Source organism: Mobula birostris, chromosome 32 (assembly GCF_030028105.1).
Source record: "Mobula birostris isolate sMobBir1 chromosome 32, sMobBir1.hap1, whole genome shotgun sequence".
Taxonomy (NCBI): domain Eukaryota; kingdom Metazoa; phylum Chordata; class Chondrichthyes; order Myliobatiformes; family Myliobatidae; genus Mobula; species Mobula birostris.
The window spans coordinates 22782615-22926793 of NC_092401.1; the positions used below are offsets into that span (position 1 = coordinate 22782615).

At 44.0% G+C, this 144179-nt stretch overlaps 1 protein-coding gene across 2 annotated transcripts; it reads left to right on the forward strand.

Annotated features, from left to right (window-relative positions):
* The first annotated feature begins 19940 nt into the window (after positions 1-19940).
* On the forward strand, positions 19941-115703 carry LOC140191125 (adhesion G protein-coupled receptor E2-like). 2 transcript variants are annotated; one of them, XM_072248232.1, is made up of 24 exons: positions 19941-20026; positions 38945-39040; positions 40633-40752; positions 41428-41565; positions 52319-52459; positions 53317-53457; positions 57858-57998; positions 58958-59098; positions 60384-60524; positions 74094-74234; positions 90018-90149; positions 92076-92161; positions 94030-94116; positions 97308-97482; positions 99372-99491; positions 100458-100660; positions 101639-101809; positions 103281-103475; positions 104824-105059; positions 106558-106624; positions 107914-108005; positions 110942-111110; positions 112996-113082; positions 114685-115703. In XM_072248232.1, the coding sequence occupies exons 1-24, from the start codon at positions 20002-20004 to the stop codon at positions 114724-114726; spliced, it is 3087 nt and encodes a 1028-aa protein (XP_072104333.1). In that variant the 5' UTR covers positions 19941-20001; the 3' UTR covers positions 114727-115703. The 2 variants fall into 2 exon arrangements, with proteins under 2 accessions (XP_072104333.1, XP_072104332.1); XM_072248231.1 differs by lacking the exon at positions 19941-20026 and adding an exon at positions 22645-22699.
* The last annotated feature ends 28476 nt before the right edge of the window (positions 115704-144179 follow it).

Genomic DNA, 144179 nt, shown 5'->3' on the forward strand with positions numbered 1-144179 from the left:
TTAGGTTTAATATCACTGACCTATGTCATCCAATTTGCTGTTTTTCAGCAGCAGAACAGTGCACTACATTAAAAACTGTAAATTATAATTATAAATCTGAAGAAAGAGACTGAGGAGGTGTTCATGGGTTGGTTGATTGTCTGTTCAGAAATTCAATGTGGAGAGGACGAAGCTGTTCCTGAGTGATGTGGTCCCTAATGACAAATGCTGTCTTCCTGAGGCATCATCTTTTGAAGTTGTCCTCGACACCGGGGAGGATAGCGTTCATCGCCCAGTAGCACTCACATGGACAGTGATGAAATGTTTTGAGTGGTTGGTCATGACTAGACTGAACTCCTGCCTCAGCAAGGACCTGGACCCATTTCAATTTGCCTATCGCCACAATAGGTCAATGGCAGACGCAATCTCAATGGCTCGCCACACGGCTTTAGACTACCTGGACAACACAAACACCTATGTCACAATGCTGTTCATTGACTATAGCTCAGCATTTAATACCTTCATTCCCACAATCCTGATTGAGTAGTTGCAGAACCTGGGCCTCTGTACCTCCCTCTGCAAGACCACAGTTTGTGTGGATTGGTGATAATATCTCTTCCTCGCTGACGGTGAACACTGGTGCACCTCAGGGGTGTGTGCTTAGCCCATTGCTCTACTCTCTCTATACCCATGACTTTGTGGCTAGGCATAGCTCAAATACTATCTATAAATTTGCTGACGATACAACCGTTGTTGGTAAAATCTCAGGTGGTGACGAGAGGGCACACAGGAGTGAAATATGCCAATTAGTGTAGTGGTGCCACAGCAACAACCTGGCACTCAACGTCAGTAAGATGAAAGAGCTGATTGTGGTCTTCAGATAGGGTAAGGAGGAACACATACCAATCCTCAGAGGGATCAGAAGTGGAGAGAGTGAGCAGTTTTAAGTTCCTGGGTGTCAAGATCTCTGAGGATCTAACCTGGTCCCAACATATCGATGTATTTATAAAGAAGGCAAGACAGCGGCTATACTTCATTAGGAGTTTGAAGAGATTTGGCATGTCAACAAATACACTCAAAAACCTCCATAGATGTACCATGGAGAGCATTCTGACAGGCTGCATATCTAAGAGAAGATTAAATTTCCCTAATGTACCTGCCTCTAGCTTAGTTAGCTTATCCTTTTGTTAGATACAGGCTGCAATGAAATTCCTTGTCTGCAAGAAGCCCACAGAGTTACCAGTAAACAGAGCAAGAATACACTAAATGGCCATGTTATTCTGTGCCTTCTATACCTAATAAAGTGGCCACTGTATTCTTTCACAAATGAAACGGTGAGGTGTTTTACATTTATGAAAAATGGTAACAATTCATGTATTGTACCCCAAAACACTGAACACAAAGCGCAGTAACAAAATTCCACATATTTAGCTGGGGCATGGCAGCAGAGTCATCAAAATCTTGGTGGGCAGGTTGAAGGCGATTTACTGAAAAAGGTCCAAGTTTACCCCTCTTATCCATGATGGAAGTCTTTTCCTTCTGTTCCAAAATGTGGAAAGGGCCATCATAAGGGGGCCTCAGAAGATGTCGGTGTGCCTCATGAAGGACAAAAACAAATGAGATGGAATGTGGGTCACCAGGAACCCAAGAGTGCTGTACACCATGAGGGAGGCAGGAATAGGTACAGAGGAATTGAATTTACTGAGGAGGGTGGAATGCTGTTGAGAGTCTGACCAGACAGTCGCGGTGTCAGGAATGAAATCACCAGGCACTCGTAACAGCTGCCCGGGTACCAACTCAGCAGAGGATGACTGCAGCTTCTCTTGTAGAGCTGTTCTGAGCCCCAGCAGGATCCAAGGGAGATGATCATGCCAACACTCATCCATCGGGGAGGCCCTCAGAACAGCCTTTAAGCAGAGGTGAAACTGCTCGGGAAGGCCATTGGACTGCATTGATACACTGTGGTGTGATGTAACCTAACCCCGAGGTTCTGGGTCATTGCAGCCCAGAGGTTTGATATGAGTTGGCGATAGAGGTCAGAGGAAATATCAGATGGTGTACCAAACCGAGCGACCCAGGGGCTGACAAAAGCCTGAGCCACATCTGTGGCCGTTGTCGATGCTGGAGAGATGACCCCTGTCTACCTTGTGGTGCGATCCACCACGGTAAGCAGGGATGTAAATCAATGGGATGGGGAAAGAGGACCAGCAAGGTCCACATTGATATAGAAACACAGAGACATAGAAAACCTACAGCACAATACAGGCCCTTCAGCCCACAAAGTTGTGCGGAACATGTCCCTAACTTAGAAATTACTAGGCTTACCCATCGCCCTCTATTTTTCTAAGCTCCATGTACCTATCCAAAAGTCTCTTAAAAGACTCTATCATATCGACCTCCACCACCATTGCCAGCAGCCCATTCCACTCACTCACCACTCTAAGTAAAAAACTTACCCTTGACATCTCCTCTGTACCTCCTCCAGCACCTTAAACCTGTGTCCTCTGGTGGCAACCATTTCAGCCCTGGGAAAAAGCCTCTGACTATCCACATGATCAATGCCTCTCATCACCTTATGCACCTCTATCAGGTCACCTCTCATCTCCGTCGGTCCAAGGAGAAAAGGCCGAGTTCACTCAACCTATTCTCATAAGGCATGCTCCTCAATCCAGGCAACATCCTTGTAAATCTCCTCTGCACCCTTTCTATGGTTTCCACATCCTTCCTGTAGTGAGGCGACCAGAACTGAGCACAATACTCCAAGTGGGGTCTGACCAGGGTCCTATATAGCTGCAACATTACCTCTCGGCTCCTAAATTCAATTCCATGATTGATACACCATATGCCTTCTTAACCACAGGGTCAACCTACGTAGCAGCTTTGAGTGTCCTATGGACTCGGACCCCAAGGTCTCTCTGATCCTCCACACTGCCAAGAGTCTTACCATTAACACTATATGGTCAAATGTTACACAGAAACCTCAGAAGATACCAATGGCACTTGAACACGATGGTTAATTTTTGCCCACAGGCACTCCACACAGGCTGCAGTCCAATCACGTACATCCTTCCTAAGGCTGTGCCACACAAACTTTAGTACATGAGAGGCCATGTATGGAGTCAAAAACAGTCCGTCTCCAGTTTGTGGGCACTGCGGCAAGGGTGACTGGTAGAGAGATTGCACAGGAGAGAAGCCCCAGCTTCCCCGAACCTAATGTCAGCAAACCACTGGCCCGTGACTGTTGTTCGGTAAGCCTGGGCCTCCGAGTCAGTAGCTTGGTTGGCTGCCATGCCGGCATAGTCAACCCCTGTGTGTCTGGGTTCAATGGCTGGCCGTGAGAGGCAATCAGTCGTGATCTTATTTTCCCCCTTATATCTTATATCTGTTGAGAACACTGATATGCGGCAGCAGAATAATACATAAATACAGAAAAAACATAAATAAATTACAGTAAGTATCTATATGTATATTAAGTGGTTAAATTTAAAAATAGTTATGCAAAAACAGAAATAATACAAAAATGAGCTGGTGTTCATGCGTTCAATGTCCAATTAGAAACCAGCTGACAGAGGGGAAGAAGCAGTTCCTGAATTGCTGAGTGCGTGTCTTCAGGCTCCAGTGACAACCTATGTTGGCATTTAGCGGAGCTAGTAGCCAACCCGTGTTGGCTTCAGTGCTCAAAGCATGTGCAGAGATGTGATACTTGTTCAAATTTGGATGCACAGGAGACAAGTCTGTCATCTAGGTAAACAAGAAGAAAATCTAAGTCTTTTAGTACAGAGTTCTTCGGCCATTGGGAAGTCTAGTGACGGCGCTGAGGGGGTGCTTGCTGGTGAAATTACAATAGCACCACCAAGAAATTAACTGAAATTTGACATACAAATTGCAGCTGCTTTCTCTGTATAGTTGTGAATACAGCTTGTTTCTCCAGTTGATCGAGTGAAACAGTGCCCCCAATTATCATAGCACCCACGCAGCAATAAAGTTATAAACTGTGTGCTTGTCTAAGGTCAGATCCACGCTACACTTCTGCTTATTCGTTCATTGTCAATGCCTTGCCGTTGCTGTCCTCACTCAGGTCAGTTAAGCTAATCTAAGACCACTTAAGGTGGTGATGTCACTCACTCTCACTCAAGCGAGAGATCGATAGTGTACATACATTGTGCAAGATCCAGGCGCAGATCCATGGTCTCGCGAGACTAACGGATACCTCCCCACCCACACACACTTATTGTGCTTTTACAAGCTAGCATGGGCCTGGCACGTGCATTATTTTGGCCGGCGTGAAAAATGGATCGATTTTTAGTCAGAAAACGACCTCGTCCAGAGGAATCAGTGGTGTCTCAGCCTGAGCCTGTCATAATGGAAAGTGACATGCAGAAAAGAGTAACTGGGAATGAGGACAACAGCAGTTCATCGAAGGAGTGTGAGGGCAAAGCAGAGGAACAAGAAATGGAGCAGGATTCGGAAGAGAACGTGAATGAAGCTGCTCTTAGTGCTAGTGGGAATACTGTTAGCGATGTTAGCCAGCAGCCTGAGGAAGGACCCCATCGGCCAGCATTGAAAAAGTACCCTTCGCTGCTAGCAACAGTTTGGCATTCAGCAAAGGAGTTTTATTCGTGGCTGGTTTGACCTGTACTCCTGGCTGGAATATTCAATAACAAAAAATACTATGTTCTGCTTCGCATGCAGGCATTTCCTGTGTGAAGGACATGGCTTCCATTCTGAGTCTACCTTTACCTGGCTCAGTCTGTTATCGATGCACTCTCAGCGAAACGGGGAGAGGAATCATGGAGTGAAATTCAGGCAAGAGCTAGGGACCTGTGCGTCAAGGCCAGTATACAGAGCAGACCACATGAAAGGAGACAGGCCCAGCCATCCCGCCGCCTACATGATTTTGTTGTTGAGGCCCAAACCGAACGCACACCTGTCACATCCTCTGATGACCTTCGCAAGCACTGTTTCTATCCGGTTATAGAGAGACTTCTGACTGAAATGAAAAGACGGTTCTCAATTGAGACTGGGGGTTTTCTGACTGGAGCCTCAGCACTGAGTCCCAAACACAAGCTCTTCCAAGACAAGAATTGTCTTTGGCCAGTGGCCCAATACTACGGAGTGACTGAAGTGAACCTGACTGCAGAGCTACATTAGGTTCGGTGTCTGCTGGAAACAAAACAAAAGCAAGGACAGACAGCGAATGACACAGTGGAATTTCTAGCTCTAATGCAGGGGTCCCCAACCTTTTTTGCAATGCGGGCCGGCTGACCCAGCTGGACGGGGTAGGGTTGCTAACGGACAAGAGTAGCAGTCAAATACGCTGTGTTTACCCTGAGAAAGACTACAATAACCATGAAGCCTTGCACGGCCACCAGTGTGCATGCGTGTACGTGCCGATTTTTTTCTGCAAATCATTTTCGGTGATTCTGTTCGGTGGGGGGGGGGGGGTGTTAATCACGACCGGAATATAGGTAAGAAGTGGCTAATACACTCAATTTCCTTTCTAAAAGGGTTTATCTAACGAATTTAACATTAAACACACAGCACATATTTTCCTCGCATGAATATAAAGATAAGTCAATTATCATGGGAGCTTGAAGTAAGTGTTGAACGAACTTCCAGTAGAAGTGGTAGAGGCAGGTTCGATATTATCATTTAAAGAAAAATTGGATTGGTATATGGACAGGAAAGGAATGGAGGGTTATGTGCTGAGTGCAGGTCGGTGGGAATAGGTGAGAGTAGCGTTCGGCATGGACTAGAAGGGCAGAGATGGCCTGTTTCCATGCTATAACGGTTATATAAGTCACTTATAAGTCAATAGCATCATAACACTTTAAGTAACGTTTGAATACTAAACACACAGCACATATTTTCCCTGTATGAACATATAAAATCATTGCAACACACCAATATCGCTGAATCAGTGGGAGCCCTGGGCTGAATACTTGTTTTCCTGCAACAAGACGGTCCTATCGAGGGGTGATGGGAGACAGCGATATTCGAAGGGGGTTCCTTATGTCTAGTCTATTCTGCAATTTAGTTTTCGTTGCATTCATTGCAGGGATATGTTGGAAATGGAAGCAACGTTTTCAGTGCTTTCGTGGCTATCTCAGGATATTTAGCCTTGACTTTGAACCAAGATGCCGGCTGAGATGTTAAGTCAAACATACTTTTCAGCCCGCCGTCATTTGCAAGCTCGAGGAGTTGATCTCCTTCCCGCGCTGTCATGGATGACACACGGGTAATGACTTCACGTGTGTAATGGCTCAACAGTGCGTGACAGGGAATGAGGAAAGGTGCAGCTGACTCATATCGTTTCCTCGTGGCCTGGTAGCACATGCTTTGCGGCCCGGTGGTTGGGGACCGCTGGTCTAATGAGACCCTACCACAATGAATTTATAGATTTATGCAAACTAATCTGCATATTACTGACTCTGCCTGTGACATCTGTCTCATGCAAATGGAGTTTCTCTTGCCTCAGACACCTCAAAAACTACCTAAGGAATAGCAGCGGTGATGCTCGGAACAGCAACTTGGCCCTGTTGGCCATAAACAGCCGGAGGACCAGAGCACTTGACATCCAGAAAATCACTGATGCTTTCGCCACCAATCACAACAACAGATGGATTGTGCTTCTCTGAAAAAGTCAATGGTTAGTGCAGTTGATTTTTTAAAAAAATTTGGGCAAGACTAATACTGATTATTATTATTATTATTATTATTATTATTATTTTGAGGTGGATACGCCATAGTCCTTATGTTTCCTGCAAATCCTAAACTATTACATTTACAGCTATTAAGCCTACTGGTTTTCCTTAGACTTCCAAGCGGTGATTCTGTTGATTTTTGTTTTAAATTCAGTAGCCAAATTAATTGAGGTATTGTATGGTCAGAGTACGATTTGTCCAACTCCTGGTAAAGCCTTGCATCTGTTGTTTGCCTTATTTGACTTTAATAATGGTGTATCTTTTGGCATTGTCTGTCTGTGTAACGCAAATAGCAGTGGACATTGTGGGTTAGTGTTGTGTTTTTCAGTTGAATAGCACGCATTTGACGCTGATTGCGGGATTGGTGCGTGATTCACGTTGTGCGCTGTGGGTCGGATGCTCTGTTGGTTTGTTTGTTTATGCTCTGTGTAGCCCGGGTTGTCTCCAATGCTGTTGACACTGTCACAGTTCACTTCTATATTAGATTTATCAATTGCTGTTGCTTGTGAATCAACAGAGGCATTTATAGTAAGCACGTAATGCTTGAAACTGACTTTTGAACGCCATGTGTCTGGCCTTGCGAATACATATTACCATAGGGTACATCCCTCAGCACCATCACTCAATAATTCAGCCCCACTGTGGCACCAGCAAGAAAAAATCTCTGGCGCCGCCAGTGAAACTGCATTTTCCAGCCCAAATGGCATGTGCAGAAACTGATAGAAGCCAAACGAGGTTATCACAGCAATTTTGGAATGTTTTCCGAGCACACAGGCACCTGATGGTGACCCCTAACTAAGTCAACTTTAGAAAGTATTAACTTTGCAGCTAAGGTGCTGAAAAGAATTGGATGTGTGGGACCCAGTAGTGATTGGGTTTGGTGACCTCGTTAGGCTGGCGGTACTCGCCACATGTGCGGCAACCATCACCAGACTTTGGGACTATATGGATGGGCAAAGTCCAGCGGCCATTCTTTTGGCGTACAATGCCAAGTCTTTCCATGTTGTCAAACTTAACCATCACTATTGCCAGCTTTTCTGGGTCTAGTATATCCACGCAGGCATGGACTGGTGGGCAGTCAAGCTCGGCCCCAAGATGTGTGACTGTCGTGGAGAATGTGGGCATGGTGAGGTTTGGGAATTCCCCCTGCAGTCGAGTAAGCTCACACGCAGTGGTGAATGTGCTTGACAGAGCCGTTGTGGGGAACTTACTGGGGGAGCAGGGTAACTACACAAAGTCCTTGATGTCCACAGTCTGGCAGTTCTCAAGATCGACTAACAGTCCTTGGGCACACAGGAAATCTGCGCCGAGCAGAGGTCTAGTCACTTTAGACAGGATGAAGTCTCACAAGTAACATCACCCACCGAAGCGGAGCGCCACCCGTCGTGTCCTGTTAAGTCTGGATCGTGCTGCAGTTGGCGACCTCCAGCGAGGTATCGTCACTCGTTGGTTTCTCATCAGTCGACAATGATAACAGAACACTCACTTGAGCACCCATGTCACACAGGAAGCGTCACCGTGAAAGGGTGTCCGTAATAAACAGCAGACCACCCAGGCAGCTGGAACCCATGGTGTCCTCAGACCCCTGATATTCCCATGCACTGGCACTGTCGAAGCTGTAAAACAGTCAGCACTTCCTGGCATTCGTATCAAAGTGAACGTGGTGAAAACACAGGCCCAGCATTGTCTGTTTCACAGCCACGGACTGGTTTATATCCTATCTCAAAAATAGAAGCTTCTTCGTCAACATAGGCAAACTTTCTTCTCCCCCAGCTAGTCTCTGCTGCGGGGTCCCACAAGGTTCCATCCTAGGTCCCATTCTTTTATCTATGTATATGTTTCCCCTCGGCCAAATCATTTAAAAATACGACATCTCTTTCCACTGTTATGCTGATGACACCCAGCTTTATCTCCCCCTAAAACCAAATGACCAGTCAAATCTAGTCAACCTCATGAACTGCCTTGAGGACATAAGGTGTTGGATGGCACAAAACCTCCTACAGCTGAATGAAGGCAAGTCTGAAGTTGCCTTATTTGGCCCCCCTGACTCCATCAAAGTGATTACCAACAGTCTTGGCAACCTGTCCACCCTTGTCAAACCCCATGCTAAATCCCTTGGTGTGATATTTGATCCCACCTTTAAGCTTGACAAGCAAGTTAATGCAGTAGTAAAAGCCAGTTTTTTCCAGCTTTGTACTATTGCCAAAATCAAGCAGTTTCTCTCTTTCAAAGGTCTCGAGAAAGTCATCCGCACCCTTATATCCTCCCGCTTGGACTATTCCAATTCCCTGTATACTGGGGTTAGTTAGTTGTCCCTGTTCCGTCTGCAACTGGTCCAGAATGCCGCAGCCAGGCTCCTGACAGGTGCCCGGAAGAGGGACCATATTAGTCCTGTCCTGGCCTCTCTCCATGGGCTGCCAGTACGGTTCAGAATTGATTTTAAGGTTCTCCTGTTTGTTTATAAAGCCCTAAGTTGGCTGGCTCCACCTTATATCACAGACCTTCTAACCCTTTATTTTACTTCCAGGTCCCTCAGGTCAGCTGACTTGGGGCTCCTGGCTGTCCCGCGATCTAAATTTAAGCTCAGGGGTGACCGCGCCTTTGCTATTGTAGCCCCTTGACTGTGGAGCAGCATTCCCCTCCCTATCAGATCTGCCTCCTCCATCGTCTCTTTTAAATCTAGGCTCAAATCTTACTTTTATTCACTAGTGTTTGAATCCTCCTGATGTGGCTGATTTTTGGCTTGTGCCTAGGCCCTTGTGTTCTTTCTTTTGTGCCTATAAGCTGTTTGCCTTGTTGGTTATGCCTGTGTTTCTTGTATTGGTAATTTGTACAGCACTTTGGTCAACGTGGGATTTTTTTGAAATGTGCTATATAAATAAATTTGACTTGACTTGACTTATGTTAGGGGCCTTGCTCATAGTGCTTTTTCACCCACAGAACCGCTGCTCACTGGATGGTTTTAGTTTTTGCGCCATCCTCTGTAAAATTTGGAGGCTTGTCCATGAAAATCCCAGGAAATCAGCAGTTTCTCAGACACTCAAACCACTGCGTCTGGCACCAAGAATCTTCGATGGTCAGAGTCACTTAGAACTCAATTCTTCGCCATTGTGATGTTTGGTCTGAACAACTGAAGCTCTTGACTGTCTGTATAATTTTATGCATTGAGTTACTGCCACATGATTGGCTGATGGAGACAGGCAAGTCCCTATTGACATCAATGGATTTGGGGTTGAGAGGGTGAACAGCTTTAAGTTCCTCAGCACATACATCACCGAGGATCTCACATGATCTGTACATACCGGCTGTGTGGTGAAAAAGGCACAACAGCGGCTCTTTCTCCTCAGAAGGAGGAAGAAGTTTGGTATCGCCCCCCAGATCCTAAGAACTTTCTATAGGGGCACAGTTGAGAGCATCCTGACTGGCTGCATCACTGCCTGGTGTGGGAACTGTACTTCCCTTAATCACAGGACTCTGCAGAGAGTGGTGCGGACAGCCCAGAACATCTGTAGATGTGAACTTCCCACTATTCAGGACATTTACAAAGACAGGTGTGTAAAAAGGACCCGAAGGACTATTGGGGACCTGAGTCACCCCAACCACAGACTGTTCCAGCTGCTACCATCTGGGAAATGGTACTGCAGCATAAAAGCCAGGACCAACAGGCTCCAGGATAGCTTCTTCCACCAGGCCATCAGACTGATTAATTCATGGTGATGCAACATATTTCTGTGTTCTATTTCTATGTTCTATTAATATGAAAGGTGAGGGGAGTAATGAATTAAAAGTATTATATATGAATGCATGAAGTATGAGAAATAAAGTGGATGAGCTTGAGGCTCAGTTGGAAATTGGCAAGTATGATGTTGTGGGAATAACAGAGACATGGCTTCAGTTGGACAGGGCCTGGGAAAAGAATGTTCAAGGGTATATGTCCTGTCGAAAGGACAGACTGATGGGCAGAGGGGGTGGGGTGGCTCTGTTGGTGAGGAATGATATTCAGTCCCTTGCGAGGGGGGACGTAGAATCAGGAGACGTAGAGTCAGTATGGATAGAACTGAGAAATTCTAAGGGTAGAAAGACCCTAATGGGAGTTATCTACAGGCCCCCAAACAGTAGTCTGGATGTAGGGTGTAAGTTGAATCAAGAGTTAAAATTGGCATGTAGCAAAGGTAATGCTACAGTTGTTATGGGGGATTTCAACATGCAGGTAGACTGGAAAAATCAGGTTGGTACTGGACCCCAAGAAAGGGAGTTTGTGGAATGTCTCTGAAATGGATTCTTAGAACAGCTTGTACTGGAGCCTACCAGAGAGAACGCAATTCTAGATTTAGTGTTGTGCAATGAACCAGATTTGATCAGGGCCTTTGAGGTAAAGGTGCCATTAGAATGTAGTGACCATAATATGATAAGTTTTAATCTACGAATTGAGAGGGAGAAGGGAATATCAGAAGTGTCAGTATTACAGTTGAACAAAGGAAACTATGGAGCTATGAGGGAGGAGCTGGCCAAAGTTCAATGGAACAATACCCTAGCAGGGATGACAGTGGAACAACAATGGCAAGTGTTTCTGGGAATAATGCAGAAAGTGCAGGATCAGTTCATTCCAAAGAGGAAGAAAGATCCTAAGGGGAGGCCATGGCTGACAAGGGAAGTAAAGGACAGTATAAAAATAAAAGTATAACATAGCAAAGATGAGAGGGAAGCCGGAGGATTGGAAAACTTTTAAAGAACAACAGAAGATAACTAAAAAGGCAATAAGCAGAGAAAAAAATGAGGTACGAAGGTAAACTAGCCAAGAATATAAAAGAGGATAGTAAAAGCTTCTTTAGGTATGTGAAAAGGAAAAAAATAGTTAAGACCAAAATTGGGCCCTTGAAGACAGAAACAGGTGAATTTATTATGGGGAACAAGGAAATGGCAGACGAGTTGAACAGGTATTTTGGATTTGTCTTCACTAGGGAAGACACAAACAATCTCCCAGATATAATAGTGGCCAAAGGACTTAGGGTAATAGATGAACTGAAGGAAATTTACACTAGGCAGGAAATGGTGTTGGATAGACTGTTGGGTCTGAAGGCTGATAAGTCCCCGAGACCTGATGGTCTGCATCCCAGGGTACTTAAGGAGGTGGCTTTAGAAATCGTGGACGCATTGGTAATCATTTTCCAATGTACTATAGATTCAGGATCAGTTCCTGTGGATTGGAGAGTTGTTGTTCCACTTTTCAAGAAAGGAGGGAGAGAGAAAACAGGGAATTATAGACTGGTTAGCCTGACGTCAGTGGTGGAAAAGATGCTGGAGTCAATTATAAAAGATGAAATTACGACACATCTGGATAGCAGTAATAGGATCGGTCCGAGTCAGCATGGATTTACGAAGGGGAAATCATGCTTGACTAATCTTCTGGAATTTTTTGAGGATGTAACTATGAAAATGAAAATGGACAAGGGAGAGCCAGTGGATGTAGTGTACTTGGACTTTCAGAAAGCCTTTGATAAAGTCTCACATAGGAGATTAGCGGGCAAAATTAGGGCACATGGTATTGGGGGGAGAGTACTGACATGGATTGAAAATTGGCGGGCTGACAGGAAACAAAGAGTAGCGATTAACAGGTCCCTTTCGGAATGGCAGGCAGTGACCAGTGGGGTACCATAGGGTTCAGTGCTGGGACCGCAGCTGTTTACAATATACATTAATGATTTAGATGAAGGGATTAAAAGTAACATTAGCAAATTTGCAGATGACACAAAGCTGGGTGGCAGTGTGAAATGTGAGGAGGATGTTATGAGAATGTAGGGTGACTTGGACAGGCTGGGTGAGTGGGCAGATGCATGGCAAATGCAGTTTAATGTGGATAAATGTGAGGTTATCCACTTTGGTGGTAAGAACGGGAAGGCAGACTATTATCTAAATGGAGTCAAGTTCGGAAAAGGGGAAGCACAACGAGATCTAGGTGTTCTTGTACATCAGTCACTGAAAGCAAGCATGCGAGTACAGCAAGCAGTGAAGAAAGCTAATAGCATGCTGGCTTCATAACAAGGGGAACTATGTATAGGAGCAGAGAGGTACTTCTGCAGCTGTACAGGGCCCTGGTGAGACCACACCTGGAGTATTGTGCAGTTTTGGTCTCCAAATTTGAGGAAGGACATTCTTGCTATTGAGGGAGTGCAGCGGAGGTTCACGAGGTTAATTCCCGGGATGGCGGGACTATCATATGTTGAACGATTGAAGTGACTGGGCTTGTATACACTGGAATTTAGAAGAATGAGAGCGGATCTGATTGAAACATATAAGATTATTAAGGGATTGGACATGCTGGAGGCAGGAAGCATGTTCCCGCTGATGGGTCAGTCCAGAACCAGAGGCCACAGTTTAAGAATAAGGGGTAGGCCATTTACAACGGAGTTGAGGAAAAACTTTTTCACCCAGAGAGGGGTGGATATGTGGAATGCTGTGCTCCAGAAGGCAGTGGAGGCCATCTCTGGATGCTTTCAAGAAAGAGATGGATAGAGCTCTTAAAGATAGCGGAATCAAAGGTTATGGGGATAAAGCAGGAACTGGATACTGATTGTGGATGATCAGCCATGATCACAGTGAATGGCGGTGCTGGCTCGAAGGGCCAAATGGCCTACTCCTTCACCTATTGTCTATTGACTACGTCATAATAGGGATGCTGGGAACGGACCCAAGTGCAAGACACAGACACTGAAGTGCTAGGAACAAGGCTAGACTAGAGTTAGGGACAAGAACACAGACTTGGGCTAGGACATTGGCTAGTCAAGCGGGACCAGGAGAAGGAACTGGGAACTTGGAGCCTGGGCTTCGACTCCGAGCCGGAGACTGGACAAGGACCCAGAACTGGGTCTTGTCTTGGGCTCGGATCCCGGAACTAGGTGAGGACATGACGTGGATACTGGACTGGACATGGCTTGGGTTCTGCGAGGCGAGGATATGATGAGGCTTGGGTTCTGCAAGGCGAGGACATGATGAGGCTTGGGTTTGGACTCCAAGCAAGAGAATTGACAAGGACCCAGAACCTGGGTCTTGACTCGGGCTCAGACTCCGGGACTAGGTGACGCTACAGGACAGGATGAGGGAACTCTAGCACAGGACGAGAGAACTCCAACACAGGATGAGAACATGAAGCCTTGACTTGGTACTCAGGAACAGCCAAGCCTTAGACTTGGGACAACAGGAACCTCGGAACCTTGGACTTGGGACGACAGGAACGCAGAACACAGAGCCTTGGTCTTGGGGAGGACAGGAACACAGAGCCTTGATCTAGAGCATGGGAACACGGAGCTTTTGACTTGAGAGACAGGAACACAGGGACATGGAACACAGAGCCGGCACCCCTCCTTGGGAACAGGACTTGGGGCCAGGGCTCCACACAGGATGCTGAACACGACGAGATGGTTCCAAACACAAAGTAGCGGCAAACGGCCAGACCTACCTAGCAAAGGCATGGACACAGAGACGGTTCCCAACACTAGGTAGCGGCAAACAGCTAGACCTACCTAGCGAAGGCGTGGACACTGAGACAGTTCCAACTCAACAATAGACAGTACCTTATCTTAACACAGCAAGGCTCTGGTGGTTAAACTAGACACAGGTTGCAGGCAAAGGCTCCAGACACAGGTTGCAGGCAAGGCTTTGGGAGGGGGAGGGGAAAGTCCAGCCTCAGGGTAACAGCAAAGATAGCCTGACTTTCCCCACAGAGGCAAGGACAGGATACTGACAAGACAAACCAGCACCCACACTCCAACCCAGGGCCACTTATATTCCCAGCCCCAAGACGAGCATCAGGTGCCTATGATTAAGCCCAACTGAAAAAAGGGACAGCCGGAAGACCCGGAGTCCAGGGTTCATGGACCAGACCTTGAACTGGAATGCAGACTTCACGGACCGACCATGACAGGCTATCCTGATGTACGTAATATTTAGTATAAATTGTGCATTGCACATTTAGACAGAGACGTAACATGAAGCTTTTTACTCCTCATGTATATGAAGGATGTAATAAAGTCGATTCGATTCAATACTTGCATTAAAGGGCAGGTGTGCAGGTGCACCTCATAAAGCGGTCACTGAATGTAAATCCAACATGAGCACAGGACAACAGAATGACAGAACGATGGCCATGCATTCTGAAATGGTACTGAAAGCAATGCGAAAGGTACCGAGAGAGGTAGAGTGAAGAGTCCGAGCATGTGGTAGCATCACCGGGAAGGGTGTGTGAAAGAGGTGACTGGTTCAGGAATCAGATTGCAGTGGGGGAGAATCTGTTTTTGAGGCCAGAGTTCCGGGCTTTCAAGATCCTGTATCTCCTCCCAGAAGGTAGAAGAGAGAAAAGGGAATAGCAAAGGGTGGCAGGAATTCTTGACAAAGTCCCCACTTTATTGAGACAGCATTCCGTGAAGACGATCGAAGGAGATGATGTGCTCCTGGCTATTTTTACTCTCTTTTTGCAGTTAATTTAATTTATTCATATATAATATTTTGCACTGTACTTTTACCACAACTCAACAAATATCACAACATAAGTCTGATTGCAGAGACACACACACATTGCAAAGGAGATAAGGAGGTGATAGATTTAACTACTCGTGGTGTGATGTCTGCTGTCTCTGAGTCGTATTCTGATGTTTTTGCAATTCACCACTTCCGAGTTCAAGAATGAGGCATAAGACTTGTCACTTACGATCATTTGATTAATTGTTACAAGATCAAAGCAAATGAGGGGAAAGGACGATAGTGGAGAGCAAAAGCAAAGCCCAGTGGCCAAGGGAAGATGAGACAAAAGAGAACAAACCAACATGGTCTGGTCTTCTTATACCAGTACCACTCAAATTCCATTGCCTAGATTAATCAATAAGAAAGCCCCGATTCAAGTAATGTGATTCCCACCACCGAAACTGAGAAGTTTCTAGAATGATGCAAAGGCACTAAAAACACAAAGAGCAATTACATGTATATAGTTAATTATATAAAATACTAGCAAGCATAAGAAAATTAAACTACAAGGGAATAACAATTACTTTGTTTATTTTATGTAGAGATACAGTGTGGATGGAACAGGCCCTTCTGGCCAAACAAACTACTCTTCCCAGCAAACCACCGATTTAACCCGAGTCCAATCACAGGACAATTTACAATGACCAATTAACCCACCAATCAGTGCTTTTTTGGACTGTGGAGGCAACCAGAGCACCAGGAGGAAACCCACGGGGGGTATGTATGAACTCCTTACAGACAGCACTGGAATTGAACTCTGAACTCTTACACCCTGAGCTGTGATAGCGTTGCCCCAGTCCAACCCAACACTGCAAAAGTTACTGATCATTGCACTTCCTCACCATCAGGAAACAGCAGCAAGAATCAGTTCCTCACGGATCACATCTGATCTTATTTTAACTGGAACTCACAGGCAGCATAACTAGGGCAGAAAGTACAAAACCATTTCCCCATGGTGAAGCTGTCCACCACTATGGGACACACACTCAGTGGCCATTTTATTAGCTACACCTGTATACCTGCCCATTAAAGTGAGTATCACATCTGCCAATCATGTGGCAACTCAATGCATAAAAGCATGCAGACAGGGTCAAAAGGTTCAGACCGAACGTCAGAATGGGAATGAAAAATGATTTAAGTGACTGATTGCGGAATGATTTTTGTTGCCAAACGGGGTGGTTTGAGTTTCTCAGAAGGAGTTGATTTCCTGGTATTTTCACACACAACAGTCTCCAGGGTTGACAGAGAATGGTGTGAAAAACTAAAACCATTCAGTGAGTAACAGTTCTGTGGGTGAAAAACATCTTGTTACTGAGAGACGCCAGAGGAGAATGGCCAGACTGGTTCGAGATGACAGGAAGGTAACAGTAATTCAAATAACTATGCATTGCAACATTGCTGTACAGAAGAGCATCTCTGAATGCAGAACACATTTTATGTGAAGTGGGTGTGCTACAGCAGCAGAAAACCAAGAACATACATTTCATGGCCACCTTATTGTGTACAGGAGGTAACTCATAAAGTGGCCACTGAGTATAGGTTATTGGACAAAAATATAAACAAAATGGATTCAACACAACATCGCTCCTTGCCGTCTCCGGAGGCAAAATGCAGGCTGCAGATCTTCTCCCCCACACCCCTCCATACATGGATGTTGGTGCATGTTGGTGGTTTTCTGAGTGATAACAAACTTACAAACTTTTAGCAGCTAACAGTGTGAGAGTGGCACCTCCTGCCCTGGATGCAGTCATTTTCCAGCAAGCCCTCCCAGCAGCAGCTCTTTGAAGGGTAGGAGCAGTCAGCGGGAGATGTGGATGCTGTTAAAGTGGTTTTCACAGTGCTCTAATGTCCTCACTCCCCATTCACACCGTATCCTGTGTTTTCAGTGCCCAGAGCTGATCTAAACATCAGCCCAAGCCTTGAACCCAGATTCTGTAAATTTCTTGCTTATCTCTTCCACATCCTTCTCACAATGGTTTTAGAGTAGCAGGGACAAAATTAATCGCTTACTGTACGTTGTTTGGACTGGGTGGTGACCATAACCTTCATTTGTTGAAGGATGTTAATTATGTTTACACAATAACCCTCAATGTTATGGTCACTATAACTGCAGAAGTCCAAATATCAGTGAAACAAATAAAACTTATTCAGGACTTCCATTTTGAAGCTCCTCGCGCAGTTTGAATCATTCCAGCAGCTGGAACTCATTACTGAAACTCAACAGGTCATGTATCGTCTCTGGAGGAGAATAGAAAGTCGATATTTTGAGATGAGACTCTCTTCTGGACTGGAAAGAAAAGGGGCATTACCAAGAAGGTGGGGGAGGGGAGGGGATGGGAAACAAGCTGGTAGGTGATAGGTGAGACCAGGTGAAGGGGAAGGTGAGTAGGAGGGATGAAGTAGGAAAATGGGTGGGGAAATAGGTGGAAGAGATAAAGAGCTGAAGAAGAAGAAGGAATCTGATGAGGGAGGACAGTGGACCATGGAAGAAAGGGAAGGAGGGAGGGGGAATAGAGGGAGGAGATGGGAAGGTGTAACAGAGGGAGGAAAAGGGGTAAGAAGGTAACCACGGGAATGGAAAAAGAGATAAAGGGGAAGGGGGAATTATATGAAGTTACCTTTCTCCCTCCTCACTTTCCCTCCCTCCTTTTCTATTTTTCCATTCTGGTTACCCTCTTGCTCCTTCTCCTCACCTGCTCATCACTCTATTTTGGTTCCACTGTGGTTTTACTTTACCAGTCCTTTACCTCTTCCAATATCACTTCCCAGTTTGTGACGTCATCCCCCTCCCCCACACACTCACCTTCCCCTTCACCTGGTCTCACCTATCACCTGACAGCTTGTACTCCTTCCCCTCCCCCACCTTCTTATTCTGACTTCTTCCCCCTTCATTGATGAAGGATCCTGAGCTGATTGGGAGAGATTTTCAAACTCTCATTGCTGCAGTGAGAATTCCTAGTGCCCAAGACCAGGGTGAGCTGCCTTAAAGGCTATCATCCAGTAGCACGGACTTATTCGGTGATGAAGTGGTTTGAGAGGTTAGTTATGACTATAGGGGTTAACTCCCATCTCATCAACAACCTGGACCCAGTGCAATTTGCCCATCGCCACAATAGGTCTAGGGTGGATGTGATCTCATTGGCTCCTCATGCAGCCTTAGACCTACTGGACAATACAAATATCTATGCCAGAGTGCTGTCTTTTGACTGCAGCTCAACATTTAACATGTTCGTTCCCATACTTCTGATCGAAAATTTCCAGAATCTGGACCTCTATACCTCCCTCTGCAATTGGATCCTCAACTTCCTAACTGGAAGGCCACAATCTGTACAAATCAGAAATAACATCTCCAACTCACTAACAATCAACACTGGTGCACCTCATTGGATGAATGCTTAGCTCATGGTTTTACTGTCTCTACACCCATGGCTGTGTGGCCAGGCATTCCTCAAATGCCATCCATAAATTTGCTGATGATACAACCATCGTTGGCAGAATTCCAGATGGTGACAAAAAGGTGTAAAGGAGTGAGATTCGTCACCTACTTGTGCAGTGTCACAGCAACAGCCTTGCTCTCAAGATCAGTCAAACCAAAGAGCTGATTGTGGACTACAGAAAGGGTAAGATGAGGTAACACTCACAAGCTGTCATTGAGGGATCAGAAATGGGAAGTGTAAGCAATTCCAAGTTCCTGGGTGTCAGTGTCTCTGAGGATCTGTCCTGGACCCAACATACCAATGCAGCTACAAAGAAGGCAGGACAGCGGCTATATTCATTAAGAGTTAGAGGAAATTTGGTCTGTCACCAAAGACATCACAAATTTCTACTGATGTACCATGGAGAGCATTTTAACTGGGTTCATCACCATCCAGTATGGGGGTGGGGGAGCTATTGTGCAGGATCAAAATAACTGCAGAAAGTTGTAAACTCAGTCAGCTCCAACATGAGAAATGGCCTCCGTGGTATCCATCACATCTTCCAGGAGTGATGCCTCAAAAAGGTGGCATCCATCATAATGACCCCCAGGTCATGCCTTGTTCTCATTGCTACCATCAGGAAGGAGGTACAGAAGCCTGAAGGCAAACAGTCAACAATTCAGAAACAATTCCTCCCCTCTGACATCGCTTTCAGAATGGCCATTGAACCATGAACATAATCTCACTACTGTTTTTATTTTTAATTTTGCTCTACTTGTTTAATGTAACTATTCAATTAATTTGTTAAGTTCCTCCAGTGTGTATTGTGTGCTTTGCTCAAGATATTCTGCATTTGCACAAACTCTTGTGTTTATTTGTTCTCACTTGTTCTGTTATTGTGAACCACCACCCCTGAGTGACAGATACATTCCTGTGGCTGCTAATTAACAAGTCCACCCTGCTCACACTGATCTATTCACTGGGACAGAGAGTGTTGTATCTACCGTGCTTCCAGGTGCCAGACTGATGACTTGGTGTACTGATCCTGACCAGGTATTTTGTCCCCTATTGAATTGATGGTTGGGCCACAACCCCACGATGCCCAACTTCACACAAGAGATTGTGCAGATGCTGAAAATTCAGTCAAACACACTCAAAATGCAGGAGGAACTCAGCATTTATGGAGGGGAAGAAGGAGTTCATGTTTTGGGCTGAGACTTTCATCAGGACTCTTCCCTTTCGACGTCTTCAGGAAGAGGGTTTCATTTCCTTTTCCACTGTGTAGTCAGTGTGATGGTGAGATTATACAGAGTATAAAACCCAGAGCTCACGGTGACAGCTGACACTAGAAAGGGCGAGGTGTATAGAGATTGGGTCTCGGCAACATGAGCAGCTGCCTGCTTCTTCTGGGTAAGTGTCAATTCTGGAATATTTCTCTTTCTATCTCTGGTCCACTCTTTTTGCTCCCCTCTCCACTCCTCTCCCTCCCTTCCCCTCCCCCTCCCTGCTTCCTTTCCTCCCCCCCATTTCCAATTTTCCTAGACTCTCCCTCCCCTCCCCTCTTCATCCACTCTCCATTCTTTCCTCATCATATTCCTGTTGCTTGTCTATTCCTTTGCATTTTCAAGACTACAACAGTACTCCCTTTTTTCAGCAGTTTTTAAAATATTTTTATTGTTTTTTTAAATAAAGACAGCATAGTATAAAGGAGGTTTGTGCAGTTCATAACAAATGTATCAAACGTACAATTCACACCTATGTAAGAGATGCACCATAGTAAAATCATGCTTTGGTTGCCACCCTGCCCCGACCCACCCCTCCCAATCCCCAACTCCAAACCATCATTGAATTAGCAAAAAGGGTTAAACAGAACCTTTTTCCCCACAGAGCTGCATTGGTATAGAGAAGGTGTATTTTCCTAATATATAGACTGATGTATGTTTACGAGTCTGGTTCCGTAGAATTTTACCGGGAAATGCTGGAAGTCAGGGATTTATGTGCAGAGGAAAGGAAGAAAGGATGGACCTTTAGTTTGGCTGGGAGTTCTGAAAATATTCAAGAAAGGGTCCCCACACCATTTGGAACTTTATGTCCGAGTTGAGAATTGAATAATGGATCTTCTCAAGGTTTGGACTGGATATGATGTCCCTGAGCGACAGCGCGTGGGTGGGCGGGGCAGCATCCCTCCACCGGAGCAAGACTGCGCGCCTGGCCAACAGAGAGGCAAAAGACAGTGTGCAACGTTTGGTCGGACTTAGGTGCGTATCCCCCTCTCCGGAGGTGCCGAAAAGAGCAATCAAAGGGTCAGGTTCCACATTGTAATTAAGTATTTGGGATAGAGTTTGGAAAACATCTTTCCAGTATTTTTCCAAGCTGGGGCATGTCCAGTACATGTGAATAAGGGAAGTCTCGCCCCTTTTGCATTTGTCGCAGCAGGGATTAACATCTGGGTAAATACCAGTTAATTTAGTTTTAGACATATGGGACCTGTGTACGACCTTGAACTGTAACAAGCAGTGGCGGGCTCATAAAGAGGTTAGTTAACTAACTTAAGAACTGAATCCCATACATCGTCTGACAGTGAGAAATTTAAGTCTTGCTCCCAAGCAGTTTTAATTTTGTCGGGGGGGGGGGGGCTTGCCTCAGGACCGCTAGCTTGTTGCAAATAGCAGATTTTAGACCTTTGTGCAATGGATTCATGCAGAGAAACATATCAACGGCGTTTATGTCGGGTGCCTCAGGGAAGCTTGATAACAAAGGGCTGATAAAAGGTCTAATTTGCAAATTTCTGAAGAAATGAGTGTTGGGTACATTAAACTTTACAGACAGTTACTCAAATGATGCAAAGCAGTTGTCTATAAAAATATCTTTAAAGTGCCTGATGCCCTACCAGTCTCGAAATGTTGAAACATGTATAGAAGGTTGGAAGGGATGATTATGCAGAATAGGACTTGAAAGAGAGAAGCCACGGAGACCACTATGCTTTCTGAACTGAGCCCATACTCTCAGGGTGTGCCTGATAACAGGATTAACAATTGGTTTAGGCATAAGAAAAGGGAGTGCGGATCCAAGAAGTGTGAAGATGGAGAAATTCTTAATAGAGTTTAGCTCCATTGCCACCCATTTTGGGCAGTCAGATTGGTTGTAAGAATGAGACCAAAAGATGAGACAGCGTATGTTAGCTGCCCAGTAATATAAACAGAAACTGGGCAAAGCCATGCCCCCAACACTTTTAGATTTTTGAAGATAGACTTTATTCAGCTGGGGATGCTTGCCCTTCCATAGGTACGACAATATGACTGAGTCTAGCGAGTCAAAGAAGGCTTTAGGAATGAAAGTTGGTATAGATTGAAAAAGGTATAAGAATTTAGGAAGGATGTTCATTTTGACAACATTAATTCGGCCCATCCGGGATATGGACAGGGGTAACCACTGCGCTAGGCTCTGTTTTGTATGATTTAACAAATTAATGAAATTTTCTCCAAAAAGACGCTGATGTATCCTTGTTACTGTGATGCCAATGTAAGTAAATTGGTTACTCACTACCTTAAAAGGGAGGTTATGAAACTCTGATGCTTGCGCTTCTCCATTTATTGGAAAAAGTTTGCTCTTGTGTAAATTAAGTTTGTATCCTGAAAACTGGCTAAATTTGTTAAGGAGTGAGAACATGGGGAGGGGGGGGAGGTAAGGAGGTTATCGGGTTTGATATGAAAAGTAAAAGACGTCAGCATAAAGGGAGACTTTGTGCTTAACTCCCTCCTTCCAAATCTCCGTCAGATCCGCACAATTGCGGGACGCAATTGCCAGTGGCTCTACGGCCAGAACGAAAAGTAAAGGGCTTAAGGGGCATAGGTAGGACGATATGACCAAGGCAGGTTCCACGTTTGAGGTTGAAAGGTTGGGATTGCTGAGAGTTGGTCAAAACAGAGGTGGTGGGACGCGAATATAACAGTTTAATCCACGTGATAAAACATGGTCCAAAATCAAATTTTTCTAAAGCAGCAAAGAGGTACTCCCATTCCACACGGTCGAACACTTTCTCTGCGTTAAAGGAGATGACACATTCAGGGATCCCAAATGAAGGTGAGTATAATACATTCAAGAAGCGGCGTATGTTAAAAAAGGGGAGGCGATTTTTGACAAAACCGGTTTGGTCTTCGGAAATAATTGAGGGTAAGATGTTCTCCAGTCTACGGGCCAAAACTTTAGCTAAGATTTTGACATTGATATCTAACAGAGAGATTGGCCTCTATGAGGAGCACTCTGTTGGATCTTTGCCTCTCCTCGCTAGAAGAATGATGCATTCCCTCATTAAATGATGCTGGCAGTTTACCTTGTATAAACGAATCAGATAGAACCAAGGTTAGTTGAGGTAAGAGCAGTGACGAAAATGATTTAAAGAATTCTACAGGGAACCCGTCCGGTCCGGGAGATTTACCAGTCTGCTGTAACGAGGTGGCTGAGGATATTTCCTGGAATGATATTGGCTCATTCAGTCTCATTTTGAGATCAGGAGAAAGTGTGGGGATATTTAAGCTGTTTAAAAAATTCTCGACTGAAATGTTATCATTTGGGGATTCAGAAGTGTAAAGTTGGGTAAAAATTCCTGAATGTGTTGCTGATTTCAGAATGATTCGAGGTGATGCTTCCATTTTCCATTCGAATTTTTGTGATGTGCTGTTTGGCTTTGAGGCCCCTTAATTGGTTGCTAAAAATTTACCAGATTGGTCACCATGCATATAGAACTGGCTCTTGCTCTTCAAAAGTAGGCGTTCAATTGGGTGAGTGGAAATAAGATCAAATTTAGTTTGAAGTTTCACTCGTTTTTTGTACAGCTCCAGATTTTTAATTTGTGCATATTGTTGGTCTATTTCCTTAATTTGATTGGCCAGATCTAGTCGTTCTTTATGGGTCTTTCTTTTCATGTTCGCAGTGTAGGAAATTATTTGACCCCTGAGGTATGCTTTCAAAGCATCCCAAACAAGCAGGCCTGAGGTTTCAGGTGACGTATTGGTATTAAGAAAAAAGATTATCTGGTCCTTCATAAATTTTACAAAATCATTATCTGACAGTAAGGTCGAATTAAAATGCCAATGCTTATTTATTTGAGGAAGGCCAGGAAGAATTATAGACAGGACAACAGGAGCGTGGTCTGATATCACTATACTCAGATAAGCTCAGGAATGGACAGATGGAATCAGCTGGTTATCAATTAGAAAATTAGTCAATTCTAGAAAAAGTATGATGGACGTGTGAGAAGAAAGAATAATCTCTCTTATTTGGGTGGAGAAAGCGCCATACATCAGAGATGCCATAGTTGGAGAGGAAGGACTGAATTAATGAGGCAGATTTGCTTAGTACTCTAGGAATAGGAAACGATCAATCCAATACTGGATCTAACCAACAGTTGAAGTCTCCGCCTACTATAAGAGAGTATGAACTCAGATCAGGCTGTGCAGAAAAAAAATGTTCAAAGAAGTCCACATCATCCAAGTTAGGAGCATATATGTTAGCCAACACTACCAATATATTATATAATTTCCCCAAGACAATGACAAAATGGTCATTTGTATCTGATATTATGTTGTGGAGCTCAAAGGGAATGTTTTGATTTATGAGAATTAAGACACCCCCTCCCCCCCCCGCCCCCCCCGGCTTTAGCCTGAAAAATGGAGTGGAAGTACTGCCCCGCCCATCGTGACATAAGACGGGAATTGTCAGAACTGAGAATGGGTGATTCTTGTCGAAATGCAATTGCTGTATTAATCTGTTTGAGATGTGAGAACACCTTCCTTCTTTCAACAGGGTGATTCAGCCCCCTGACATTCCAGTTTACAAAATTTAACGGTCTAACCATTCTCCTTTAAAAGAGATACAGGTTGGTAGGCATAAGCGGTGTCAAGATTTCGGGTATCAGCTCTGAGGCAAAGAGAAACAGGGCAGAAATAAATCCAGTATAACAAGGACTTCTAAGGATTCTTAAAACAGTACTGGCATTGGAGTACCCCCCCTCCCCAACCCACAACAAGACAGCTGCCAGAGAGCACAGCAGCATTTTCTTAAGAATGATAACAATCCAACAGTACAATTTCCTGTCACCCGTAGCATCATCTTCAACTCCGTTATTGATATTTAAAGGAAACAGTAAGAATTCAACACTCCTAAACTGACATTGTGCTTAGTGAGAGACAGAACAATTCCCCCAAAGTTTATTAAACATGGCTCTGAAAAATGAACCATAGAACAGAAATATAAACTGATATTTGAAGAAAAAAATAAAAAATAAACAGACTTTACTCAGTGCTCTTCCCACAAAAGGTTGTAGAGTTCACTGAGTTGAAGGTAAAAGGAAATAGTCTCTCAGGAGAACAGTCTGAGTGATTATTGTTCCACCTATCATGGTAGTCAGTACCTAACCCGACCAAGTCAGACCAGACCTCGCTGTCCAAGCACTGCTAATATTACCTGGCAGAGGGTATGGGAGAAAAGTATTTTATGAATAATTTGGTGTCGTGGGGAGGCTGTCGATGCATTTCCGTGCTTCGTCTACCGAGCGTAGCCAGTTCTTGTCACCGCTGGGAAGTGTGATACAGAGCCATGCAGGGTATAGTAGGGAAGGCCTAAGTCCTGGGTTGTATAGTTCCATCATTACTTCTCTGTACTCGGCTCACAGGCTCAAAACTTCGGGAGAGTAGCCCTCCACAACCCGAATCTGCTGGCCGCGATATTCTAGCTTCCCTCTCCGCCAGGCCTCTCTAACCAGGAGATCTTCAATCTGGTAGCGGTGCAAGCGAAGAATGACCGGGCGTGGTCTCTGTCCTGGGGGCTGGTTTAGCTGCTAGTGAACGGTGGGGTCTATCAATCTCCGGTGGGGATGGGAGCATCTCCTTCCCAAAGATCTCACAAAGCAGACTGGAAAAAAAATTCAGTAGGACGTCCGCCTTCAGTAGATTCTGGCAGGCCCAGGAAGCGTTTCTGCCGTCTGCTCCGGCCATCCCAGTCAGTAACTTTAGCTTGATATTGTTTTCATGTAAGCTGGAGCAGATGTTTTCCAGCTCACTGACGCGCTGGCTCAGGTCGTACGTAGCGAGCTCGAAAGAGGGTAGGCGTTGCCCGTGGTCCTCCACTTTGCATTGGATTTGGTCAAGTTTCATTTCCAGCAGGCTGAAAGAAGATTTAAATTCGGCCGCTAATGCCTCAGGGTGTTGGTCCAGTAGCGTAGAGATAAGCCTCTACTGTCAAGCCAGCTGCCGAATCGTCTTTTTTCCTGCGTTTAGTACTCTTTGAGGTCATTGTGAAGTGAGCACAGTCGCAGGCAGGGGGAAGAACAAAAAGTCCAACAGTTTGGTATGAGCAAAGGGGGAAGAAGGAGTGTGGAGATAAAAAGCAGGACAGAGCGCCCATCATGCGGCTGCCAACCAGAAGTCCAAACTTTAATTTAAATGCTTCTTCAGCAGTTTTGATGGAAAGGTTGGGATTGGTGCGGAGAGACTGGAGGCCAGTACACTCAAAGGGCTCGAGGTTCAAATTTTACTTATTTATTTATGTATTTATTATTATTTGTTTTGTTTTGGATTTGCACAGTTTGTCTTCTTCCGCACATTGGTTGTTTGTCCGTCTTTGTGTGTAGCATTCATTGATTATATTGTGCTTCTTTGCATCTGCTGTGAATGCCCACGAGAAAATTAATCTCCGGGTAGTATATGGTAGCATCTATGTACTTTGATACAGTAAAATATTTACTCTGAACTTTGAAGAGCAGAGCAAGGTGTCCAGGAAGAAGAGGGTGGTTGAAGACGTGAGACGGGGTCATTGATGTGTGATGGGGAATTCTCACCATGCTCGTGTAAAGGTAACTTCTTTCCACGGAGGGTAGTGAGCACCTGGAGTGAGCTGTCAGAGAAAGTGGTCAAGGTGGGCACAATTGCAACATTAAAGAGGTATTTTGATAGGTACATGGGGGGAGGTGTGGAAGGGCTTGGAGGGTTAGGGGCCAGATGCAGGCAACTGGAACTAGCAGGGAGGATGCTGTATTCAGCATGGACCAGTTGGGCTGAAGGGCCTGTTTCCATGCTATAAACATAAAGGTTTATCACAAGATCACAAGATCACAAGACAAAGGAGCAGAAGAGGGCCATTCGGCCCATCAAGTCTGCTCCGCAGCTCCCCCATGAGCTAAACTATTCACCCATCTAGTTCCAATTTCCGGCTTTTTCCCCATATCCCTTGATACCCTGACTAATAAGTTACCTGTCAATCTCCTCCTTAAACTCCCTCAATGATTGGCCTCCACAGCCATATGTGGCAACGAATTCCACAAATCCACGACCCTCTGGCTAAAAAAATTTCTCCTCATCTCTGTTTTAACTGGGTACCCTCTAATTCTAAGACTATGGCCTCTAGTCCTGGACTCACCCACCAAGGGAAACAACCTTTCCACATCTACTCTGTCCAACCCTTTCAACATTCGAAACATTCCTATGAGATCCCCTCTCATTCTTCTATACTCTAATGAATACAATCCAAGAGCCGACAGACGCTCTTCATATGTTAGCCCCTGCATTCCAGGAATCATCCTCGTAAATCTTCTCTGAACTCTCTCCAACATCAGTATATCCTTTCTAAGATAGGGGACCCAAAACTGCACACAGTATTCCAAATGAGGTCTCACTAATGCCCCATAGAGCCTCATCAACACCTCCTTACTCTTATACACTATTCCTCTTGAAATGAATGCCAACATAGCATTCGCTTTCCTTACCGCCAATCCAACTTGGTGGTTAACCTTTAGGGTATCCTGCATGAGGACCCCCAAGTCCCTTTGCCCTTCCGATTTTTGAATTTTCTCCCCATCTAAATAATAATCTGCCCGATTATTTCTTTTTCCGAAATGTACAACCGTACATTTATAAGGTTACATTTATAACCTTAAGATTGCTGGGGTCTTGACAGAGACGTTTCTATCCTTTTTAGCTACAGGTGAGTTCGCAGAACACTGGAGAATAGCTAGGAGTTTGTCTTCTTTTCCACATTGGTTGTTTGTCAGTCTCTGTTCAAAGTTCAAAATAAATTGCTTGTCCAGGTATGTATATGTCACCAAATACTACCCTGAGATTCATTTACTTGCAAGCATTCACAGTACGACAAAGAAGTACAATAGAATCAATGAAAAACGCACACCAAGACTAACAAACAACCAATGTGCAAGAGAAGACAAACTGTGAAATACAAAATGTAAATAATTAAATGGATAAATAACAATAAATGTGTGTAGTTTTTCATTGACTCCATCGTCGTTCTCTGTTCTGAAAATGCTTGAAGAATATGAATCTCAAGGTAGTATATGGTGACATGTACGTACTTTGATACTAAATTTATTTTGAACTTCAGTGTTGTTCTGCTATTTCAGAAGGGCAATGAGGCAAATCATGAAATTCCAGGCTGGTGAACATTACATAAGTGGTAGGGAAACCACTGGAGAAAATGTTGAGGGACAGAGCAATTCACAACTGGAAAAGCATTGACATTAGGAAGAGTCAGCATGGATTTGTGAGGGAAGTCTTACAGACTTGCTTGAGATTTCCAGGAGATCATGAAGATAACTGTTAAGGGTAAGGCTATAGATCTTATAGACATGGAGTTTAGAAAGGTTTTGACAAGGTCTCTCATGGTCGGCTGATCCAGAAGATTAAGGCACATTAGATCGATGAAGAGCTGATACATAAGAACATAAGAACATTAGAAATAGGAGCAGGAGTAGGCCATCTGGCCTGTCGAGCCTGCTCCACCATTCAATAAGGTCATGGCTGATCTGACCATGGACTCATCTCCACCTACTTGCCTTTTCTCCATAACCCTTAATTTCACTACTGTGCAAAAATCTATCAAACCTTGTATTAAATATATTTACTGAGGTAGTTTCCGCTGCTTCATTGGGCAGAGAATTCCACAGATTCACCACCCTCTGGGAAAAGCAGTTCCTCCTCATCTCCATCCTAAATCTACTCCCCTGAATCTTAAGGCTACGTCCCCTAGTTCTAGTCCCACCTGTCAGTGGAAACAACTCTCCTTCCTCTGTCTTATCTATCCATTTCATAATTTTACATGTTTCTATAAGATCTCCTCTCATCCTTCTGAATTCCAGCGAGTGCAGACCCAGGCGATCTGATTGGATTCAAAGTTGACTTGATCATAGAAGACAGTAAGTAGTGGTAGAGGGGTGTTATTCTGACTGGAGGTCCGTAGCCAGTGGTATTCCACAGGGATCAAAGCTAAGACCTCAGTTTTTCATGATATATAGAAATAACTTTAATGAAAACACACACTGGTCAGTGATCAGTGGTGTGACTCAGGGATCTGTTCTGGGACCCTTACTCTTCATGATTTTTATCAATGACCTGGATGAGGAAGTGGAGGATTGGGTTAGTACATTTGCTGATGGCACAAAGGTTGGAGGTGTTGTGGATAGTGTGGAGGGCTGTCCGAGGTTACAGCGGGATATTGATAGGATGCAAAACTGGGCTGAGAAGTGGCAGATGGAGTTCAACCCAGATAAGTGTGAAGTGGTTCATTTTGGTAGGTCAAATATGATGGCAGAATATGGCATTAATTATAAGACTCTTGGCAGTGTGGAGGATCAGACGGATCTTGGGGTCCGAGTGCATCGGACGCTCAAAGCAGCTGCGCAGGTTGACTCTGTGTTTAAGAAGGTGTATGGTGCATTGGCCTTCGTTAATCATGGAATTGAATTTAGGAGCCGAGAGGTAATGTTGCAGCTATATAGGACCCTGGTCAGACCCCAATTGGAGTACTGTGCTCAGTTCTGGTCGCCACACTACAGGAGTGCAAGGAGTGGCGCCCCACACAGGCTTCCAATCTGCGCCTTATAAGGCATGAAAGTGCCCGACACTGGCCTCATAGTCTGAGTCGACGTTCCCCCCACTGCAGGAAGGATGTGGAAGCCATAGAAAGGGTACAGAGGAGATTTACAAGGATGTTGCCTGGATTGGGGAGCATGCCTTATGAAAACAGGTTGAGTGAACTCGGCCTTTTCTCCTTAGAATGACGGAGGATGAGAGATGACCTGACAGAGGTGTATAAGATGATGAGAGGCATTGATCGTGTGGATAGTCAGAGGCTTTTCCCAGGACTCAAATGGTTGCCACAAGAGGGCACAGGTTTAAGGTGTTGGGGAGTAGGTACAGAGGAGATGTCAGGGGTAAGTATTTTACTCAGAGAGTGGTGAGTGCATGGAATGGGCTGCCGGCAATAGTGGTGGAGGTGGTTACGATAGGGTCTTTTAAGAGACTTTAGGATACGTACATGGAGCTTAGAAAAATAGAGGGCTGTGGGTAAGCCTAGTAATTTCTAAGGTAGGAACATGTTCGGCACAATTTTGTGGGCCGAAGTGCCTGTATTGTGCTGTAGGTTTTCTATGTTTCTATGAAAATGTGGAGGGGGTGGGTTAGTAAGTTCACAGATCATTTTAAAAAATATTGGTGGTGTTATGTATAATATAAAAGATTGCCAAAGGATACAGCAGAATATAAATCAAAGTTCAAAGTTCAAATCCAAACTAATTTATTTTCAATGTACATATATGTCACCATAAACAACCCTGCAATTTATGTTCTTTATGGTCTATAAGGTCTCCCCTCATTTTTCTGAATTCCAGCGAGTACAGTCCCAGGTGACTCAATCTCTCCTCATAGTCTAACCCCCTCATCTCTGGAATCAACCGGGTGAACCTCCTCTGCACCGCCTCCAAAGCCAGTATATCCGTCCTCAAGAAAAGGAGACCAGAACAGCATAGAGTGCTCCAGATGCGACCTCACCAGTACCCTGTATAGTTGCAGCATAACCTCCTTGCTCTTAAATTCAATCCCTCTCGCAATGAAGGCCAACGTCCCATTTGCCTTCTTGATAGCCTGCTGCACCTGCAAACCAGTCTTTTGTGATCCATGCACAAGCATTCCCAAGTCCCTCTACACAGCAGCGTGCTGCAATTTGTTTTACCATTTATATGATAATCTGCTCTTTCATTTTCCCTTCCAAAGTAGATGATCTCGCATTTACCAACATTTACTCCATCTGCCAGACTCTTGCCCACTCACTTAATTGAATTGAAATGACTTTATTTCTTACATCCTTCACATACATGAGGAGTAAAAATCTTCACATTACACCTCCATCAAAATGTACGATGTCTGAATGTCTAAATAACTTATCTATATCTCTTTGCAGACTCGCCATATCTTCTACACGGTTTGATTTACCACTCAATTTAGTATCATCAGCGAACTTAGATACACCACACTCGGCCCCCTCTTCCAGATTGTTAATGTCTATCGTGAACAGTTGTGGGCCCAGTACTGACCCCTGCGGCACCCCTGCGCATTAGTCCAGTTTAATTACTAGTTTAATTAGTTTAGCAGAATACCGAAGGGCCTTGTTACATATCCCGTAACGGGTTAAAGAACCAGCAGAAATGGAAAAACACCTGGAGTCTGGTATTGCTGTTATCTAAAGCTACCTTATTACGTAAAGTTAAAGTTACCTAAAGTTACCCAAAGCTACCTATGCAATACAGTAATATAAAAATCAGATAAATCAAACAGGTTAGCAAAGTTCATGCATATATAAGTGTGGAAATATATAAAACCCAAGCTTCTTCAAGCTTAGGATGTAAATGGATACAGTCTTACGATGATGGGTAAATGAAGTCAGTTCAGTTCATGTTATTGAGTTGAGTAGTGTTGGAGAGATTCACACTCCAAATTATCTGCGGCCTTTGCACATTTTAGTGCTTTATGAGCTGCAGGTCTGTTAGTGGACTCTTCAAACCCTGGTACCTTTGTCCCGGGACTGGCTCCTTCACAGCTTGAGCCAGGCTGGACTCTCATATCCGTGTCCCTCTGAAGGAATTCCATCCCAGACCTCAGCCTCTGGTCTGCCCCCTCACATCTGTTTGACTGGATGTGGTAGAGGTAGCTTTACTCTGAATATAACTCATGTTGTCTCTGCCCATGATATATTTATGGGACAATGTGAAGGGAGCTTCATTCTGTACTTACCACATGATGTCCCTGCATCAGATGTGCTTGTGGTACATTGCAGAGGGAGATTTACCATGCATTTAACCCATGATACCCCTGCTCAGAATATGTTTGATGGGATGGCACAGAGGGAGTGTTACTCTGTATTTAACCCATGTTGTCACTGCTCTGGGAGTATTTGATGGGGTAGTGTTGAGCAGGGATTCCAGACCCTTTTTTATGCCATGGAGCCTGACCTTTTCCCGAGGAGTCCATGGACCCCAGGTTGTGAACACCTGGTATAGAGGGAGATTTAGATTGTGTTTAACCCTCTCCTGCCCTGTCTCCCTACATTTACTTTGTGACACTGAGTGGATGATCAAATCCCTGCCCTCATTTAGTTGCAGTTTCTGAGCATATCCATTTGATCCTTGATCTGAATAAATGTCGGGAATGAGTATTATTCCAACTCTAACAATTGCTGGGTGAGTGGAATATGTTGTTGGGGTGGTGGTTCAAAGTTCAAAGTACATTTATTATAAAAGTACGCACACATTATAGAACCTTGAGATTATCTCCCAACAGGACAAAAAAACCCAAAAACAAACCACATATATATAAATAAATAAAAGGACAGCTACCTAACACCCAACGTGCAGAGAATAAAAACCACATCATGCCCATAGAAGATAAAAGAGTAAAATCACCCATAAAAAGAAAACAATGTGCAATGAAAAGCAAACATCATGCCGACAGTAACCACAAATAGTGTTTCTGAACTGAAGTCCATAAAGCAAGTCCCAGAGTCCAGCACAGAGCCAAGGAAACGTTGTGCGGCAGCGATCAGAACCAGCTCATACTTCGTCCCAAGCCTCGACACCCTGACCTTTTCAATGTGGCCCAGTGCTGAACTTTCCATCCGAACACCGCGTACTGCCATATGGATACGCTGACTTTGCCGTCTCGATTCAGCCTGCAAACCTCCGTCTGCACATCGTGTTCAGTCGCGTTGATACCGTCTGGTGCCTGGACCCTGTGGCTTCGATTCCCTATTCCCGACCTTTCACACTCTCTCACTGTCTTGCTGACGGGTCCGCCACCTCACCTCTCCTCAGTTCTGTCACATCAAATTGCCACCAAATCCAAAGGGAAGTTATAGACAATTACTTGTGATGATTGTTTTCCAGAACAAGTGTGGTTAACAATATTTAGTTGCTATCCTTGTTTCGTTAACCCCCAGACAGAGGTCACTGAGGTTCACCAGCACCATCTTAAACTGGAAGATACACTAAGATACACTCAGGAACACACATGGATGAAAGAAAAGTGGATGGTTATGTGGAAGGGAGGAGTTAGATAGTCCTTAGAATAAGTTAAAATGTCGGCACAGCATTTTGGGCCGAAAGGCCTGTACTGTGCTATACGGTTCTTTATCAATGTCTAGCAATTCCTCGGTTAAGTTACCTTAGCATAAAAAGATTTTAAACTGTAAGGAGGGACTCAGAAACTCGGACAGCATCTTTGGAGGAAAGTAAACAGTCGATGTTTCAAGCCAAGACTCTTCATCAGGACTGTCTTGGCCCAAAATGTTGAGAGTTTGCTTCCTTCCATAGATGTGCCTGACTTGCTGAGTTCGTCCAGCATCTTGCGCGTGTTGCTCAATATTTCCAGCATCTCTTTTGTTTAATCTTTGAAGAGTTGAGCCAAGAACGTAAGAATTGGTGTTTGCAGTTTTCCTGATGATGAGTTTGTTTCCTCCAACATCCCAAAATCGTGCAGGTTGGAGGCTAATTGGCCGTTGTAATTTGCCCTGACTGTAGGTGTGTGGTAGGACAGAGTATGGGTGATTGGCCAATAGTTGGGGTTGCTCTGAGAGCCAGCAGAGACTCCTTCAACCCTATGCAAAAATAAGAGCTTTAAAGCTGCTGATTCTAGATATCTTCCCCACCCTTGTGAAACTCTCGGTCTGTCAGTAAACATTATTCATCAGCACATAGATAACAAACCACTTCTTCAAGTGAAGTTACTTGTAAAGGGGAACTACATATTTTTAAACTGAATATACTGTAATTATCTTATTTCATATTTTGAATGCAAGCATTCAAGCAAATTGTGTCCATGTACCCTCACTGATCTCCACCTCCTGTTAGACATTGGAGTATGAGATAGTACGAAGCAGACAACGTGGCCTTGGAATTACTCTGTGAGATATTGGGACTGATGGATTCCTCCTCAGCACTTGCGAGCACATCAGAAAGAAGCTGGTGTACAGTTCTACTAAAGTTACTGGCAAATTAGTTTACATTTACATTTCGTATTGATCAAAGCTTTATCACCTCACTGTCCCAACTCACTGCCTGTAATTCACCACTAAATGTCTCCAGCAGGAAGTGGAGATCAGGCATTGCCACAAGAATGGTTTCCATGGGATACAAGGAACCACAATTTGGCGCTGCAGGGATTAAATTGGGCTCTGATGGAATTTGGAAGGAAAGTCTGGGATTTCTTTTCGCCTGGAGAGTCAAGGGCAAAGAGATTTAGTTACAAGAGATCCTGTCCAGCAATCCCGAGAAAATTCAGAACCTGGATTCCACCGCTGTCAAAGCTGGTCCTAATGACCCCAGACACCTTCAAACTGCTAATTGCGCAACCTCTCTTTCCGACTCCAGCCTGGACCTGAACTGACAGCACAACCAGGCTGAGACTTTACACGCTGTCGTTAGAACCCCAGTCTCTCATCTGCCCCCTCCCCACCAACCACCACTTCTCCCCAACCCCGTGTCTCCTGGGTCCACGGCGCCTCCCTCTTCTTCCCTCTCACATCAGAATGCCTACTTTCTCCTTACTGCTAGAGACATTTAGTGGTGTCTTACAGGCCATGAGTTGGAACAGTGAGGTGATAATTGAACACCCCAACCCTCCTCCCTCCTCAGGTACTACCAAACTTCTTCCCTTCTCTGATCACAGTTCTCATCCATACCGGATATTCTTAATTCTGTCTGACCTTCCCCTCTCTGAGGCGGAACGTCCTGCCCTCAGTAAGAGCCTCACCTTTGTCCCCCTGCACCCGCCATGCCCGCAGTGAAGCCGAGCTCTTCTTCCATTGTCGCCATCACTGTCCCTACTTCTTTGGCAAGGACTCTTCAGCCTGCACCGATGACCCCTTCTCCTGTCTTCAACCCTCCTTCTCTTCCTGGACACTCTGCTCTGGGTCTTTTTATCACTAACTGCCAATGAGACATAAACCATAACGACTTCAACACTCATCTCTACAATTCTAACCTCAGTCCCTCTGAACGTGTAGCTCTCCACTCTCTCCGCACTGAACCCCACCTCACCATCAAGCCCGCAGATAAGTGGGGTGTTGTAGTAGTCTGGCAGATTGACCTCTACCTTGCTGAGGCCAGACAGCAACTCTCAGACACCTCCTCTTACTTGCCCGTTGAACAGGACCCCACTAAGGAGCACCAGGCCATTGTCTCGTGCACCATTGCTGACCTTATCGACTCTGAGGATCTCCGACCCACTGCCACCAATCTGAGAGTTTCTTTACCCCACTCCTCCCGTTTCTACCTCCTTCCCAAAGTCCATAAACCTGACTGTCCAGGTAGCCCTATTGTTTCTGCCTGTTCCTGTCCCACTGAACTTGTGGCTGCATACCTCAACTTTGTTTTGTGCCCCTGGTTCAGTCCCTTCCAACTTACGTCCATGACATTTCACACACCCCTGATCTTCTCAATGACTTTAAGTTCCCCGACCCTGATAGTCTCATTTTCACCATGAGTGTCCATTCCCAATACATCTCCATCACCCTTCAGGAGGACCTTAAGGCCCGCTGCTTCTTTCTGGACAACAGACCCAAACATTTCCCTTCCCACCACTCTCCTCTGTCTTCCAGAACTGGTTTTTGGCCTCAATAATTTATCTTTTGGTTAATTCTACGTCCCTCAAACTAAAGATGTAGCCATGGGCGCTCGCAGGTGACCCAGAAATGCCAGCCTTTTGATTGGCTACGTGGAACAGTCCATGTTCCAAGCCTACACTAACATTACTCTCCAAGTGCTTCCTACACTACATTGACGACTGCGTTGGTGCTGCATCCTGCACCCACTCTCAGGATGAGGCTTTTCGTTCCAGAACAACTGAGGTGTCCTCCTTCTTCAGAGAAAGGGACCTCCCTTCCTTTACCATTTATGCTGCCCGCACCCTCATCTCTTTCATTTTGCACACATCTGCCCTCACCCCACCCTCCTCCCGCTACACCTGGGATAGGGTTCCTCACCTACCACCTCATGAGCCTCCACTTCCAGCACATAATTCTCCGTAGCTTCTGCCATCCCCAATGGGATCCCACCACCAAGCACATCCTTCCCTCCCACCCCACCCTCTTTCCACAGGGATTACTCCCTACTTGACTCCCTTGTCCACTCATCCCCCTCCAATGATCTCCGTCCTGGTACTTATCCTTGTAAGTAGAACAAGTGTCACACCTTCCCCTACACCTCCTCTCTCACTATTATTCAGAGCCACAAACAGTCTTTCCAGGTGAGGTGATACTTCTCCTGTGAGTCTGCTGGGGCCATGTGCTCCCAGTGTGGCCTGCTGTATATTGGTGATACCCGATGTAGACTGGGAGAACGCTTCACCGGCACCTTTGATCCATTTGCCACAAAATGGGATCTTCCAGTGGCCACCCAATTCAATTCTGGATCGCATTCCCATTTCTATTCCGACATGTCAGTTCATGATCTCCTCTACTGCCACGATGAGGCCACATTCAGGTTGGAAGAGCAACATCTTATATTCCATCGGGGTAGCCTCCAACCTGATGGTGTGAACATTGATTTTTCAAACTTCTGGTAATTCTCCCCCACCCTCCCCACTTCCTTCACCATTCCCTATTCCCCATTCCCAGTTTCCCTCTCTCCCATTATCTCCTTACCTGCCCATCACCTCCCTCTGGTGTTCCTCCCCTTTCTTTTTCTTCCATGGTCTTCTGTCCTCTCCCGTCAGATTCCCCCTTCTGCAACCCTTTATCTCCTTCACCAATCAACTTCTCAGCTCTTTACTTCACCTCCTCCCCTTCTCACGGTTTCATCTATCACCTGCCACCTTGTACTTCTTTCTCCTCTTCCCCCAACTTCTCACTCTGACTTCTCCCCTTCCGTTCCAATCCTATTGAAGAGTCTTGGCTCAAAACATTGACTGTTTACTCTTTTCCACAGATGCTGTCTGGCCCACTGAGTTCCTCCAGCATTTTGTGTGTGTTGCTTGGATTTCCAGTATCTGCAGATTTTCTCGTGTTTTAGTTACAAGGGAAATGACTGACCATTGTTTTGCGACTCTAACCCCTTGTCTGTTTCTGTCCCGGGGAGAAGAATTCCAAATCTTTCTTTCCAAATTCCATGGTAACCTAATTTACCCCCCATGGTGGTATGTTGTGATGCACAAAAATTTCTTCCCTGACGACAATGAACCTCTGAAGCTCTGAATTCACCAAGGATGGTGAAGGCTGGATCATTAGGAATATTTAAGGTGCAAATAGATACCTTAAATATTTGCAAAATCAAGGCATGGAGTCCTTGGGAAATTGGCACAGAAGAATCAGAACCAATTATCACTGTCTTATATAGCATGAAATTCGTGCCTTATGTCAGCATTACAGAGCAGACATAAAATTTTGATAAATTATAAAATAGATGCATGGTACAAACAGAAGGACTAGTGAGGTAATGTTCATTGGTTCCTGGGCCACTCAGAAATCTGAAGATAGTGGAGAAGAGGCTGTTTGTAAAATGCTGAGTGTGCATCTTCACCATTTCTCTAATGGTAGTAATGAGAAGGGGGTGGGTCCCAAATGATGAATGCTGCCTTTTGAGGTGTTGTCTTTTGTAGATGTCCTTGATGATGGGAGGGTGGTGTCTGTGATGGAACTGGCTGAGTCTGCTGACTCTTTTGATCCTGGGTGGTGATGCAACCCGTCGCACCACTCTCCTCCACAGAAATTCCTAACAAGGTGTAGCGACTGATGTCCCTTCCTCATGACTGCATCAATGTATTGGGCCCAGGATATGTTGTGTTGATGTTGATGCTGTGGAACTTGCTGGGAATTCCAATGGTGCAGCACTCCAATCATTGGAGTTCATCTTTTGGAGGGATGGGATGGAAAATAATTTGTTCCTTTGTTGAGAGAAAATTACACTTAAACTGGAAATCTTAAGTTCAAAGTAAATTTATTATCAAATAAGTATATATCACCATATACTACCTTGGCAATCAATTTCTTGCAAGCATAAACTGGAACATAAATAAACACAATAGAATTTATGAAACATTATAAATAATAAAGACTGACAAACAAGCAATCTGCAAAAGAGTTCAAATCATGTCAATAAAAAAAGTAAATATATAATACAGAGAACATGAGACGTAGACTTCCTGAAAGTGAGTCCATAGGTTGTGGAATCAGTTCATCGTTGCGGAGACTGAAGTTACCCATGGTAGTTCAGGAGCCTGATGGTTGTTGGGTAATAACTGTTCCTGAACCTGGTGTTGTGGGACCTAAGGCTCCTGTATCTCACCATTCAGGACTTTTCCTCTTCTCAATAGTCCCATCAACAAAGCAGTACAGAGCCTGAAGACCCACACTCAATGTTTTCCAAACAGCTGCCATCAGCCCTGTCATCAGATTTCCGAAATGTCCATGAACTCACGAATACTATCTCATAACACCTTGTTTGGATATTAGTTAATATTTATCACTTCAAAGTTCAAAGTAAATTTATTATCATAGTATATGTAAGTTACCATGTACTATCCTGAAATTTATTTCTTGAAGACATTTACAAGAAAATAAAGCAATACAGTAAAATTTACATAAAACTCTATATAAACAAAGACTAACAAACAACCAAAGTACAAAAGAAGGCAAAACTTGGTTCTCACACCACTAGGTTCAGGAAGTTATTACCCTATAACCAGCAGCCTCCTGAACCAGTGTAGATAACTTCAACAGGTGATGTGGAGTCATGTGAGCTTTGGAGACCAGTGTCAGAAGTCAATACCGGTGGCTGGATTTTGGTCACTGAGAACAAAGCACAGACACTCCTGTGTTCAATGCCATCAATCCAAAGTCTGGTTTTGCCCATCTCAGGAGGTGGGGCTATTAACTCTCTCACCGTCCCACAGTTGTCATCATCTCTGGCTATGTTCAGTATTGGGGTGTCGTGTTCCAGGAGGGAAGGAGTAAAAATGACAGAACAAAAGTCTAACTGCTTCATTTTCATTCTTCTAGTTATCTTGTGCTGTGGTATGTTCCAAGACATTCTGTCCCAAAATCACAACTGTCAACCAGGTCATCGATTTGAACCATCACAAAACAAATGTTTCGGTGAGTTTTAAATTCCCTCAGGTGACTGAGTTTGGTTGAGGTTTAAATGGGTGATACAGTCCAATTAATGGTTTCAGTGAATATACATTTGGTGCCCCCTTTATTAGGTACACATGTACCCCTGCTCATTAATGCAAATGTCCAATCAGCCAATCATGTGCAGCAACTCAATGCACAAAAGCATGCAGACATGGTCAAAGGGTTCAATTGTTGTTCAGACCAAAGATCAGGATGGGGTAGAAATGTGATGTAAGTGAAATTGGCTGTGGAATGATTGCTGGTGCCAGGCAGGGTGGGTTGAGTATCTCAGAAAATGCTGATCTCCTGGGATTTTCACACACGACAGGCTCTAGAACAGCCAGTGAACAGCAGTTCTGTGAGTGAAAACACCTTGTAATGAGAAAGTGTTATGTTTTGTAACTCCAAAACATAAAATGAATTAAAAGCAAAACCACAGAGCCAGAGCTAGAGCCAGGGATAACTCATGTACAATTTGTTTAATTTACATGAACCAGAACACTTAATGAAAAAAAATATTTACAATATTACTCAAATTACTCTGAGCCAGGGATAACTCATGTACATTTAGTTTTGTTTAAATGAACCAGAACACTTACTCAAACAATATATTTACAATATTACACAAATATTTCTGAGATATTAAATACACAACAGAAAGGTCAAAGGAGAATGACCAGACTGGTTCAAGCTGATAGGAAGGTGACAGTAACTCAAATAACCATGTGTTACAACAATGGTGTGTAGAAGGGCATCTCTGAATGCACAGCACTGTATATTGATCCCTCTGAAGATCCCTCTGAGTTCCTCTCCGGTAAATAAATAAATTCCAGTATGGATAATTGTGAAGTATGGTGTAACTAGAGTTTTATAGAGCTGCAATATTTCCTCACAGCTCTTGAACACAAATTCTCAACTAATGAAGGCCAACACACCAGAGGCCTTTTTAACCAGTTGATTTAATGTGACGGTAGTGCTGCACAATATTCAGGGGGGTGTCCTTGGTGTGAAGATGGGATCGAAATGTATATGTCAAGCACATTGATGGGTCTGGACTTGACACATCGACCAGTGAGGACAGTCGGTGGCCTTCCATGAAGGGTATGTATGAACCAAATGGTTTTGAAGAAAATCTGGCACTTTTTAAAAATCATATCGCTACAAAAGTCAACTTTAATATTATTTATTTATTTAGTGATATAGTATGGAACAGGCCTTCTGATCCAATGAGCCACACTGCAGCAACCCACCTATTTAACTCTACCCTAATCACAGGACAGTTTACAATAACCAATTAGCCTACCAACCAGTACATTGTTGGGCATTGGGAGGAAACCACAACACTTGGAGGAAATCCACACACTCCTGGGGAGAATGTACAAGCCCCTCACAGACAGTGTCAGAATTGATCTCTGAACTTCGGAATAGCCTGAGTTGTAATAACGTTGTGCTGACCGCTACACTACTGGGGCACCCCTGATGTTATTTTCTAAATTCCATCAACTACAGTAGAATCCACTTGTAATGGAGAGCAAAATGTTTACGACTGTAAAGAATTTTTCCTCTTTACACAGATATCGATGAATGTGAAAATGTTGCTATATGTGGACCTCGCAAAAGTTGTTGGAACACAGCTGGTTCTTACAGGTGTCAATGCAAGCAAGGGTACAACGCAGTTAATCAGGACTGTGAAGGTGAGGACTTTAAATAACGATGAAATCAAGAATGATTTTTTAGATCTGAATTGTTGGTTGTGAATGTGTTAGGTCGCGATCGACTGGTTGGCGACCACTATGTTAGAGACTGTGAATGAAACAAAATTACGAGGGGTATATTGCAGATAGGGAAAATGCAAACAGGATTTTTCCACTGAGGCTGGATGGGACTACAAACAGAGAAAGATGAGGGGTTCTTCATCGCTCAGAGGGTTGTGAGAGTGTGGAAGGAGTTGTCAGCACCTGAAGTTTGGATAGGTACATGGATAGCAGGGGTATGGAGGGTTACCGGTGCAGGTTGATGGCAGTAGGCTGTTTAAATGGATCGGCATTGACGAGCTGGGCTGATGCTTCTTCTGTGCTGTACTTTTCCATGACTCTAGGGGGCGCTATGGTAGAGTAGCGGTTAGTGCAACGCTATTACAGTTCGCGGTTTCAGAGTTTGGAGTTCAATTCCAGTGCCATCTGTAAGGAGTTTGTACAGAAGTCTGGGCAGGGTAGTGGTCGATGAAAGTTAACTCTGATAAGTGTGAGGGTGGAGACCTTGAAGGTTGGGTATATACCATGAATGGTAGGACACTAGGGAATATTGAAGAACGAAGGGACCCTAATGTGTAGTTGAAAGATCCCTGAAATGTTTCTCCGTTTGCACAGATATCGATGAATGTACTTCCACTCTGTGTGCCCAGGAAGCAACTTGTCAGAACACAGATGGGTCTTTCAAGTGTATTTGCAGCACAGGTTTTCAGTCGACTGAGAAGGCTGGCTCCAGTGGAAGGAGGAGCTGTGAAGGTAATGACCATAAATAACTGTGACATAGAATAAAGATCAAATTGCCAATCTCCAGGATGGTCAAGGTCAAAGTCAAAGTTCAGTTTATTGTAATATGCACAAATAGATGTATGCTCTAGTACAATGTAAAACTTACCAGATGGGCCAAGTGGCCTAATTCTGCTCCTATGTCTTTTGATCTTACCGTCTTACCTGCAGCAGCATCACAGGCACATAGCATGATATAAAAGTCATTCACAAGAAAAACATACATTAAATACAGTGGATTCTGATTAATTGGGCCATCGGTTAATTGGGGCAGCCGCTTATTTGGGAGAGCACTGAAAAAACGAAAACTAATTGTGAACATTGCCAAGATTCCCTTCAGTTACTTTGGACACCATGCAGCTTATTTGGGGCAGGAGATGGTTGCTGAACAATTTCTAACTAGTGTCAATCATGCATACGTGTGTGTATATTAGATGCTATACTCTGCTGAGAGCAGAGTTTTTAGATACAATGGGTTCTTGATAATTGGGACGCATCAGGACCAGCACATTTTGGCCCAATCAGTGGTTGTCCCATTAGCCAAAGTTTCATGGAAATATTAAAACTTATTAAAAAGTCAAGTTGTCATTTAACTGAGTAACAATATACGTATTTAAATGAAATACCGATGAATTAGTACACCCACACACGAGGAATTCTGTAGATGCTGGAAATTCAAGCAACACACATCAAAGTTGATGGTGAAGGCAGCAGGCCAGGCAGCATCTCTAGGAAGAGGTACTGACGAAGGGTCTCGGCCCGAAACGTCGACTGTACCTCTTCCTAGAGATGCTGCCTGGCCTGCTGCGTTCACCAGCAACTTTGATGTGTGTTGCTTGAATTAGTACGCCGCCAGTACTACTAGAGTACTATAAAACTGTGTATTAATTCTTAACAGCTATCAACAGAGGAATTAATCTGCTGTGTACTTCTGATTGGCTGTAAATGAACAAAATCAGTGCAGACAGCTAGAACAGACAACAGACTGCCGTTACTGTGTACATACATCTATTGATGCTTCTGGACACATCTTCAGTGATGTTCCTGGAATCATCGGGTGTTTCGGGTCTTTCAACATCATACACCCTCCTGCAGGTGACCCAGCCGGGGCTGATCAGACCCCAGCTTGTGTCCAGATGGCTAGCTACTCATGACTCCATGGCTGCCCTCTTTTGAGCCACAGCCATCTTGAGGCCCTCTCTGCCACATCGGTGGTACTGCGGATGACTCTCCTCTGCCTCTCTCCTCGATGCCCAAAATGCTGAAGGCTCTAACTAAAGAACGGGCTATGAATCCCCTACAACCAACCTCCACTGGGAGACACCTCGCTCTCCATCCAGCCTGCTGACCAGTCCTGCGTACTTGGAGAGCTTCCTTTCAAAGGCCTCCTCCAAGCTACCTTCCCATGGGACGGTCAGCTCCAGCAGCACCACTTGCTTAGTAGACTCAGACACTAGGACAATGTCTGGTCGCAGGGTGGTGGCTGCGATATGGTTGGGGAATTTCAGCTGCCCTTCAAGGTCCACCAACAGCTGCCAGTCCCTTGCAGAGGTCAGAATACCTGCAGATGTTCTTTTGGCAGGTATTGGCTGCTCCCCAGCTCTGACAAAGGCAATGGTCTGCTTGGAGGGTCGGGACCACTTCGCCCACTCAACTCCTGCGCTGACGGCTTCAGCGATGGTCTTCAAGACCTGATCATGCCTCCACCTGTACCGTCCCTCCCCAAGTGCCCTTGCCGTTGAGGATGTGCTCCAGGGTTCCTCGATTGGAGCACAGTGGGCACGCAGATGACTCTGCTTTGCCCCATGTGTGCAGGTTTGATGGGCTTGGAAGCACATTGTACACTGCCTGGATGAGAAATTGGATGCAGTGTGGTTCGGCTTTCCAAAGATCAGCCCAGGTCACTTTCCTCTCAACCGCATTCTCCCATCTTGTCCAAGCTCCCTGTTGCTTCGTTCCCACCGCCTTGCAGGCTCTCGTCTCCTCCACTACTGCTCTCACCTCCTCCTGAACTAGGCAACGCCTTTCCTTCCCTCTGGTGTCCATTTGGGGAGTTGGAAAGGATCCTAGCCCAGCTTGGCCTCATGTGACCACTCCCACCAGCCTCCTGTGACGCAGCCTCGCCTCTGCCTCCTGAACAGCTTCCTCTGCCCTCTACTTCCTGCCAGTACTTACTTGGATCCCTGCTCTAGCCACCTTCGGGTCACTTGAGTCCCTATACTGTAGCACTTCTCTGGCTCTTGTTACCTTGAATTCCTCCTCCAAGGATTTGAAGGGCAGTTGCAGTTTGTTGTGGTGTCCATAGAGTGCGATACTGCTCAGGCTCTTTGGCAGCCCCAGCCATCTCCTGAGGTGGTTGCTAACCCTCCTCTCTAAGGTTTCGACTGTCGAGATCGGAACTGCATAGATGAGGAGGGGCCACAGGATTCTGAGAAGAATGCCATGCTGATACACCCAGGCTTTAAACTTCCCAGGTAGGCCAGACTTGTCCACAGATTTCAGCCAGCCATCCAACTCGGTGCAGGTTGCCTGAATGGATGTTGTGTCCCTTAAAGAGCTGTCAAAAACTTTGCCTAAGCTCTTGACTGGCTTTTCTGTGATGGTTGGGATGGCGGTGCCTGCGATGCTGAATCGGAATTTGTTCCCCACCTTCCCTTTCCTCAGCACCATCAATCTTGATTTGGCAGGTTTGAAACGCATCCGGGCCCACTCCACCGGCTTTTCAAGCCCTTGCAGAATCCACCGGCAGCCTGGGACTGATTCTGTGGTGACTGTGAGGTCATCCATGAATGCCCTGATAGGTGGTTGCCGTTGAGCGAAATTCATTCTGGGCCCTCTGCACTCTGGCTCAGCAGACTTAGTGAGCATGTTCATGGCTAGGGAGAACAGTGTCACTGAGATAGTGCACCCTGTGATGATGCTGATCTCCACCTTGTGCCAGGTTGATGTAATTGCTCCTGAAGAGACCCTCATCCTGAAGTTGCTGTAATAATCAGCGATAAGGTCTCTGATTCTGCTGGGGACGTGATATTTGGTCAGTGTGAGCTGCACCAGCTTGTGCGGAATGGAGCCATATGCATTTGCCAGGTCGAGCCACAACACTGACAGGTTGCCCTTGTTCTCTCTGGCCTCCCTGATGAGCTGTGTCACCACACCGATGTGCTCCAGACAGCCCGGCATCCCTGAAATGCCACCCTTCTGGACTGATGTATCAATATAGGTGTTCTTTGCTAGGCAGGTGCACAGCCGGTTAGAAACTGCACTGAAGATCATCTTTGCCTCGACACACAGCAGGGAGATGATGCAAAACTGATCTATCCGGGTGGCATTTTCCTCCTTCAGGATCCACACCCCTTCAGCCACTCTCCACTGTTCTGGGATCTTCCCCCTTCTCCAGAATATTCTCAGGATCTTCCACAGATGCAGCAGGAGTTTGGGGCAGTTCTTGTACACTTTGTACGAGGTGTTGCTTGGTCCTGGAGCCGAGCTTGCCCTTGCTTTGCGGACGACCTCTCTGACTTCCTTTAGTTGCAGCTCTGACATGTCGAACTGCACATCCGGTTCAGGTGGGTCTATTAGGATGTTGCACTCTCCCAACTCCTGCTCTCTTTCAGGATCATTATATATCTTCTTAAGATGTTGGTCTATGTCTTCCTGCGAACAGGCCAGTTTCCCACTGTGCTTCGCCCCCAGCAACTCCTTGGTGAACTTGAAGGGGTTGGCGATAAAGGCAGCACTTCGAGCCCTTTCACAACACCGCCTCCGATGCCACTCTGCCTGGCGGAGGACCCTAATCTTCTTTCGTAGTATGCACATCAGCTGGGCCAAGCCAATGCGGTCCTCTTCTCCTGCCTCCTTGTACTGGGACTTCAGCGCTTTCATCTTCTGCCTGATGTTGTGGATCCTCAATGCTCTTTGGTTCTTCAAGTAAGATGTTTTGGAGCCTTCCTTCTCTTCTTCTCCGAACCGTTCAGCTGCGATACTAACAATAATTGTTGTCATGGCTTGCAGCTTCCTATCAACCCCTCCCTTCGCCGTTGCCTCCAGAATTTGGTTAACATCTTCATCAAACTGCTTCCACAGTGAAGTCATGTTAGCTGCAGGCCATTTGATCTGCCTCTTGTTAGACTTCATGTTCGAGGGATTAGTTTGCAACACTTGGAGGTTCCGGGCACTATGTGGTGACTCCGGGCCTGGCCCCTCCTTCGTCTCACCAGGTTGGACACCTGTGCGTTGTGCTGCTCCTGCTCCCACCAAACACTTCATCCTCGCTTGGTGGATCTTCAAGCCGCGATCGTTCTTGCAGATTTTGCTACATGCACACTGCTTCCTCATCGTCATTTGTTCATTGCCTGGGTCTGATGTCGTTGTGTCCATCCGACTGGGGTGCTTACCCTCCCCCCCTCTCGGGCCCCCTGGGAGTATCTTTACCTTAGATTTTTTGTAGCTTTTGTTGGGGCCCTCCTCTCAGAGGACACAGATTGAGTTGCCAGCCCATTCTGCCCCGGTTGCCGTCTCTCCGGGCTGTCACTGACTCTCCAGTCGTCACCACTCTTTTCGCGGTTGTCACCCAGTCTTTCCTGGTTGTCACTGATTAACTCAGTTATAGATTACTTTGGAGAATTGCATCCTCCAATTCTTTATTTTCATTGATAACATTCAAGATGATTGTCTATACCTTTGTAATTCCTAACTTGTTGAAGTAGTGAGATGGTTTCAATTTCCCTCTTGGCCATGTCTGGTATCTTCAAGCCTGAACGGTTGAAACTCTGGTGAGCAAAACAGTTCCGAATTTTCTTGCTGCTAATTTTTTTCCAGCTTTCAACAACAAAAGTCACTGCTTTTTGAACACAAACACATGTAATTGGCGCTACTTAAAGACTGATTGCTTTGAGCGTAATGTAGTGTCTAACGGCCATGCAAGTGGATGTGAATCACACTAGTTAGAAACTGTTTGGAAAGGCTCCTGCCCCAATTTAGCGGCATAGTTGTCCCAAATGCTGAAGGGAAATGAGGCTATTTTCTCAATTTAGTTTTTGTTCTTTAAGAGTTGTCCCAAAAATGGCTTCCCTAATTAACCAGTTTCTGCTGAAGTGTCAGTTGTGTGTGTTTGTGTTCAAAAAACAGTGATTTTTTGTCACTGATAGCTGGCGACAAATATGTAGTAAGTCAAAGAGATTCACAGTGTTGGGGCATTTCCTAAAATTACAGAATAATCTCGTGGCTGCTGCTTTGAGAGGAAATATTAAAGATGGGATAAGGCAAAAAAAAAGTGGGGGTTTTAGATCTTTGGACAGCTCTGGTTATTAATGCTGAATAAAAGAGAGGACTAGAATATGAAAGCAAGAATGCAATGCTGAGGCTTGAGAAGGCATTGGTCAGAACGGATTTGGGCCCCTTATCTAAGAAAAGATGTTCTGGCAATAGAGGGGGTCCAGAGAATGATCCCATGAATGACACGATTAACATATGAGGAGCATTTGATGGTTCTAGGCCTGTAGTCGCTTGAATATTTTTTAGCAGAGGGTGGTGAATCTGTGGAATTTATTGCCTCAGGAGACGGCTCCAACAGAACCAGAAATCAGAATCAGGTTTATGATCACTGACATAATTTGTGAAATTTGTTGCTTTGCTGAAGCAGTACACTGCAATATAAGAAATGTACTATAAATTGGTCAGAAATATATATTCGAGGTTAACTGAGTAGTAAATAAAGAGAGCAAAAAAGTGTGGTAATATTCATGGGTTCATTGTCTGTTCTGAAAACTGATGGAGGAGGGGAAGATAGTCCTAAAAAGTTGAATGTTTGTCTTCAGGTTTCTGTACCTCGTGCATGATGGCAGTATTGAGAAGAGGGCATGTCCTGGGTGGCGGGGTTCCTTCATGATGGATGCCACCTGTTTGAATCAGTGTGTTTTCAAGATGCCCTAAATGGTGGTGAGACTAACGCCCATAGAATCCGGCTGAGTTTCCAACTCTCAGCATGTTTTTCTGGTGCTGTGCAGTGGCCCCTCCATACTTGACGGTGTGGCAGTCAGTCAGAATGCTCTCTGTTGTACATCTGTAGCAATTTGTTAGCTCCATCTACCTATATTGACCAGACAGATCCTTTGAAAACAGGAAACCACCATCAACACAACCTTTAGGACCACATCCAAGCTGGTTAACAGTTTTAGCTACCATGGTCATTACTGCTTAAGTCCGGAATCCTAAATTCCCACATTGATCAAAGTCAAAGTAAATTTATTATCAAAGTACATATATGCCAGCATATAGAACACTGTGATTCATCTACTGACAGAAATTATTGCCTTTGGTTCAAGAGCTGAATGGTTCTTCTTCTTCTTAAGCCCTTAGCACCAAGTCATTGTGTATATTTAAAGTGGAGTTTGAGAGGTTCTTAATGAGTAAGGGTGCCAATGGTTACAGGTAGAAGGCATGAGAATGGGGTGAAGAGGGATCGTAATTCAGCTATGATAGAATGGCAGAGTGGACTCTATGGGCTAAATGGCAGAATTCTGCTCCTAGATTTCATGGTCTTATGGTCTTAAATATTGCAAATGGTGAAATTTGAACAACAAATGTAGAGTGGAGAAGCTCAGAAGATCAGACAGCAGCTATGAGAGAGAAACTGGTTCAAAGAGCTGGAAAAAAAGAGAAGGAGGGGTCACTGATATGGTGGAGACCAGATTTGTGAAGGGGACACAAAGCATCCAGTTAGTAGGTGAATGAGCATGGTTAGAAAGAAATAGAAATAAAAATGTAGGAAACAGCGTAGAGCATGCTGGAAATTTTAAACAAAGAATGATGCTGGAAGCACCCAGTGTTGTGATTCTCACCCACAGATGCTGCCTGACCAGCTGAGTATTTCCAGTGCAGATTCAGGGTGGGATGAGGCAATGAACTAAGACTTGAATGTGACCAAACCTGGTCTTGGTGCAGTCACGTTAAAGATTAATGGAGCAATGAGAGTCATTTTTCCCTTTCCCACTCCCATCCCATGAAAAGCAGCAGTAGCAGAGAAAGTGGAGCCACTGCAAACCTTCCATATTGTTATTGATGGCCGCATGGGGCGGAGAACAGGGTAGCAAACGTCTCAGCTTCCAGCAGGCAACTGAATATTTGGTTCCTTGAGTCAATTCCAAAACTGCATTTCATAAAGCATTAACAATCTTCCATGGATGTTTAGAGGTGGGTAGATGAACTTGAGTCAATTTCATCTATTACCGAACTCCATTGCATAGAACCATTAACAAACATCTATAGATGAGTAGTGGAGAGTAGATTTACTTGCTGCATCACAGCCCGGTATGGAAACACTAAAGCCCTTGAACGGAAAATCTTACAAAAAATAGTGGATACAGACGAGGCCATAATGGGAAAAGCAGCGTACATTATCTGTGACCACCACCAACCAGGACATGCTCTCTTCTCACTGCTGCCATCAGAAAAAAGGTGTAAGAGCCTCTGGACTCACATCACTAGGTTCAGGAACAGCTACTACCGCTAAACCATTAGGCTCTTGAACCAAAGGAAATAACTTCACGAAATTTCACTTGCATCATCATTGACATGTTTCCAGAACCAGTTTCAAAGACTCTTCATCTCATGTTGTCGATAGTTATTGCTTATTTATTATTATTATCATTATTATTATTTCTGTTTCTGTTATCAGAGTTTGTTGTCTTCTACACTCTGGGTGACCGCCCTAGTTGGGCATCTTTCATTGATTCTGTTATGGTTATTATTCTATAAACTTATTGATTATGTCCACAAAGAAATGAATCTCTGGGTTGTATATGGTGATATATCTGTACTTTGATAATAAAACTTACTTTATAATTTGAACTGATTTTCTGCCTCAACCCTTAAATTCCCTCCCCAAGAACCATCACTCAGTCCTTTGTTCCAGCGGAGTTCTGCTCTCTGTTTAAGTAACAGGGAGGTGAGTTATCCATCCAGACCCGTGGATCACAGGGTAGCAGGGAAAAGTCCATGAAATAATCTCAGATGGCTGTGGAGGTCAAGTCATTTAGTCTATTTAAAGCACAAGTTGATAGATGGTAGATTAGGAAGTGCACCAACGGTAACAGGGCAATGGGGTTGAGAGGGATAATAAATCAGCCATGATGGAATGGTGGAGCAGACTCGATGGGTCTATGTCTTATGATCTTATGGCTTAAATACTGGAAATTGTGAAACTGGAGATCCCAAATGAGGGAGTGGAGAAGCTCAGAGGATCAGACAGCATCTGTGGAGAGAAGAACTGGAAAAATGAGAAAATAGTACTGAGACTGACCGTGAAGGCAACAAATATAAAGATACTACTTAAAAATATCTAGTCTGTCAGTTTGTCAGAAAGAAAGATTTATTTGTTTTCAAAAGGATTTGTTATTAAGTGTGGCACTAATGTAGTGCAGATCTTAATAGTCCAGAAGGTACCAGATTCAGCCCTTGACCTGTACTAACTAACTCCCATTGTTAAAACACTATGCCGACTCAGATGCGTAAATTCTTGGGCCTGGTCAATTTCCACTGCATGAGATATGAGGTCCTTCCCCTGCAGAACCCCCTTCTCCAAATTTTCCCTTGTACTACTGTGAACCCAGCCACCTGTTTTTTGAGAATGCCCACCTGAGCAACTAGATTCACCACCCCATGATTGTGCAACAATAAGTCACTAATTGATAGAAGCCCAGCCTGACATGACTGACATCCCCCCTCGGTAATCCAGACTTACTTTTCTATGTAGATGGGAGTCCCTTTATAGACAACCAAGGCCAGCGCCGTGCAGGCTATGCTGTTTTCACCAACGTAGAAACCGTAGCGTCCACTTGCTTTCTTTCTCCTGACTTGGCGCAGCAAGCTGAACTCTTTGCACTCACTGGAGCATGCATCCAAGCCACTGGGAAATTGGCCAATATTTTTACAGACTCTAGTTATGCCTTTGGAGTCGCTCATGACTTTGGCCAACTTTGGAAAGCTAGGGGTTATGTTACCTCCTCCAGTATGCCCATCACTAATAAAATTTACATCGACAACCACCTATCTTCCTTCACAATTGGCCATTATTAAATGCTCTGCACACACTAAAGGTACGACTGAGACTGACGGAGGAAACAACAGAGATGACTCAGCCGTGAAACGAGCTGCCCTCACCGGAGCACTGATTGTTCCCCAAATAATGAATCACCAGGGAAAAACTGACTGCCCTATTTCCAAATCAGCCAGTATGCCTGGAATTGAGGATGTGTATTTTTATATAGAGACGCCTCTGAAAAAGAGAAAGCCACCTGGGAATGGGTTAGATGTTTTTATTCACTGACCGAGAACCTCTGGCTTACTCCTGCCCGTCAGGTCTGCGTACCTGAAACTGTACTGGGCTATATTGTAGATTTTGTACGTACCAATACTCACTTTGGCAAGGAGGGAAAGGTAAGACAGTGTTTGGAATCATGGTGGGACCCGGACCTGGAGAAAGTAGCAGAGAATGTTGCCCGACAATGTCCAATATGCCAAGAACATAATCCAGGAAAAGGCATCCCATGCCCAAAGGGATATACCCGGTGCCAAGATACCCTTTCTGCCAACTACAACTCAATTTTATCGAATTACTGTGCGTGCACTGTTATAAGTATTGTCTTGTAATTCTTGATGTTTTAGGAGATGGATTGAAGCATTTCCCAGCACTGATAACAAAGCGATGATGATAGAGCCCAGGAGTAACAGGAAATAAGCCATGAAATACCCTCAGATAGGTGCGGAGTCCAAATCATTGGGTCTATTTAAAGAGCAAGTTGATAAATGATAGATTAGCAAGTACATCAAAAGTTACAGGGGGAGCCAGGAGAATGGGGTTGAGAGGGATAGTAAATCAGCCATGATGGAATGGTGGAGCTGACTCGATGAGCCGATGTTTTATGGTCGTATAGCTTAAATACTGTAAATTGTGAAACTGGAGATCCCAAATGACAGAGAGGACCAGACAGCATCTGTGGAAAGAGGAGCTGCAAAAGTGAGAAAAATGAGGCAGGAAAGTGTGTCCTTGATAGGGTGGGGAGACTTAGTTAGTAAAGGAAACACGATGCATCTAGTTAATGGATGAATGACCACAGTTAGAGAGAAAGTAAAATAAAATGCAGGATGCAGAGTAGAGCATGCTGGGGATCTGAAACCAGGGATGGTTCTGGAATCTCCCAGCATTCTCTTTCTCACCCACAGATGCTGCCTGACCTGCTCAGTATTTCCAATGCAGATTCAGGGAGGGAGTGGGCAATGAACTGAAATTTAAATGTGACTAAACCTGGTCTTGCCACAGTCATATTAAAGATGAATGGAGCACTGAGAGTCCTCTTTCCTCCCTGCTCCCGTCCAATGAAAAGCAGCTCCAGTACAGAAGTCAGGGCTGCTGCCGACCTTCCACACTGTTATCGATAGGCCCATGGGGTGGAGAGCAGGGTAGCAACCAGCCCCGATTCTAACACATTACCAACCATTTGGTCCCTTGAGTCAATTCCATCTGCTCCTTAACTCCATTCACCTGATTTTCTTTCTCAAACCATAAGTCCCCTTCCCAAGAATAGACACTCAATCCTTTGTTCCAGTAGAGGCCTTCTCTGGATTAAACAACACAGAGCTGAGTTACTCCATCCCGACTCACAGAGCCCAGGTATGAAAGGGAGCAATCTGTGTTTACTATTGAGAGAGATTTTCCCTGTTCACACAGATATCGACGAATGCAAGTCCACATCTTGTCACAAACATGCAACTTGCATCAACGTAATGGGATCCTACCAGTGCAACTGCAACACAGGGTTTCAGGCATCACCTGCAACCACAAACCTCACGCCAGGGAAAGTTTGTGAAGGTAAGGGCCTTGTCTCAACATGAAAATGGTGAATAAATCCCAACTAATTGTGGATATCAGTCCTCCACAATCCTCCTGCAGAGGCCTATAAATAAAGAAGAATTTAATGGACTCTGTACTGTGCAAATTACACAGGGGAGTCATTGTGGGGAGGTGGGATAGTTATCATTAGTTTTACTATTAATTTCTTTGATAAATCTGATGATTTGTTCAAATGAGCAGGGAAAAGGGATTCACAAGCAAATGGGAATAGTTCATTGTGGTCAGCATGGATGAGATGGGCCAAGGGTCTTTTTCTGTGTTTGACAAGTCTGTGACTCTATATTTTAGAGTTTGGGAAATGACTTTGTTGACCAGTGACATTTCATTAAGAACAGGAGACAGTGTACTGTATTGTCTAGGGAGAGGTGTGACTAAAAGTGGCAGCTGTTGCTGGCGTGGTGATTACTATTCTAGTCTTGGTTTCCAAACTCTTGCACAGTCTAATATCACCCTCTCGGAGGTGGTTCCGTGAAGGTCTGAGTTATCCATGGGGACAGGGATGTGATCCTGAGAGGTGGGGGGGAGTCAGCGATGGACCATATGAAGATGAGAGCATCTTGGAAAGAGTCATCTATACTGATAACATTTCGCAGTTCTGTATGATTGTAGGATGCAGTATCAATGCAATCATAACTAAGATTGAGCGAGATAGTCTGGACAGGATTGAAGCAAGGACTCGTATCCAACCAAAGACTGGCCCTAGCTTGCCTTATGTGAAATTGCATTCCATACCTTTGTCCCACAGAATGTGAGACATGTTTAACAGGGAGCAAACAATGTTTTTTTATTGTGAAGGATTTTGTCTGTTCATACAGATATTGATGAGTGTGAATCCTCTCCGTGTCACCAACTTGCAACTTGCAACAACACACTGGGTTCCTACCAGTGCAACTGTGTTGCAGGGTATCAGGCATCTACTGCGACTCTCAACCTCACTGCAGGGAAGGTTTGTGAAGGTAAGGGCTTCGTATCTTCATGAAAATGGAGTATTTATCTCAAGGCAGTTTTGGTGTCATCGATTCTCCAAGATTATCCCGAAGATATTCTTGGAAGTAACGAATAAGCAGACAGTGTCTGCACTGGGTAAATCCCTCTGATAAATTGTGAGTGTTGGATTTCGATGGGATTTTTAAAAATCAGTGCCTTTGAATATTTTGGACATGAATTTATTCATCATGCAGATCCCTTGGAAACAGGAGATCAGCAAGGTGGTCTGGAGAGGATTGAATTCCAACACAACTGCTAACATCAGCTATAGCTGCCGTGGTCATTAATATTCCAGTCCTGCATCCCAAATTCCCACTTGGGCAAAGTCATACTCGCAGAACCCATCCCATGGAGTGGCTGGGCAAAGCACTGGGATTGAAATGTGTTCAACCCCAGACTAGGCTCAGAGCTACGTTACTGTTCAATAGAGCCACGGACACCCTGTACACCTCCCCATTGACCACTTCTCCCCTGCAACACACAGTCATTAATACAAGGCTCCAACAGAATGAAAAATCAAATTCCAGTTGACTATCACTGACATCATCATCATCATCATCAGGTGCCATGCCAAGTTTGAGCTTCGACTGCCATGGCCCACACACTCCTGTTTTGGGTCAAGTGGATCAATTCATTGGTATTCATTTCCAGTTCTCTGGCTGCTGTCTCCATCATCATTTGTCTTTGTCTTCCTCTTGCTTTCTTCCCTTCAATCTTTCCCATAATTACCATGCATTCTAACTCCTCTTTCCTGATCACATGTCTAATGAAGTTACGTTGCCTTTTCACGATCTCATATATTATTTCTTTTTTTGTGTTTGCTCTGTTCATGACATCCTCGTTAGATATTCGTTTCGTCCGTGATATTCTTTGCATCCTCCTCAAAAACCGCATTTCTGCTGCTACAATTTGTTTCCTCATGTTACTAGATATTGTCCAACATTCTGAGCCATAGAACATAACTGGATATACGTAACATTTCAGTACTCTGAGGCGGGTTGTCATGCCTAGTTTAGTTTTGGTCAGTATACTCTTCATTCTCGTAAAGCTGTCTTTTGCCATCCCTATTCTTCTTTTGATGTCCATGTCGCACCTGCCATCTGATGTCACCCAGCTTCCTAAGTAGCAAAAGTTCTGCACTTGTTTTATGTATTCCCCATTTATTCTCAGCCTGCAGATAGGATTCTCCTTCTTTCTGGATATCACCATACATTCTGTCTTTTTGCAATTGATAGATAGACCCATTTTTGCACTTTCTTCAACAAATATATCAACTAAGTTTTGTAGTTCTTCCTCCGTACTTGCAATTAACACAGTGCCATCTGCATATCTGAAATTATTAATGTTTTCACCGCCAACTTTGATTCCCGAGATGTCTCTTATTTTTTGTAATATTGTTTCACTGTACACATTAATTAAATCAGGGGAGAAAACACACCCATGTCTAATGCCTCTCCTGATGATTTTTGGTAAAATGACTCACTTCTCCATCTGTTCTTACAGCGGCAGTTTGTTCCCAGTACAGATTTCTGATTAGGCAGAGGTCTTTCGAATCTAGATCTAGAGTTTTCTGTAATATTTCAAATAACTTATTGTGCTTCACTTTATCAAATGCTTTTGTATAGTCAATAAAACAAACAAAGAAATCTTTTTGCACTTGAATAGCTCGCTCCGATAGTATCCTAAACATCAATAGTGCGGTTCTTGTACCTTCGTCTTTCACAAAACCACATTGTTCTTTGCCTATTTCAGCTTGTATCTTACTTTTAGCTCTTGTCATCAAAATTCTTAGAAGTATCTTGGTGATATGACTCATTAAACTTATGGTCCTACGTAATTCACATTCTATTGCTCCAGCTTTCTTAGGAAGAGTGATAAATACTGATTTTTTCATCTCTTCTTGTATTATTCCAGTCTTATAAATGTCATTGATTAAATCAGTAAGTTTTTCAATTCCATAATCTTCAAGGGCAATAATTTGTTCTATTATTAATTCATCAGGACCTGCTGCCTTTCCTTACTTCATCTTATTTATTGCATTATGAAATTCAGATTTTAAAATACTTGGACCTTCAATGTTTTTCTTAATTACTGGTTTTTTGCCTTGATCGTCTTCAAACAATCCCTGAATATACTCAGTCCACCTGTTCATAATGTCATCTTTTTCCATGATAATGGTACCGTCCTTTGCTTTCAAACATCCACCTGAAGAACAGAGGAGCTTCTTACCAGTGATGTTCTTGATTTGTTGATGTAACCTTTTTGGATCAGCTACATCTGCTCTCAGGATGAGGCTTTTTATTCCAGGATGAAGGAGATGTTTTCCTTTTTTAAAGAAAGGGGCTTCCCTTCCTCCACTATCAACTCTGCTCTCAAACGCATCTCCCCCATTTCACGCACATCTGCTCTCATTCCATCCTCCCGCCACCCCACTAGGAATAGGATTCCCCTTGTCCTCACCTACCACCCCACCAGCCTCCGGGTCCAACATATTATTCTCCATAACTTCCACCACCTCCAATGGGATCCCACCACTAAGCACATCTTTCTCTCCCTACACCGCCCCCCCCGGCTTTCCACAGGGATCGCTCCCTATGCGACACCTTTGTCCATTCATCCCCTCCCATCTCTCCCCACTGATCTCCCTCCTGGCACTTATCCTTGTAAGCGGAACAAGTGCTACACATGCCCTTACACTTTCTCCCTTACCACCATTCAGGGTCCCAGACAGTCCTTCCAGGTGAGATGACACTTCACCTGTGTATCGGCTGGGGTGATATACTGTGTTCGGTGCTCCTAATGAGGCCTTCTACATATTGGCGAGACCCGACGCAGACTGGGAGACCGCTTTGCTGAACACCTACGCTCTGTCTGCCAGAGAAAGCAGGATCCCCCAGTGGCCACGCATTTTATTTCCACTTCCCATTCTCATTCTGATATGTCTGTCCACGGCCTCCTCTACTGTCACGATGAAGCCACACTCAGGTTGGAGGAACAACACCTTATATTCCATCCGGGTAGCCTCCAACCTGATGGCATGAACATTGACTTCTCAAACTTCCACTAATACCCCTCCTCCCCCTCGTACCCCATCCGTTATTTATTTATCTTTTATTATTATAAATATATATTTTTCCCTCTCTCTCCTTTTTCTCCCTCTGTCCTTCTCACTATACCCTTTGCCCATCCTCTGGGCTTTACCCCTCCCCCTTTCTTTCTCCCTAGGCCTCCCGTCCCATGATCCTCTCCCTTCTCTAGCCTCGCATCTCTTTTGCCAATCAACTGTCCAGCTCTTGGCTCCATCCCTCCCCCTCCTGTCTCCTCCTATCATTTTGGATCTCCTCCTCCCCCTCCCATTTTCAAATCTCTTACTAAATCTTCTTTCACTTAGTCCTGACGAAGGGTCTCGGCCCGAAACGTCGACTGTACCTCTTCCTAGAGATGCTGCCTGGCCTGCTGCGTTCACCAGCAATTTTTACGTGCGTTGCTTGAAATTCCAGCATCTGCAGATTTCCGCGTGTTTGTGGATTCTTTCTATTTGCTCACATTCTTGGTTTAACCATTCTTCTTTGGTTTTCTGACATAAGCTTTTAACTTTTTTATCTAAGCACTTATATTCTATAAGATTATTATTCACTGACATATGTCATGAAATCTGTTGGTCTGCTGCAGCAGTACAGTGCAATACATAAAATGTCCTATAGGGTGGAGTAATAAATATATATTAGAAAATTAAAAGCAAGCAGCAAATAAAGAGAGTAAACATGGCGAGGTAATATTCATGGGTTCATTATCTGTTCAGAAATCTGATGGCGGAGAAGATATTCTTAAAAAGTTGAATGTTTGTCTTCAGGCTCCTGTACCTCGTGCATGATGGCAGTAATGAGAAGAGGGCATGTCCTGGGTGGCGGGGTTCCTTCATGATGGATGCCACCTGTTTGAAGCAGTGTGTTTTCAAGATGCCCTAAATGGTGGTGAGGCTAACACCCATAGAAACCGGCTGAGTTTACAACCCTCAGCATGTTTTTCTGGTGCTGTGCAGTGGCTCCTCCATATTTGGTGGTGATGCAGTTAGACAGAATGCTCTCCATTGTATATCTGTATCAATTTAACAGTCAGCTCCATCCAGCTGCCTTTTCACCTCAATTCTGAAGGCCTTTTCCTGTTCCTTAACTCCGTTCAGCTGATTTTCTTTCTCAAACCATAAGGCCCCTTCCCAAGAATAGTCACTCAATCCTTTGTTCCAGCGGAGGTCTTCTCTGGATTAAACAACACAGTGCTGAGTTACTCCATGCCGACCCACAGAGCCCAGGTATGAAAGGGAGCAATCCATGTTTACTGTTGAGAGAGATTTTCCCTGTTCACACAGATATCGATGAATGCAAGTCCTCACCTTGTCACAAACATGCAACTTGCATCAACACAGTGGGATCCTACCAGTGCAACTGCAGCACAGGGTTTCAGGAATTACCTGCGACCAGCAACCTTGTGGCAGGGAAAGTTTGTGAAGGTAAGGACTTTGTCTCAACATGAAAGTGGTGAATAAATCTCTACTTATTGTAGATAAGACTTCCAATCTGCGCCTTGTAAGGCATGAAAAAAAATGCCCGACATAGGCCTCTCATGGTCTGAGTCGACGTTCCCCCTCCCCATTGTAGATATCAGTCCTCCACAATTCTCCTGCAAAGGCCTATAACTAAAGAAGAATTTATTGGACTCAGTACTGTAAAAATTACACAGGGGAGTCGTTGTGGGGAGGTGGGATAGTTATCAATAGTTTTTCTATTAATTTCTTTGATAAATCTGATGATTTGTTCAAATGAGAAGGGAAAAGGGACTCACAAGCAAATTGGAATAGCTCATTGTGGTCAGCATGGATCAGATGGGCCAAAGGGTCTTTCTCTGTGTTTGACAAGTCTGTGACTCTACATTTTAGAGTTTGGGAAATGAATTTGTTGACCAGTCATATTCCATTAGGAACAGGAGACAGAGTACTGCATTGTCCAGGGACCGCTGTGACTAGAAGTGGCAGCTGTAGCTGGCGTGTTGATTACTATTCTAGTCTTGGTTCCCAAGATCTCGGACAGTCTAATGTCACTCTCTCAGTGGTGGTTCAGTGAAGGTCTGAGTAATCCACGGGGACAGGGATGTGAACCTGAGAGGGAGGGCAAGAGTCAGTGATGGACCATATGAAGATGAGAGCATCTTGGAAAGAGTCATCTATACTGATAACATTTCGCAGTTCTGTATGTATGATTGTAGGAAGCAGTATCAATGCAATCATAACTAAGGGTTGAGCAAGATAGTCTGGACAGGATTGAAACAAGGACTCGTATCCCACCAACTATCGGCCCTAGCTTGCCTTATGTGAAACAGCATAGCCATACCTTTGTCCCACAGAATGTGAGACATGTTTAACAGGGAGCAAACAATGTATATGGTTGTGAAGGATTTTGTCTGTTCACACAGATATAGACGAGTGTGAATCCTCTCCGTGTCACCAACTTGCAACTTGCAACAACACACTGGGTTCCTACCAGTGCAACTGTGTTGCAGGGTATCAGGCATCTACTGTGACTGTCAGCCTCACTGCAGGGAAGGTTTGTGAAGGTAAGGGCTTCGTATCTTCATGAAAATGGAGAACTTAACTCAAGGCAGTTTTGGTGTCATCCATTCTCCAAGATTATCCCGAAGATATTCTTGGAAGTAAAGAATAAACAGACAGTGCTTGCACTGTCTAAATCCCTTCGATAAATTGTGTGTGTTGGATTACGATGGGATTTTTATTAATCAGTGCCTTCAAATATTTTGGACATGAATTTATTCATCAAGCAGATCCCTTGGAAACAGGAGACCAGCGAGGTAGTCTGGAGAGGATTGAATTCCAACACAACTGTTAACATCAGCTATAGCTGCCGTGCTCATTACTTTTCCAGTCCTGCATCCCAAATTTCCACTTGGGCAAAGTCTTACTCGCTGAACCCATTCAGTGGAGCGGCTGGGCAAAGCACTGGGATTGAAATGTGTCCAACCCCAGCCTAGGCTCAGAGCTATGTTACTGTTCAATAGAGCCACGGACACCCTGTACAACTCCCCATCGACCACTTCCCCCCTGCAACTCAAAGCCTTAATACACGGCTCCAACAGAATGAAAAATCAAATTCCAGTTGACTATCACTGACATATGTCATGAAATTTGTTGCTCCGCTGCAGCACTACAGTGCAATACATAAAATATCCTATAGGGTGGAGTAATAAATATATATTAGAAAATTAAACAAGTAGCAAATAAAGAGAGCAAACATAGCGAGGTACTATTCATGGGTTCATTGTCTGTACAGAAATCTGATGGTGGAGAAGATATTCCTAAAAAGTTGAATGTTTGTCTTCAGGTTTCTGTACCTCATGCATGATGGCAGTATTGAGAAGAGGCAGTGTCCTGGGTGGTGGGGTTCCTTCATGATGGATGCCACCTTTTTGAAGCAGTGTGTTTTCAAGATGCCCTAAATGGTGGTGAGGCTAACGCCCATAGAAACTGACTGAGTTTACAACCCTCGGCATGTTTTTCTGGTGCTGTGCACTGGCCCCTCCATACTTGATGGTGATGCAGTCAGTCAGAATGCTCTGTAGCAATCTAACTGTTAGCTCCATCCAGCTGCCTTTCTACCTCAATTCTTAAGGCCTTTTCCTGTTCCTTAACTCCACTCACCTGATTTTCTTTCTCAAACCATTAGGCTCCTTCCCAAGTATAGTCACTCAATCCTTTGTTCCAGCGGAGGTCTTCTCTGGATTAACCAACACAGTGCTGAGTTACTCCATGCCGACCCACAGAGCCCAGGTATGAAAGGGAGCAATCCATGTTTACTGTTGAGAAAGATTTTCCCTGTTTACACAGATATCGATGAATGCAAGTCCTCACCTTGTCACAAACATGCAACTTGCATCAACACAATGGGATCCTACCAGTGCAACTGCAGCACAGGGTTTCGGGAATTGCCTGCGACCAGCAACCTCATGGCCGGGAAAGTTTGTGAAGGTAAGGAATTTGTCTTAACATAAAAATGGAGAATAAATCCCAACTGATTGTGGATATCAGTCCTGCACAATTTTCCTGTAGAGTCCTACAACTAATGATTTTTAATGGGCACTGTTCTGTGAAAATTACACAGAGGAGTCATTGTGGGGAGGTGAACAAGTTATCACTGTTTTCTTTCCATTGTTTCCTTTGATAAATCCAATCTTTTGTTCACATGGGAAGGGAAAAAGGAACTGACAAGCAAATGGGAATAGCTCATTGTGGTCAGCATGGATGAGATGGGCCAAAGGGTCTTTTTCTGTATGGGATTACTCTATGACTCTATATTTTAGAGTCTGAGAAATGAATTCATTGATCAGTCATGATCCATTAGGAACAGGAGAAGGATTACTGCATTGTCCAGAGACAGATGTGACTAGAAGTGGCAGCTGTAGCTGGCGTGGTGATTACTATTGTAGTCTTGGTTCCCAACTCTCACACAGTTAATGTCACCCTCTCGGAGCAGATTCATTGGGCGTCTGAGTCATCCATGGGGACATGTATGTGATCCTGAGAGGGAGGGGAAGAGTCAGCAATGGGCCACGTAACGTTCTGTGTAGGATGCTGCATCATTGCAATCATTGATCGACTGGAGAAAAGGAGAGGGGGATGTTCTGGACAGAATTGAAGCAAGGTGTCTTTATCGTGTTCCACCAACGTTCAGGGGTAGCTTAGTCCATGTGAACTGCTACAGCCACACTGTTGTCCACAAGAAAGAGAGACATGAGTAAGTGTTATCAATGAGTGTGAAGCCTCTCAACGTCTCCTTCTCACAACTTGTTACAACACATCGGGTTCCTATCTGTGGAACTGCATTGCGGGGTTTCAGGCATCTCCAGTGACAGTCAGCCTCACTGCAGGGATATTTTGTGAAGGTACAGACTTTATATCACTGTGAAAGTGAGAATTAATCACAAGCCTCTGTTGGTGACAATTTTCCAGGATTGCCCTGAAGATATTCTTGGAATTATAGAATTATCTCACAGGGTCTGCATTGTGTAAAACACATGGTTGGTAAACAATGGGGTTTTCTTTGTTTTATCATTTTTTCCAAATATTTTTGCATACCGGGACAAGAATATATCGACCAAGTAGGTGCTTTGGGAACAAGAGATCATGCAACACAACTTTGAGGACTGTGTCTGATCTGATTGATAGTTTTAGCTCCCGTGGTCATTACTACTCCAATCCTGCATCCCAAATTCCCACATGGAATGACCTCTTACTGTCCGAGCCCATTCAGTGGAGGGGCTGGGAAGCCTATTGGGACTAAGATGTGATCAACCCCAGCCCGGGATCAGGGCCACATTAAAGATGAGTAGAGTTACTGGCATCCAGTACACCTCCCCACTGCCCATTGTCACCCCAGCATCACTCAGTCATTAATGCACGACTTCATCAGACTCAGAATCAGATACCTGTTTGTTGTCACTGCCATCTATCGTGAAATGTCTTGTTTTGCAGCAGCAGTACAGTGCAATACATAAGATATACCATAAGACATATGACTAGAAATATATATTCAAAATTAAATACGTAATGAGAAATGAAAGCGAAAATAGTGAGGAAGTATTCATGGGCTCATTGTCTGTTCAGCAGTCTGATGAAACAGAGGAAGAAGCTGTGTTGTGTGAAAACCACCATGAATGCAACCTTGAGGACCACATCCAAACTGGTTGGCAGTTTTAGCTACCATGGTCATTGCTATTCAAGTCCTGGATCCTAAATACCCACATGGACCAATATCATAGTCGAAGTCAAAGTCAAAAATACATTTATTAGCAATGTACATATATGTTGTAATAAGGTGGATGAATTGAAAGTGCAGATTGTTATTAATGATTATGATATAGTTGGGATCACAGAGACATGGCTCCAGGGTGAACAAGGATGGGAGCTCAACATTCAGGGATATTCAATATTCAGGAGGGATAGACATGAAGGAAGGGGAGGTGGGGTGGCGTTGCTGGTTAAAGAAGAGATTAACGCAATAGAAAGGAAGGACATAAGCCAGGAAGATGTGGAATCGATATGGGTAGAGCTGCGTAACACTAAGGGGCAGAAGACGCTGGTGGGAGTTGTGTACAGGCCACCTAACAGTAGTAGTGAGGTCGAAGATGGTATTAAACAGGAAATTAGAAATATGTGCAATAAAGGAACAGCAGTTATAATGGGTGACTTCAATCTACATGTAGATTGGGTGAACCAAATTGGTAAAGGTGCTGAGGAAGAGGATTTCTTGGAATGTATGCGGGATGGTTTTTTGAACCAACATGTCGAGGAACCAACTAGAGAGCAGGCTATTCTGGACTGGGTTTTGAGCAATGGGGAAGGGTTAATTAGCAATCTTGTCGTGAGAGGCCCTTTGGGTAAGAGTGACCATAATATGGTGGAATTCTTCATTAAGATGGAGAGTGACATAGTTAATTCAGAAACAAAGGTTCTGAACTTAAAGAGGGGTAACTTTGAAGGTATGAGACGTGAATTAGCTAAGATAGACTGGCAAATGATACTTAAAGGGTTGACGGTGGATATGCAATGGCAAGCATTTAAAGATTGCATGGATGAACTACAACAATTGTTCATCCCAGTTTGGAAAAAGAATAAATCAAGGAAGATAGTGCACCCGTGGCTGACAAGAGAAATTAGGGATAGTATCAATTCCAAAGAAGAAGCATATAAATTAGCCAGAGAAAGTGGCTCACCTGAAGCGGGGAGAAATTCAGAGTTCAGCAGAGGAGGACAAAGGGCTTAATTAGGAGGGGAAAAAAAGATTATGAGAGAAAACTGGCAGGGAACATAAAAACTGACTGTAAAAGCTTTTATAGATATGTAAAAAGGAAAAGACTGGTAAAGACAAATGTAGGTCCCCTACAGACAGAAACAGGTGAATTGATTATGGGGAGCAAGGACATGGCAGACCAATTGAATAATTACTTTGGTTCTGTCTTCACTAAGGATGACATAAATAATCTTCCAGAAATAGTAGGGGACAGAGGGTCCAGTGAGATGGAGGAACTGAGCGAAATACATGTTAGTAGGGAAGTGGTGTTAGGTAAATTGAAGGGATTGAAGACAGATAAATCCCCAGGGCCAGATGGTCTGCATCCCAGGGTGCTTAAGGAAGTAGCCCAAGAAATAGTGGATGCATTAGTGATAATTTTTCAAAACTCGTTAGATTCTGGACTAGTTCCTGAGGATTGGAGGGTGGCTAATGTAACCTCACTTTTTCAAAAAGGAGGGAGAGAGAAACCGGGGAATTATAGACCGGTTAGCCTAACGTCGGTGGTGGGGAAACTGCTGGAGTCAGTTATCAAAGATGTGATAACAGCACATTTGGAAAGCGGTGAAATCATCGGACAAAGGCAGCATGGATTTGTGAAAGGAAAATCATGTCTGACAAATCTCATAGAATTTTTTGAGGATGTAACTAGTAGAGTGGATAGGGGAGAACCAGTGGACGTGGTATATTTGGATTTTCAAAAGGCTTTTGACAAGGTCCCACACAGGAGATTAGTGTGCAAACTTAAAGCACACGGTATTGGGGGTAAGGTATTGATGTGGATGGAGAGTTGGTTAGCAGACAGGAAGCAAAGAGTGGGAATAAACGGGACCTTTTCAGAATGGCAGGCGGTGACTAGTGGGGTACCGCAAGGCTCAGTGCTGGGACCCCAGTTGTTTACAATATATACTAATGACTTGGATGAGGGAATTAAATGCAGCATCTCCAAGTTTGCGGATGACACGAAGCTGGGTGGCAGTGTTAGTTGTGAGGAGGATGCTAAGAGGATGCAGAGTGACTTGGATAGGTTGGGTGAGTGGGCAAATTCATGGCAGATGCAATTTAATGTGGATAAATGTGAAGTTATCCACTTTGGTGGCAAAAATAGGAAAACAGATTATTATCTGAATGGTGGCCGATTAGGAAAAGGGGAGGTGCAATGAGACCTGGGTGTCATTATACACCAGTCATTGAAAGTGGGCATGCAGGTACAGCAGGCGGTGAAAAAGGCAAATGGTATGCTGGCATTTATAGCGAGAGGATTCGAGTACAGGATCAGGGAGATACTACTGCAGTTGTACAAGGCCTTGGTGAGACCACACCTGGAGTATTGTGTGCAGTTTTGGTCCCCTAATCTGAGGAAAGACATCCTTGCCATAGAGGGAGTACAAAGAAGGTTCACCACATTGATTCCTGGGATGGCAGGACTTTCATATGAAGAAAGACTGGATGAACTGGGCTTGTACTCGTTGGAATTTAGAAGATTGAGGGGGGATCTGATTGAAATGTATAAAATCCTAAAGGGATTGGACAGGCTAGATGCAGGAAGATTGTTCCCAATGTTGGGGAAGTCCAGAACAAGGGGTCATAGTTTGAGGATAAAGGGGAAGCCTTTTAGGACTGAGATGAGGAAAAACTTCTTCATGCAGAGAGTGGTGAATCTGTGGAATTCTCTGCCACAGGAAACAGTTGAGGCCAGTTCATTGGCTATATTTAAGAGGGAGTTAGATATGGCCCTTGTGGCTACGGGGATCAGGGGGTATGGAGGGAAGGCTGGTGCAGGTGTTATGTACCCCGTAACTGGGTTGCCAAACCAGCAGAAATGGATCACTCAGTTGGAGTCTGGATTACTAGAACTAAGAAAGTTTTATTAAAGAAACAAGCAACACAGTAATCGAAAGGATAATAAATGCAACAGTTCAGCAATGATAAACACACATGTGCACAGAATTAAGATAACAGCATCAATCAAGCTCTATCGTTGTCTAGGGGTAAATGACCAAATTTCAAAGTGACACAAAAGTTCAGTTCGCAGTAATCGTTGCCATGGCGATGGACAACGTGGGGGGAGGGACAGAGAGAACGGGAACAACTGATCATTCAGACACGGCTTCCACTCACAGACCGGCGATATGGCTCACAAGCAGCCTTTTTGGGCAGGTCCTTGGTGATATCACCTGAGGTCACCGACTGTGACCCCTCCTCCAGATGCGGTCGATCCTCTGCAGTGAACCCGGCACCCAAGCGAGGGTGGACACACACCGGGTTCCCGCTGATCGTACCTTTCCACCCTGTGCGTTGTCCGGTACTTCCCACCAACTCGTGAGAGGCGCACCGCTTCCAGGGTCTCGTTACCTCGGGTGTCGTGTGTGTCTGCCTTAGCGAACCGGTCCCTTTTTATCCCCCTGCTGGGGTATCGCCTGTCCATCACTTCAAACAGTTCAGGGTTCAAAGGGGGAGCAGCTCCAGACAGCTCTCTCGCCCATCCCTTCATTACACATCTCCAGACGCTGCTCCATTGTTCCTTATCTCTCCTTCCCCTGAGGACAGGTGGCAGACCAACTGCTGATGTCACTGATGCTAACCCAGGCCAGCAAACATCTTAATTTTATGTGTATTCTCGTCACACTTCCCCCCTTTAAGGATTTTTACCGGGAGGTAAAAATTACAAACATGAATACATTATTTGATACACACACAAATATACATCTTTATCAGCTATTTGGCTAATACAGAGAATTTGAAGTTGTCAGCACCTTGACAGACAGTCATCACATTTTCTGTTCCTTTTACATGTGTTATTAATAATCCCTTAGACCAGGCTCCAACTCAGCAAACTTCATAGTGGGCAAAAACACTGATGAATTTCGATCAATGTAACCTCGCATTTGGTTTTGTGCCGGACCACAATAACAAGGGTCGTCCCATTCCGACTCAGTTTTCTCTCGCAAGGGCTTAATAGGAGGGGGGAGGGGTAGTGACCGCAGAGTTATTGCAAAACTTCCTACAGTACCCCACCATCTCCAAGAGCCTTCTGAGGGCCCTCTTGTCTGTCGGGGTTGGGAGGTCAGCGATAGCCTGCACTGTAGCTTGCAGCGCTGCCAGCTGCCCCTGTGTCACCACAATTCCCAGGTAAGTGACCGTCGTGTGGCTGAATTCATTTTTTTCAAGGTTCACTATCAAGCTGGCTTCAGACAGCCGTATTAAATTGCCAATACACACCTGTGTTCATCAGCCCTTTAGTCACTGAATTACTCATTATATATGACTGTTGTTTGCTAGGCTGCCCTATTGTAACAGACACCACCCAACGTCCCAGTTCTCTGCATCGCCTCGGGACAATCAAGCACACGGGTGCGAGTAATTACTTCTGCTAAAGATTCGCTTTGTTCGGGGATTAAGGGAGAGACCTTATCAGTAGACCTGGCCAAAACAATAGCCTTCTCCCATCTGATCGATCCCATACTAATCATTTCAAAATGGTTTTTTCCTCTTATCAGGGGGCCCCTAGCTTCATTGATTTCCACGCTAACACCGACTAGGTTTGTTAGCATATCAAAAGCCTGTGACCGTCTCAGTTCGCGTCGGTCATGATCAATAACATCCTTCCCCCTGGGCAGCCGGTAAACCTCTTTCATGATTCCACCAACTGTTTCCTCCAGCACTGCAAAATGTCCACCGGGGGATACCTCGTGGGCCATGTTATCATCCCCATAACTCTTTTGCACCACCCCCCACTCCTCATCGGCGGGTACGGTACTTGGTCTCCCTTTCTTCCTTAGCACTTCCTCCTCCGCACAATAGCCTACTAGTTCCCGTGTTAAAACTGTGTCAGAGAGAGCTGTCTCTGCCAAAACCATCAGCCCCTCGTCTTGCTCCTGCGTCGGCACAAATTCTTTCCTGGCTACTGCTACGTCTGTCCCAGCTCCCTCACTACCTCTTGTCTCACTACACTCCTTCTTTTCATTTTCTACCCCCGTCTCGAACAAGGTTGGCAGAAACGTCTCAGCTAAATTTACCACCGCGGTCCCGTGATGAACCTGTGAGTCCATGGGCGGGGCCTCACTGCTGGCAGGCTGACCTGTCAATCTCACGACTGGGAACACGATTCCCCCGGCGATGTCATTACCGAGAACGACTTCCACGCCTTTCATTGGTATTTCGGACCTCACCCCGATCGTGACTAGTCCAGAGACCAGGTTGCTTTGTAAGTGTATCTGGTGCAAAGGGACTGACTCTGTCCCTTCCCCAACACCTTTGACCTCTACCTCCCCAGTCTGGGTCTCTGAGCTAAACTCTAATACATCTTCAGCATTAGTGACTGACACGCTCCTGTGTCTCTCCAGATCCGCACTGGAACTGGTTTTAACCCCTCCTTAACTGACACCAATCCGGCCGAGATAAACCTCTTGCGCCCTTCCTGAACTTTTTCAGACGTGTCCTTCCCTAGCGGTTCGCTTAACAGCTCGATACAGCCATTCAAAATCGCCGTTTTTCCTTTTCCCGTCTCCTTCTTTGGGGCAAAGCACCTGGACGCAAAGTGTCCGGCTTTCCCACAATTATAACAGACGACCCCAGGAGACTTCCTACCAGACTGCTCCCGGTCTACCTTATCCTTTTCACAAGTCCCCGGCTTACTTTCTGACTTTTCGGGCGGACTCTCCCCGCCATCCTGACTACCCTTCTGGTAGCCTTTACTTGGGGCAAACTTCATTTTATGCGTCAACGCATACTCATCCGCTAACTTAGCAGTTGCGGCTAACGTGGCTGCCTCTTTCTCATCGAGGTAGGGTCTCATACCCTCAGGGATACAACCTTTAAACTGCTCAATCAGGATCAGCTGTAGCAGTCTGTCATAATCCCCCTCAACCCCCTTCGAGGCACACCAACGCTCACAATATGTCTGCATCTCACGGGCAAACTCCAAATACGTGCGGTCCCACTGCTTCCTCGCATTCCGGAACCTCTGCCGGTATGCCTCCGGGACCAACTCATAAATCCTGAGGATGGCCTCTTTTACCACCTCATACCTCTGGGCATCTTCCGCGGACAAAGCGGAGTAAGCTTCTTGGGCTTTCCCTTTCAGTACACTCTGAAGTAAGACAACCCACTTATCCCTCGGCCAGTCCTGACTTATAGCCACTTTTTCGAAGTGGAGGAAGTACCGATCCACGTCGGTATCGTCAAATGGGGGAACCAGCCTAACCTCCTGGGTCACCCGGAACCCTCCACCTTGGTTCGGCACGAGCCCCTGCTCGGCCCTTATCCTTAACTTCTCCAGCTCAAATTCCCTTTCCCTCTGTTTCTCCTCTCTCTCCATCTGTCTGTCCCTCTCTTTCTCTTCTCTCTCCAACTGTCTGTCCCTCTCTTTCTCCTCTCTCTCCAACTGTCTGTCCCTCTCTTTCTCTTCTCTCTCCAACTGTCTGTCTCTCTCTCTCTCCTTCTCTTCTCGCTCCAACTGTCTTTCCCGTAACTCGTGCTCGAGTCTCAGTTTTTCAAGCTGTACCTGTACCGCGTCTCCAGCAGGTTTTTCAATAGACACCACTCCCAGCTCGCCTTGGGGAAACACACCTTTAGATACATAGTGCTCTACAATAGCTCTGTGTATCTCCTCTCTCCTCATTGTCGACTTCACCTTAGCAAGATTCAACCGTTTGGCCACAGCTACCAATTCCAATTTCCTGGCATCCTCTAATGCCTCCAAGGTTGGTGCCTTTATAAATTCCTCAGCCTCCATTTCTGCTGTTTGTCTTTTCTTTCTTTCGGGAATTTTAACCCAACCAATTTACTCCGTCCCAAATTTAGCGTTCAAAATCCCGGACGAGAACCCCACTTATGTTACGTACCCCGTAACTGGGTTGCCAAACCAGCAGAAATGGATCACTCAGTTGGAGTCTGGATTACTAGAACTAAGAAAGTTTTATTAAAGAAACAAGCAACACTGTAATCGAAAGGATAATAAATGCAACAGTTCAGCAATGATAAACACACATGTGCACAGAATTAAGATAACAGCATCAATCAAGCTTTATCGTTGTCTAGGGGTAAATGACCAAATTTCAAAGTAACACAAAAGTTCAGTCCAATTTAGTTCAGTTCGCAGTAATTGTTGCCATGGCGATGGACAACGTTGGGGGAGAGAGAGAGAGAACGGGAACAACTGATCATTCAGACACGGCTTCTACTCACAGACCGGCGATATGGCTCACAAGCAGCTTTTTTGGGCAGGTCCTTGGTGATGTCACCTGAGGTCACCGACTGTGACCCCTCCTCCAGATGCAGTCGATCCACTGCAGTGAACCCGGCACCCAAGCGAGGGTGGACACACACCGGGTTCCCGCTGATCGTACCTTTCCACCCTGTGCGTTGTCCGGTACTTCCCACCGACTCGTGAGAGGCGCACCGCTTCCAAGGTCTCGTTACCTCGGGTGTCGTGTGTGTCTGCCTTAGCGAACCGGTCCCTTTTTATCCCCCTGCTGGGGTATCGCCTGTCCATCACTTCAAACAGTTCAGGATTCAAAGGGGGAGCAGCTCCAGACAGCTCTCTCGCCCATCCCTTCATTACACATCTCCAGACGCTGCTCCATTGTTCCTTATCTCTCCTTCCCCTGAGGACAGGTGGCAGACCAACTGCTGATGTCACTGATGCTAACCCAGGCCAGCAAACATCTTAATTTTATGTGTATTCTTGTCACACAGGGTTCTGAGTTGGATGATCAGCCATGATCATAATAAATGGCGGTGCAGGCTCGAAGGGCCGAATGGCCTACTCCCGCACCTATTTTCTATGTTTCTATGTCACCATAAACAACCCTGAGATTAATTTTTTTGGGGCATACTCAGTAAAGACATAGAATAACAACCATAACAAAACTCAGTTAGTGACTACTCCAACTTGGGCATTCAACCAGTGTGCAAAAGGCAACAAACTGTCCAAATAAAAAAATAAATAATAATAAATAAGTAAGCAATAAATATCAGGAACATGAGATGAAGACTCCTTGAAATTGAGTCCATTGGTTGTGGGAACATTTCAATGATGGGGCAAGTTAAGTTGAGTGAATGTATCACTTTTGGTTCAAGAGCCTGATGGTTCTTCTTGAACCCTTAGCTCCTAGTGGAGCATAGGCCATCGATGACCTCACAAAGTCAATGGAATGGTTGGAGTTCATCAATGTTTCTGTAATCCACTGCATCACTGGAATAGGCAGGGCTACTGCTGACCTTCCCCATTGGGGCCTTGAGGTGATGACAGACAACTTCTGGATCCAATGAGATCCCAACAATCTCAGCCTCAAGCAGGTGGGAAGCCAGTGGTTTCCTGTTGCTTAATCCCATTCACCTGTTTTACTGCATCAACTTTTAAGGCCTTTTGCAAGAAAACCAATAAATTCTTCCAAAAAGGGCATGGTCTATGTTTAAGCAACATGCCTATGTTTTGTCCCATTCAGACCCACAGTTCACATGTAACAGGGCACAACTAGTGTTTATCATTGTGAAGGAATTTATCTGTTCAGACAGTAGATATTGATGAGTATGAATCCTTGGCCTGTAATAAACACACAACTTCTAACAACATAGTGGGCTCCTTCCATTGCAGGTTTCAGGCATTGCCTGTGACCACCTGCCTCACTGCAGGAAAGGTTTGTGAAGGTAAGGGCTTAATATAACCATGGAGAATCAATCCTGAGGAGAGGTTATCACTGACAATCCGACAGGTTTGTCCTGCAGATTCCTGGGAGTAAAGAAGAATGTCACAGGCAGTGCTCTGTGCGCGTCCCACAGGAGAATCACTGTGTTAGCTGTCAAGTTTATAACCTGCTAAGTTCCTCCAGCATTTTGTATTTTTATTTTGTTTGTTTTGACACAACTAATGATTAGCTCTGAATATTTTAGTTTGTTAAATGAATGTAATGACCAATCATGTTTCTTTGTGAACAGCTGACAGTGTAATACGATGGTTAGGAACAGGTCTGACCAGAGCTGACATCTGTTGCTGGCATGGTGGTTAATATTCCAATCCTGATCCCAAACTCCTCACGGTCCAACATCACCATATGGGAGCTGCTTTAGTGAGGGTCTGGGAAATCCATGGGGAGACCGGTGTGATCCAGAAAGGGAAATGCAAGAGTGAGAGATGGACCATGTAAAAATGAGGGCAGCTTGTGATGATAGGCAGCTAAAATGATAACCGTGGAATCCAGGCCATTGTGTATATTTAAAGTAAAGTTTGATTGTTTTCTTAATTAGTAAGGGTGTCAATGGTTTGAAGCAGAAGGTAGGAGAATGAGGTTGAGAGGGATAGTAAATCAGCTATGATGGAATGGCACAGTGGACTCTGGGGGCTAAATGAACTAATTCTGCTCCTATATTTCATGGTCTTAAATACTGCAAATGGTGGGGTTTGAACTAGAAATGGAGAGTGCGGAGACGAGGAAGACCAGACAGCAGCTGTGGAGAGAGAAACTGGTTCAAGGATCTGGAAAAGTGAGAAGGAGCGGGGTCCCTGAAATGGTGGAGACCAAATTTATAAAGGGGACACAATGATTCCAGGAAATAGATGAATCAGTGCGGTTAGAAAGAAATAGAAATAAAAATGTAGGGTACAGTGTAGAGCATGCTGGAGATCTGAAACAAGAAATGATGCTGGAAGCACCCAGCATTCGGATTTTCACCCACAGATCCTACCTGACCTGCTGAGTATTTTCACTGCAGATTCAGGGATGGACAAGGCAATTAACTAAGATTCGAATGTGACCAAACTTGGTCTTGGAGCAGACAGATTAAAAATCAATGGGTCAATGAGAGTGCTTTTAACTCCCCTGCTCCCATCCCATGAAAAGCAGTGGCAGTAGAGAAAGTGGAGCCACTGCAAACCTTCCACATTGTTATTGACAGACCCATAGATAGGAGAGCAGGGTACCAACCATCTCAGCTTCCAGCAGAGAACTGAATATTTGGTTCCTTGAGTCAATTCAATTTATTCCTAAATTCCATTTCATAGAAACATTCACAAACATCTACAGATGTGTAGTGGAGAGTAGATGGACTGGCTACATCACAGCCTGATATGGAAACACCAATGCCCTCGAATAGCAAATCCTACAAAAAGTACTGGATATATGCCCTCCCTTCCATTGAGTGCATCTCATAAAACGTTGTCGCAGAAAAGCAGCTTCTATTATCAGCAACCTCCACCAAGCAGGACATGCACTTTTTTCTCCGCTGCCATCAGGAGGAAGATAAAAGAGCCTGAGGACTCACACCACCAGGTTAAGGAATGGCTAATACACATCAACCATCAAGCTCTTTAACCAAAGGAGCTAACTTCACTCAAATTCATTTGCCCCATCATTGACATGTTCCCAAAACCAGAAGACTCACTTGCACAATTCTTCATCTCATGGTCTCCATATTTATTGCTTATTTATTATTATTTGGTTTTGTATTTGTACAGTTTGTTGTCTTCTACACTTTAGTTACCTACCCAAGTTGGGCATCTTTTATTGATTCTGTTTTGGTTTATTATTCTATAAACTTATTGAGTATGCCCACAAGGAAGTGAATCTCAGGGTTGTATATGGCTACATATATGGACGTTGATAATAAAACTTACTTTGTGATTTGAACAGATTTCAATCCTTAAGTCCCCCCCCAAAGTACAATCTCTCAGTCCTTTGTTCCAGTGGAGTTCTGCTCTCTGTTTAAGTAACAAGGAGGTGAATTATACATGCAGACCCAGAAAGCCGAGGTGTAACAAGGAACAGTCCTTGAACTATCCTCAAATGGCCAAGTCATTGGGTGTATTTCAAGCGCAAGTTGATAGATGATAGATTTGGAAGAGCGTCAATGGTTACATGGAGAGTTAGGATAATGGGGTTGAGAAGGATAGTAAATCAGCCATAATAGAATAGTGGAGCAGACTCAATGGGCCTATGTCTTATGGCTTAAATACTGCAAATTGTGAAGTTGGAGATCCCAAATGAGGAAGTGGGGAGGCTCAGAGGATCCAACAGCATCTGTGGAATGAGAAACTGGAAAAATGAGAATATGAGATGAGACAGTGTGTCCCTGATAGAGTGGTGAGCTCAAGCTGTTAATGGAGACATAATGCATCCAGTTAATGGATGAATGACCGCAGTTAGAAAGTAAAACAAAATGTAGGATGCAGAGTAGAACATGCTGAGGAACTGAAACCAGGGATGGTGCTGGAATCTCCCAGCATTCTCTTTCTCACCCACAGATGCTGCCTGACCTGCTCAGTATTTCCAATGCAGATTCAGGGAGGGAGTGGGCAATGAACTGAAATTTAAATGTGACTAAACCTGGTCTTGCCACAGCCATATTAAAGATGAATGGAGCACTGAGAGTCCTCTTTCCTCCCTGCTCCCGTCCAATGAAAAGCAGCTCCAGTACAGAAGGCAGGGTTGCTGCCGACCTTCTGCACTGTTTATCGATAAGCCCATGGAATGGAGAGCAGGGTAGTAACCATCTCCACTTCTAACAGGTGACCAGCCATTTGGCCCCTTGAGTCAATTCCATCTGCTCCTTAACTGCATTCACCTGATTTTCTTTCTCAAACCATAAGGCCCCTTCCCAAGAATACTCACTCAATCCTTTGTTGCAGCGGAGTTCTTCTCTGGATTAAACAACACAGAGCTGAGTTACTCCATCCCGACCCACAGAGCCCAGGTATAAAAGGGAGCAATCTATGTTTACTGTTGAGAGAGATTTTCCTGTTCACACAGATATCGATGAATGCAAGTCTTCACCTTGTCACGAACATGCAACTTGTAACAACGTAATGGGATCCTACCAGTGCAACTGCAACACAGGGTTACAGGCATTACCTGCAACTGCCAACCTCACAGCAGGGAAAATTTGTAAAGGTAAGGACTTTGTCTCAACATGAAAATGGAGAATAAATCGTAACTGATTGAGGATATCAGTCCTGCACAATTTTCCTGCAGAGTCCCACAACTAAAGGAGAACTTAATAGACACTCTACTGTGCAAATTACACAGAGGAGTCATTGTGGGAAGGTGGGAAAGTCATCATTGTTTTTTCTATTTTGCCCTTTGATAAATCTGATTGGTTCAAGTTGGAAGGGAAAAGGGACTCACAAGCAAATAAAAATAGCTCATTGTGGTCAGCATGGATGAGATGGGCCAAAGGGTCTTTTTCTGTGCTGTAATACTCCACGATTCTATATTTTACCCTTTGGAAAATGAATTCATTGAACAGTCATGTTCCTTTCAGAACAGGAGCCAGAGTACTGCATCATCTAGGGCAGGGGTCCCCAACCTTTTTTGCACTGCGGACCGGTTTCATATTGACAATAATCCTGCGGACCGGCCGATCCGGGGGGGTAGGGTTACCAACGGACAAGAGTAGTAGTCAAATACGTTGTGTTTACTCCGAAAAGACTACAATGACCATGAAGCCTTGCGTGGGCACTAGTGCGCATGCGTGCACCGCCGATTTCTTTTCTGCAAGCTGTTTTTGGCGATTCTGTTCGGGAGGGGGGGTGTTAATCACGACCGGAATGTCGGTGATACGTGGCTAATACACTCAATTTCGTTTCTAAAAGGGTTTATCTAACGAATTTAATATTAAACACACAGCGCATATTTTCCTCGCATGAATATAGTGATAAGTCAATTATCAGAGGAGCTTGAAGTAAGTATTGAACGAACTTCCAGTAGCAGGTTCGATATTATCATTTAAAGTTAAACTGGACAGCTATATGGACAGGAAAGGAATGGAGGGTTATGGGCTGAGTGCAGGTCGGTGGGACGAGGTGAGAGTAGCATTCGACACGGACTAGAAGGGCAGAGATGTCCTGTATCCATGCTATAATTGTTATATAATTATATAAGTCACTTATAAGTCAATAGCATAATAACATTTTAGGTAATGTTCGAACATTAAACACACAGCGCATATTTTCCTCGTATGAACATATAAAATCACTGCAACGCACCAATATCGCTGAATCAGTGGGAGCCCTTGTCTGAGTACTTGTTTTCCTGCAACAAGACGGTCCTATCGAAGGGTGATGGGAGACAACGATACTCGAATGGATTCCTTATGTCCAGTCTACTCCGCAATTTAGTTTTCGTTGCATTCATTAGAGATATGTTGGAAATGGAAGCAACGTTTTCAGTGCTTCCATGTCTATCTCAGGATATTTAGCCCTGACTTTGATCCAGAATGCCGGCAGAGATGTTATGCCAAACATACTTTTCAGCCCGCCGTCACTTGCAAGCTCGAAGAGTCGATCTCCTTCCCGCGCCGACATGGATGACGCGCGGATAATGACCTCGCGTGTGTTCAAGCTTAATAGTGGGCGTGACAGGGAATGAGGAGAGGTGCAGCTGACTCATATCGTTTTCTCACGGCCCGGTAGCGCATGCCTTGCGGCCCGATGGTTGGGGACCGCTGGTCTAGGGACTGGTGTGACTTGAGCTGGCATGGTGATTACTACTCCAATCTTGGTTCCCAAACTCTCACACAGTCTAGTGTCAGTGTCTCAGAACAGGTACAGTGAGGGTCTGAGTAATCCATGAGGACATGGGTGTGATCCTGAGAGGGAGGGGAAGAGTCAGTGATGGACCATGTAAAGATGAGAGCAGCTTGGAAACAGGCATCTAAAATGATAACGTTTCTCAGTTCTATATGACTGTAGGAAGCAGCATCAATGCAATTGTTGATGGACTGGAGAAAGGCTGAGGGAGATGGTCTGGACAGGATTGAAGTAAGGTCTCTTCACCGCGTCCAACGAAGTTCGGGGGTAGCTCGGCTCATGTGAATTCCTACAGCCACACCAATGTCCATGAGAAAGTGAGACACGAGTAAGAGATATCAATGAGTGTGAAGCCTCTCCGTGTCACTCTCTCACAACTTGTTACAACACATCGGGTTTCTACCTGTGGAACTGCATTGCAGGGTTTCAGGCATCTCCAGTGACAGTCAGCCTCACTGCAGGAAGGTTTTGTGAAGGTACAGACTTTATATCACCGTGAAAGTGAGAACAAATCACAAGGCTGGGTTGGTGTTGTCAATTTTCCAGGATTGCCTTGAAGGTATTCTTGGAATTAAAGAATTACTGTATCTCACAGGGTCTGCCTTGTGCAAATCGCGTGGTTGGTAAACAACTGGGTTTTCTTTGTTTTATCATTGATTCCAAATATTTTTAGATATCGGGACAGGAATTTATTGACCAGACAGCATCTTTGGAAACAGAAGATCATGTAACATAACTTTTAGGACCATGTCTGGTTGATAGTTTTACTTGCCGGGGTCATCAATACTCCAGTCCTACATCCCAAATTCCCACATGGAATGACATCTTACTGTCAGAGCACATTCAGTGGAGAGGATGGGAAATCTACTGGGAGGTGATCAACCCCAACCCATTCTCAGGGCCACATTAAAGATGAGTAGAGTTACTGACATCCAGGACACCTCCCCACTGCCCATTGTCACTCCAGTAACACTCAGTCATTAATACATGACTCCTTCAGAATCAGAATCAGATACCTGTTTATTATCACATCTGTTGTGAAATGTCTTGTTTCGCAGCAACAGTACAGTGCAATACATAAAATATATGATACATTGCAATTAGTGGGAATGCTACTACCCATAGTGGTGTGGGCTATATTTACAACTCTGCAGGTTTTTCTAATCCTGTGTGGTGGCCCCTCAAAACCAGATGGAAATACAACCAGTCAGAATGTTCTCCATGACACATTTTTAACATCCTAATGAGTCACATCACCAGAGAAGGTGGGGCTACTCTTGATTCCTCCACTGGGATCTGTAGGTGTTGATAGGCAGCTTCCAGATCCAATGAGCAGGAGAGCAGGCTAGTAACCATCTGGGGCTCCAGCAGGTGGGAAGCTATTGATTCCCTCCTTCAATTCAATCTAGAGTGGTCTGTGCCTTAACTCCACGCACCTGTCTTTCTGCCTCAACTCTGAAGGCCTTTGCCAAGAAAATCACTGAATTGTTTGTTCCAAGGAAGGTCTTGTCTATGTTTAAACAACTTGCCAATGTTTTGCTCCATCCAGACCCACAGAGTGCACCTGTAATCAGGAGCAAACAGTGTTTATCATTGTGAAAGATTTTGTCCTTTCTCACAGATATTGACAATTGTGAATACTTGGCCTGTGACAAATATGCAACTTGTAACAACACAGTGGGTTCCCACCAGTGTAACTGCATCATAGGGTCTCTGGCATTTTCTGCGACTGCCAGCCTCACTGCAGGGAAGATCTGTGAATGTAAGGATTTAATATAACCATGATGTGGAGAATCAATTCAATGTAGGGGTTGCCATTATCAACCCTACAGCATTGTCCTTCAGATCCCAGAAGGCACTGTACTGTGCAAGTCCCACAGAAGAGTTATTGTGATGGGCATGGACTTCATGACCTGCTGAACTTCTCCGGGAACGAGTCTGTCCAGAATTGCTATCTGTAGTGGTTACTATTCCAATCCAAGATCACCAACTCTCACACAATCCAATGTCACCATCTGGGAGCAGACTGAGTGAGGGGCTGGAAAATCCATGGGGATACCAGTGTGATCCAGGGAGGGAAGGGGACGAGTTAGAGATAGACCATGTAACTGAAACCCTCTCACTGTAGGCTCGTAATGAGTTAGCTATTACTGTGAATTTAATCTCCGCTGGTGCTAAACCGTGAGATCTCTCTTGGAAAGGTGTGTCATCTGTTACTCTGACAGTGTGGTGAGTACTTGTGGAACAAGCAACATGAAACTTTTCAGTAGAAAAGATATCTTTGTGCTCCAACATCTTATCAGTTATTCTTTTGTTCCATTCCTCTGCTATTGGTGAGTCATCAAAGTTGACTAACTTCAATGTCAACTTTCTCGATAGAGGACTCTGTTCCTCTTCCTTTTTCTCTATTGGGAAACTAGAAACTGCCGACACAGGAAAAAGATATGCAATCTGCATACCAAGTCTGAGAGTAACTTCTCTTCCTGAGGTGTTGCTGACAATCACTGTTCTCCTGTTAGAATAGACAGCCAAAGATTTCTGTAGTTAGGTCTCACCAGCATTCCTGCAGGCAGCAGTGGATTTTCTTCCTGATTGTCAGGAGCATCCACAAAAATGGCTGGGGTACTGGGCTCTCCTGAAAATCTGGGTGTTCCAGTCACTCTAATTCCTCCAGCAGAAGGTACAGTGTCTGGTTTAGACTGAGTATACCACACAGTTCCTCTTTCATTCTCATCACCCTGCACAGGAGAAACTTGCACATTCACAAAAGCAGCTCTGAATACAGGGCAAACAGATGAAGTTCTCAGAAAGTTCTCTCCTTTCTCTCTTTACATGCTCCCATTAGCCTTCTCACAGTGGAAGTGTTTGTTCCCACAAGAATGGCAACTTTACCTTTGACAACTGGATCTGGGCAAACCAACACAAGTGTATCAATAGTCTCAGCTACTGCAATATCTGCTCCTGAATACACTAGTGTCAACGACAAATAACCATCATGAGGGCAATCATCAGCATTAAGCCCCCAAACCCCAAGGGTACTGACAGGAGCCAACAGTAAATGTGTCAAATCCCTGTTGAAAAGGATCTGTAGAGCAAAGTAACTTGAGAACCCATGTCAAGTATGACTCTCGCATAAATACCTTGAATTTGTCTGGAGACATCAGAACTTGGCCCCTCTAACCCTTCAGGAATAATATTTTGCACCTTAGTTTTGCTGTTGATACATTGCTTGGAACAAATTTGCTCCAGGACTTCAGCCTGTTCCTTTGCTGGGTCCCTCTGTTGTTTCCCATCTTATAACCACTGGTTTACTTTTAGAAGATTTCCCTGTCTCTCACAATCTCATTTGAAATGTCCATCTTCTCCACATTTGTAACAGAAAATACCAGTCCTATCCTTTGCCCTATGCAGCAGCATTGCTCTGCTTTGTGATTTTCATAGATGGGTTGGGCTTTCCCATGGACAATAAACAATAGACAATAGGTGCAGGAGTAGGCCATTCAGCCCTTCGAGCCAGCACCACCATTCACTGTGATCATGGCTGATCATCCACAGTCAGTACCCTGTTCCTACCTTCTCATATTCCTTGACTCCGCTATCTTTAAGAGCTCTATCTAACTCTTTCTTGAAAGCATCCAGAGAATTGGCCTTCCCTGCCTTCTGAGGCAGAACATTCCATAGATCCACAACTCTCGGTGAAAAAGTTTTTCCTCAACTCCATTCTAAATGGCCTACCCCTTATTCTTAAACTGTGGCCTCTGGTTCTGGACTCCCTCAACATCGGGAACATGTTTCCTGCCTCTAGCGTGTCCAATCCCTTAATAATCTTATATGTTTTAATCAGATCCCCTCTCATCCTTCTAAATTCCAGTGTATGCAAACCCAGTCGTTCCAATCTTTCAACATATGACAGTCCCGCCATCCCAGGAATTAACCTTGTGAACCTATGCTGCACTCCCTCAATAGCAAGAATGTCCTTCCTCAAATTTGGAGATGAAAACTGCACACAATACTCCAGGTGCGGTCTCACCAGGACCCTGTACACTGCAGAAGGACTTCTTTGCTGCTATACTCAACTCCCCTTGTTATGAAGGCTGTCACGTGACCGGCAACAATGAATATAGAAATGAGTCAGGTTTTATAAAGAAATAAACATTTATTAAACTCTGCTTAAAATTAGTAAAAAGATAAACAAATGAAAACCTTAACCAGAGGTAAACTGCTATGCGGCCATTTAACAAACCGCTAAACTCAGTACTAGTTCTTAAAGTGGTAAATGTGAACACAGTATTAAAGTGGTAAATTGGAACACAGTTCTTAGAATGGTAAATTTAAAATCCAAGAAATTTATACAGTCAATTAGGAGAGACTTTCCTGAAGTAAAGAATTCCTCGAAGATACGACGTTACGCTGATCCCAGCCGGAACCTGCCTTGTCCGCAGGATTCACGACGACAGAAATAAAACGGTTTAAATGCACTGACCTTTTTCCTCTGTAGACTAGATACTACACAATCTTTTCTGCTGCTTTTAGAAGAGGTTATCTCATGCAGATCACTCTTAATTGAACACATTCAATAATGGTCGATTCTCTCCAAAACTGCCGAACGACTCGTTCAGGTTCCCGTCTTCACTCTCCAATATTACTGAAAAGGTACATCGACAAATCTGGCAGCTACTGGTGAAACTGCCGGTCCAACACTTCTGTACCTTACAATAGACAGTAAAACTCCATTTTAAAATTAAACTGTGTCATAAGGCAAATATGCAGCATAGTGGAGTATCTCACTGACAATCTAACTGAAAACTCAACTGGGAAAGAAACTAACTGCGTCACCAGGGGTCTACCCTTATATATACCTGTTGAGAACAGGTCATCATGTGACCTCACTTTGGCGGGAAAATTACATCATGTGACCTCCGCAAGACCATTACATCATCCTCATAAGACAGTCACAAGATATCCATGAGGTGTGTAACAAGGCCAACATGCCATTAGCTTTCTTCACTGCCTGCTGTATCTGCATGCTTACTTTCAGTGGCTGATGAACAAGGACACTAAGATCTTGTTGTACTTCTCCTTTTCCTAACTTGACACCATTCAGATAGTAATCTGCCTTCCTGTTCATGCCACCAAAGTGGAGAACCTCACAATTATCCACACTAAATTGCATCTGCCCACTCACCCAACCTGTCCAAGTCACCCTGCACTCTCATAACATCCTACAATTCACACTGCCACCCAGCTTTGTGCCATCTGCAAAATTGCTAATGTTACTTTTAATCCCTTCATCTAAATCATTAATGTATATTGTAAATAGCTGCGGTCCCAGCACCGAGCCTTGCGGTACCCCAGTAGTCACTGCCTGCCATTCTGAAAGGGACCCATTAATCCCTACTCTTTGTTTCCTGTCTGCTAACCAATTTTCTATCCATGTCAATATCCTACCTCCAATACCATGTGCTCCAATTTTGCCCACTAATCTCCTATGTGGGACCTTATCAAAGGCTTTCTGAAAGTCCAGGTACACTACGTCCACTGGCTCTCCCTTGTCCATTTTCATAGTTACATCCTCAAAAAATTCCAGAAGGTTAGTCAAGCATGATTTCCCCTTCGTAAATCCATGCTGACTCGGACTGATCCTGTTACTGCTATCCAAATGTGCCGCTATTTCATCTTTTATAATTGACTCCAACATCTTCCCCACCACTGATGTCAGGCTAACTGGTCAAAATTCCCTGTTTTCTCTCTCCCTCCTTTTTTAAAAAGTGGGATAACATTAGCTACCCTGCAATCCACAGGAACTGATCCTGAATCTATAGAACATTGGAAAATGATTGCCAATGCATCCACGATTTCTAGAGCCACCTTCTTAAGTACCCTGGGATGCAGACCATCAGGCCCCGGGGATTTATCAGCCTTCAGTCCCATCAGTATCCAACACCATTTTCTGCCTAATGTGAAATAAATGTCATGTTTATCTGCAACATTAACAGACATGTACTGAGAAATATCAACTTGAATGTTTCTCACCTCATTTCTCAAAAATTATACTTCTGTGGTATCAATGGTTATTTTAGCAACAGGGCCTACATCTGAAGACATTACTTGGCTTTGGAAACATTTCACTCCTCAATCCTATTTTCTTAGTGACTCAGCAAAAGATGGTGGATCACACATCTTGTGGGTCATTGGAATACGTCGAGCAACCATAACTTGTGACAGTGTACCCTTCACAACTTGCTCCACCCTCAAGCAGTTTATCTCAGAAAGTTGAATGCGTTCTTTGCGGCACAAGCAATGCGACAGTTTATCCAGCTGCAGGTGGGAAGCAGAGAGCTTCTCTCCTTCCTCTCGGAATGTGTATCTGAATCTCACCAGGGGTTCCGCTGAACTTTCAGTGGTGCCAAAAGCGTTTTTCAGATCTTGCATAGAGCTAACAGATGTGGCAAAAGGATATTCTGCCTTTCAAAACCTCACTATAATCAGCAGCAGGACCCTCTAAACTCTCTAACAGTCTCTGTGTCTTTATCTTGTCTGAGCACTGCCACTCATCCAGCTCAGCTCAAGTCTGATCCTTCTTCTCTACGCTTGACTGCAGAGAACATTCTCAGCTTATGGTAACCTTGGATATCAGCAGGTACACTTTGGCATTTCTCGACCAGTGATGCGATAGCAGAAACCAGCTTAGAACCTAGATCAACAACTGAAGGAGTTAGTAGATTCTTAAAATCAGTCAGAGTTTTCCCTTCGTTCTTCAGAAAAGAGAGCAACTTGAACTGAAAATCTTCACCCTCAGCAGCATCTGGAGTTGTTTCCTGAGCAACTCTAAACACATGAACTGGCCCTGTCACTGTTCCCCTGGTATTCCTATCACATCAGGCAGAGTGAGTTCAGACACATCACTTGAGGTCTGGACTAGCACAAAGTATTTGCCAAATGATTTGTTGAAATGTCGATCATTCAGTGTAACTTTTCCCAGAGCTTTCAGAAGACCCAAGGCTTTAACTAAAGTGTCATTATTAACATCAACAGAAACATTGCTAGTTACACAAGCACTGTGAGCAAATCACACTAAACACAAATCTGTTTGGTATTTATATCACCTTAATTTTGACACACTTTAAGTTGCACAGAAAATAACACTGGTGTAACGCTGACTTGAACACAAGTAAACAGGCTATCCAATCCTTACACAGACACAGTCGCACATTCATCACGGTTGATGCTCCCAAAATGAAACCCTCTCACCATTGGCTTCAATTTGGGATGCCGTACTGGAGTAGTAATGACCACGGCAGCTAAAACCGCCAACTATTTTGGATGTGGTACTAAAGGTTGTGTGATTTCCTGTTTACAAAGTACTCTTGACAAATAATCAGAATCTTGAAACCCTGAATCTTGAGGGTGGAAATATGGTGATCTTGCTTAGACAAGCCTGTGTGATGAGAAACACCAATGTGGTAACTCACAAATTCCCCATGAAAGGATCTGGAACTCAAGCAACGAATGCCTTTTTTCTGATCAAACTGAACCTTATAAACCTGTGAGGTTTTTCATCACAGAAAAGGGCATCAAGCAGATGAAAAACACATCATCTTCAATGTTCATCTCCCTGAATTTGGAATTCTTTCCCCATTACACAGTCTGGCAATTCCCACCCTCAGCACTTCAGAGCATTTTTACCAGAACAACTGCACCAATACAAGTAGTCAGCTCTTAAGCAAACTCTTCAGAGTGAAATACAAATCAAGTCTGCAAAAAGTGCTGAGCAGATCAAGTTGTGTCAGAGGTCAAGAAGTGTGAAGTGGGTAACAGTCAGGAGAGGGAAGGGCAGGAGTCAAGTACTAGAGAGTACCCCTGTGGCTGTCCCTCTTAACAATAAGTAACTCCGGTTTGAGTACTGTTGGAGGGATGGCCTACCTGGGGGAAGCAACAGTGGCCATGCCTCTGGCACAGAGTCTGGCCCTGTGGCTCAGAAGGGTAGGGAAAGGAAGAGGATGGCATCAGAGACAGGGTACTCTATAGTTAGGGGGTCAGACAGGCAATCTGTAGACGCAGGAAAGAAACACAGATGATAGTTTGCCTCCCAGTTTCCAGGGGGTGGGAACAAAATTGAAGAGACGGAGGAAGGGACGGTTGGCTCACAAATAGAGAATGCTTGTAGACAGTGTGATAGGCAGGTGATAGAGAAGGGATGCGCTAAGACTGATGGTTTGAGATGTGTCTATTTTAACGCAAGAAATATTATGAACAAAGTGGATGAGCTTAGAGTATGGATCAGTATTTGGAGCTGAGATGTTGTGGCCATTACAGAGACTTGGACGGTTCAGGGGCAGGAATGGTTACTTAGAGTTCCAGGCTTTAGATGTTTCGAAAAGAGCAGGGAGGGAGGCAAAAGAGGTAGGGGCATGGCACTGCTGATCAGAGATCGTGTCAAGGCTGTAGAAAAGGAGGAAGTCATTGAGGGTTTGTCTACTGAGTCCATGTGGGAGGAAGTTAGGAACAAGAAGTGGTCAAAAACTCTACTGGGTTTTTTTTATAGATCAATAGTAAAAGAGACATCGAGTAGCAGATAGGGAGACAGATCCTGGAAAGGTGTAATAATAACAGAGTTGTCATGGTGGAGATGTTAGATTTCCCAAATATCGATTGGCATCTCCGTAGAGCAAGGGGTTTAGATGGGGTGGAGTTTGTTAGGTGTGTTCAGGAAGTTTTCTTGACAAAATATGTAGATAAGCCTACAAGAGGAGAGAATGTACTTGATCTGGTATTGGGAAATGAACTTGGTCAGGTGTGAGATCTCTCAGTGGGAGAGCATTTTGGAGAGAGTGATCACAATCCTATCTCCTTTACCATAGCATTGGAGAGGGATAGGAACAGACAAGTTAGGAAAGTGTTTAATTGGAGTAAGGGGAAATATGAGGCAATCAAACAGGAACTTGGAAGCATAAATTGGGAACAAATGTTCTCAGGGAAATGTACGGCAGAAATGTGGCAAATGTTCAGGGGATATTTGTGTGGCGCTCTGCATAGGTACATTCCATTGAGACAAGGAAAGGATGGTAGGGTACAGGAACCGTGGTGTCCAAAGGCTGTTGTAAATCTAGTCAAAAAGAAAAGAAAAGCTTATGAAAGGTTCAAAAACCTAGGTAACAATAGTCACAGTCATAGTCATACTTTATTGATCCCGGGGGACATTGGCTTTTGTTACAGTTGTACTATAAATAATAAATAGTAATAAAACCATAAATAGTTAAATAGTAATATGTAAATTATGCCAGGAAATAAGTCCAGGACCAGCCTATTAGCTCAGGGTGTCTGACCCTCCAAGGGAGGAGTTGTAAAGTTTGATGGCCACAGGCAGGAATGACTTCCTATGACGCTCTGTGTTGCATCTTGGTGGAATGAGTCTCTGGCTGAATGTACTCCTGTGTCCAACCAGTATGTTATGTAGTGGATGGGAGGCATTGTCCAAGATGGCATGCAACTTGGGCAGCATCCTCTTTTCAGACACCACCGTCAGAGAGTCCAGTTCCATCCCCACAACATCACTGGCCTTACGAATGAGTTTGTTGATTCTGTTGATGTCTGCTACCCTCAGCCTGCTGCCCCAGCACACAACAGCAAACATGATAGCACTGGCTACCACAGACTCGTAGAACATCCTCAGCATCGTCTGGCAGATTTTAAAGGACCTCAGTCTCCTCAGGAAATAGAGACGGCTCTGACCCTTCTTGTAGACTGCCTCAGTGTTCTTTGACCAGTCCAGTTTATTGTCAATTCGTATCCCTAACAATAGCGATCTGGAAGATTAAAAAGCTAGCAGGAACGAGCTTAAGAATGAAATTAGGAGAGCCAGAAGGGGCCATGAGAAGGCCTTGGCAGACAGGATTAAGGAAAACCCCAAGGCATTCTACAAGTATGTGAAGAGCACAAGGATAAGATGTGAGAGAATAGGACCAATCAAGTGTGACAGTGGAAAAGTGTGTATGGAACCGGAGGAGATAGCAGAGGTACTTAATGAATACTTTGGTTCAGTATTCACTACGGAAAAGGATCTTGGCGATTGTAGGGATGACTTACAGCGGACTGAAAAGCTTGAGCATATAGATATTAAGGAAGAGGATATGCTGGAGATTTTGGAAAGCGTCAAGCTGGATAAGTCACAGGGACTTGACGAGAAGTACCCCAGGCTACGATGGGAGGCAAGGAAGGAGATTGCTGAGCCTCTGGCGATGATCTTACAATCAATGGGGACGGGAGTGGTTCCAGAGGATTGGAGAGTTGTTCCATTATTCAAGAAAGGGAGTAGAGATAACCCAGGAAATGATAGACCAGTGAGTCTTAATTCAGTGGTGGGTAAGTTGATGGAAAAGATTCTGATTGAATTTTTTGAGGATGTGACTAAACACATTGATGGAGGTAGAACAGTAGATGTAGTGTATATGGATTTCCGCAAGGCATTTGATAAGGTACCCCGTGCAAGGCCAATGGTGTGCCTCAGGAATCTGTTCTGGGACCACTTCTCATTGTGATTTTTATAAATGACCTGGATGAGGAAGTGGAGGGATGGATTAGTAAATTTGCTGATGACACAAAGGTTGCATGTCTTGCATGTTGCATGCGAGACATGAACCCTCACAGCAGAGCTACAGAAGAAGATACAGGCATTGGAAATGAGATGCTATCGCAACATCTTGGGCATCTCATACTTGGACCACGTCACAAGCGAACAGGTCCGCAAGACCATCCAGCACCACATTGGCCCCCATGAAGACCTTCTCACAAAGGTGAAGAAAAGAAAGCTGAGATGGTATGGCCACGTAACAAGATCCAGTGGCCTTGCAAAGACCGTTCCACGAGGAAGTATGGAGGGGAAAAGAAGGAGAGGCAGATAAAGGAAAAGATGGATGGAGAACATTAAAGAATGGACAGGGATAACATTTGCGGAGACGCAGGTTCTGGCACACAACCGTGACAGATGGAATAGACTGGTGCAAAGCTTGTCATGATGGCACCCCGATGACTCTAGCAGGAGTTAAGGGCGCAAGCCTAGGCAAGACAAAGGTTGTGGGTGTTGTGAATAGTGTGGAGGGTTGTCAGAGGTTACAGTGGGACATTGATAGGATACAAAACTGGGCTGAGAAGTGGCAGATGGAGTTCAACCCAGATAAGTGTGAGATGGTTCATTTTGGTAGGTCAAATATGATGGCAGAATATAGTATTAATGGTAAGGCTCTTGGCATTGTGGAGGATCAGAGAGATCTTGGGGTCTGAGTCCATAGGACACTCAAAGCTGTTGTACAGGTTGACGCTGTGATTAAGAAGGCATAGGTGCATTGGCCTTTATCAATCGTGGGATTGAGTTTAAGAGCTAAGAGGTAATGTTGCAGCTATATAGGACCCTGGTCAGACCCCACTTGGAGCACTGTGCTCAGTTCTAGTCAGCTCACTACAGAAAGGATGTGGAAACTATAGAAAGTGTGCAGAGCAGATTTATGAGGACGTTGCCTGGATTGGGGAGCATGCCTTATGAGAATAGGTTGAGTGAACACGGCCTTTTCTCCTTGGAGCTATGGAGGATGGGAGGTGACCTGATAGAGGTGTATAAAATGATGAGAGGCATTGATCATATGGATAGTCAGAGGGTTTTTCCCAGGGCTGAAATGGCTAGCATGAGAGGGCGCAACTTTAAGGTGCTTAGAAGTAGGTACAGAGGAGATGTCAAGGGTAAGTTTTTTACACAGAGAGTGATGAGTGCGTGGAATGGGCTGCCGGTGGTGGCGGTGGAGGCAGATAGGATAGGGTCTTTTAAGAGATTCCTGGCTAAGTGAATGGAGCTTAGAAAAATAGATGGCTCTGGGTAACCCGAGGTAATTTCTGAAGTAAGGACATGTTCAGCACAGCATTGTGGGCTGAAGGGCCTGCATTGTGCTGTAGGTTTTCTACGCTTCTATGTTTCTAACTGCACAAAGATGAATTACAGTAGAACAAGCCAATTCTGGAAACAGCAAAGCCAAGTTGCCTATACTCGTAGACTTCAGTATCAAAATGCTGATGAAAGCAGCTGCACTGTAGAGTGCTCACCCTTCACACTAACTGTTCTCTGATGCAACTTGATCTGCTAAGCACTTACTGCAGACTTGATTTGTATTTGCCAAAAATGCTCTCATTGCATGACTTCCAGGCTCAGGGGAATTTGAGAGTTATACATTAGTGGTTCTCACCACGCAGAATAGACTTAACAAGCTCACCATATTTCCATTCCCAAGATTCAGGTTTCAAGATTCTCGATGGTAGATAAAACGGAGAGTGAAATGTGTCATTTGTGCTAACAATCAGTGTACCCGAGGTTGTGTTAGGGGCAGCCCACGAGTGTCACCACACACTCCAGTGCCAACATAGCAGGCCCACAATGCTCAGAAGAACAACACAGAACACAAAAAGTAACAAAGCCACAACAGCAAAACCAAGCCCAGTTCTTCCCTCCCACCAACACACATACACAGTCCTTTAATCGCAGACAGACCTTGAACGGACCAGACTTGGGCCTACAGACTCCAGGTTTCTTCCTCCCCCGTGGACTCATGGAGATCTGCAGATCTGGCTCCAGCCAATGGGCCTTGACTTCTGGACTTCAGATTGGACCATCAGACCTCAATCATCAGCATCGATTCCAGGGCACACTGATCACCAAACACCCGGCCTTGAACATTGAACACCTCTCGTGAATCCAGGGGCTCATTCCAGGAGGATATTACAGATGACCTTTTGAGACAACTTGTTCATTTTAGTGAGAAATGTCCCAATGACAAATCATTTCCTAAATTGCAGCTGCTGTGGAGGAATTTGAATTACGATTGGACCCGGGGTGCTGGGCCTGTGGAGGAGCATCTGTAGTAGATGCAGCACTGTGCCTCCCTGATGCTAGATCCAGGGAAATCCATGCACGAATTGGTGTTGACTTCAGAAGGAGTAGCGGACCGCACGACCCAATTTACATTGGTGGTGCGCAAGTGGAACAGATCAAAAGCTTTAAGTTCCGCGGGGTCAATATCACAAATGACCCGACTTGGTCCAACCAAGCAGAGTTCACTGCCAAGAAGGCCCACCAACGCCTTTACTTCCTGAGAAAACTAAAGAAATTTGGCCTGTCCCCTAAAACCCTCACTAATTTTTATAGATGCACCGTGGAAAGCATTCTTCTAGGGTGCATCACAACCTGGTATGGAAGTCGTCCTGTCAAAGACCGGTAGAAGCTGTAGAAGATTGTGAACACGGCCCAGCACATCACACAAACCAATCTTCCGTCCTTGTACTCACTTTACACTGCACACTGTCGGAGCAGTGCTGCCAGGATAATCAAGGACACGACCCAAGCAGCCAACACACTTTTCGTCCCTCTTCCCTCCGGGAGAAGGCTCAGGAGCTTGAAGACTCATACAGCCAGATTTGGGAACAGCTTCTTTCCAACTGTGATAAGACTGCTGAACGGATCCTGACCCAGATCTGGGCCGTACCCTCCAAATATCCGGACCTGCCTCTTGGCTTTTTTTGCACTACCTTACTTTCCATTTTTCTATTTTCTATTTATGATTTATAATTTAAGTATTTAATATTTACTATTTTTTACTATTTTTAATATTTAATATTTGTAATCCAGGGAGCAGGAAGCGCAGAATCAAATATCACTGTGATGATTGTATGTTCTAGTATAAATTGTTTGGCGACAATAAAGTATAAAGTATAAGAAAATGGTTAATAATATGTGATGTAGGGTACGAGGAACAAAGATTTGAGTGAATCTCCTGTGGGACTCCATACACCATTCATTTTCCAGTCAAGACCTGTCATTGTCATTTTCATCATCTTCACTCAGAGGGTAGAGTGAGAGTGGAACGAGCTGCCAGTGGAAGTATTAGAAGCTGGTTCAATTTCAACATTTAACAGAAATTTGAATAATACATAGATGGGAGGGGTATGGAGGGCTATGTTCTGGGTGCAGGTCAATGGGGCTAGTCAGAATAACAGTTCAGCACAGACTCGATGGGCAGCAAGGCCTGTTTCTGTCCTATAGTCCTCTATGACTCTATGACTACATCTGTGTTGGTAACATGTGTACCTCTGTTCCTCTCTACAACAGATGTGGATGAATGCCAGGATAAAAATGCGTGCGGAGTGAACATGACCTGTCGCAACTCCTTTGGGTCTTTTTACTGCGTCTGCAAAGCAGGATATCACCAGAAACAGGGAGACACTCAGCTGGCCTGTGCAGGTGAAAATAGAGTGATTACTGAGAGCTGAGAATCAAAACAAACAATGCTGGAAACAGTACACAAGTCAAGGAGAACCCATGCAAGAAAAAAAGAATTTGTGTTTCAAAGATTGGCTCGTATGGAGTTCTATCATAGAAACTCCAGCTATTCCTGCAGTATTAATACTTATACTGCATTTAAGTAATGCCACACAAGGGAGTACAGATGATATTGTAGCGCCGGAATCGATCAGGACTTGTAGTCTTCTTGTCTAACATGGGGTCCTCTCGGGGGTTTCTTGAAAGCCTGTATCACCCGCCCTTTGTTGTTGGTTAAAGGGGTTAAGATTAAAGTGTTCACGCATGGTAAAGGAAGCTTCTCTTGTCTTTATCAGGGTCTTTTCCCTTTTTACATGCTGCCTGGATACATCCCAACTCTTGTCCCTATGTTGGCCCTTCTCTCAAATCCCCTCCTCTTCTTCGCTGCACATTTTTTGATGACATGATCAATTGTTAATACAGAGAAGACAGTCCCCACGATTCTGCCGACTCCCAATCCTCAAGCCCTTTGCTCCACTGGAGGGCCATTGTTCATCTTCCCACAACCTACCCCAAACTCCATGACACTGTCCGATCCCCGGCACCTTTGGTGTCCAAAGGACTACAAAGTTCAGCCTTGAATTTACATAGCATTTTGGGAAGCCACGGCTCACTGAACTCCAAAGGTCTGCAGCCCTCTGATGAGGAATTCCTCATGACCCCAGAGCCCCAATCCAGAGACTGATCTCAGACACAGCCAGCTCACCCCAGATGCTCAGACCACTGGCTCCAGTCCTCAGGTCAGTTGCTGGAGCAACAGGTTAGACTGGTCTCTGTGAGTGGTGGGAAGGTGATGAGTGAGCAGAGAATGGGATTGTAGAGATGGGGGAGTGTGGACAAAATTATTTAACGTATAAAGAAGATAATTAAATTCAGCACCTTGTCACTTGGTGCTGAATGGTCTCACCCCAGCCCATTGAAACAACTTTACATCAAACATGGGTCCTGATGTCTCACACAGAAAATGTTGGAGGAACTCGTCGGTCAGGTAGCATCTAATAAGAGAAATAAACAGTTGTCATTTTGGGCTGAGACCCTTAATCAGGACTGGAGAGGAAGTGTGAAGAAGCCAGAATAAGAAGATGGGAAAGGGAAGGGGACAAGCTGACAGGTGATCGGTAAAGTCAGGTGAGGGACAATGTAGGTGGGACGGGGAGGGGTATGAAGTAAGAAGCTGGGAGGTGAGAGGTGGAGAGAGTAAAACGGGCCGAAGAAGAGGAAAGCTTATAGGAGAGGAGAGTGAACTGAGGGAGAAAGGGGAGGAGGAGGGACACTAGAGGGAGATGATAGGTTGCTGAGGAGAACAGAAGGGATAAGAAGAGAGCCAGAGTGGGGAATGGAAAAAGAGAGAAGGGGGAGGGTGAGAAATTACTGGAAGTTTGAGAATTTAATCTTTATGCTGTCAGGTTGGAGGCTAACCAGACAGAATATGAGGTGTTGCTCCTCCAACCTGAGAGGGCTGATCACTTACACATTTAACTGGTTTCATGGCTGTGGAGATGTTGACAAATTGTCCCTCCCAAACCAGCAATGAGGCCCATACTAACAGTTCCACGTTAGTGTGGCTTGTGCCAACATTACAAGTACAATGCCAGCTAGGGGTATCAGTTCCTTTGGGTGCCAGTGGGCATAGGCTTGGGCGAGGCATTCAGTTTCTCTTGGGGTCAGGAAGATCTGGCATCAAGTCACAGTACGGTGTATCTGGGTCTGATGCTGCTCATTGTGGGAGTACATCAGCCTGGTGTTACAGAGATCAGCGCTTCCCTGCCTGATCCGTGAACACCAGGAAGGCAGTGGTAGAGTTGCCAGGTGGACGCACAGATCTCTAAAATGCCGTTTTCATTCCAGTGGATCCACTTTCCTGTCCTGACTCTGAGAAGCAGAACTCTACGCTGTCGCAGTGCAACCTGGATTATTCAGCAAACTCCCAGCAGGTATGAGAACTCACTCCGTTTCTCCAAGATTCAAACTTAACTTCCATTAACCCCAGACGTGGATCTATTGGAATGTTTTCCTCACTGGATGTATCACTCTCCCTGTTTCTGTCCATCACCCTTTTCTACATATGCCTCTTTTCCTCACCCATCAGATTAAACACTGTTCCTCAGTCTTTGTGAGAACTTTCTGTATAATTCCAGCTTGCTACTTTTCCATTTGACCAGTGACCACATGTTTAAATTCACTCTCTTGATATGGGTGTTGGTGCCACGGCAAACGTTTGTTGCCCATCCCAATTTACACTAGTCCAACACTCATTCCTTTTCATTCCATCTGCTTTCCCTTAAATTCAACCCCTTGCCGAGGGCAATTCGCAGCAGGCAATTAACCGACTGACCTGCACTTCTTTGGGATATGGGAGGTAAACTGAGTACTCTACTGATTAGTGAAGCCACACCAGAGACCCAGGTTCCACCCTGACATTGGGTGGAGTTTGCATCTTCTCCCTGTGTTTGTGTGAGTTTCTTCCACTTGTTCCAGTTTCCTCCCACATCCCAAACATGTTGAGTTCTGCTGCATAGTTGGCCACTGTAAAATGTCCCCGGTGTTGTGAATGAAAGCTACTGTTTGAGGGCAGTGGTTGGGAATATGGAGTGGATAAGAAACGGGATGAATGCAGGATTAGTGTAAATAGGTGGTTGATGGGGGCATGGATTCAATGGGCCTCCAGGTCCAACATATAATTCACTGTAATTTCTGCCACCTCCAGCGGGATCCCACCACTAAGCACATCCTTCCCTCCTCTCCTCTCTCTGCTTTCCGCAGAGATCGCTCCCTACGTGACTCCCTTGTCCATTCTCGCCCCGCCCCCCATCCCTTCCCACAGATCTCCCTTCCGGCAATTATCCTTGCAAGCGGAACAAGTGCTACACATGCCCTTACATTTCCTCCCTTACCACCATTCAGGGCCCCAGACAGTCCTTTCAGGTGAGGCGAAACTTCACCTGTGAGTCGGCTGGGGTGATATACTGCGTCCAGTGCTCCGGATGTGGACTTCTAAATATTGGCGAGACCCGACGCAGGCTGGGAGACCGTTTCGCTGAACACCTACCCTCTGTCTGCCAGAGAAAGCAGGATATCCCAGTGGCCACACATTTTAATTCCATGTCCTATTCCCATTCCGATATGTCTATCCACGGCCTCCTCTACTGACAAGATGAAGTCACACTCAGGTTGAAGGAACAACACCTTATATTCCGTCTGGGAAGCCTCCAACCTGATGGCATGAACATTGACTTCTCAAACTTCCGTTAATGCCCCATCCTCCCTTCGTACCCCATCCGTTATTTATTTATTTATTATTATTATTATTAATTTTTTTCTCTCTCTCTCTCTTTTTTGTGCCTCTCACTATACTCCTTGCCCATCTTCTGGGCTTCCCCTCCTTCCCCTCTCTTTCTCCCTGGGCCTCCTTCCCCATGATTCTTTCATATCCCTTTTGCCAATCAACTGTCCAGCTCTTGGCTCCATCCCTCCCCCTCCTGTCTTCTCCTATCATTTTGGATCTCCCCCCTCCCCCTCCCACTTTCAAATCTCTTACTATCTCTTCTTTCAGTTAGTCCTGACGAAGGGTCTCGGCCCGAAACGTCGACTGTACCGCTTCCTATGGATGCTGCCTGGCCTGCTGCATTCACCAGCAATTTTTATGTGTGTTGCTTGAAATTCCAGCATCTGCAGATTTCCTCATGTTTGAGTTTTAGAGGCTTCATTTTCAGACATTTTTTTCAGATTGCTTGTTACTCTTGATTATTTCTCTGTTTGGTTGTTGCATTATATTTAACTGTTGTCTTCTTCCACTGCCCAGTTAAACTCTGCAAATGATGTGCTGAAGTTAGCTGATTGCTACCGTGATAAAATCTGTCAGAATTTCAGTAGGAAAAACGATACCAAGGTAAGGAACTAAAAGCCCAAGGGGTAAGAATGGTGTGTTCCTGAGGTGGAGAGAGTAAAGAGGATATTTACAAGGATATAGTCAGGAGGATTTTGATGAGGAATGATTGAAAAAGTTGGCTTTCTTGAAGCAGAGAGCACTGAGGATATATAAAGGTCTGTTCACCTCTCCAGAAACATCAGTAACAATGGACAAGAAGTATTTGGAAGAAAGTTGGGAAGGAAATTGAACAGATACTTTCTTCAGCCAGAGGATCTTGAATACATTGTCAGAAAGAGAGGCAAAGATACTGTATCTAAAAAGTACACTACCTGGGGGAGGGAGGGGATTTTTTCTGCCAAAACTGGCAAGGTGATTTGTTATTTTCACATTACAATCTATAAGAAGACGTTGGGCAAACTTGGGTCATTTTCTCTGGAGCATCTGAGGCAGAGGGTGACAGAGGCATAGATAGAGTAAACAGTCAGAATCTTCCTCCCAGGGTAGAAATGTCAAATACTGTAGGACATGCATTCAAGGTGAGAGTGGGGAAGTTTAAAACAGATGTGTGGGACAGGTTTCCACACAGAGTGTTGGATGTCAGGAACAGGCTGCCAAACGTAATGGTGGGAATAGTGGTGTTTTTGCACTATTCAATAAACACATGAAGTTTCAGGGAATGGAGGGATATAGATCATGTGGATACAGAAGAGACTTTGTTTTAATTTGGCAACATGTTCAGCACAGATATTGTGGGCTGAATGACCTGTTCCTGTGCTGTACTGCGCTATGATCTGTGTATTAAGGGAAACAGAGCTAGAAAGGACCAGGTGTGAAGGGAGGGAGTGTGGGGTGTGGATGGGGTAGGGAGAGCAGAGGAAGGTCCAGAACAAGAGGGCAGAGTCTGAAAGTTAGAGCCATGTCTTTCAAGAGTGAAATTTGAAAAGACTTGTACACTCGGATGGTGGTGGAAACTCAGAACACTCCTCAGTGACCCATCAGTTCTGGGTCAAAGATTGATTCTAAACCTGAGATGTTTACTGAAGGTCGTAACGGGATGGGGGAATTGTCACCAGATGGAGTTAGGTCACATGGGTGTTACAGAATGGTGGTATGTCCTTACAGCACCTTTCTCTCGGAATCATAGGATATTCACAACACAACTGGAAGCCATTCTGCCCATTGTATCTGTGCGATTCAACCCAATCCCATCTCAATGTTGACATCGTACTTTCTAAATGTGGTGAGGGTTTCTTCATCTGCCAGCCTGATGTGCCTTGTATTTCTGCCACTCTGTAATATGGGCAGTTGAGCAGATGTACTGGAGATACAGGTGTCCTAAGTAGACATTGAATCTGGGTAGAATGAGGTGACACAAGAAAACGCATTTGCATCCCAGAATCGCAGAAGCCCAGCTCCGATGAAAGGGCTTGACCTGAAATGTTGACTCTCCATTTCCCTCCATAGATGCTGCCTGACAGCCACTGAGTTCCTCCAGCTTGTAGTGTGTGTTGCTGCAGAAGATGCACCAACATCCAGAGCAGCACAGGATTGGAAATGACAGCTTTATGGGACAATGTTCATTGCTCTTGCCCACACAGTGTCTGCACTGGGATGGTTACCCGAGTATAACGGAAAAGTCAAAGGGAGTCATGAAGAGCTAGAGAAAGAGTAAGGGTTGAGGAAGTGGGAGCAGAGGAACAGAAGGCAATGGAGAAAAAAAGGAAGTCAAAGATGGAAAGCAAAGGGAGAGAAAAAGGGAGTGGAGTAGAAGGGGAGAAAAAAGGTGGAGAAAGATTCAACAATTAGTGCAGTAGGAATAAAAACAGGAAGGGATACAAATCCTTCCATAAAGAACAGAACTTCTGAAAGGTAGGCTTTCAGTAGTCCCAGGGAAATCAATAGTCTTGGAAAGCTAATAGAATTGCCAATGTTCAAAGTAAGTTTATTATCAAAGTACATATATGTCACCATATACAACACTGAGGTTTATTTCCTTGCAGACATTCACTGGAAAATAAAAAAAATACAATAGAATTTATTAAAAACTATAAATAACAAAGGGTGACATATGACCAATGTGCAAAAGAAAAGAAATTATATAAATAATGAAAAATGTAATTAAATAATACTGAGTAGTAGAGTCCTTGAAAGAGAGTCTATTGGTTGTGGAGTCAGTTCAGTGTTGAGAATCACAGAATCACTGACATGTCATGAAATCTGTTGTTTTGAGTAGTAGTACAGTACAAGACATAACTAATTATTATAATAATTTGACAGTCTTCATTTTGAATGAGTTCTATTGGGTTTCTTTGTTTTGTGACTGCCTGTAAGGAAACTAATCTTAAGGTTGTATAATATATATATATATATATTGATATTAAATGTACTTTGAACTTTGAACTTTAAAATTATGATAAATAAATAGGGCAAGAGAGGAATATCGAAGTAGTGTTCATGAGTTCACAGACCATTCAGAAATCTGATGGTATTGAAAGAAGCTGTTCCTGAAATGTTGAGTGAGCATCTTTCAGCTTCTCTGCCTCCTTGATGGTAGTTATGAGAAGAGAGCATGTCCTGGTGGCGATGGTCCTGAATGATGGATGCTGCATTCCTGAGGCACTACTTTTTGAAGATGTGCTCAGTGGTGGGGAGGGTTGTACCATGATAAGTCTGGCGGAGTGTACAACCCTTTTCAGTCTCTTTCAGTCCTGTTATTTGAGCCTCCATTTAAGGCAGTACTGCAACTAGTTAGAATTCATTGAATAAATCTGCTGGAACCTTTAGTGACATACCAAATCTCTCAAACTTCAAATGAAGTACAGCTACTGATGTGCCTTTATTAATGTATTGGGCCCAGAATAGAATGTCTAAGATGCTGACACCCAGGAACATGAAGGTACTCACTCTTTCCACCACTACTCCCTACTAAAGTAGAGCATGCTGGAAAAACTCAGCCAGTCTGGCAGCATCGGTGGAAAGAGAGACCAGTCAACATTTTGTGTCTGTCACCCTTCCACAGAACTGGGGGAACGGCAAATGGAGTTTGCTGGACTCTGCATGTCAGCCAGCATCTGTGGAGAGGGAAACAGAATTAATGTTCTTGCTGAATGATCCTTCATTGGAAGACCATTATTTTCCTTTTTTTTTTGACATCCAGCATCTGTAGTATGTTGCTTCTCCATTTATTAAGTGTTCCTTTTCATCTCTAGGATTTGACGACGTTTGTAAACAATGTTCTTAATAGTTCGTGGCTGGATAGCATGGACAACACTCAAAAGCTAAAGGTGGCATCGGCCACAGTGGACCTCTTGGAGAACATGGCAATGGCCATTGCTCTGAAACAAAACACTTCAAAACCACATACCATAGAAACAAGCTCTTTTGGTAAAGTATTGGACACTGGAAACATTGACTACTGGAGCAAAGGTCCTGTTTGCTAGTTATCAAGTTTGTGAAACTAGTTTCAGGTTAAGGGAAGGAAATGTGGAGATTATTTTCTCAATAATCATCTGGTTTTGAAAATAATTAACATGTTGGCTCTTAATAGAAATCTTTGTTTAATATGTCTAAAGTTTAAAATTCAACCAAACGACTGGAAATATGGAAGAAAGGAAAATGTTGGAAATAGTTGACTGGTCAGACAGCGTCCATGGAAAGAGAAACAGTTAATGTTCATGTTGAAGAAGTTAACTGTTTCACATTCTAGTGTTTCTGCCTGACCTGCTGAATTTACCAACATTTTCTGCTTTTATTTCTGATTTCATGAGGTTGCTTTGGAAGGCTGTGCTGAAACATGCTGTGTCACTGATAGTGAGTGTCAGTTCTCATGTGTTGCACCTGTTATGACATCATCCCAGGAAGTCTGATAAAGAGATCACTGTCAGCCAGGTTTCCTGTTTCCCAGAACTCTGCAGAAATGGTCGATGAAAGAGGCTGTTTCTTGCTTGTATGGTGCTGACTTTGTCAGCAACTAAGTGTAGTCCCATTCTCTCTGTTCTCACCGTCACTGCTGTCTGTTGAGCACAATGTCTAGGCTCCTATCCAGTGCAGAACTGAGGGGGTGCCGCACTGTCAGAGGTGCCTCATTTTGTATGGGACATTCTGTGATTTGCTCTGTTGGTGGGAATACAAAGCACTATATCATAGAAGACCAGGAGAATTATACCAAATGTTCCAGATAAGATTATCCCCAAACACTCATTCACATTATATAATGGGTTATTTTATCTCTTTGTGTCCTCACTGTCTGCAACACTCCAAGGTATTCACCAATACAGTACTATCGTACTGTGCAGAAGGCCATTCTATTGAACACATGCTAGGTCTCGACAAGGGCATTACAGTCCAGTCATCCTCTGTTTGTCGATAGCCCTGTAATTATTTTCTCTCCAACATTGAATGTTTTTTTCCAATTGAAAGCTCATGATGAAACAGTTCCACTTCCTATCCATGCAGTGAGTTCTGTGACCACTCATTGTGTGGAAAGAGTTTCTCCCCTGGCACCCCTTGTTCTACAATAGTCACTCTTAAAACTCTGGTTGTTGGTTCTCCACATTTCTTCAATGGAAGAACTTTCTCTTCAGACACTCTTCCCAAACCAATGTCATTCTTGAAGGTTCTTATCAAATTATCTCTCAACCTTCACTGCTAAAGAAGAACAATGCCACATTCTCTGGTCTGGCAATGGATCTGATGTTCCTCATCGACTGCATCTTCCTGCTCTATCTTCACTGCACTCCCTCTAAGCATGGTAACCAAATATAAAGTAACTCAATCATCCTTTATAGAAGTTCCACCACTCTTCAAAAATAACATCTTGGAGGCCATTCTAAAGTTGAGAAAAAAACTGAAGTCATGAAAAGTCAGTGTAATTTCTGTGCTCACGATATGGGAGTGGGAGATCACTGCCTGTGTCACAGATAACAAGTGCTGGTAAGATATTAGACCTGGGGATCTAACACACTTGAGTCAGAATTTATCATTTTACCTGCTTTTGATCAGTGCCACCAGACAGTGAAGAACATGCATGAGTATTTTCCCTCAGTTCTGTGGGAACTGAGACTAATTGTTCTCTTGTTACAATAAGCTAACTCAGCCCAAGAAAGCCCAATCGCAAATTATATCCATCAGGTGGGATTCTCAGAAAGCCCGATCAAGAATTTGCAGAGAAATATTGTTCACAGAGGTAGAGGGGTAGAGGTAGAGAGAGAGAGAGAAAGAAAAAAGTCCTTTTTGCCTCTGAATGCTTCACCTTACTTTACCTTTACTCATAGTTCTTAAGGTCATGGTGCCTGAAAGGAACACTGCGAGTGTAGACCAACTGGTGAAATTGGAAACTCAGAATAATTCCTTTGAGATTGACTGGAGAACCATTGCTGGAGGAAATAACACTGGTAAATTTTCTGTCTCTTTCCCATGCTTGCGTACATGGTATAAGGATGAGTTTGGCCAGGAATTTACAGACTCATTCACAGGGGATGTTCTACCTTGCCCAAGTTGTTGACTGAACTATTACTCTGTGGGATCAGTCTGTGTTCCCCTACATCAAAATATGCTGCTGTGTTTGGCCTTATTGTGTAATCCTCAGTGAAGACAATTCTGCCTTGAGTAGAAACCAAACACAGTTCAGAATGAGCAGTGCTTGGCCACTGTTTTTAATCCATGTGTAATTTGACATTAAGATCCAATTTATGGTATCAAACTCTGTATTAGTCTGAGAGACCTCGGTATGTAGTTTACAGACAGACAGATATTTGCTAAATTTAGGATATCTGCTTATCTGATCATGTAGAGGGTCAGCAGAAGGTTCAAGCTCATTACAGTGTACTGATGCTGCAAAACAACAAATTTCACAACATATGCCAGTGATATTAAACCTGATTCTGGTTCTGGTTAGGAAGGCATCAATGTTTAAGAGGAGAAGGAAGGAGAATGGGGTTGAGAGGGATAATAAATCAGCCATAATGGAATGGTGGAGCAAACCCAATGGGCTGAATGGCCTAATTCTGCAACTATGTCTGATGGTCTAATCTCCTTTCCCAGAAATGCACCATTTTCTGTGGATCTCCAGATTTTGAACCATCCACAAGACACAGGTCAGGAATGTGATAGACTCCCACTTACCTAGAAGAGAGTATAGCTTAACCAACACAAATTAACTTAACACCATCCATGATAAAGCAGTCCACATGATGATCTCCTTGTCCATCCCCATTGAGAGCTGATTTTAATACTCAAAGACTTACAAAGCGCGACTGCAATGGGTGTGTTTTGTGTTGACCTGCCTTTATATCCAGTTGCTGGTGTGTTTCAGTGATGTTTCTCCACATTCACCAAAGGCTGATCTATTATCTCCACAGAGTTTCAGGCCATTTCCTTTATTGTATTCAAAGACTTGGAATCCCAGCTGAATCAAGAAATTCGTCCATCTCAGAACCAAGGCGGCCGTCCATCTCAGAACTATGTCTCATTAAACTCCAAGGTGATAGCCGCCACCATCAGCAACAAAGCCACCAGCTCTAATCTGACGGAGAAGTTCAATTTGACTCTGAACCTCAAACAGGTTTGTAAGTACGATCTGTGATGTTCCCCAACTGAAAATGAGCTTCCTACTAAAATGCAAAATGGGAGGTTGAACAGGTGCTGATCCTGGGTTTAGGTATAACATTTCCATGGAGACTGGGTTTGGGCATTTCAGGTCAGTTTATGGCGGCCGTTCCAGTCCCCATTACTCAGGGACAGTACAGTGGGGCCTGATAGAGGAAGTGGAGATCCCTCATCTGAGAGAGACGGGGGATTGTTTAGAGACTGGTGGTGAGACACAGAGGAGGAGAAGCCCCTTGCTGTCATTTCTCAGGTCATTGAGTAACTGGTTACAAAGTACAACCACCATTTCACTGAAAGGAAAATACCCATTACTGCAATTACTCATTCAGTCATTGAGTTTGCAAAGTAGCAGAGTGGTTGACATAACACTGTACAGTGCCAGCAATAAGACAGGGGTTCAATTCCTGCCAGTGTCTGAAAGGAGTTTGTACTTTCTCTTCATGACCACATGGGTTTCATCAAAGACTCTGTTGGTCTTTGACACAAATGATGCATTTCACTGTAGGTTTCAAAGGTTTTATGTTCATGAGGCAAATAAAGGCAATCTTTTCTAATTTTATGACCCTGCACTTCACAAATTTGATGGGATATTCTGGGAGTTCCATTTTCCATTTACCTTGTCTCTCCCTCCGCAAGTCGATGTCATGGGACAATGTAGATGGAGCTTCGCTCTGTTTCTATCCAGTGTCTCCTGCCCTGGGGCTGTTTGATGGAACAGTGTCATGGGATTGGTTAGAATAATATTCCATCTTTTGTGTTAAGTGCAATGTGACTTGTTTCCTACTAACAGGAGATAATTCTGTTTGCTGTGTCTATGGGATTACGGCGTACCTAACAATTTCTGCCTTTGTACTACTTTGGGACGTGAATATTTAACTTGTTATGAGAATGTTTTCAATAATTGTTGAAATAATTTCTCCTTATCTGGAAACAGGAAAAGGAAGTCGGTAAAGAGCCAGAATGTGTCTATTGGAGTAATACCAAAGAGAAAAGTGTCTGGTTATCTGATGGTTGTGAACGGATTCATTCCAATCAGACCCATGTAACCTGCCAGTGTAACCATCTGACAAGCTTTGCTATTTTAATGGCACCAGTTAAGATTGAGGTAAGAGATCATTCAATAGAAAAATCCATAGTCGGATAAAAAGGGGTGAAAGAAGAGAGTCAGATTGAAAGAGACACAAACACAGAAACAGACCATTCAGCCCACATTCTCCATGCTGACCATTAAAGGTCATCTACATTAAAATTTGTTCTGTAGCTTTCTATATATTGGTGATACAAATCCTCCTCTAGATGTCGTTGAAATGTGGTGATGCACCTGCCTCTGCCACCCCCGCAAGGCAGTGTGTTCCCAGTGGGTGAAACAATCCTTCCACAAATCCCTTCGAAATCCATACCCCTTCCTCTCAACCTCTGCTGTCTGCATTTTGACACTTCTGCTATGGTGTAAATTTTCCCAGTATCTATTCGTTCTGTGCTCCGCCAGCATCCTCTGCTCCAAGAAAAAGAAAACAATGATGCCATGCAAGTCAAAAGAGTGGTCGAGAAGGCATATAGTGTGTTGGCCTTCCTTAGTCAGATGTGGTTAGATTGCTGTCAGAGTACTGTGTTCAGTTCTGTTTGCCTCACTACAGGAATGATGTGGAAGATTTAGAGAGGCTTCAGGGGGGATTTACGATTGGAAAGCATGTCTTATGAGGATAGGTTGGGTGAGCTAAGGCTTCGTGAATCACCTCTTCACCCTCTCCACTGATATTTTTCATGACACTTTCCCACAGTGCAGAGGGAGACAGGAAACCGCCAAATGTTGGCAGGAGGCTTGTAACAGAAGGAGTCCCTCTGTCACCATTTCTCAGGAAATTATGTAGCCTCAGTTACAGAGAACAAGTCAGCAGCTCACTCAGCTGCACTCTAGCTGTGGTCTAGACAATGTTGCTTAAAGTTTTACCATTTCCTGCCTGTACTGTATTTATATTTTATTCCCTGACTAATGCAGGAAGTAACCGATGCCTTCTTTACAGCCTTAGCAACCTCTATTTCCACCTTCAGGAACACATTGACTTTACACACTGTTCCTCCACACACCAGGTCCTCACCATTCACTCTGTAAGACCTACCCTCATTACAGATACTCGAGAAACCACAGACGCTGGACTGAGGAGCAACAAACAATCTGCTAGAGGAACTTAAGGGGTCGAGCAGCGTCTGTAGGGGGAAAGGAATTGTCAAAATTTCAGGTCCGAACCCTGTATCAGGACTGAGGTGACATTCTGGTTCTGATTCAGGATTTCAAACCAAAACACCGACAGTCCCTTTCCTCCCACAGACACTGCTCGACCCGCTGAGTTCCTCCAGAGATCAATTAATGCTCCGACCTTTATTAGTTGTGCCAAGGATACAGTACGGTATTAGATGTGGATGACATGGTAGTGTAGCGGTGAGCACAATTGCTTTGTACCACCAGTGATCACCATGTCTAATGCTGTCCCTGGAGACTCTGTCATAGTAACTCTGTCCCTGGAGACTCTATCACAGCCGATTCCTGAACGTGGTTCCCCACTTTGTGTTTGCAGACTGACGACTGGCACTTGGAGATGATCACTTACGTCGGCCTCATCATCTCCCTTTTCTGCCTCGCCGCCTCCATTGCCATATTTGTCAACTGCAAATCCATCCAGAATGCTAACACCAATCTTCACAAGCACCTGAGTATCACCCTCTTCCTGGCACAGTTCGTCTTTCTGATCGGAATGCGGATTAAACAGCCGGTAAGAAATCCGAATTCCCTCCTCTAATTCTCATAGAGCTTCTGAATGTGCAGTTGGTCAAATTCTGCAGCAAAGCCAGACTTAACGTGGGTGTATTAGGATCTCAGCCCCTGCCCTCCTACCACTATCCTCTGGTGTCCTCTCCTTCCGTTAGCTCATCATGATCAGCGTGCCATCCCTTTAATCAGATCCTCATTGCAACGGTAGCCAAAGCCTCCGAGCATTGGAGACCCACCCCTTCCCCACGGTCTTGTCACCACAGAACGTTGCCCTTTCCCTCCCTCTGCCCTCCTGCCCAATGACCTCATGGGGCACTCCAAACCTTCTCATTCACATTCACCCTGGGGTGCAGTGGATTACCCCTGTCACTGAGTTTACGGGTCACTGAAGAATGAGTGACATCAGCACACTTTGCAGATCTGGAGCTGCAACAAGATATTTTGTAAAAAGTACCAAAGATGTTCTAAGTTTATGGACTCACAAGAGTTTGCAAACACTGGAAATTTGGAGCAAATCACAAGGGAGCTGGAGGAACAGAGGAGGTCAGGCAATGTGAAACGTCTAATGTCCGTGTCCCTTCATAGATACCTACTGACCCTTGGAGTTCCTCCATCTCCTTTGTGTATTATTCTAATTTTATTACTAAATTACTACTAATTAATAAATCTTTGGTGTATATCACCACCGTGTTCTTTATATGTTTGCAGATTATCTCTTCCATTGTGTACAGGTGTTTGTGTACTGATTTATGTCAGAGTCTCTGTGTTTGTATCTCTGAGTTACACACACAAAACGCTGGAGTCAGTGGGTCAGGCAGCATCTATGGAGGGGAATAAACTGTTGAGATTTCAGGCTAAGACCCTTGGAGAGGAAGGGAGCAGAAGTCAGAATCAGAGGGAGAGGAGAGAGGAAGGATTACAATCTGACAGGTGATAGGTGAGATGAGGTGAGGCGGAAGGACTGTGTGTGACGGGGGGAGGTGTATGAATAAAGAGCTGGGAGATGATAGCTGAAGAAGTTAAAGGGCTGAAGAAACAGTAATCTGATCAGACCGGAACGTGGAGCAGGGGAGAAAGGGAAGGATGGGAACCAGAGGGAGGTATTAGGCAGGTGAGGAGAAGAGAAGAGGTAAGAGGGAGCTGGAATAGGTTGTCAGTCCATTTCTGATGCCATATGTTTTTCTCTGTGTCCATGTGAATGTCTTTAGCCATGTTTTTCTCTCTCTGTTTCTTTCCACTTGTGTGTCTCTGACCCGTCTCAGCATGTTCCTGCCTGCATCCCTGTCTCTGACTGCCCTCTGCTTTTGCCCCGAGTTGCCCACTATCCACTGTGTTGCCTCTTTCTTTAGGTTGTGTGCGCCCTGATTGCCGGGTGTCTGCATTACCTCTTCCTTGCCGTCTTCGTCTGGATGTTCCTGGACAGTTTGCAGCTTTTCATCATGTCCAGAAACCTGAAAGTCACCAATTTCACTCGCACACATATCATCAAACGAAGATACCTGTACGTTTCTGCTTATGCTGTTCCTGCTGTGATAGTCACTATCTCAGCGGCAATAAACCCCGGAGGCTATGGAACAGAAACCACGTGAGTATTAAATGATAAGGAAATGTGGTAGAGTGATACAACTGACTGTGACGCAGGAAGAGGCCATTTGGTCCATCAGGTCCATGCTAGCTTCCTGTGGAGATCCCATCAGTCCCATTGCCCCTCCTTATCTCCCTCTACCCCTGCACCTTATCCTCTCACACATGACCATCAACTCCCCTTTGATGCTTCTCCACCCACCCACAGCAAGGGATAATTTACTGTCAATAACACACCATTGGGATGTGGGATCAAACTGGAGCTCTAAGGGAAAGCCCAACACGGTCTTGGAGACAACATACAAACTCCACTTGGATGGCAACCAAGGTTAGGATTGAAGCCACTGCCCGAACACAGGACGTGAGCTGAGTCCTGTACCAGCTCTGAGAACAAAGCATAAAATTCATCAAGAACCCTTCATCTGAAACCTTGATAATATTGCATTCAATATTCCCCAAATGGTGATTGCATGGAGAAGCTGCCTTGAAACTAGTAAAAAGGAAAAGACTCATGAGGGTTATTGTGGGTATTGTCTGAGTTGCTCCCGGGGACTGGGGAGGGTTTGAATTCACCCGCTGACAGATCCTGTCCCAACTGATCTCAGCTGCTGAACCACTGAGAGGTCTGAGATTGGCCATGGGCCGGAGGGGAATCCTAGGAATCATAGGGACATCAGGAGAAGACCATTTGGCATCTCCAAGTGTTTACCAATCAACTCTGACTGAACCAATTACCCTAGTTTAATTCCAGGGCTCTTTACACCCTGATCCAACAAGTGTCCACCTACTTCAGCAGCCTGTTGACATGTGATCAAAGGGAAGAGTTTGCAGTGATCGAATATACCACTGATCTCCATCCAGGGACCTGCAGAAGTGAGTCTGGCTGAGATCCCAGCATCACAGAACATTGCTGAGCTGGTCAGCTAATGACTAATCATTCCCTCAACTTCTTCTGGGATTGACCACAATGAGAGAGGCAAACAAGGTTTCTGTTGAAACGCCAGCTGCCTGATGCTGTTGGACTTGGTCACTATCAACCCCAGTCTCTGCATGTGGGGCAGGGAGGGAGACGGGGTGATGCCCCTCCCCGTCCTTCTCAATTCTCTCCTGTGCTAGGTGGCTCTGCCCTCCCAGTTTAATGACAGATGCCCAACTCTGTGGACAGAGATTGAGTTCCAGTGTAGAGCTGAGAAAGAGTCACATTGTCACTGGTGCTGTCATTGGAGGACATATCAGAGCCAAGTCTGGTCTGTAGTTTTGAACAGACAGAACTTATCCCAACAAACTATAAAAAAGGAGAGCACAGGCCATTTTCCTCCACATTCAGGACAACATTCCTTAACCAATGGCATTGATTGGTCATCAGCGCACTGTTATTGTTTGGGATCTTGCCATGCAGAGATTGGCTGCCGCTTTCCTGCACTGTTGATCCGCTGATGTTCTCAATGTATTTCACAAACTGACTGCCACTCAGTGACGAAACTCTTCCATCCTCACAGCTGTTGGCTGAAGCACGAGTCGGGGTTTAACTGGAGTTTCCAGGGCCCGGTCTGTTTCGTGATTTTGGTAAGCTTCCTGTTTCTCTCTGCACTGCAGCTGTTCCAGACCAGGGTTCTCCAAAAGCTCAGTGGGGAAGGATCACAGTCAGGGATGGTGCCTCTGCTGAGGGGCTGTGTCCAGTGTCACAACCCCTCACGAATAACTCATGGACTGTGAGAAGCATCGGTGTCCTCTCAATGTTAATGTGTCTGACACTCAGTGTGGTCAGCACATTTGATAACTGAAGAAATATCAGAGAACCTGGCCCTCAGGTGTGTGTGTCAATTGCACCTCTGACCTAGGGGCTGGCCTTTGACCTCTGATCTGTTGCTTTCACTCTTAACCCTGAGCCACTGACTCCATCAACCCCAACATGGTGTTATCCTGAACCCCAGCCACTGAGTTACACAAAGGATGCACCCAGCCTGCACGTCCTGGGTAGTTTTCGCCATCATTCTCCCCCTCCCCCCAGACCCTCTCTGAGTCGTGGGTGCACTGGGCCCAGTGATAACGGACTCTTCATGGTTGCTTTCATCCCTTTGAACATTGGCACATTTGCAGATTAGGTACCGCTTTAACCCAAGTGTTGGGACAGTTCGTAAAATGCTTCACATTTTGGACTTAATGAAAGATTTTGATCTAAAAGCAAGTTCCTGTTGTTAAACTGTGTTAAGGTATGGTATCGCTTTCCACCATCTTCATTGTCCTATTATTTATCACTGAGTAGGGTGGGCCTAGGTTTGGGTTTGGTTGTGTCCATCTGCATAATTAAAAGGAGCAGCAAGGAGGAATAGGCAGGTTGAGGGGCACCGGCTCTTTGATTCAGGGCAGGATGGAGGAAAGAAGCAGAGAAACTGGGGGCCTGCTTCCCAATCTTCTGGCCTGGAATTCCCAGCTGACAGATCCCACTGACTCATCATAGTGGTGAGTGGTGAACAATTCCCAGTTAATTCCTCTCCTGGGTTTCCTAGTCATCCCAATGCATCCGGATTCTGTGGAAAATCCCATCCCTTGGGTTACAGCTCGAAGAATTTTGGTTTTCCAAAATATATAAGTGGAGAGTTTGGGGGCAAGCAGAATTTTAGATGAGAGAGTGTCATGATGAAATCCACGGAAAGTGTGAATGTCAGTGAGTGAGACAGTAAACTGGGAGGGATGAATTGAGTGTGGGATTTGGAGAATGTGTTCTGTCTTCCTCATGAAACTCACTGTTTCTCTCTCTCACCCTCTTTTACTCTTCCCTCTATCATTCCTCACTCTCTCTCTGTCACACAAACCCTCCCTCTATCTCGCACTCTCTGTTTCTCTCTCGCCAGGTCAATACAGTCCTTTTATTTGCGACTCTCTACTTACTGAGACGCCATTTGAACTCGCGCAACAAGGAGGTGTCGAAGCTGAAGGAAACCAAGTAAGTGACTTGATGGATGTATGTAAGATGATATGAGGCATGAAGTGGACAGCCAGCATCTTTCTCCCAGATCAACAATGGCGAATACGAGATGGCATAATTTAATGTGATTGGAGGAAAAGTACGGGGGGGGGTGTTGGGGGGGTGGGGCGTGATCATGGAGGTAAGTTGTTCACACAGGGAGTGGTGGGAGTGTGGAGCACACTACCAGGGGTGGTGGGAGAGGCAGGTACATTTAGGACATTTGAAAGACTATTAGATAGGCACATGGATGAAAGTAGAATGAAGCCCTATGTGGGAGGGAAGGGTTACCTTAATCTTGGAGTAAGTTAAAAGTTTTGCACAACATCATGGACTGTGGGGTCTGTACTGTGCCATGTTCACTGTTCTATGTTCCACTATGTGTCCATCACTAGCCTGGCCTCTCAGGACCCTGACATGGGGCAGAGTCCTGGCATGGAAGCTGCTGTTGTTCATGACCTGGCAAAACACAGAGACACTCCTACTGAGAGCCAACAGCACATGACCCATGTGGCTAGGTCCCAAATGTCTCAGGCATCCTTGATGTTACAAAGTAAATATACGCACTTGCTTCCTCTTTGGATTATTATAGGGAGGGGACACCAAGATCTCCTTGCACATACCTCATCTTTCAGAATCAGAATCAGGTTTGTTTTCACCGAAAAACTTCATTATCACTGACATACTGATGGTCACTATATTAGGCACCTCTGTTAGATACACCAACATCTTCTGCTGCTGTAGCCCATCTGCTTCAAGGTTTGACGTGTTGTGTGTTCAAAGAATCTTTCCTGAACACCACTGTTGTAATGCATGGTTACTTGAATTACCGTTACCTTGCTTTCAGCTTAAATCACTCTGGCCATTCTCCTCTGGCCTCTCTCATTAACACGGTGCTTTTTCCCCCAGAACTGCCATTCACTGGATTTTTTTTTTTGTTCTTGCACCATCCTCTGTATTTTCTAGGTGCTGTGTGTGAAAATGCCAGGACATCGGCAGTTTTTGAGATACTCAAGCCACCCCATCTGTCACCACAATTATTCCACAGATAAAGTTCTTAGATCACATTTCTTCCCCCTTCTGATTAACAACTGAACCTCTTGACCATGTCTGCATGCTTTTATGTATTGAATTGCTGCCACATGATTGGCTAATTAGGTATTTCCATTAATGAACAGGTTTACAGGTGTGTCTAATAAAGTGACCACTGAGTGCATATCATGATATTTGTTGTTTTGTAACATCAAATCAACTCTGTCTTTTATATTAGTATATTGTTTTACAATTGATCCCTGGTGAGCGAGTGGGGTGAGAGTCAGCAGCTTCCCAAGAAGTGTCTCTGTCCTTGGAGCTGATCTCCATCGACGGTGACATTGGAAGTGGGGAAGTTGTCATTGGACAGAGGTGCCTGGGGGAAACGTATTTGTGTACATACCATGTGAGAACAGTGTCAGGACTGACACGATTGCTGCCACTTACCCTCAAGCCCAATGACCAAAAATGGTTGAAGGTGTCACCAAAAGATGGGACACATCACTAAGATCTAATTCGGAAGGCACTTCAACAATCTGAGCGTAATCAAGCAGAGCTAACATTGTATCATGAAGGGAAACTCATGTTTCCTATCGTCAATCTAATAATAAATAATGTAGAGAAGGAGGAGTCATTGGGTTTTCAGAAGGCATTTGGAATTTTGTTTATGACAGAAGTACTCCTTCTGGGAACAGATATGCATGGAGAGGTGAAGTGATTCTGAGGGCCCCGAAGGTCACTTGCCACTCAACAGGCTCCATTCTTGGTTGTAGGGTGGATAAGTGGCAGCTTCACAGCCAAATCCATCAGCCACCCTAAACACTAGTGAAGCATCTCTAGCCCTGTCTCCCCAAACTCCTTTTGCAAGGGGCCCTAATATTCAGTCGATTTAATTCTCTCTACTAACACGAAACAGGCCAAAGACCTGCTGGCCTATCCTGAGTGTCTGACACATCAGGCATGCTAAACCTAACTCTTGGCCTCTGGGTTCTTCATGAAAAGAAGAGGCAAGCTTACTCAACATCAACATGACCTGATAATCTTATATTGTTGTGTTACTGTTTATGGACAAATTGAACGGTGAGCACTGCAGAGAAGGTTTACCAGGCTGATTCCTAGGCTGGATTGATGTTCGAGAGACATGTAAGCAGAATGGATCTTCACTCATGATAGTTTAGAAGGGTGAGAAGGGCCTACTTTGCAAGTTAGAAGATTGTGAAGGGGATAGAGAGAGTGTGAGAGGATGATGGAGGTACTTACAGCAAAGAACAGCTTCTGGATGGGGGTGAAATATTTCAAAATCAAATCGGGAGGGGCTTCTTACCTTGAAACATGGTGAATCTCTACCCCCAGAGTGATGCAGAATTGGAGTTATTGAATATTTTTTAGACAGCAATTGACAAATGTCTGAGCAATGAGAGAGACAGTGGGCTTGTGGAGAGCAGGAAGGTACTGTGGAAGCCAAGATTAGAGCAACCATGATCGTAACAAATCACAGGGAAGGTTCAAAGGGGCAATCCTGCTCCTGTTTCATGTCTTATGTAACACAGCATCCTGAATTGGCAACATTTCACTGCTCCTCTGCCATGACTGGGTCTAAATCCTGGGACTCATTTTCCCACCATTTCATGGGAGCACCTGCACCAGAAGGAAAGCAGCACTTCTAGGCAGTGGCACACCATCACCTTCTCAAGGGCAGTTTTGATGCAATAAGCAATATCCTGTCCAGTGATGCCTGGATCCCATCAATGTGTCCAATAAACACAAGAGTATGCTGTTGGCTGCTGAGAAAACCCTGAGGGTATGAAAGATCCCACTTGAAAGGAATTTTATCATTCCTGTGTTTTTCGTTCAGCTGGTCTCCTTTTTCTTCTTCTCTACAGATCCCTAACCATTAAGGCTGCAGCACGGATGTTTGTTTTGGGATGCACATGGAGCTTTGGAATATTTCAAGTTGATAAGAGCACTGCAGTGTTCTCCCACTTATTCACAGTCATCAACAGTCTCCAGGGTCTGTTCGTTTTCCTTATTTACTGCGTTTTCAATCACCGGGTAAGAATCTCTTCCCTACAGACACATACTGTGAATCGTTGGGCACTCGGGGTGTAAAGGAACAGAGGAACCCAGGAGTATGAGTTTGAAAGCAGGGTCAGAGGTGGACAGGGTGGTGAGAAAGGCATCTGGCACACTGGCCTTAATTAGTCAGGACAATGAGCATTGGAGATCGGACATTATTTTGCAGTTTCATAAGTTGTTGGTGAGGATGCACTTGGAATATTGTGTATAGTTTTGGTCACCCTGTTGTAGGAAAGTTGTTTTTAAACTGGAAAGAGCACAGAAAATACTTGAGGATGTTTCCAGGATTAGAGGTTGACTAGCTTAGGTCTCTATTCCTTAGAATGTAGGAGAATGAGAGTCAACCTTGTAGAAATGTTTAAACGAATGAGAAACATATATAAGATGGGTGAAAAGTCTTTTCCATATGGTTGGGGAGACCAGAACTAGGGGGCATAGATTTAGGATGAGAGGGGAAACATTTAAAAGGGACCTGAGAGGTAGAGGGTGGTGAGTATATGGAATGAGCTGCCAGAAGAAGTGGTTGAGGCAGGTACAGTGGTATAATTTAAGAAATATTTGGTTATGTACATGGAGGGTTGGGGATTTGAGGGTCGTGGGTTGAAAGGAGCAGACTCAATGGGTCGAATGGACTAATTCTGCTTCAATGCCTCATGGTGTAACACAGGAATTTGGATCTAACGGGGTGGGCACCATGACTAGCATGAGCTTGTTGGGTTGAAGGGCCTCTATCCAAACTGTATTGCTCTATAACTCCACAACTCAATGAATTTCTCCTCCTGATCTTACTCTCCACATATAATCATCATAGTGATGAATGGTTAGAGAGTCTTTTACTGAACTATGAATTGAAGCAAAAGTCAGCCACATGGTCCGTTAGGTTTTCATTGCCATTTAATAAGATCAAGCTGATATGATCGTGACCTCTAAAGTTCATTTTCTTCTCCCCCTGATAAACTTTCACCTCCTTATCCAGAAGCTCTCCACCTCTCTGTAAATTTTTTTCAAAGATCGTGATTTAATTCCTCTTTGATAAAAGAAATGTGGTGGTGTTGCTGATAGTGAGGAGGACAGTCTCAGGCTACAGACAGACCTTGATTAGTCAGCAAAATGGGCAGAACATTGGCAGATGAAATTTGATGATGGTAAGTGTGAAGTGATGAGAACAAGTAAGGGTAGGACGTACACAATGAATGATACGTTCTGAGGGAATTTTGAGGGACAAGGAGCCCTTGACATGCAGTTTCAGAAATCCTTGAAGATGATAGCATGTACTAGTTATGCCTCTGTACATTCATTTAGTCTTTTGATATATGAATTTATCCTCTTCTTTTGATGTTGGTGGTTTGGCAAGAGGACCTGAACAATTTGTTTCTTGTAAGCCCCAAGGCACTTTCCAGTCCCAGTATTAGTTCCATGAACTACTTCCATGGGAGGCAATGTGGAAAGTCTAACCCTATCTGACCAAGTATCTTGGAGATTTCCCTCTGTCTGTGTGATCCACTGAAGATGCCAATGGGACACAGTGACTATATAAATTTTAATTCTTACTTGGCCTTGGGATTCAGAAGGGTGATTGAAAGATAGTTTTATTCTACTAGGTAGGAATTAACAAATTCTTTAAAGCATGCTCCAAAATAATAGTTAGTGTGTAAAGGTTTCTCTCACCATTCATAACCATGTTATGACATTTGCATAATCATTACAAAAAGTAGAGATAACCATTACAAAAATAAATAAATGAAATTGAACAAAGGTGCAAAGTTCATTATTAGTGTGAAGGAGCAACCAATTTAATTGTGCATAAATTAAATTAGTTAAAATTGGGTATGACTAATGTATCATTCTTATTACATTGAAGGTGGTTAATGAATTTCGGAAATGGTTGACTAGTAAACAGAAGAGCATCACCACCGAGTCCTCACAGATGGAGATGAACATGTCTGAGGTGAGAAGCTTTCTCCAGAAGGGCAAAAACATTCAGAAGGTCAGGCTGTGTCTGTGGGAGGCTGAAATAAACTGAGTGATTTGGGTCGATGATCCTCCATCAACACTACTCGAAAGAAAGATCCAAAACGTTAATGGTTCTCTTTTGACATCTGTCGAAGGAGAAAGAGTGAATGTCTCAGGAACCTACGTTCCTACAATCAACCTGAAATACCTCAGAGTTGGCATTTGAAATAATGGGCAATTGATTAAAAACTGATGCACTCTGTGTTTTGCTTGTATGGTGGGAGGAAGGAGGGGGTCAGTACTAATTAGTTAATGGTGACAGCTCCAGGATGTTGATGGAAGGGGACTAGACAACATCATTGAAGCTCAGGAGTAAGTCGATAGATGTGCTTTTGATGGAAGTAGTCATTGTCTGTGAATTATTTCCCTCTTCTCAGACCATGCCTGAGATCTGATGATTGAATAACCAGTCAGTTTGCTCCCCTTGCTGGGAGTGGTGTCTGCAGTGTCTCGGCAAGGTATCCTGACCTTGCCCCATCCTCTGCCCACCACACACAAGAAGGCACTAGCTTTCCAACAGACTATTGTGGGCCAACACAGGTGATGAACACACTGTGGTTCTCATTCCCATTCAAGTCCTTCTGCTGACCATGAATCCCAAGGAGCTTTGACTCTCCTGGCAGAACCCTCAGGGCAGTGAATAGAAGAATTTTATCTCCTTGAAGTTGTTTTAACTAGATTTTGTCTGGAGCAAAATAGATAGCAATCTCCAGCAACACACATCAAAGTTGCTGGTGAATGCAGCAGGCCAGGCAGCATCTCTAGGAAGAGGTACAGTCGACGTTTCAGGCTGAGACCTTTCGTCAGGACTAACTGAAGGAAGAGTTAGTAAGAGATTTGAAAGTGGGAGGGGGAGGGGGAGATCCAAAATAATAGGAGAAGACAGGAGTGGTGGGGTGGATCTAAGAGCGGACAAGTGATTGGCAAAGGGGATATGAGAGGATCATGGGACAGGAGGCCCGGGGAGAAATACAGGAGGGGGGGGGACCTAGAGGATGGGCAAGGGGTATAGTCAGAGGGACAGAGGGAGAAAAAGGAGAGTGAGAGAAAGAATGTGTGTGTAAAAATAAATAAAGGATGGGGTATGAGGGGGAGGTGGGTCATTAGCGGAAGTTAGAGAAGTCAATGTTCATGCCATCAGGTTGGAGGCTACCCAGACGGAATATAAGGTGTTGTTCCTCCAACCTGAGTGTGGCTTCATCTTTACAGTAGAGGAGGCTGTGGATAGACATGTCAGAATGGGAATGGGATGTGGAATTAAAATGTGTGGCCACTGGGAGATCCTGCTTTCTCTGGCAGACAGAGTGTAGGTGTTCAGCAAAGCCGTCTCCCAATCTGCGTCGGGTCTCGCCAATGTATAGAAGGCCACATCGGGAGCACCGGACGCAGTATATCACCCCAGTCGACTCACAGGTGAAGTGTTGCCTCACCTGGAAGGACTGCCTGGGGCCCTGAATGGTGGTAAGGGAGGAAGTGTAAAGGCATGTGTAGCACTTGTTTCGAATCTCAGATGGCAATCTCATTTTGTTTTATCCAGACTTATAGAACAACCCAATCAGAGGGATCCAAGACCCAATGACAAGATTCTTCTCAGCGGAGTTTCTTTATTTCATTCTCTTTCGCTCTCGCTGTGCGTCTGGCTCCGAAGTTCGTGGGTTCAAGACCCACTCCCAAGCACGGAGAGCTCTGTTGGAGGATTGGTCATACCTGCAGAATTATTTGACTTGTAAAAGTCTGAAAGTGTGTGTATGAAAGTGAGTCTGTATAAGAATATGTGTGAGATCTGATGTTATAATGAATGTGATTGTAAATAAATTTCAGGATTTTTGCTGAATTTCCAAATTTTGCTCAGTTATCCTGTTATTTTGATTGTTATTCCTTATGAGATATATGACTCTGGTGTCAACATAGTTGAGATCTTACCTAAAGTTAATGTGAGATACCAGATCTGAACTTGACCTTGTCCTATCATGTTGTATCTTTACAACTTCAGCATAAAGTTGAGGTACAGAATGCACACCATGTAGCAGATAGGTACAGAACTTGGATATGTGCACAGTTCATGTTCACACATAGGCACTCACTGCACAGACCTGAAGCACATGTATAGCGGAAACATACACACAAATGCACATGTGCACACATGCGCACACACAGAACTCAAAAATGTGCAGCAGAGAAACACATACACACACACACACACACACACACACACACACACACACACACACACACACATACTGTATGTGCTTGCACAGATGCACACAGACAGACATATGCAGATATGCAGGCACACACTCACACACACAGACACAGACATACACCACTTAGTGTGCTGATTTTAGCCTGTGATTGAGCATCCCAGCATGAGAGAACCATCATGCCTTCCCCTCTTCTGTCTTTATAAATGGAAACTGTTGCCAGACTTGTTTGCTATATCCTTTTTAAAACCATCTGCACAAGAAATATCTGTTTTTTGGAGTAAGAATAAAGCTGTTTATTTACTACTTTATTCATGTTTTAAAATCACTGTACTGTTGATAAAAATTCATAAAATAAAAGTATCTTAAATAAATAAATCTTATTGCACTAATAGTGCAATGTGTAATAATTAAAAGCGAATGAGATTTTGAACTGTGGAAAGAGAGTTCTACATGGACTATCACTTGCTGAGGGGAATGACCCCCTGTCGTACCAAATAGATAAATGTGGCAACAAGAGCCAGAGGTGTCACCTCAGGGTCTGTCTTCGACTGACCTGAAGACCCACGAGATGTGTTCTTTGTACAGCTCATTAGAGCAGCTGTCACCTTCATCGCCCACAGGGACCAGATCCCTGTCTCCAAACACAGCCACCTTTCAGCCCAAATATTCCCAACAACCAGCTGGGGCTGCAGGGATCAATGTTTCCGAATGGATGACCCTGGAATGATTCCCAGATTTCACCACAAATCTCCTCTCCCCTCTCCCCTATCATTCCTCCAACATCTCATGAAGGAGGCCCAGTAGAACTGGGAACTCAGGCAATCAGAGAAGGAGTCTCTCTCTGTTGGTTCATAGATCTTGTTTTGGGCCATGTCAATGGCTCCTGGCCCTAAGGATACTCCCTCTGTTCTGTGAGTGGAAGTTCACCTACAAGGAATTATAGGAACAATCATTATTGTCCACTAGCTCCTTCCATTGTGGACCTCCTGCTGAAGATGAAGGTGTCTTATTGAGGACATTGCTACTGGCTCATTTCTACTGAAATTGCTCTACTCTGCTGAGGTACACACCCATTCTTGACCTCTCCTAAGACCCTACTTCCCCCTACTTAACTCTCCTTTCAACCCCCATCCTCCTGACCTTCTCACTCCAATTAACATATCTTAACTTCACCTCTGGTGGTTTCCCCCAACCTCATCTTTCATAGATTCCTCCTCCAACCACGGTCCCCCTCCATCCTCTCTGCTCTGGTGGAGTGGGAAACGGTGGAGACCACAAAGTGAAAATCTACCTCCTTTGGCACTTGGATCTTGGTGAGTTTATTGTTGTTCTCTGGGCCTTCAGTTATAATAAATGCATAAATCAGCAGTACAGAGGAATAGTGAGGTACTGTTCATGGATTCATAGACCATTCAGAAATCAGATGGTGGAGAAGAAGAAACATTTCCTGAAATATTAGATGTGGGTCTTCATCTTCAAGATGTGGTGCTTTAATAAGGGAGAGTCCATCATTAAGGACTCTCACCATCTGGGACATGCTCTTTTCTCATTTCTACCATCAGGAAGGAGGTACAGGAGCCTGAAGCCCTTCACCCATCATTTTAGAAAGCCTTTTCTCCTCCACTATCAGATTTTTGAGTGGTCCATGAATTCTACCTCACTATTCATCTCCTGTTCTATTTATTTATTTTTATAACGTAGAGTCACTTTTATGTTTTGCATTGTACTGCTGTCACAAAACAATTCATTTCATGAAATACTGTATATCAGTGTAATAAGCCTGATTCTGACCTTGCTGAGTTCATTGTCAAGTCTCTGGTCCTCGAGTCTATGTTTGGGGTAGGTCTCCCTGCCCGTCTAATTCTCACAGGCCTTCCTCCTCTCTAAACTCAGACACCTTCTGGATTACAGACTCTCCAGCTGAGAGCTGCGTCCATATGATCTTTCCTTCCTCTCCAGAGGATCCGCTCTGCGTCGGTCTATTCGTTTTGGTGCAGAGAGCGGTCACATTCCTGCAGCTCCCAATGTCTCCTCCCATTCTCCCCCCCCACATGTGACAGCCCAGGCACTGCAGACACACACACTCCTGCAATTTGCCTATCGCCACAAAAGGTCAACGGCAGACGTAATCTCAATGGCTCTTCACATGGCCTTAGACTACCTGGACAATACAAACACCTACGTCAGGATGCTGTTCATCGACTATAGCTCAGCATTTAATACCATCATTCCCACAATCCTGATTGAGAAGTTACAGAACCTGGGCCACTCGACCTCCCTCTGCAATTGGATCCTCGACTTCCTAATCGGAAGACCACAGCCTGTGCGGATTGGTGATAATATCTCCTCCTCGCTGACGATCAGCACCAGCGCAGTTTAGGGGTGTGTGCTTAGCCCACTGCTCTACTCTCTCTATACCCAAGACTGTGTGGCTAGGCATAACTCAATTGCCATCTATAAATTTGCTGATGATACAACCATAGTTGGTAGAATCACAGATGGAGATGAAAGGGCATACAAGAGTGAGATATACCAACTAGTGGAGTGGTGTCATAGCAACAACTTATTCATCTCCTGCTCTATGTCAGTAAGATGAAAGTGCTGATTGTGCACTTCAGGAAGGGTAAGACGAAGGAGCACATACCAATCCTCACAGAGGGATCAGAAGTGGAGAGAGTGAGCAGTATCAAGTTCCTAGGTAACAAGATCTCTGAGGGCCTAACCTGGTCCCGACATTTCAATGCAGCTATAAAGAAGTCTAGACAGTGACTGTACTTCATTAGGAGTTTGGAGAAATTTGATATGTCAACAAATACACTCAAAAACTTCTATAGATGTACCGTGGAGAGCATTCTGACAGGCTGCATCATTGTCTGGTATTGGGGTGGGCTACTGCACCGGACTGAAAGAAGATGCAGAGGGTTGTAAATCTAGTCAGCTCCATCTTGAGTACTAGCCTACAAAGTACCCAGGACATCTTCAAGGAGCAGAGTCTTAGAAAGGCAGCTACCACTATTAAGGACACCCAGCACCCAGAGCACTCTTTGGCTTCAGATCAGTATTGTACTGTACCGGCAATGCTTTGTCAGATGCTGGTAACAAAGGGAGATGGGTCTGGGAGCTTTCCTTATGACTTCTTGTATCTTTGCCACATTGGAATCAAATTCTGTTCTCTCTTGCTCTTTCATCAAGTCACTGTATCTTTGTGTCTCTGTGTCACTGTCCAGGACTAAATCTATTTTCACTAAATTTAGTCTCTCACAGGCAGATAAACCCAGTATTGACTGCACATTTTTTGGCATGACCACAAATGAAAGCATGTGCACACTAATTTTGTGTGATATTTTTGCCACACATGTTTCTTTAACTGGAATGTCTGCACCTGAATACCTAGTCACTTTTATATTTGTCTGATGTAACTTTGGTCTTGGCTTTAATGCATTAAACTCAGATTCTGCAAGAACATTTACTTGTGCTCCAGTATCAAGTTTAAACAGAATATTGTTTTGGTTCACTTGCAATGGAATAGTCCAGTCACTCTTACTTTGTTTGTTTTCACAAAGCACATCTGTATCAAACTCCTCAGGTCAATTTTCAAGCACTGCTTTTACTTGTTTTATTTCCCTCCTACTTCTGCAACAGCGTGAAAACTGTCGTTGCACATTTTCCCATACACTGGACACTGTTTTGCCTGATGTTGCCGCCCACAGCGATCACACAACTTTTTTCTCTCAGATGACGTCTGCTCTCTGTCGGTTTCATTGTCACTTAATCATTTTTTCTAATATGTTCGCGCACAGTGTGTAAGTTGCAGTTCTCAATAAAAAGCTCTTTAGCCTGCAACATCACAGTTTCCGAAGCTTTGCAGAGCGCCAAAGCTTTTTCCAATTCTGAATGCTGTTCTAAGAGTCTTTCTCTCAGACCATTGTCCAAAATGCCACAAACAATTCTGTCTTTAATAAGAGAGTCCGTCAGTTCTCCAAACTCATATGTTTTACTGTGGTTTCTCAACTCTGTAACAAATTGATCAATTGTTTGACCAGCTCTCTGCTGACATTTGAAAAATTTGTACTGTTCATACGTCACATTGCGTTTCAGTACACAAAATGTGTCAAGTTTGTCCATTATTGCTTTGAAATTTAAATTATCTCCATCTTCAAAAGTAAAATGGTTATATACCTCAGTTGTGTCGTCACCCATTATGTGGAGCAGAATTGCAGCTTTCATTTCTTCCCGTTTTTTATCAGCTCTGATCGCCGATAAATAAATTTCAAAACACTGTTTAAATCTTTTCCAGTTTTCAGCTATGTTTCCAGTCAGCTGAACTGTCGATGGGTGTTTCAAACCTTCCATTTTTAAAACTGTTAGCACACAAAAACAGTTCATGCTCTTTTTTTCCCGATTATCATTGCTTCTCCCATGTTAGTGAAACGTATTATTCTTCTAGACCAACTTCTGAAACCATGTTGTGTTCTTTATACGTACCGTGGGTTACTAAGAACAAACCATATTCTGGAAGAATTAAAACTAGAACTTTTATTTACAACAGCAAAACCAAACCATGTTTCTTACAGAGACATGTTCTAGATCATTCTCTCATCTCTGTGCATGCTCCGAACTCTATCCAATCATGTTCTGACACATGATATCACCACAAGTCCATGGTCAGATCAGCCGTGATCTTATTGAATGGAGGGACAGGCTCGATGGATCAGATGGCCTACTCCTGCTCTTATTTCTCATATTCTTCTGTTTATGCAGCAAATGCCTGATCAAGTTCGCATAACTCTCGCTAATCCAACCGTGAAGGACTATAGGGAGTTTGATAACATGTCTGATAGTCTACACTCAGTTAGGCAGCAGTGCATCATTTCTTCTCCTTTCTCTACCTTAATAAGCCCTGTCAGCAAGGACCAGAACTCAAGGACGCCCGCAGCTGCAAAATAGACCTTTGAATTGACTTTATTTCTTACATCCTTCATGCACATGAGGAGTAAAACTCTTTATATTATGTCTCTGTCTGAATGTGCAATGTGCAAATTACAGTAACGTAATAAATAGTATGTACAGTAAGATATACAACAGAACAGTCAATATAGCATAGAAATGAAATTGTGTCAGCGTGAATTAATTAGTCTGACGGCCTGGTGGAAGAAGCTGTCCCGGAGCCTGTTGGTCCTGGCTTTTACGCTGCGGTACCGCTTCCCGGATGGTAGCAGCTGGAACAGTTTGTGGTTGGGGTGACTCGGGTCCCCAACGATCACTCGGGCCCCTTTTACTCACTTGTCGCTGTAAATGTCCTGAATAGTGGGAAGTTCACATCTACAGATGCGCTGGGCTGTCCACACTACTCTCTGCAGAGTCCTGCGATTGAGGGAAGTACAGTTCCCACACTAGGCAGTGATACAGCCAGTCAGGATGTGCCCCTGTAGAAAGTCCTGAGGATCAGACGACGCCGGGTCTGTGTTTTAACCACGCTCGCTTAGGTACAAACTCCAAGAGGTGCTGATGGCCTTGCAGCTTCGAAAGTGCCAGGGGATCAGGACATCAGAGATCTGTGAACACCATGGGATCCTGCTGCCAGGATTGTCTCCTGTTCATTACGGTCGCCCTTTTAGGGCGACGATTCACACGTGACACTGGCGCTCAAGCGAGTGTGCTGCCGGCATCGCCTATTGCTTGTCAGGCAAAGAGTGACAAAACCTCGCTGGGGGCTGCCAATGGCCGCAGGATCCGGACACGACGGGTGACGCTCTGCTTCAGAGGGTGACGTTACAATGTGACCTCGTCCTGGCTGAATTGGGTAGACTTCTGCTCGGTGCAGATTTCCTGTGTGCCCAAGGACTGTTGGTCGATCTTAAGAACTGCCGGCTTGTGGATGCCAAGGACGCTGGGTCATTACCCTGCTCCCATAGTAAGTTCCCGCAACGTCTCTGTCAAGCACATTCACCACTACATATGAGTTTACTCGACTGCTGGGTGAATTCCAAAACTCTACCCAGCACCCATTCTTCACTACCATCACAAAAGATGGGGGTCAAGCGCTACATTTCTACAACTGGCCTGCCACTCCATGCCAGCGCTCCTCGGCTAAACCCTATGTAGGGTAATGTACCGTGAAGGCTGAGTTTGCCAACATGGAAATACTTGGCATTGTATGCTTGTCAAGTACCCCAGACTTCGCCCCTCCATATGGTCCCTAATTCTGATGGTGGTTGCTGCCTATGTGGCTATTACCACTGCTTTAATGGGGCCACCAACTCCGATTGTTACCTGGTCCCACACATCCAGGACTTTTCGGCAAGTTTAGCAGGAAAGTTAATTATTTTTCTAAGTCAGTCAGGTTAGGAGCTACTGTCAGGTGCCTGTGAGCTCAGAGGACATTCCAATAACATCTCTGATAACCCCATTTGGCCTCTTTGAGTTTCTGCGCATGTCGGTTGAGCTGAAAAATGCAGCACAGACTTTCCAATGGCTGACAGACTCTGTATTAAAAGACTTAGATTTTCTTTTTGCTCACCTGAATGACAGACTTGTCGCCAGTGCATCCAAATTCCGAACGCTTATCTCATCTCTGCACATTTTTCAATCGTATAGCCAGTTTGGGTTGACAACCACTGACAACCAGGCATCTCTGCAGAAGGTGCAAACCCCCTCCTATCAAAATTAGCAGCTATTATGGATGGCTATTTTGCACCGCCCCACGTTAGTAATAAACGACAGGAGTTTTTAAGTATGATAAATTTCTGTCTCCGCCTCATTCTGTGAACTGCTGTAGTTTAGTTATGCACCCCCTGTATAGTGTGCTTAAAGACAATACCTCAAATCGCATGCTTGACTGGTCAGCGGACGTGACCAGGGAATTTGATGATACCAGACAAGCTGTTTCCAACGCGACCCTACTGGCACACCCGCTCCCCAATGCACCTATAGCCATTACTGTGCTGTGGATGCTGTGCACAAACAGTTGGTTGGAAGCGTGTAGCATTAGGCTGCATCACACCGGGGCCTATCACACACAGTCCAATGGACTTTGCAAGTGATTTCATCACTCCTTAAAATCTGCTCTGAGGGTTTCCCTGATGGATGGATATTGGCATGATTGTTTCCCGTGGGTCCTGCTGTGGCTCAGAATAGCTCCAAAAGAGGATCCGCAGCTGACCGTGGCTGAACTGGTATATGGGCAGCCATTATGCGTACCAGTTGACTTTATTCCTTACGCCATGACCCCCTGGTCGGCCTCCCAACAGTGTTCCACCTTCCTCAGCAAATTCAATTCCTTTGCACATATTCCTACCTCTCATCATGGTGGACAGCCATTGGTCTGTTGACTTAAATTCCGCTTTGCTTGTTTTCATCCGGCATGACACACACCAGTGTCCCCTTAGGACCCCTTATGATGGCCTGCTCCACATCTTGGAACTGAGAGAAGAGAATTTTATCAAAGATAAGAGAGGTAAACAGGCATGTATTTCGATAGATCACCTTAAGCTGGCCCACTAAGATTTGGAGGATTCTGCTACCATGCCCTAGCTGCTATGAAGTGACCATGAACGTGTCAACACATCTCTGGATGAGCCGAGGCCTCTGGTGTTCCTCCATCCATGTAACATGGGACCTGTGTCAGGCGGCTCGCCCGAGCTCCTGTCAGGCTGACAATTCCGGCTTTAGTGAATTCTGGGGTGGGGGTGGGGGTGCTATGTAAGGTAACGTAATTGATGGATGCATAAATAATTCACAACCACTGACATTGAATGGGGTTCATTTTAAGAGCCTGTTCTGACATTATGATGTAAATATTGAAAGGAATTTTACCACGCTTTGTGTTCAGTTTTTGGTGTTCAATAACTGAGTTGCTGTGGTTTTTCTTTGTGAAAACCTATATGGTTATATGTTGAGGGAGTGTCCATCATTGTCAGTAGTATGGTTATACGTTGGGCACGTGTCCATCATTTGTCAAGGGTGTGGTTATATGTTGAGGGAGTGTCAGTCATTATCAGTAGTGCAGTTATAGGATAAAGATCCTGCTCAATGCGCATCTTATAGACCAATATCCTTATTAAATGTTGATTCTAAAATCTTTTCTAAATTATTAGCAAACAAATTAGAAAAAGCACTTCCTTATATTATTTCGGAAGACCAAACGGGTTTTATTAAAGGTCGTTACTCTTTTTATAACATTCGCACACTTTTAAACATTGTTTATACCCCCTCACAAGATGATCCTGAGTGCGTCATTTCCTTAGATGTTGAAAAAGCCTTCGACAGAGTCGAATGGCCTTACTTATTTAAGGTGCTTGAAATGTTCAATTTCAGCCCGAAATTTATACCCTGGATCAAATTGTTATATCATTCTCCTACGGCCTCAGTCCGTACTAGCTCTTTAAGCTCACTTTTTTCCCCTGTTTTTCGAGGTACTCGACAAGGTTGTCCTCTTAGTCCTTTATTATCTGATATTGCATTAGAACCTCTTGCAATTGCTATTCGAGAATCTCCAAATATTATTGGGATAACTCAGGGTTTAAAGTCCCATAAAGTATCACTCTGTGCTGATGACTTACTTTTATATATTTCTAATCCTCAAAAATCTATCCCTGCTGCATTAGATTTATTAGCACAATTTAGTCTTTTTTCAGGTTATAAGTTAAATCTTGGTAAGAGTGAACTCTTTCAAATTAATAAGCAAGTTCCCTTATATCAGAATCTTCCGTTTAAATTGGTTAATAATCATTTTTCATATCTTGGGATTAAAATTACCTGTAAGCATAAAGATTTATTTAAGACTAATTTCCTACCCTTAATCGATCACATTACTCAACTCTCATTTAAATGGTCTCCATTTTATTTAACTTTGATTGGTCGTATTAATGCTGTTAAGATGTTTATTCTTCCAAAATTTTTATATGTATTTCAGGCACTACGGATTTTTGTTCCCAAATCCTTTTTTGATAAAGTTGACTCTAAAATTTCTTCATTTATTTGGCAAAATAAAAACCCGGGATTGGGTAAAATACATCTACAGAAAGCTAAGAGAGATGGAGGTTTCGCATTACCTAACTTTAGATTCTATTATTGGTCAATTAACATTCGACACATGAAATTTTGGTTACTTGATCAAGATACACTATCCATTCCTCAATGGGTAGTATTGGAATTACAATCTGCTCAAGGTTATGCACTTGGCTCCATTTTAGGTTCTTCTCTTCCTTTTGATTTGAAACACTGTAAACTGGTTTGTAACCCGATAGTTAAATATACCTTACGTATTTGGTTTCAATTCCGAAAATTTTTCGATTTTCATCAATTTGGGCTTGCGATTCCTATTTTAGGTAACATATTCTTCCCTCCTTCTTCCACAGACCGTGCCTTTCAAATTTGGAAGACTAATGGTATTTCACGGTTTTTGGATTTATTTTTAGATGGTTCCCTTATGTCTGTTGAGCAATTATCTAACAAATGTAACTTACCAAGAATACATTTTTTTAGATATCTCCAAGTTAGAAATTTCCTAAGGACTATACTCTCTTCCTTTCCGACACTTCCTCCTACATATATTTTAGACACTATAATTAACCTTAATCCATGTCAGAAGGGCGTAACGGCTATTATTTATAATACTATTATGAAACTTAGGAAAGCTCCATTTGATAAGATTAGGTCAGATTGGGAAAAGGAATTGGGTCTTATTATTCCGGTGGATGACTGGGTGCATATTTTACAACTAGTCAATACTTCCTCTATCTGTTCTAAACACTCCCTAATTCAATTTAAAGTTGTCCATAGAGCAGATATGTCTAAAGATAAATTAGCTCATTTTTATTCTTATGTTAACCCTTTGTGTGACAGATGTCACGGGGAGATAGCTTCCTTAACTCATATGTTTTGGGCCTGTCCTTCTTTGGAATCTTTTTGGAAAGATATTTTTAATATTATTTCAAAGGTATTGAATATAGATATTTCTCGCCATCCTATTACTGCTATCTTTGGATTACCTAAAATTTCCAGTAATCTTTCCTCTTCAGCCCGTAGATTGATTGCATTTCTTACTTTAATGGCGAAAAGATGTATTTTACAACATTGGAAGGAGATTAATGCTCCAACTACATTCTTTTGGTTTTCCCAGACGACACTATGTTTAAATCTGGAGAAAATTAGAAGTAATCTTTATGATTCTTCTGTTAAATTTGATCAGACTTGGAGATCTTTTATTCAACATTTTCATTTAATGTAACTTTTTTTTCTTTCTCTGGCCATATTTACATTCCCTTCTTGCTTTTTAACTGTTTTTAGTGGAGGTCGGGTTTGAGGATGTGATTGTTTTAAGTTGTTTAACTCTACTTGATACCAAGTTAGCCCATTGCTTTGCTTTGCTTTTTAGTTTAGTTGCACGGTGGGGTTATTTTTTTGGATTTTTTGGGGGTTTTTTTCCTTTTCCTTATTGGTATGTTTGAAAATTAGTATACTATTATATTACCTGGTTATTTTATATCTAAACTGCACTGTTTGTACTAACTTTTTTTGTGTATTAATATCTTTTGTAAAGTTATATTTCAACTGTGTATCAATGCCTATATGGTTTACCTTTTGTGTACTAATTTAATAAAAAGATTTAAAAAGAAAGAAAGATGAACCAGAGTGCAGAAGATAACAAACTGTGTAAATGCAAATATAAATAAATAGCAATAAAGTAGTGCAGTTATATGTTGGGAATAGGTCTATAATTGGTCAGTGATTGTATGTTTGGGGTGTGTCCTTCATAGGTCAACGGTGCACTTATGTGTTGGGGGCCTATTACGGGTGACATTATATGTTCAAGGCATATGCTGGGGATGTGTCCATCACTGGTCTGATGCGTGTGTGTCCAGCATTTGTCAAGATGTGGTTTTATGTTGGGGACGAGTCCATAATTGATCAGGGAGTTGTGTGTTGTGTGTGACTCCATCATTTGGGTAGATATGGTTATATGTTGCAGTGGGTCTATCATTAATCAAGTTAGTTAAGTTTGGTGAGTGTCCATCATTGTTTTGTGTATGGTTATTTATTGTGTTTCCATCAATGGTCAGTGTCTGCTGATATGTGGGAGTGGATCTATCATTAGTCAGGGTGTGTTTATCAATTGCAGTCATTAATATATTGGCCAGGGTGTGGTTATGTGTTGAGGTGTGCCCGTTATTGGTCAGCATGTGGTTATATTTTGCAATTTCTCCACTATTGGCCAGGTGTGTTGTTACACACTTCGTGGTGACTTTATTAGGTACAAGAGTGCTACATGGTGTGGTTTCCTGCTGTGTAGCCCATCCACTTCAAGCTTCGATGTGATGTGTATTCAGGGACGCTCTTCTGCACACCACTGTTGTAACATATGGTTATTTGAGTTCCTATTGCCTTCCTGTCAGCTTCAACCAGTCCAGTCATTCTCCTCTGACCTCTCTCATTAACAAGGCATTTTCACCCACAGAACTACCGCTCACTGGATTTTTTTTTGTTTGCTCATTGCGTCATTTTCTGTAAACTCTACAGACTGCTGTGTATGAAAATCCCAGGACATCATCACTTTCTGACATATTCACACTGCCTCATCTGTACCAACAATCATTCAACAGTCAAGGTAACTTAGGTTACATTTCTTCCACATTCTAATGTTTGGTCTGAATAAAAACTGAACCTCTTGATCATGTATGCATGTTTTAATGCATTGATTTGCTGCAACATGATTGGCTGATTAGATGTGTATTAAGTAGTGAGTGCACAGGTGTACCGAACAAAGTGGTCATGAGTGTATGTTGAGCATGTGCCCAACATTGGTTAGGCTCTGGTTTACAAGTCCTGAAGAAGGGTCTCGGTTTGAAACTTCAACTGTTTATTAATTTCCATAGACCTGCCTGAACTGCTGAGTTCCTCTAGCAGTTTGTATGTGTTACTTTGGATTTCCAGCATCCGCAGACTCTCGTGTTTATGTGGTATATGTTACAATGTAGCCATCATTGGTCAGCCTGTGGTAACAATTTGAAGTATTTCAATTATTGGTCAAGTTGTAGTTGTATGTTGGCATGTTTCCATCAAGTGTCAGGGTGCTGTTATATTTTTGGGGTGGAGTTATCATTGGTCACGCGTGTGGTTATATGTTAGCATGTTTCCATCAAGTGTCAGAGTGTCATTATATTTTCAGGGTGGAGTTATGATTGGACAGGCCTGTGATTATATGTTATTGTGTTTCCATCAATAGCCAGGGTGTTGTTATATTTTCGGGATTGGTCAGAGGTGTGTAATATATTGGAAGTGGGACCATCATTGTTCAGTGTGTGGTTATATTTTGGTTTGTTTTCTACATTGCTCTGCGTTTGATTATGTGTCGAGGTGATTCCATCACTGAGGTTATCATTCTGTGGCTCTCTTTTGTCAAACTCCACACTGACCAAGTTCTGAGGTTAGGATTGAACCTGGGACAGTGGCACCTTGAGACAGACGCTCTGTACCACGCACATTTGACAGAATGTTTTACACATTTTCAGCACCTCCTGAGTGCCAATGTTGCAATATTTCAGACCTGTTTCCATAGCTGGATCTGAGTGAATTTCACTGACACTGAGATGAACTGAGATCGGAGCATCGGCACGGGAGGTCAGTAGGTGACTAGGTCTGAAGAAGGTAGAGGAAGAGAAAGGTGGAGGTGGAGGCATCCTCCAACTAATTATCATCATTGATGATTGTTATCACTGACAATCACAGGTATCCTATAGTTACAGGACTCTTGGACAGCCCCTCAGTACAATGTGGATCGAATCGTTCTCATAATCTATCTCTCTCTCTGCTCTGCATTCCCTCCTTAACTGTAAAATGTTGTTCTACACTCTGCTATGGTTTTCACATGTGGCACCTCAATGCACTGATGGGATTAAATAATCTCTATGGATGGCACGCAAATGTTTTTTCCTGTGGCAATGATGAACTAACTTACCAATTTATCTTGAAATACTCAGCAGTTCAGACAGAATCTGTGGAGAGAGTTTCTAGTATCAATTTCTCCATCTCTCTGCCTTCTTCTCTGGAGACAAACTGCCAACTTACATCTTTTATAAGCCTTCTGATTCCCACAGTTATCTTGACTATACCCCTTCCTATCCTGTCTCCTGTAAAAATGCTATTCCCATTTCTCAGTTCCTATACTTCTGCTACATCTGTTCCCAGGAAGCAGAAATCCATTGCACATCATCAGAGATATCCTTCTTCAAAGAACGGGGTTTCCCTCCCTCCATTATTGATGCTGTCTTCACCCGCATCTCCTCCATTTCCTGAACATGTGCTCACTCCATCTTCCTGCGCGCCTTAACAGTGATGGAGTTCCTTTTGTCCTTACCTACCACCCCATCAGCCTTCATATCCAACAGGTCATCTCCAAAGGGATTCCACCACACAACATATCTTCACCTTCATTCATCCCTCCTCACTAATCTCCCTCCTGCCGCTTATCCCTGCAAGCGGTCTAAGTGCTACACCTGCCCATACACCTCCCCCCTCAGCTCCATCCAGGGCCCCAGACAGTCCTTCCAGGTGAGGCAACACTCCACCTGCAAACCTGCAAGGGTTGTCTATTGTGTCCGGTGCTCTTGGTGCAGCCTCCTTTACATTGGGGAAACCAGTTGTAAACTGGGGGACTGCTTTGTCGAGCACCAATGTCCATCCACCACAGGCAGAACTTCCCAATGGCTACACAGTTAAACTCCAATTCCCATTCCCATTCCCATTCTGACATATTGGGCTATGGCCTCCTCTTGTGACACCTTATATTCCTTCTGGGTAGCCTCCAACCTGATGGTATGAATATTGATTTCTCCTTCTTGTGAAAAAAAATCCACCCCACCTTCCTCTATTCCCCACTCTGACTTTTACCTTGCCTCACCTGCCTATCACTTCCCCCTGAGTCCCCTCCTCTTTCCCTTTCTCCTGTGGTCTACTCTCCTCTCCTTTCAGATTCCTTCGTCTCCAGCCATTAATCTTTCCCACCCATTTGGCTTCACCTATCACTTTCCAGATAACCTCCTTCCCGTGCTCCACCTTTTTTATTCTGGTGTCTTCCTCCCTCCCTCTCAGTCTTGAAGAAGGGCCTAGTTCCGAATGGTCAACTGTTTATTAATTTCCATAGATGTTGCTTGACCTGCTGTGTTCCTCCAGCATTTTGCAGGTCTTTCATTATCATTCCCAAATCTCCTTTCAAATAAGCACGGTGCCTGTGTCAGACAATGAGTCAGAGACACACTGGGACTCACAGCATAGTCATGTTAATCAGAGTCCAGTTGATCCATGGAGGGCTTTGCTCAAATCCAGACACCAGCAGATGTTTTAAGACTGGTAACTCCACCCATCCTTTCTCCATCTGCCTATCACACCTCCTCATCTGGATCCACCTTGTTAGGAATTATTCTGGGGTTTTGAAGTTATGGACAGCATAATTATGGTTTAGCTAAAATGAGAACCAGTCTTCAGGAAATAAAACCTGTACACAATTTAACAAGTCCTGGGTATGACTCTAAACTGCAACCAGTGATGAGGGTCTGATTGAGGACCTTCAGAGCTTTGGGAAAGTGGAGTTACCCCTCAGTCATTCATTGCTCCCAGGGCCGCTCTGACCTGGAATGGTAGCACCTGCAAGGGTTCCTGCTCAGGATACGAGCGAAAGCCAATGGCATATCCGGCAGGTTCAGTAACTGAACTTGTGACGGAGAAGGCGGATGAGATAGGACCTCAAATGACAATGGCTATAGTACAGGCGGATGAACATTTGGGAAGAGAAATGGCGATTTCTTCAGTTCACCCAACGGAAGGCAATAGCAAACCACCGTTGCTAGATACTAGGTTTCCTAGAATCTATTTGCTAAGAAAACCACGGTCAAACTCACAAAATGTATCGCACAACAACAGCGTCAAGAGGATCTTCAAGACAATTCTGAAGATGCTTCGCTCAGTAAGGTTGATTTTGGGCAGCAGGGGATCCCCGACCGTCATCAAGCTACTGCTCATAAAATTCAAGTAACACAAAAGAAAATTATTGCCACTTGGAATGTAAGAACCCTATATCAAGCAGGAAGATTGGAGGAATGTGATAAATGAAATGGAAAGACTAAACATTAACATCATGGGCATTAGCGAAGTTCGTTGGACAGGTGCTGGAACATGTCAAAGTAAAAATAAAACACTAATTTATTCTTGTAGAACATCCTATACTAATGGTGTAGGAATTCTTATGGATGAAACCATGGAAAAAGTATTTTAGGACATTGGGCAATATTAGAAAGCATTCTCCTTGTTAGATTCAGGAGACAACCATTTGATTTAGCAATTATACAGGTATATGCATGAGCAACAGATGGAACAAATAAAGATACAGTTGAATTCTATGAAGAGCTTGAACAAGCAAAGAATGGATGCAAATCTCAAGATATTGTTATTGTCATGGGAGATCCAAATGCTAAAGTAGGACAAGGTGCGGATGGAAATACCATTGGTAAATTTGGACTGGGGAAAGAAATGAAAGAGGCGAGAAATGGGTAGAATGGTGCAAGATGAATAATCAGGTCATTATGAACACCTACTTTAAAACCATCCAAGATGCTTGTGGATCTGGAAAAGTCCAGGTGATAACACCAGAAATCAAATTGACTTTATTACTATAAACCAAAGATTTTGAAACTCAGTGACTCAATGCAAAACATATCCAGGTGCAGACTGTAATAGTGACCATAACCCAGTAATATGTCACTAAAACTAAAGAAGCAAATACCTGAACAATCACCTGACTACCCGCAATTAATTAAAGAAGAAAACTTAAGACAAAAATTTACAATTGAAGTAAGGAATAGATTTCAAAGTCTAGAAATAGAATCTGTTGAAGATGATAGCAATCATGTAGAAATGAAGTTTAACTCTCCAAAGGATACCTTGGCAGAATCAGCAAAGTCAGTGATTCCTAAAAAAAGAAAAAAGCACAAAGAATAAATGGATGACAGATGAAATCAAAAATCTAATGGAAGAAAGAAGATGGAAGAAAGCAAATCTTATAGAATATAAGTCCTTAGATAAAAAAGTTAAAAGCTTCTGTCAAAAAGCCAAAGAAGAATGGTTAAACCAGGAATGTGAGCAAATAGAAAGAATCCCTATTACTGATCCAAAAAGGTTACATCAACAAATCAAGAATATCACTGGTAAAAAGCTCCTGTTCTTCAGGTGGGTGTTTGAAAGCAAAGGATGGTACCATTAACATGGAAAAAAGATGAGATTATGAACAGATGGACTGAGTATATTGAGGAATTGTTTGAAGATGATCGAGGCAAAAAGCCAGAAATTAAGAAGAACTTTGAAGGTCCAAGTATTTTAAAATCTGAAGTTCGTAATGCAATAAATAAGATGAAGTATGGAAAGGCAGCAGGCCCTGATGAATCAGTCATAGAACAAATTATTGCCCTTGAAGATTATGGAATTGAAATACTTACTGATTTAATCAATGACATTTATGAGACTGGAATACTACCAGAAGAGATGAAAAAATCAGTATTTATCACTCTTCCTAAAAAACCTGGAGCAATAGAATGTGAATTATATAGGACCATAAGTTTAATGAGTCATATCACCAAGATACTTCTAAGAACTTTGATGACAAGAGCTAAAAGTAAGATACAAGCTGAAGTAGGAGAAGAACAATGTGGATTTGTGAAAGACAAAGGTACAACAAACAAGATATTGATGTTAAGGATACTATCAGAACGAGCTATTCAAATGCAAAAAGATTTCTTTGTTTGTTTTATTGACTATACAAAAGCATTTGATAAAGTGAAGCACAATAAGTTATTTGAAATATTATGGGAAACTTTAGATCTAGGTTCGAAAGACCTTCGCCTAATCAGAAATCTGTACTGGGCACAAACTGCCGCTATAAGAACAGATGGAGAAGTAAGTCAGTTTACAAAAATCAAGAGGGGCGTTAGACAAGGATGTGTTTTCTCCCCTGATTTATTTAATGTGTACAGTGAAACAATATTACAAAAAATAAGAGACATCTTGGGAATCAAAGTTGGTGGTGAAAACATCAATAATTTCAGATATGCGGATGACACTGTGTTAATTGCAAGTATGGAGGAAGAACTACAAAACTTAATTGATATAGTTGTTGAAGAAAGTGAAAAAATGGGTCTATCTATCAATTGCAAAAAGACGGAATGTATGGTGATATCCAAAAAGAAGGAGAATCCTATCTGCAGGCTGAGAATAAATGGGGAAGACATAAAACAAGTAAAGAACTTTTGCTACTTAGGAAGCTGGGTGACATCAGATGGCAGGTGCGACATGGACATCAAAAGAAGAATAGGGATGGCAAAAGACACCTTTATGAGAATGAAGAGTATACTGACTAACACTAAACTAGGCATGACAACCCGCCTCAGAGTACTGAAATGTTACTTTTATCCAGTTATGTTCTATGGCTCAGAATGTTGGACAATATCTAGTAACATGAGGAAACGAATTGTAGCAGCAGAGATGTGGTTTTTGAGGAGGATGCAAAGAATAGCATGGATGAAACGAATATCTAATGAGGATGTCATGAACAGAGCAAGCACAAAAAGAGAAATAATGTATGAGATCATGAAAAGGAAACGTAACTTCATTGGACATGTGATTAGGAAAGAGGAGTTAGAAGGCACGTTAATTATGGGAAAGATTAAAGGGATAAAGCAAGAGGAAGGCAAAGACAAATGACGATGGAGACAGCAGCCAGAGAACTGGAAATGAAAACCAATGAATTGATCCACTTGACCCGAAACAGGAGAGTGTGGGCCGTGGCCATCAAAGCTTGAACTAGGCATGGCACCTGATGATGATGATGATGATGACACAACCTAACTTCTAACAGAATGGATGTGCTGGGAAAGTTGTACAATATCATCCGCTCTCTGGATGGTCTCATCATAACTGCAGGAGACTTGAATTGTTTTATTAATTTTACTTGGAGATACAGCGTAGAACAGGCCCTTCTGGTCCTTTGAACTACACCGCCTGGTATTCCAACGATTTAATCCTAGCCTAATGACCTATTAACCTACTAACTGGTAAGTTTTTGGACTGTTGGAGGAAAGTGGCCCTTCAGCCCAACTAGTCCATGCCAAACTATTTATGTGCCTAGTCCCATCATCCTGTGCCCAGATCAGAGCCCTCCATTTCCTTCCCATTCATGCACCTATCCAAATTCCTCTTAAATGTTGAAATCAAACCTGGATCTACTACTTCCACTTGCAGCTTGTTCCACACTCTCACCAACCCTCTGTGAAGATGTTTGCTGTCATTCTCTCCTTCAGCATTTCAACTTTCACCCTTAACCCATGACCTCCAGTTCTAGTCTCACCCAACCTCAGTGGAAAAAGTCTATCAAGTCCTCCCTCCTTCATCTATGCTGTAGGGAATAGTGTTCTAACCTCTTCAAACTTTTCCTATAACTCAGGTCCTCAAGAGCTGGCAACATCCTTGTAAATTATCTCTGCACTTATTCAACCTTAGTGATATTTTTCCTGTAGGAAGGTGAGCAGAACTCACTCCTCCATTCCTCTTCAATTGAGGCCTCTCTAACGTCTTAGACATCTTCACCATAACATCTCAACTCCTGTACTCAGTATTAAGATTTATGAAGGTTATGTGGCAAAGGCTCTCTTTATGACTCTTATTACTTGTGTCACAACTTTCAAGGGATTAGATAGATTAACTTGCAGCACAGTTGCAGGTTGGCAGGTATGATATTGTAGGCATCACTGAATCATTGCTGAAAGAAGATTATAGCTAGGATCGTAATGTCCAAGGATGCACATTGACTGGCAGGAACCCAAGAAGGTGGCAGTGGTCTATTGGTAAAGAAATGAAATCAAAACATTAGAAAGAGGTGGCATAGGGTTGGAAGGCGTTAAATCATTGTGGATAGAGCTAAGGAACTGCAAGGGTAAAAAGACCTTGATGGGAGTTGTATCCATGAGATCCCCAAACAATACTAAGGATGTGGTTTACAAATTAAATGGGAGATAGAAAATGCATGCCAAAAGGGTAATCCTACAATAGTCATGGGAATTTCAATATGCAAGTAGATTGGGAAAATCAGGTTGGTGCTGGATTCCAGGAGGAGGATTTGAGTGCCCATAGAGTGCTTATGAGATGGCTTTTTAGAGCAGCGCGTGATTGAGCCCTCTGGAGGATCCGCTATTCTGGACTACATGCTGTGCAACGAACCAGAATTGGTTAGGGACCTTAAGGTAAAAGAACCCTTAAGGGCAAGTGATCATAATATGATCGAATTCACCCTGAAATTTGAGAAGGAGAAACTAAAGTCAGATGTATCAGTATTACGGTGGAGTAAAGGGTATTACAGAGGCATGAGAGAGGAGTTGGCCAAAATTGATTGAAAAAGATCACTGGCAAGGAGAACAGCAGAGCAGCAATGGCTGGAACTTCTGGGAGCAACTCAGAAGGCACAGGAGATATAGATCCCAACGAGGAGTAAGTATTTTAAAGGCAAGATGAAACAACCATGGCTAACAAGACAAGTCAAAGCCAACATAAAAGCTAAAGAGAAGGCATATAACAAGCAAAAATTAGTGGGAAGTTAGAATATTGGGAAGCTTTTAAAAGCCAACAGAAGACAACAGAAATAGTCATTAAGAAGGTAAAGATGGAATATGAAAGTAGGCCAGCCAATAATATTAAAGAGGATACCAGAAGTTTCTTCAGATACAGAAAGTGCATATCAGAGGTAAGAGAGGATATTGAGCTGCTGGAGAAGTAGAAATGACGGATGAGCTGAATGTGTATTTTGCATCAGTCTTCTCTGTGGAAGACACTAGCAGTATGGTGGAAGTTCCAAGTGTCAGGGGTCACGAAATGTGTGAAGTTATCATAACTAGAGAGAAGGTTCTTGGGAAACTGAAAGGTCTGAATATAGATAAGTCACCTGGACCAGATGATGTACACCTCAAGGTTCTGAAAGAGGTAGGTGAAGAGATTGTAGAGGCATTAGTAATGATCTTTCAAGAATCACTAGCTTCTGGAATGGTTCCGGAGATTGGAAAATTGCAAATGTCACCCAACCTGCAAGAAGGGAAAGAGTTAGAAGTTAGAAAACTATAGGCCAGTTAGCCTGGCCTCAGTGGTTGGGAAGATGTTGGAGTTGATTGCTAAGGATGTGATTTCAGGGTACTTAGAGGTACATGATAAAATAGGACATAGTCAGCATGGTTTCCTCAAAGGAAAACCTTGCCTGACAAAACTGTTGGAATACTTTGAAGAAATAACAAGCTGGATAGACAAATTAGAATCAGTTGATGTTGTCTACTTGGATTTTCAGAAGGCCTTTAACTAAGTGCCAAACATGAGGCTACTTAACAAGATACGAGCCCATGGTATTACAGGAAAGATTTCAGCATGGATAAAACTGGCTGGCTGGCAGGAGGCAAAGAGTGGGAATATAGAAAGTTCTGGTTGGCTGCCGGTTACTAGTGATGTTCCACAGGGTCTGTGCTAGGACCAATTCTTTTTACTTGATATGTCAATGATTTGGATGATGGAATTGATGGTTTTGTTGCAAAGTTTCCGGATGATATTAAGGTAGGGGTAGGGGCAGGTAGTCTTGAGGAAGTAGACAGGCTACAGAAGGACAGACAGTTTAGGAGAATGGACAAAGAAACGACAGGTGGAATACAGTGTTGGGAAGTGTAGGAAGAAATGAAAAGGTTGACTATTTTCTAAATGGAGAGAAAATACAAAAAAACTGAGCCACAAAGAGACTTGTGAGTCCTTGCCTAAAATTTAATGTGCAGGTTGAGTCTGTGGTGAGGAAGGCAAATGCAATGTTAGCATTCATTTCAAGAGGACTAGAATATAAAAGCATGGATGTAATGTTAAGACTTTATAAAGCATTTCTGACACCTCACTTGGAATATTGTGAGCAGTTTTGGGCTCCTTATCCTGGAAAGGATGAACTGAAACTGGAGAGTGTTCAAAAAAGGTTCACAAATGATTCCAGGATTGAACAGCTTGTCATATGGAGAGCATTTGATGGCTCTAGGGCCTGTATTCACAGGAATTCAGAAGAATGAGAAGTGACGTCATTTAAACCTATCGAATGGTGAAAGGCCTTGATAGAGTGGATGTGAAGAGGATGTTTCCCATGGTGTGGAAGTCTAAGACCAGAGATCACAGCCTCAAAGTAGAGGGGCATCCTTTTAAACCAGAGATGAGGGGAAATTTCTTTAGCTAGAGAGTGGTGAATCTGTGGAATTCTTTGCCGCATGCAGCTGTGCAGGCCAAGTCTTTATGTATATTTAAGGCAGAGGTTGACAGGGCATGATTGGATTTGGGGAGAAGGCAGGAGATGCTGGCTGAGAGGAAAATTGGAACAGCCATGATGAAATGGTGGAGCAGACTCGATTTTCCAGATGGCCTAATTCTGCCCTATATGATCTTATGAAATTACGGATCTATACTTCCAGATCTCCCTGCTCTCCTGTACTCAGTGTAAGCCCTTCACTGTGTAAATCTTACCCTGATTTGTTCTACAGAATTGTAACATCTCACACTGATACTTGTCTGCATTAAATTCCATCTGCCATCTTTCCAGCTGGTCCAGATCCTGCTGTATGCTTCGATAGTCTTCCTCACTATTAACTACACCCCCAATCGTGGTGTCATCTGCAAATTTACTGATCTGGTTTTCTCCATTGTCATCCAGACTGTTGATATGGATGACAAACAACAATGGACCCCGCACCGATCCCTGCAGCTCACCACTTGTCACAAGCCTGTAGTCAGAGAGGCAACTATCAACTACCAGTCTCTGGCTTCTCCCACAGAGCCAATGTCCAATCCAATTTACTACCTTGTCCTGAATACCAAGTGACTGAGTCCTCTCGATTAGCCTCCCATGCGGGACCTTGTCAGAGGCCTTGCTAAAGTTCATGTAGACAATGTTCACTCTCTTGTATTCATCAACGTTCCTGGTAATTTCCTGAAAAAAACTCTGTAAGGTTGGTTGGACATAACCTACCACACCTACCACGCACAATGTCATGCTGACTATCCCGAATCAGTCTCTGTCTTTCCAAATACAATACTTATATATCCAGTCGCTTTGAATACCTTCCAATAACTTACCCACTACTGATGTCATACTCATTGGCCTCTAGATTCCAGGCTTACTTCTAAAGTCTTTCTTAAACAGAGGAACAACATTAGCAGCCTTACCAGTTGCTGGGAACATTTTAAATATCTGTGCTAGGGTCCCTGCAATTTTTGCACTGGCCTCCCACAAGGTCTGGCAAAACCCTTTCTCAGTTCCTTGGATTTACCCACTCTAGTTTGCCTCAAAACTGCAAACCTCTCCTCCTCTGTAATCTGTATATGGTCGATGAATTCCTCGCTGTTTTGCCTCGTTACTAGACTCTATGTCCATCTCCCAGGTAAATGCGGATGTAAAAAATCTATTTAAGATCTTCCCTTCTCTTTTGGCTCCATAACCACTCTGATCTTCAGGAGGACCAATTTTGTCCCTTGCTATCCTTTTGCCCTTAATATAACTGTAGAAGCCCTTGGGATTTTCCGTCACCTTGTCTGCTAGAGCAGCGGTCCCCAACCACCGGGCCGCAAAGCATGTGCTACCGGGCCGTAAGGAAACTATATGATTTGGCGATATAAGTCAGCTGCATCTTTCCTCATTCCCTGTCACACACTGTTGAGCTTGAGTGCACGCGACGTCATTATGCACGCGTCATCCATATCAGCGCGGGAAGAAGATCAACTTCTCGAGCTTGTAAATGACGATGGGCTGAAAAGTATGTTTGACATAACATCTCTGCCGGCATTCTGGATCAAAGTCAAGGCTAAATATCCTGAGATAGCCACGAAAGCACTGAAAACGTTGCTTCCATTTCCAACATATCTCTGCAATGAATGCAACAAAAACTAAATTGTGGAATAGACGGGACATAAGGAACCCCCTTCGAGTATCGCTGTCTCCCATCACGCCTCGATGGCACCGTCTTGTTCCAGGGAAACAAGTATTCAGCCCAGGTCTCCCACTGATTCAGCCATATTGGTGTGTTGCAATGATTTTATATGTTCATACGGGGAAAATATGTGCTGTGTGTTTAATATCCAAATGTTACTTAAAATATTATGATGCCATTGACTTATGTGACTTATATAACCATATAACAATTACAGCACGGAAACAGGCCATCTCGGCCCTTCTAGTCCGTGCCGAACGCTACTCTCACCTAGTCCCACCGACCTGCACTCAGCCCATAACCCTCCATTCCTTTCCTGTCCATATATCTATCCAATTTTTCTTTAAATGATAATATCGAACCTGCCTCTACCACTTCTACTGGAAGTTCGTTCAACACTTACTTCAAGCTCCCCTGTCCTCCCCTGATAATTGACTTATCACTATATTCATGCGAGGAAAATAATGCGCTGTGTGTTTAATATTAAATTAATTGGATAAACCCTTTTAGAAATGAAATTGAGTGTATTAGCCACTTATCACCTATATTCCGGTCATGATTAACACCCTCCCCCCCACCCCCCGAACAGAATCGCCAGAAACAATTTGTGGAAAAAAACCGGCACACACAGGTGCCCGCGCAAGGCTTCATGGTCATGGTAGTCTTTCTCGGGGTAAACACAACGTATTTGACTGCTACTCTTGTCCGTTGGTAACCCTACCCCTCCCCTCGGGGGAAAACTAATGCTACAAACTGACTGAAATGGAGACTGTTGTCTCCCCTGTTGACAGTAAGACATAGGAGCAGAATTAGGCCATTTTGCCCATCGAGTCTGCTCCACCATTCAATCATGGCTGATACATTTTCTCCCTGGCCTTTTTCCCGTAAGCTTTGATGCCTCATCCAATCAAGACCCTACCAAGCTCTGCCTTAAATACACTCAACCACCTGGTATCCATAGCTGCCTGTGGTAACAAACTCAATAAATTCACCACCCTCTAGCTAAAGGAATTTCCTCGCACCTCTGTTTTAAATGGATGCCCTTCTCTCCTGAGGCTGTGCCCTCTTGTCCTAAACTCTCCCATCACAGGAAACGTCCTTTCCACATCTACTCTGCCTAGGACTTTCAACATTAGGAAGGTTTCAATGAGATCCCCTCATTCTTCTAAATTCCAGAAAGTACAGACCCAGAGCTATCAAATGTTCCTCGTATGATAACCCTTTCATTCCCAGAATCATCCCAGTGAACCTCCTCTGAACCCTCTCCAATGCCAGTACATCTTTTCTTAGATGAAGAGCCCGAAACCATTCACAATACTCAAGGTGAGATCTCACCAGTGCCTTATAAAGCCTCTGCATCACATCCCTGCTCTTGGATTCTAGACCTCTTGAAATGAATGCTAACATTGCATTTGCCTTCCTCACCACCGACTCTACCTGCGGGACCTATCAGCAACGGCAACTGAGCTCGATGGAGGAGTGCTTCTCGCAGGTGAGAGGTGGTTATTTAAAATGAGAGCTTCGCGGACGTTAACCCTTTGTGCGGATATCAGAGGTGGCAACTGAGCTCGGCAAACTGAATAAAAGGGATAAGCGGAGCGGCCGTTGTCGGGAGTACGCCAGCGGTGAGGGTAGAAGCGACAGGCTTTGGGTCTCCGGATTCAGCAAAAGCGGACTTCTGCGAAGTAAGTGGGTAGGTGGACTTCGTTTTTGGTTTCTCTTTGCATTTTTTTTGAGGAATAGAGAGCATGTCAGTAGGGTTGGTGATTTTGCTCTGGGTGTCGGATGTGGGAATCTTGGGAATGTTCCAGTCTCTCAGATTGCCACATCTGCGCCAAGTGCATGAGAGACCATGTCAGGGTTCCGGAGCTGCGGCTCGATGACCTACAGATTATTAGGGAGAGTGAACAAGAGATAGGAAGGAGTTAGTCATCCCCAGGCTGCAGGAGTTAGATAGGTGGGTGACGGTCAGGGAAGCGAAGGGAAGAGCTCAGATAGTAGAGAGCGTCCCTGTGGCCATCCCACTCAATAATCATTATCTCCGTTTGGATGCATTTGAGGGGCATGACCTGATAGAGAACGACCACAGAAATTGGGTCTCTGCACTGAGCCTGGTTCTGTGGTGCAGAAGGGAAAGAGGAAGATGAGGAATGCAGTAGTCATAGGGGATTCCATAGTGAGGGGAACTAACTGGAGGTTCTGTCAGCCTGACAGAGATATCCGCATGGTGTGCTGCCTCCCAGGTGCCAGGGATGCCTCGGATTGGGTGCAGGGTATTCTGAAGGGAGAGGTTGAACAGCCAGAAGCCTTGGTACACCTTGGTACCAATGACATAGGTAAAAAAGGGAGGAGGTCCTGAAGAGAGAATTCAGCGAGTTAGGTAGGAAGCTGAAAAGCAGGACCTCCAGGGTAGTAATCTCAGGATTGCTGACTGTGCCATGTGCTACGGAGTGCAAGAATAGCATGATCAGATGTATTAATGTGTGGCTGAGAGTCTGGTGTAGGGGGCAGGGCTTCAGATTCCTGGATCACTGGGTCCTCTTCTGGGGGAGGTACGACCTGTACAAAAAGGACAGGTTACACCTGAACCCAAAGGGGTCCAATATCCTAGTAGGCACATTTAATAGAGCTATTAGGGAGGATTTAAACTAATGTGACAGGGGGATGGGAACTGGAGTGATAGAGTTGAGGAAGGGGAAAACAGAAATAAATCAAAGATAGCGTGCAACAGAGATTTTATAAAGAACAAGCAGGATGTGAGGCTTAATCACAGCCAGTGGTATGAGTTACAGGGCAATAGCAGTGTGGTGCAGTTAAAACAGAAAGCTACAAATACTGGACTGAAAGTGTTATATTTGATTGCATGCAACATAAGATATAAAATGGATGATCTTGAAATTCAACTACAGATTGGCAAGTATGACATCGTAGCCATCTCTGAAACTTGGCTAAAGAATGGCTGCCATTGGGATCTGAATGTGCAAGGATATATGGTGTATTGGAAAGATAGGTTAGTAGGCAGAGGGGGTGGTGTGTCTCTGTGTATAAGAAATAATATTAAATCGTTAGAAAGAGATGACATAGGATTGGAAGGTGTAGAGTCTCTATGGGTTGAGTTAAGAAATGGCAAGGGTAGAAGGACCCTAATGGCCTCCAAACAGCAGCCGGGATGTGGATTACAAATTACAGCAGGAGATAGAAAAGGCGTGTCAGAAGGGCAATGTCATGATAATCATTGGGGATTTTAACATGAAAGAGGATTGGGAAAATTAGGTTAGTAATAGACCTCGATAGAGAATTTGTAGAATATCTAAGGGATGGCTTTTTAGATCAGCTTGTCGTTGAGCCCACTAGGGGATTGGCTATGCTGGATTGGGTATTGTGCAATGATCTGGAGGTGATAAAAGAACTTAAGGTTAAGGTAGGGAACAGTGATCACAATATTTTCGTGTCCACATTGAAATGTGAGAGGGAATAGATAAAATCCAATGTGTTGGTATTTCAGTGGAATAAAGGAAATTACAATGGCATGAGAGGGGAACTGACCAAAGTTGACTGGAAAGGGACATTTGCAGGAAGGACAGCAGAGCAGCAATGGTTGGAGTTTCTGCGAAAAATGAGGGAAGTGTAAGACAGATATATTCCAAATAAGAAGAATTTTTCAGAGGGAAGAAGGGTACTACCGTGGCTGACAAGTGAAGTCAGAGCCAAGGTAAAAGAAAAAGAGAGGGCATACAAGGAAGCCAAAGCTAGTGGGAAGATTGAGGGTTAGGGAGCTTTTAAAAACTTGCAGAAGGAAACTAAGAAGGTCACTAGGAAGGAAAAGATGAATTATGAAAAGAAGCTGATGAGTAATATCAAAGAAGATACTAAAAGCTTTTTTAAGTACATAAAGGGTAAAAGAGAATTGAGGGCAGATATAGGACCAATACAAAATGACACTGGAGATATTGTAATGAGAGATGCAGAGATGGCAGAGGAACTGAATGTGTATTTTGCATCAATCTTCACAGTGGAAGACATATACAGTATACCAGACATTCGAGAGTGACAGGGAAGTGAAGTTTGTGCAGTGAAAATTACGACTGAGAAGGTGCTCAGAAAGCTTAATGGTCTGAGGGTGGATAAATCTCCTGGACCGGATAGAATGCACCCACGGGTTCTGAAGGAAGTAGCTGGAGAGATTACGGAGGAATTAACTATGATCTTTCAAGAATCAATAGATTCTAGCATTGCACCAGATGACTGGAAAATTGCAAATGTTACTCCGCTATTTAAGAAGGTTGGGAGGAGGCAGAAAGGAAACTATAGACCTGTTAGCCTGACATTGGTGGTTAGGAAGTTGTTGAATGGGACTACGGAGTACCTGGAGGTACATGACAAGATAGGCCAAAGCCAGCATGGTTTCCTGGAAGGAAAATCCTGCCTAACAAACCTACTGCAATTCTTTGAGGAAATTACAAGCAGGGTAGACAAAGGAGATGCAGTAAACATGATGTACTTGGATTTTCAGAAGGCCTTTGACAAGATGCCACACATGAGGCTGCTTAGCAAGATGAGCCCCTGGAATTACAAGGAAGTTACAAGCATGGGTGGAGTATTGGCTGGTCGGCAGAAAACAGAGTGGGAATAAAGGGATCCTATTCTGGCTGGCTGCTGGTTGCCAGTGAAGTTCCACAGGGGTCGGTGTTGGGACCGCTGCTTTTTACGATGTATGTCAATGATTTGGACTATGGTATTAATGGATTTGTGGCTAGATTTGCCGATGATCCAAAGGTAGGTGGAGGAGCTGGTAGTGTTGAGGAAACAGAGAGCCTGCAAACAGTCTGAGATAGTTTAGGGAAATGGGCAAAGAAGTGGCAAATGAAATACAATTTTGGAAAGTGTATGGTCATGTACTTTGGTGGAAGAAATAAAGGGGCAGACTATTATTTAGATGGGGAGGGAATTCAAAATGCAGAGATTTACAGGGACTTTGGAGTCCTTGTGCAAGATACCCTAAAGGTTAACTTCCAGGTTGAGTTGGTTGTGAAGAAGGCGAATGCAATGGTGGCATTCATTTCTAGAGGAATAGAATATATGAAAAGGGATGTGATGCTGAGGCTCTATAAGGAACTCATGAGACCACACTTGGAGTATTGTGTACAGTTTTGGGCTCCTTATTTTAGAAAGGATATACTGATATTGGAGAGGGTTCAGAGAAGATTCACAAGAAAGATTCCAATAATGAAAGGGTTACCATATGAGAAATGTCTGGCAGCTCTTGGGCTGTATTCCCTGGAGTTCAGGAGAATGAGGGAGGATATCATAGAAATATTCTGAATGTTAAAAGGCCTGAACAGATCAGATATGGCAAAATTATTTCCCATGGTAGGGGAGTATAGGACAAGAGAGCACAACCTCAGGATTGAAGGATGTTCATTTAGGACTGAGAAGTGAAGAAATTACTTTAGTCAGAGGGTGGTAAATCTGTGGAATTTGTTGCCATGAGTGACTGTAGAGGCCAAGTCATTGGATATATTTAAGGCAGAGACAGATAGGTTCTTGATTAGCCAGTGCATTAGGGGGTATGGGGTGAAGGCAGGAGAATGGGGATAACTGGAAGAATTGGTTCAGCTCATGGTTGAATGATGGAGTAGTCCCAATGGGCTGAATGGCCTACCTCTGCTCCTATATCTTATGGTCTTATCGTCTTAAGTTAATCTTTAGGGTGTTCTGCACAAGGACACCCATGTCTCCTTGCATCTCAGATTTTTAGATTTTCTCCCTGTTTAGAAAATAGTTTTCACATTTATTTCTAC

Bases quoted from the DNA above. Each gene is read 5' to 3' on its own strand.
- LOC140191125 (XM_072248231.1), top strand. From the start codon at position 22,672: ATGACACATTCAGGGATCCCAAATGAAG. The intron at 97,483-99,371 runs GTAAAGTATTGG...CTTTACTCATAG, and splicing joins CATAGAAACAAGCTCTTTTG to TTCTTAAGGTCATGGTGCCT. The intron at 113,083-114,684 runs GTGAGAAGCTTT...TGTTTTATCCAG, and splicing joins TGGAGATGAACATGTCTGAG to ACTTATAGAACAACCCAATC.